Here is a 144,179-nt window from a genome sequence, read left to right on the forward strand (position 1 = left end):
TAATTTCTCTTTCTGTATCATCTTTTTTACTAGTGTGTAGGAATAAAAAGGATATCTGTTTATTCATTTTATGTCCTGTAACTTTACTATATTCATTGATTAGCTCTAGTAATTTTCTGGTGGTATCTTTAGGGTTTTCTATGTAGAGGATCATGTCATTTGCAAACAGTAAGAGTTTTACTTCTTTTTTTACCAATCTGAATTTCTTTTATTTCTTTTTCTTCTCTGATTGCTGTGGCTAAGACTTTCAAAACTATGTTGAATCATAGTGGTGAGAGTGGGCACCCTTATCTTGTTCCTGATTTTAGAGGAAATTCTTTCAATTTTTTGCCATTGAGGATAATGTTTCCTGTGGGTTTGTTGTATATGGCTTTTATTATATTGAGGTATGTTCCTTCTATGCCTGCTTTTTGGAGAGTTTTTTTTTTATCATAAATGGGTGTTCAATTTTGTCAAAGGCTTTCTCTGCATCCATTGAAATGATCATATGGTTTTTAATCTTTCAATTTGTTAATATTGATTGATTTTCAAATATTGAAGAATCCTTGCATCCTTGGGATAAAGCCCACTTGGTCATGATGTATGAAATTTTTAATATGTTGTTGGGTTCTGTTAGCTAGAATTTTGTTGAGGATTTTCACATCTGTGTTCATCAGTGGTACTGGCCTGTTCAGTTCAGTTCAGTTCAGTTCAGTCGCTCAGTCATGTCTGACTCTTTGCAACCCCATGAAGCCCAGCACGCCATGCCTCCCTGTCCATCACCAATTGGCCTGTAGTTTTCTTTTTTGTGTGGCAACTTTGTCTGGTTTTGGTATTATGGTGATGGTGGCCTCATAGAATGAGTTTGGAAGTTTCCCTTCCTCTGCAATTTTCTGGAAGAGTTTGAGTAAGATAGGTGATAGCTCTTCTCTAAATGTTTGATAGAATACACCTGTGATGTCATCTTGTCCTGGGCTTTTGTTTGTTGAAATATAACCTCGCTCTTATCACTACTTTTACTGAATCCCATAGGTTTGAGGTTGTCATGTTTTCATTTTTATTTGTTTCTCTGCATATTTTGATTTCCTTTTTGATTTTTCCTGTGAGGAGAAATCCAGTACTCTTGCCTGGAAAATCCCATGGGCCAAGGAGCCTGGTAGGCTGCAGTCCATGGGGTCACGAAGAGTCGGACACGACTGAGCGACTTGACTTTCACTTTTCACTTTCACGCATTGGAGAAGGAAATGGCAACCCACTCCAGTGTTCTTGCCTGGAGAATCCCACGGACAGAGGAGCCTGGTGGGCTGCCGTCTATGGGGTCGCACAGAGTCGGACACGACTGAAGTGACTTAGCAGTAGCAGCTGCAGCAGCAGCAGCAGTGATCTGTTGGCTATTCAGGAGCACGTTGTTTAGCCTCCATATGTCTGTGTTTTTTACATTTTTTTTTTCCTGTAGTTGACATTTAATCTTACCACGTTGTGATCATAAAAGATGCTTGAAATGATTTCAATTTTTAAAAAATTTACCAAGGCTAGATTTATGGCCCAGTACGTGATCTATCCTGGAGAACATTCCATATGCACTTGAGGAAAAGGTGAAATCTATTGTTTTTGGGTGAAATGCCCTGTAAATATCAGTTAGGTCTAACTTGTCCATTGTATCATTCAAAGCTTGTGTTTCCTTGTTTGGTTATCTATCCATAGGTGTGAGTGGGGTATTAAAGTACCCCACTATTATTGTGTTACTGTTTATTTCCCCGTTCATACTTGTTAACATCTGTCTTATGTATCGAGGTGCTCCTATAATTGTTATATCTTCTTCTTGGATTAATCCTTTGATCATTATGTAGTGTCCTTCTTTGTCTCTTATCATGGTCTTTACTTCAAAGTCTATTTAATCTGTTGTGAGTATTGCTACTCCTGCATTTTTTTTGTCTCCATTTGCATGAAGTACCTTTTCCAGCCCCTCACTTTCAGTCTGTATGTGTCCCTAGGTTTGAGGTGGGTCTCTTGTAGCCAGCATATATATGAGTTTTGGTTTTATATCCATTTGGCCAGTGTTTGTCTTTTGGTTGGAGCACTTAGCACATTTATGTTTAAGATAATTATTCATAAATATGATTCTGTTACCACTTACTTTGTTGTTTTGGGTTTGCTTTTATAAACCTTTTCTGTTTTTCCTCTCTAAAGAAGATCCTTTAGCATTTGTTGGAGAGCTGGTTTAGTGATACTGAATTCTCTCAGCATTTGCTTGTCTATAAAGCTTTTGATTAATTGAATCTGAATGAGATCCTTGCTGGGTAGAGTAATCTTGGCTGTAGGTTTTTCTCTTTCATCACTTTAAGTATGTCCTGCCATTCCCTTCTGGCCTGAAGAGTTTCCATTGAAAGATCAGCTTTTATCCTTCTGGGGATCATTTTGTGTGTTATTTGTTGCTTTTCCCTTGCAGTTTTTAATATTTGCTCTTTGTGTTTAATTTTTGTTAGTTTGATTAATATGTGTCTTGGGGTGTTTTCCCTTGGGTTTATCCTGTTTGGGACTCTGTGAATTTCTTGGACTTGGGTGGCTATTTCCTCCTCCATTTTAGGGAAGTTTTCAACTATTATCTCCTCAAATATTTTCTCATGCCCTGTCTTTTCATCTTCTGGGAAACCTATGATTCGAATGTTGGGGCATTTAGCATTGTCCCAGAGGTCTCTAAGGTTGTCCTCATTTCTTTTAATTGTTTTTTCTTTCTTTTTCTACTTCATTTATTTCCACCATTCTGTATTCCATCTCACTTATCCTCTCTTCTGCCTCAGTTATTCTACTGTTGGTTCCCTCCAGAGTGCTTTTAATCTCAGTCATCACATTGTTCATTATTGATTGACTCTTCTTTATTTCTTCTAGGTCCTTGTTAAACATTTCTTGCATCTTCTCAATCCTTGTCCCTAGTCTATATATCTGTAATTCTATTTTGTTTTCAAGATTTTGGATCATTAATATCATTATTCTGAATTCTTTTTCAGGTTGACTCCCTATGTCCTCCTCTTTTGTTTGGTTTGGTGGGTTTTAATCATGTTCCTTCACCTGCTGAGTATTTCTCTTTTGTTTAGATTGCTGCGTTTGGGGTACCCTTTCTTCAGGCTGGAATTTCATGGTTCCTCTTTATTGTGGAGTCTGCTCCCTATGGGTGGGGTTGGACCAGTGGCTTGTCAAGGTTTCCTGGTTGGAGGAACTAGTGTCTGTGTTCTGGTGGGTGAAGCTGGATCTGTTTTTTTTCTGAAGTGCAATTAATTATTCAGTAGTGGGTTTTGGGGTGTCTATCCGTTTGGCATGGCTTTGGGCAGTCTGTCTCTTAATGTTCAGTGTTGCGTTCCTGTTTTGCTGGAGAATTAGTGTGGTGTGTCTTTCACTGGAATTTCTTGGTTCTTGGGTGGAGTTTCATTTCAATGTGGGGACTTTTGGATGAGCTCTTGTCTACTAATATTCCCTGCAATCAGGAGTTCTCTGATGTTCTAAAGTTCTGGAGTTAAGCCTCCTGCCTCTGGGTGTTGGTCCTTCTCTTATAGTAGCCTCAAGACTTTTCCATCCAGAAGGGCGGTCCTATGATGGCAGAGGAATAGGATGGGGAGACCACTTTCTCCCCCACAAATTCATCGAAAGAACACTTGAACGCTGAGTAAATTCCACAAAACTACATCTGAATGCTGGCAGAGGACATCAGGCACCCAGAAAGGCAGCCCATTGTCTTAGAAAGGAGGTAGGAAAAATATAAAAGATGAAAAGAGAGACAAAAGAGGTAGGGATGGAGATTCATCCTGGGAAGGGAGTCTTAAAAAAGAGAGAAGTTTCCAAACACCAGGAAACACTCTGGCGAGTCTGTGGCGAGCCTTGGAACCTCAGAGGGCAACATAACCAGGAGGAAAAATAAATAAATAATCAAAACCCACAGATTATGTGCCTAACAGCAACTCCCAGTGGAGAAGCAGTGCAGACATTCACATCCACCACTAGCAAGCAGAGGCTGGACAGGGAGGCGTGGGCTGCATTGCTTAGGGTAAGGACAGGCCCAAATGCCACAAGGGCAATCTGAGGGAACTAACTTGAGATAGTAACCCAGACTGTGGGATAGCTATCCTGCGAAAAGCCCTAACCTAAGACACCACTGGCTTCTCTGGTAGCTCAGATGGTAAAGCGTCTGAATTCAATGCAGGAGACCCGGGTTCGATCTCTGGCTCAGGAAGATCCCCTGGAGAAGGAAATGGCAACCCACTACAGTATTCTTGCCTGGAGAGTTCCATGGACTGAGGAGCCTGGTAGGCTACAGTCCATGGGGTCAAGGAGTCGGACATGACTGAGCAACTTCACTTCACTTCACTTCAAGACACTGCTAGGCCAGCTCACAGAACAAAGGACTGATCAGAGCTAGCTGGCTGTGGACCAGCCCAACCCCCGCTGGAGACAGGCAGGCAAGGGCAGCCAGAGCTGGAAGGGGGCAATCGTGGCCCCAGAGAGGCATCCTCTACCAAACTGCAAGCAAACTTCATTGCTAACCAAGACTTCTTGGGATTCTGGACGGTCGACATCTGCCAGGAGGGTTGCAGCCAGAGATCAGCTCCCCGGAAGAGACACACAGCACACCTGAGAAGGCACACCAGTTGTACACCCAGAAAACTGAACGGCAGGGATGGGGGAGGCGATAAGTTGCAGCCCCCACCTGGAGGCGACCGAGCTCTCCAGGCACCTGGTCACCTGAGCTGCTCGGATCTGGGACGGGCACAAAACTCAGGCCCAACCAAGTCTGCACCTCTGTAGAGTACCTGAGAACCTGAACCTGAGCAGCTTAGACCTGGGAAGTGCATACAACTCAGGGCACACCTTAGAGAGTTCCCGGCAAAGCAACCTAGAGCCTAAGCAGTGTAGACTGGGAAAGCACACACGCCGTGAGCGGGGGCAAACCCAGTGTGGCCGAGACACTGTGAGCACATGCCAGCGTTATTTGTTTGCAGTGTTCCTCCCTCCCCACAGCACGACTGAACAAGTAAGACTAAAAAAGTGACCCCCCACCCCCCACCCCCCCATGTCAGGGTGGAAATTAGACACTGAAGAGAAGAGCAAACAGAAGAAGATAAAACAGAGGGAAGTGCCTTGGAAGTGACAGGTGCAATAGATTAAAACTCTGTAGTTAGCACCGACTACATAGGAAGGGGCCTATAGATCTTGAGAAGTATAAGCCAGATCAAGGAACTATCTGAAAATGAACGGACCCCACACTGTCCACAACAACACCAGAGAAAGTCCTAGATATATTTTTACTAATATCATTTTTTAAATTAAAAAAACTTTTTTATTTTAAGTCCTTTATTATGCCTTTAATTTTCATTTTTATAACCTACTATTACTTTGCAAAAAAAGACCCTATTATTTAAAGCAAACTTCATATATATACATTTTATAATTTTCGTGACTTTGCTTCTTTCTTTAATATTGTATTTTTGAGAATCCAACACCTACTCTAAATTTTTAATCTTTGCTTTTTGGCATTTGTTATAAATTTTGTACCTGTATGAACCCAATCTTCAGTACCCATTTTTCCTTGGGAGCAAGATTACTGGCTTGACTGCTCTCTCCCCCTTTGGCCTCTTGTTTTGCTCCACCAGGTCGCCTCTATCTCCTCCCTCCCCCTTCTCTTCTCTACCCAACTCTGAATCTCTTTGTGTGTTCCAGGCTGTGGAGAACATTCAGGGAACTGATTACTGGCTGGATCTGTCTCTCTCTTTTTGATTCCCTCTTTTATCCTCCTAGCCACCTCTTTCTCCTTCCTCCCTCTTCTCTTCCCTGTGTAACACCGTGAACATCTCGGAGGGATCCAGACTGTGGCGAGCACATAGGGAAGTGATTACTGGCTAGGATGCTCTCTCCTCTTTTGATTCCCCCTCTTTTCCTCCTGGTCACCTCTATCTCCCTCTTCCTCTTCTCTTCTCCATGTAACTCTGCGAACCTCTCTGGGTGTCCCTCTCTGTGGAGAAACTTTTCATCATTAACCTAGATGTTTTATCATTGGTGCTGTATCGGTGGAGAAGACTTGAGGCTACTGTAAGAATAAGACTGAAAACCAGAGGCAGGAGGCTTAAGTCCAAATCCTGAGAACACCAGAGAACTCCTGACTCCAGGGAACATTCATCAATAGGAGCTCATCAAACGCCTCCATACCTACACTGAAACCAAGCACCACCCAAGGGCCAACAAGTTCCAGAGAAAGACATACCATGCAAATTCTCCAGCAACACAGGAACATAGCCCTGAACTTCAATATACAGGCTGCCCAAAGTCACACGAAACCCACTGACATCTCAAAGTTCATTACTGGACACTCCATTGCACTCCAGAGAGAAGAAATCTAGCTCCACCCACCAGAACACCAATACAAGCTTCCCTAACCAGGAAACCTTGACAAGCCATCCTTCCAACCCCACCACAGTGAGGAACCTCCACAATAAAGAGGAACCACAAACTGTCAGAATACGGAAAGGCCACCCCATACACAGCCATATAAACAAGATGGAAAGGCAGAGGAATACCCAGCAGGTAAAGGAACAGGATAAATGTACACCAAACCAAACAAAAGAGAAAGAGATAGGAAATCTACCTGATAAAGAATTCCAAATGATGATAGTGAAAATGATCCAAAATCTTGAAAACAAAATGGAGTTATGGATAAATAGCCTGGAGACAAGGATTGAGATGATGCAAGAAAGGTTTAACAAGGACCTAGAAGAAATAAAAAAGAGTCAATCAATGATGAATAATGCAATAAATGAGATAAAAAACACTCTGGAGGGAACTGACAGTAGAATAACGGAAGTAGAAGATAGGATAAGTGAGGTAGAAGATAGAATGGTAGAAATAAATGAAACAGAGAGGAAAAAAGAAAAATGAATTAAAAGAAATGAGGACAATCTCAGAGAACTCTGGGAAAATGTTAAACACCCAACATTCGAATCATGGGACTCCCAGAAGAAGAAGATAAAAAAAAAAAAAAGACCATGAGAAAATACTTGAGGAGATAATAGTTGAAAACTTCCCTAAAATGGGGAAGGAAATAATCACCCAAGTCCAAGAAATCCAGAGAGTCCTAAACAGGATAAACCCAAGGCAAAACACCCCAAGACACATAATCAAATTAACAAAGGTTAAGCACAAAGAACAAATATTAAAAGCAGCAAGGGAAAAACAACAAATAACACACAAGGGGATTCCCATAAGAATAACAGCTGATCTTTCAATAGAAACTCTTCAGGCCAGAAGGGAATGGCAGGACATACTTAACGTGATGAAAGAGAAAAACCTACAACCCAGATTACTGTACCCAGCAAGGAACTCATTCAAATATGAAGGAGAAATCAAAAGCTTTACAGACAAGCAAAAGCTAAGAGAATTCAGCACCACCTTGCCAACATCTGCTGGATCATCAAAAAAGCAAGAGAGTTCCAGAAAAATATCTATTTCTGCTTTATTGACTATGCCAAAGCCTTTGACTGTGTGGATCACAATAAACTGTGGGAAATTCTGAAAGAGATGGGAATACTAGACCACCTGACCTGCCTCCTGAGAAATCTGTATGCAGGTCAGGAAGCAACAATTAGAACTGGACATGGAACAACAGACTGGTTCCAAATTGGGAAAGGAGTACGTCAAGGCTGTATATTGTCACCCTGCTTATTTAACTTATATGCAGAGTACATCATGTGAAATGCCAGGCTGGATGAAGCACAAGCTGGAATCAAGATTGCTGGGAGAAATATCAATAACTTCAGATATTTAGATGACACCACCCTCATGGCAGAAAGAGAAGAAGAACTAAAGAGGCTCTTGGTTAAAGTGGAAGAGGAGAGTGAAAAAGTTGGCTTAAAGCTCAACATTCAGAAAACTAAGATCATGACATCTGGTCCCATCACTTCATGACAAATAGATGGGGAAACAATGGAAACAGTGAGAGATTTTCTTTTTGGGGGGGCTCCAAAATCACTGCAGATGGTGACTGTAGCTATGAAATTAAATGACACTTACTCCTTGGAAGAAAAACTATGACTAACCTAGATAGCATATTAAAAAGCAGAGACATTACTTTGCTGACAAAAGTCCATCTAGTCAAAGCTATGGCTTTTCCAGTAGTCACGTATGGATGTGAGAGTTGGACTATAAAGAAAGCTAAGTGCTGGAGAATTGATGCTTTTGAGCTGTGGTCTTAGAGAAGACTCTTGAGAGTCCCTTGGACTGCAAGATCAAACCAGTCAATCCTAAAGGAAATCAGTCCTGAATATTCATTGGAAGGACTCGTACTGAAGCTGAAACTCCAATATTTTGGCCACCTGATGCGAAGAACCGACTCACTGGTTAAGACCCTCATGCTGGGAAAGATTGAAGGCGGGAGGAGAAGGGGATGACAGAGGATGAGATGGTTGGATGGCATCACCAACTCGATGGACGTGAGTTTGATTAAGCTCCAGGAGTTGGTGATGGATGGGGGAAGCTTGTCATGCTGCAATCCATGAGGTCACAAAGAGACAAGACTGAGTGACTGAACTGAAGCCTCCATGTGGGTTGTTTTTTACATTTTTTTCCCCCTATAAGTGAGTTCTAATGTCATAGTGTTGTGTTTGGAAAAGATGCTTGATACAATTTCAGTTTTCTTAAATTTACTAACACGTGATTTGTACCCCAAGGTGTGCTCTGTCCTGTAGAATGTTCTGCCTCCATTTAAGAAGAATGTGTATTCTGCCATTTTAGGGTAGTAACTTAGTCATTCAGTCATGTCTGAATTTTTGTGGCCCTATGGACTGTAGCTTGCCAGGCTCTTCTGTTCATGGGATTCTCCAGGCAAGAATATTGGAGAGGGTTGCCATTTTCTTCTCCAGGGGATCTTCCCGACCCAGGTGACTAAACCCAGGTCTCCTGAATTTCTGGAAGATTCTTTACCATATGAGACACTAGAGAGAGTGGGTTTTGTGTGGGATGTCCTATAAATTTCAATTAAGTCCATCTGGTCTAGTGTGTAATTTAAGACTTGTGTTTCCCTATTAATTTTCTGTCTGGATGACCTATCAATTCGTGTAAGTGAGGTGTCTAAATCCCCCACTACTATTATGTTACTGTTGATTTCCTCTTTCATGGGTGTTCAGTTCAGTTCAGTCGCTCAGTCGTGTCTGACTCTTTGCGACCCCATGAATCACAGAACGCCAGGCCTCCCTGTCTATCCCCAACTCCTGGAGTTCACTCAGACTCACGTCCATCGAGTCCGTGATGCCATCCAGCCATCTCATCCTCAGTCGTCCCCTTCTCCTCTTGCCCTGAATCCCTCCCAGCATCAGAGTCTTTTCCAATGAGTCAACTCTTCCCATGAGGTGGCCAAAGTATTGGAGCTTCAGCCTCAGCATCATTCCTTCCAAAGAAATCCCAGGGTTGATCTCCTTCAGAATGGACTGGTTGGATCTGCTTGCAGTCCAAGGGACTTCTCAAGGGTCTTCTCCAACACCACAGTTGAAAAGCATCAATTCTTCGGTGCTCAGCCTTCTTCACAGTCCAACTCTCACATCCATACATGACCACATGTACTTCTGTGTTGGTTGTGTATATGTTTATAATTGTGATATCTTCTTCTTAGGCTGATCCTGTGATGTTTATGTAGCGTCCTTCCCTGTTTCTTGTAATAATATTTATTTTAAAGTCTATCTTGTCAAATGATTATTGGTGTTCCAGCTTTCTTTTAATTTCCATTTGCCTGGAGTATCTTTTTCCATCCCCTCACTTTAAGCCTGAATGTACCCCCAAGGTTTGAAGTGGGTCTTTTTTAGACAGCATGTATATGGTTCTTGTTTTTGTATCCATTCAGCCAGCCTTTAGGTTGGAGCATTTAATCTGTTTACATTTAAGGTAATTACTGATATGTATGCTCCTATTGCCATTTTCTTAACTGTTTTGGGTTTGTTTTTGTAGGTCATTTTTTTTTCTTTTGTGTTTCCTGTCTAGAGAAGTTCCTTTAGCATTTTTTGTAAAGCTGGTTTCCTGATGCTGAGTTGTCTTATCTTTTACTTGTCAGTGAAACTTCTGTTTTCTCTGTCAAATCTAAATGAGAGCCATGAATCAAGATTATTCTTGGTTATAGGTTTTTTCCTTTCATCACTTCAAATAAATCATGCCATTCCCTTCCAGCCCTCTCAGTTTCTGCTGAAAAATTAGCTGATTACCTTATGGGAATTCCCTTTATGTTATTTGGTAGTTTTCCCTTACTGTTTCTTTCAAACATTTTATGTATTTAATTTTGGTTACTTCAATTAATATATGTCTCAGCATGTTTCTCCTTGCATTTATCCTGGATGGTACCCTCCAATCCTCCTGGACTTGGATAATTATTTCCTTTTCTGTATTAGGGAAACTTTGGACTATAATCTCCATTTCTTTTTGTTCTTTTTTCTTTATTCTCTCTGGAGCAGTTATTTCCAGTATTTATTTCAGCTCACTTATCCATTCTTCTGCCTCAGTTATTCGGCTATTGATTCCTTCTAGAGTATTTTTAATTTTAGTTATTGTTTTGTTTGTCACTGTTTGTTCTTTAGTCCTAATTTGTTGTTGTTTAGTCCCTAGGTTGTGTCTGATTCTTTGTGACCCCATGGACTACAGCACATCAGCCTTCCTTGACCTTCACTATCTCCAGGAGTTTGTTCAAACATATGCCCATTTAGTCAGTGATGCTATCTAACCATCTCATCCTCTGCCACCCCCTTCTCCTTTTGCCTTCAATCTTTCCAAGTATCAGGTTCTTTTCCAATGAGTCGGCTCTTCACATCAGGTTAGGTCCTTGTTAAACATTCCTTGTATTTTTTCCAGTCTATTTCTGATATTTTGGGTCATCTTTGCTATCACTACTCTGAATTTTTTTCAGGTAGATCGAAGAGGTCTATTGCTTCTTCGTTTATTTGTTCTTGTGGGTTTTTACCTTGTTCCTTCATCTGCAACATAGTTCTCTGTGTTTGCATTTTGTTTAATTTACTATGTTTGAAATCTCTTTTCTGTGGGCTGCAGAGTCATTCTTCTTCTTGCTTCTGGTGTCTGCCCCTAGTGGTTGAGTTTGGTCCAGGGGCTTGGGTAGGCTTCCTGGTATTCTGGTGGGCTAATCTGAATCTTGCCCCTCTGATGACAGGGCTGCATCAGGTGGTATATTCTGGGGTGTCTTTGAGATTATTATGACTTTGGGCAACCTGTCTGCTAATGAGTGGTCTGTGTTCCTGTCTTGCTAGTTGTTTGCCATGAGGTGTGCAACACTGGAGTTTGCTAGCCATTGAGTGGAGCCATGTCTTGGTATTGAGATGGAGACCTTTGGGGAAGCTCTTGCTGATTAGTATTTCCTGAGGCTGGGAGCTCTCTGACAGTCCAGTATCCTGGACTTGGCTGTCCTACCTCAGAGATTGAGACCTCACCCTTTCCAGAGAAACAGCATCCTGCAAGTTTCATGGTGCAGAAGAGGAAAAAAAAAAGGAAATGAACAAATTAAACCCCTAAGACAAAAACAGACAAAAACAGACAAATAAACACACAGAGAGAAAAACAGAGAAAACAAGAGAGAAGAGAGCAATCAAAGATATAAATGAACCCACAATGTAAACCAACAATAAAAACTAAACTAACAAAAACAAAACAAATCAAAAGCATAAAGCTAATTTTAAAAGGCAAAAAATGAATAAAATAAGCTCACAAAATTATAAAAAAGAAATAAAGTATAAGGAAATAACACAAAACTATGAGTAAAAATATAGTTAAACAGAGATTAAAAGAGAGCAAAAGAAAAAAATAAGGAAGTAATGCATTATAACAAAAAAGTGAAGTAAAAATAGAAAAAATATATTAAAAGTAAAAAAAAGAGAAGAAAAAATTAGGAAAAAATAAAATATAATAAAAAAGAACAATAGAACAAAACAAAAATTAGTAGTAATAATTATATTTTCCCAGAACCTCAGCTGTCAGTGTCCTTCCTTGCTAAGTGAGTCAGAGCCAATCCCTGCCTTCCCCTCCAGTCCTTCAGTACTGTCTTTGGACCTGCTGTGGGCACTGTGGAGTAGGCTCAGACTTTGGCTCAGAACTGAACAGCAGACCCAGTTCTCGTGTGTATTTGTCCCCAGTGTCCACAGTTGTTAAACCTAGAACAGCTTCAATTGTGAGAACATTCATTATCTATTCAGATATTCCACAGATGCAGGTTTACCAGTCTGATTGAGGGGATTTAATCCACAGCTCCTGCAGCTGCAGGAGAGGTTTCCATTCCTCTTCTTTGGTTGTGCCACTTCTGGAGTCCAGCTTTGGTTTTGGCCCCACCACACTTTGGTGTCTGTTTCCTGCCCAGGTGAGAGGGGGTGAAAGCAGCAGATGATTAGGGCATACTCACTCAAGCCAAAGAGTGGGAGAGATATGACAGCCACATTTGGGACATGTGGGTAATGCCTGCAGTGGCAGAGACCAGCAGGAAGTTTGCAATAGCACAGGGCATGCCATGCACTTTCCTGAGTAAGTTGGTCCAGGATCATAGGACCTTTGGCAGTGGCAGGCTTCATAGTCTTCTGTAAAGGTGTGGGCAGTGACCTGCACTTACTCACAGGAACTTTGTGGCAGTGATAGCAGCAGTAGCAGTCCATGTCTGCCTCTAGGGTTTGAGATAGTAGTCATGGCTGAAGTCTGCACCTGGAGCTCATGCAGGCAGTGCCCTGCTGCCTGTGAGCAGGCAAACCTCTCTCCTTGTACACCCCCTAACCATGGTCCCTTGTCTCTTTGATGGGCCAAGGCTTCTTTTTTGGACTCCTCAGGCTGTCTTCACTCAGCCAACTCCCTCCTCTCCCTGGAGTCTGACCTCCAAAGCTCAAGCTTCAGCACTCAGTTCCTACCTGCCCTGGTGGGCAAGCAAACAAATATCTCAGGCTAGAGAGTGCCAATAGGCACTGACTCTCTGTGCAGGACTTTCCATTTTGCCCCCTGAACACTGCACTCTCTTCTGAAGCTCCAAAGCTCCCTGCCTCCTGTCTCTGCCAGTGAGGGGACTTCATAGTATTAGAAACTTTTCTTCCTTCACAGCTCCCTCCCAGAGGCTCAAGTTCCTTTGTATATATATTTTTTTCTTTTTTCTTTTGCCCTACTCAGTTACGTTGAAGTATTCTTGCCTTTTTGGAAGTCTGAGGTCTTCTGCCAGCATTCAGTAGATGTTCTGTGGGAGTTATGCCACATGTAGATGTAATTTTGTAGTATCTCTGGGAAGAAGGTGAGCTCCATGTCTTATTCTTCTGTTATCTTGGAGGTTCTTTCCACTTGTTTATTTTTTATTGTGTTGCTTGGGGTTAGGTGGGGCTTCCCTGATTAGGTGTCCAAAAATCATTACTAAATTTACATCAAGGAGCATTATTGCTGTTTTCTTCCAAGAGTTTCATGATTTCATTTCTTGCATTTAAGTCTTTAATCCATTTTGAGTTAATTTTTGTAAGTGGTGTAAGTTATGGGTCCGATTTTATTTTTTGCATGTGAAAATGCAATTATTCCAGCACCATTGATTGAAAAAGCTGTCTTTTCTCCATTTGGTTCCTTTGTTAAATGTTAGTTGACCATATATTATTGAGTTTATTTCTGGGCTGTCAATTGTGTTCTATTGGTATATGTGTCTGCTTTTATGTTAGTACATACTGTTTTGAAGTGTGATGACTCTTGCTTTATTCTCTTTTTTTGTCATTTTCATTCATGATTTATTAAGTCTATTCACAAATGCTCAAACTATACAGAAGCATATGAGATACAGCATATAAGTCAAGATCCTCTTCTATATGCTGGCTTACTTTAAAGGGTCAAGAAGAAACATATTATTTACATTGAGATTATCTATTAGTGTGTACAGAAAGTTTAAATTAGCTGCAAGAAAATTTATATAGACATACACCTGCCCATGCTATGATCTGATATTTACTGGGAAAATTATTTACAAGCATCTATTCTGTTTCTTTAAACATGATTATCCAGATACAGAAGTTGGCATTCACAGTTAGTGTATTTCTCCTAAATACCTTTGTTGTGAAGTCCTGAATTTTTCTTTTCAAATGTTTTTTGTTTTGTTACTTTTGTCATTAGTCCTTTATTTTATGCATTTCTTTTTTTTTTAGACACATTATGCAAGGGAGATGCCAATGAGGTTTTCAAGCTCTTTAATGCTTTCCAAAACCTGTATACTACTTAGATTTTACATTATTTCCGTTATTTCTCAACTTTTTAGGTAGCAACACCATGAATTTGTCATTGTTTTGTGTGGTAGATTCATTTTATTGGTTATACTGAAATGATTCCAGTTTTTCCTCGTTTCATTTGATGGATTATTTTTACTGTCTTCCTCTTTAGAGCTTGTGGAAGAAGCAAATGGGTTCATTTGGCAGGTTCCAGCTGTTGGAGACGGAGAAGGCAATGGCAACCCTCTCCAGTACTTTTGCCTGGAGAATCCCATGGATGGAGGAGCCTGGTAGGCTATAGTCCATGGGGTCGCACAGAGTCGGACATGACTGACACGACTTAGCAGCAGCAGTAGCTTTTGGAGAATAGGCTGCAGCACTTTTCTTTCTTGTGATTTTTGAAGGATCAAATGCATTTGCTTTTAATAGACCATCCAATTTCAGTGATCTTTTAAAAGGCACTTCGTCATTCTGGGACACACTGTTGTCACTGGATAAAATCACTGAACAACCTTTTCCAAAAACAGAGAAACTTCTGAGAGAAACACTCTTGCTTTGTTCTTATTTCTAAAGGATTTCTTTGGCTATTTAGGGTCTTTTGAAGTTCCATATAAATTTTAGTAGTGCTTTTCCTATATCTTAAAAAATGCCTTCAGAATCTTAATAAAAATTGCCTTGAATATATGGATAGCTTTTTGTAGTATTGACATTTTAACAATATTGATTTTTCTAATTCATAAACAAGGGATTCCTTTCCATTTATTTGTATCTTCTTCACTTTATTTCAATTTCTTGTAGTTTTTAGAGATCTTTCATCTCTTTAGTTAGATTTATTCCTTGGGTTTTTTTTTTTGATGCTATTATAAATGGGATCAAGTTCTTTATTTTTTAAAAAAAATAATGTTCTAGAGTAAATAAATGTTGCTAATTTTTGTGTGTTGATTTTGTATCGTGCTTTTCATTTGGTTGAATATTTAGCATTTATATATATATATATATATATATATATATATATATATATGTATAATCATGTCATCTTCCAATAAAGACACTTTTACTTCTTTCTATCCAATTCTGATACATTTTATGTTTATCTTGCTTGATTGCTGTAGCTAAGATTTCCAGTACTATGTCAAATAGGAGTGGTAAGAGTGGGCACACTCTTGTCTTGTTCCTGATCTTAGAGAAAAAGCTTTCAACCATTTAACACCAAGTATATGGTATTAGCATGGGCTTCTCATAAATAACCTTTATTATGGTGAGACACATTCCTCCTATGCTAAATTTTTATGAATTTTTAAATCATAAATGTATGTTGAATTTTGTTAAATGCTTTGTCTATTGAGATGATTATATATTATTTTTTCATTCTATGAATGTGATGTATCATATCAATTGACACTTTTTTCTAGTAGTGTCCTTGTATCTTGAAAAAATTATTTATTTTTTAATTGAAGGATAATTACTTTACAGAATTTTCTTCTTTTCTTTCAAACCTCAACATGAATCAGCCATAGGTATACATATCTTCCCTCCCTCTTAAACCTCCCTCCCATCTTCCTCCTTATCCCACCCCCTAGGTTGATACAGAGCACCTGTTTTGGTTTCCTGAGACATATAACAAATTCCCATTGGCTATCTATTTTACATATGGTGATGTAAGTTTCCGTGTTACTCTATCCTTACATCTCACTCTCTCCTCCCCTCTCCCCATATCCATAAGTCTGTTGTATGTGTCTGTTTCTCCACTGATGCCCTGCAAACAAATTCTTTGGTACCATCTTTCTAGATTCCATATATATGCATTCAATTCAATTCCGTTCAGTTGCTCAGTCGTGTCTAACTCTTTGTGACCCCATGGACTGTAGCCCGTCAGTTTTCCCTGTCCATCACTAACTCATGGAGCTTTCTCAAACTCATGTCCATCACATTGGTGATGCCATCCAACCATCTCATCCTCTGTTGTCCCCTTCTCCTTCTGCCTTCAATCTTTCCCAGCATCAAGGTCTTTTCCAATGAGTCAGTACTTTGCTTCAGGTGGCCAAACAATTGGAGTTTCAGCTTCAGCACGTGTCCTTCCAATGAATATTCAGGACTGATTTCCTTTAGGATTGACTGGTTTAATTTCCTTGCAGACCAAGGGATTCTCAAGAGTTTTCTCCAACACCACAGTTCAAAAGCATCAATTATTCTGTGCTTGGCTTTCTTTATGGTCCAACTCTCACATCCACACATAACTACTAGAAAAACCAGAGCTTTAACTATATGGACCATTGTCAGAAAAGTAATGTCTCTGCTTTTTAATATGCTGTCTAGGTTGTTCATAGCTTTTCTTCCAAGGAGCAAGTGTCATTGAACTTTATGGCTGCAGTCACCATCTGCAGTGATTTTGGAGAGTAAATAAAGTCTCTCACTGTTTCTGTTGTTTCCCCATCTATTTGCCATGAAGTGATGGGAACGGATGCCATGATCTTAGTTTTCTGAATGTTGAGTTTTAAGCCAACTTTTCCACTCTCCTCTTTCACTTGCACCAAGAAACTCTATAGTTTCTCTTCATTTTCTGTCATGAGGGTTGTGTCATCGGTATATCTGAAGTTATTGATATTTCTCCCAGCAATCTTGGTTCCAGCTTGTGCTTCATCCAGCCTGGCATTTCGCATGATATACTCTGCATTTAAGTTAAATAAGCAGGGTGACAATATAAAGCCTCGACGTACTCCTTTCCCAGTTTGGAACCAGTCTGTTGTTCCATGACCAGTTTTAACTGTTGCTTCTTGACCTGCACGCAGATTTTTCAATAGGCAAGTAAGGTGGTCCGGTATTCCCATCTCGTCAAGAATTTTCCAGTTTGTTTTGATTCACACAGTCAAAGGCTTTGGCATAGTCAATAAAGCAGAAATAGATATTTTTCTGGAACTCTCTTGCTTTTTCGATAATCCAGCTGATGTTGGCAATTTGATATCTGGTTCCTCTGCCTTTTCTGAAACCAGGTTGAATTCTAGAACTTCACGGTTCATGTACTGTTGAAGCCTGGCTAGGAGAATTTTGAGTATTACTTTGTAACGTGAGATAAGTGCAACTGTGCAGTAGTTTGAACATTCTTTGGCATTGCCTTTCTTTGGGATTGGAATGAAAACTGACCTTTTCCAGTCCTATGCCTTATATATATATATGCATTATATATATATATACACACATATATATATATGTATATATATATATATGCATTCAGTTCAGTTCAGTCACTCAGTTTTGTCCAACTCTTTGCCTAACCCATGAATCGCAACATGCCAGGCCTCCCTGTCCATCACCAACTACTGGAGTTCACTCAAACTGATGTCCTTCAAGTCAGTGATGCCATCCAGCCATCTCATCCTCTGTCTTCCCCTTCTCCTACTGCCCCCAATCCCTCCCAGCATCAGAGTCTTTTCCAATGAGTCAACTCTTCGCATGAGGTGGCCAAAGTACTGGAGTTTCAGCTTTAGCATCATTCCTTGTGAAGAAATCCCAGGGCTGATCTCCTTCAGAATGGACTGGTTGGATCTCCTTGCAGTCCAAGGGACTCTCAAGAGTCTTCTCCAATACCACAGTTCAAAAGCATCAATTTTTCGATGCCCAGCTTTCTTCACAGTCCAGCTCTCACATCCATACATGACCACTGGAAAGACGATAGCCTTGACTAAATGGACCTTTGTTGGCAAAGTAATGTCTCTGCTTTTGAATATGCTATCTAGGTTGGTCATAACTTTCCTTCCAAGGAGTAAGAGTCTTTTAATTTCATGGCTGCAGTCACTATCTGCAGTGATTTTGGAGCCCCCCGAAATAAAGTCTGACACTGTTTCCACTGTTTCCCCATCTATTTCCCATGAAGTGATGGGACCAGTTGCCATGATCTTCGTTTTCTGAATGTTGAGCTTTAAGCCAACTTTTTCGCTCTCCTCTTTCCCTTTCATCAAGAGGCTTTTTAGTTCCTCTTCACTTTCTGCCATAAGGGTGGTGTCATCTGCATATATGAGGTTATTGATATTTCTCCCAGCAAACTTGATTTCAGTTTGTGCTTCTTCCAGCCCAGCGTTTCTCATGATGTACTCTGCATATAAGCTAAATAAGCAGGGTGACAGTATACAGCCTTGATGTACTCCTTTTCCTATTTGGAACCAGTCTGTTGTTCCATGTCCAGTTCTAACTGTTGCTTCCTGACCTGCATACAGGTTTCTCAAGAGGCAGGTCAGGTGGTCTGGTATTCCTATCTGTTTCAGAATTTTCCACAGTTTATTGTGATCCACACAGTCAAAGAATTTGGCATAGTCAATAAAGCAGAAATAGATGTTTTTCTGGAACTCCCTTGTGTTTTTGATGATCCAGCAGATGTTGGCAGTTTGATCTCTGGTTCCTCTGCCTTTTCTAAAACCAGCTTGAACATCTGGAAGTTCACAGTTCACATATTGCTGAAGCCTGGTTTGGAGAATTTTGAGCATTACTTTACTAGCATGTGAGATGAGTGCAATTGTGCTGTAGTTTGAGCATTCTTTGGCATTGCCCTACTTTGTGATTGGAATGAAAACTGACCTTTTCCAGTCCTGTGGCCACTGCTGAATTTTCCAAATTTGCTGGCATATTGAGTGCAGCACTTTCACAGCACTGTCTTTCAGGATTTGAAACAGCTCAACTGGAATTCCATCACCTCCACTAGCTTTGTTCATAGTGATGCTTTCTAAGGCGCATGTGACTTCACATTCCAGGATGTCTGGCTTTAGGTGAGTGATCACACCTTCGTGATTATCTTGGTCATGAAGATCTTTTTTGTACAGTTCTTTTGTGTATTCTTGCCACCTCTTCTTAATAGCTTCTGCTTCTGTTAGGTCCATACCATTTCTGTCCTTTATTGAGCCCATCTTTGCATGAAATGTTCCCTTGGTATCTCTAATTTTCTTGAGGAGATCTCTAGTCTTTCCCATTCTGTTGTTTTCCTCTATTTCTTTGCATTGATCACTGAGGAAGGCTTTCTTATCTCTTCTTGCTATTCTTTGGAACTCTGCATTCAGATGCTTATATCTTTCCTTTTCTCCTTTGCTTTTCGCTTCTTCACTTTTCACAGCTATTTGTAAGGCCTCCAAGCAAATTTGACCTTGGAATATGGAATGAAACAGGGCAAAGGCTAATAGAGTTTTGCCAAGGGAACGCACTGATCATAGCAAACAGCCTCTTCCAACAACATAAGAGAAGACTCTACACATGGACATCATCAGATGGTCAACACCAAAATCAGATTGATTATATTCTTTGCAGCCAAAGATGGAGAAGCTCTATACAGTCAGCAAAAACAAGACCAGGAGCTGACTGTGGCTCAGATCATGAACTCCTGATGGCCAAATTCAGACTTAAATTGAAGAAAGTAGGGAAAACCACTAGACCATTCAGCTATGACCTAAATCAAATCCCTTATAATTATACAATGGAAGTGAGAAATAGATTTAAGAATCTAGGTCTGATAGATAGAGTGCCTGATGAACTATGGATGGACGTTCGTGACATTGTAGAGGAGAGAGGGATCAAGACCATCCCCATGGAAAAGAAATATGTTGAGGTATGTTCCTTCTATTCCTGCTTTCTGGGTTTTTTTTTTTTAATCATAAATGGAAGTTGAATTTTGTCAAAGGCTTTCTCTGCATCTATTGAGATAATCATATGGTTTTTATCTTTCAATTTGTTAATGTGGTGTATTAAGTTGATAGATTTGCAGATATTGAAGAAGCCTTGCATCCCTGGGATAAAGCCCACTTGGTCAGGATGTATGATCTTTTTAATATGTTCTTGGATTCTGTTTGCAAGAATTTTGTTAAGGAATTTTGCACCTATGTAACACATCAGTGATATTGGCCTGTAGTTTTCTTTTTTTGTGGCATCTTTGTCTGGTTTTGGTATTAGGATGATGGTGGCTTTATAGAATGAGTTTGAAAGTTTATCTTCTGTAATTTTCTGGAAGAGTTTGAGTAGGATAGGTGTTCGCTCTTCTCTAAATTTTTGGTAGAATTCAGCTGTGAAGCCGTCTGGTCCTGGGCTTTCGTTTGCTGGAAGATTTCTGATTACACTTTCAATTTCTGTGTTTGTGATGGGTCTCTTAAGATTTTCTATTTCTTCCTGGTTCAGTTTTGGAAAGATATACTTTTCTAGGAATTTGTCTATTTCTTCTAAATTGTCCGTTTCATTGACATACAGTTTCTGATAGTATTCTCTTATGATCCTTTGTATTTCTGTGTTGTCTGTTTTGATTTCTCCATTTTCATTTCTAATTTTGTTGACTTGATTCTTCTCCCTTTGTTTCTTGATGAGTCTGGCTAATGGTTTGTCTATTTTTTTTTTTTTTGTCTTCTCAAAGAACCAGCTTTTAGCTTTGTTGATTTTTGCTATGATCTCTTTTGTTTCTTTTGCATTTATTTCTGCCCTATTTTTAAGATTTCTTTCCTTCTACTAACCCTGGGTTTCTCCATTTCTTCCTCTTCTAGTTGCTTTAGGTGTAGAGTTAGGTTATTTATTTGACTTTTTTCTTGTTTCTTGAGGTAAGCCTGTATTGCTATGAACCTTCCCCTTAGCCCTGCTTTTACAGTGTCCCACAGGTTTGGGGTTGCTGTGTTTTCATTTTCATTCATTTCTATGCATATTTTGCTTTTTTAAATTTTTTCTATGCTTTGTTGGTTATTCAAGAGCATGCTGTTTAGCCTCCATATGTTGGAATTTTTAATAGTTTTTTTTTTCCCTGTAATTGACATCTAATCTTACTGTATTGTGGTCAGAAAAGATGATTGGAATGATTTCAATTTTTTTGAATTTACCAAGGCTAGATTTATGGCCCAGGATGTGATCTATCCTGGAGAAGTTTCCATGTGCACTTGAGAAAAAGGTGAAATTCATTGTTCTGTGGTGAAATGTCCTATAGATATCAACTAGGTCTAAGTGGTCCATTGTGTCATTTAAAGTTTGTGTTTCCTTGTTAATTTTCTGTTTAGTTGATCTATCCATAGGTATGAGTGGGGTATTAAAGTCTCCCACTATTATTGTGTTATTGTTATTTTCCCCTTTCATACTTGTTAGCATTTGCCTTACATATTGCGGTGCTCCTATGTTGGGTGCATATATATTTATAATTGTTATATCTTCTTCTTGGGTTGATCCTTTGATCATTATGTAGTGTCCTTCTTTGTCTCTTTTCACAGCCTTTATTTTAAAGTCTATTTTATCTGATATGAGTATTGCTACTCTTGCTTTTTTTTTTTTTGGTCTCCATTTGCATGAAATATCTTTTTCCAGTCGTTCACTTTCAGTCTGTACATGTCCCTTGTTTCAAGGTGAGTCTCTTGTAGATAACATATATAAGAGTCTTGTTTTTGTATCCATTCAGCCAGTCTTTGTCTTTTGGTTGGGGCATTCAACCCATTTACATTTAAGATTATTATTGATAAGTATAATCCCATTGCCATTTACTTTGTTGTTTTGAGTTCGAGTTTATACACCCTTTCTGTGCTTCCTGTCTAAAGAAGATCCTTTAGCATTTGTTGGAGAGCTGGTTTGGTGGTGCTGAATTCTCTCAGCTTTTGCTTGTCTGTAAAGCTTTTGATTTCTCCTTCATATTTGAATGAGATCCTTGCTGGATACAGTAATCTGGGTTGTAGGTTTTCCTCTTTCATCACGTTAAGTATGTCCTGCCATTCTCTTCTGGCCTGAAGAGTTTCTATTGAAAGATCAGCTGTTATCCTTATGGGAATCCCCTTGTGTGTTATTTGTTGTTTTCCCCTTGCTGCTTTTAATATTTGTTCTTTGTGCTTAACCTTTGGTAATTTGATTAATATGTGTCTTGAAGTGTTTTGCCTTGGGTTTATCTTGTTTGGGACTCTCTGGATTTCTTGGACTTGGGTGATTATTTCCTTCCCCATTTTAGGGAAGTTTTCAACTATTATCATGTATTTTCTCATGGCCTTTCTTTTTGTTTTCTTCTTCTGGGACTCCTATGATTTGAATGTTGGAGCATTTAACATTGTCTCAGAGGTCCCTGAGGTAGTCCTCATTTCTTTTAATCTTTTTTCTTTTTTCCTCTCTGCTTCATTTATTTCTACCATTCTATCTTCTACCTCACTTATCCTATTTTCTGCCTCCGTTATTCTACTGTTGTTTCCCTCCAGAGTGTTTTTTATCTCATTTATTGCATTATTCATTATTGATTGACTTTTTTAATTTCTTCTAGGTCCTTGCTAAATCTTTCTTATATTTTCTCAATCTGTGTCTCCAGGCTATTTATCTGTAACTCCATTTTGTTTTCAAGATTTTGGATGATTTTTACTATCATTACTTGGAATTCTTTTTCAGGTAGACTCCCTATCTCCCCCTCTTTTATTTGGGTTGGTGGGCATTTATCCTGTTCCTTTACCTGCTGAGTGCTTCTCTGCCTTTTCATCTTGTTTATATTGCTGTGTTTGGGCTGGCCTTTCTGGATTCTGGCAGTTTGTCGTTCCTCTTTATTGTGGAGGTTCCTACCTGTGGGTGGGGTTGGACGAGCAGCTTGTCAAGGTTTCCTGGTTAGGGAAGCTTGTGTTGGTCTTCTGGTGGATGGAGCTGGATTTCTTCTCTTTGGCATGCAATAAAGTTCCAGCAGTGAGTTTTGAGATGTCTATGGGTTTGGTTTGTCTTTGGGCAGCCTGTATATTGAAGCTCAGGGCTATGTTCCTGCTTTGCTGGAGAATTTGCATGGTATGTCTTGCTTTGGAACTTTTTGGCTCTTGGGTGGTGCTTGGTTTCAGTGTAGGTATGGAAGTTTTTGAATGTGCTCTTATCAATGAATGTTCCCTGGAGGCAGGTGTTTTCAGGTTTTGAACTTAAGCCTCCTGCCTCTGGTTTGCAATCTTATTATTACAGTAGCCTCAAGAGTTCTCCATCCATACAGTACTGATGATAAAACATCTAGGTTAATGGTGAAAAGATCCTCCACACTGAGGGACACCCAGAGAGGTTCACAGAATTACATGGAGAAGAGAAGAGGGAGGAGGGAGATAGAGGTGACCAGGAGGAGAAGAGGGGAAATCAAAAGGGGAGAGAGCAGTCTAGCCAGTAATCACTTCCCTGTATGCTCTCTATGGTTGGGAACCCTCGGAGAGACTCATGGAGTTCCATAGAGGAGAGAAGAGGGAGGAAGGAGATAGAGGTGACCAGGAGGAGAAAAGGGAATCAAAAGGAGAGAGACAGATCTAGGCAGTAATCTATTCCCTAAGTGTTCTCCATAGCACGGAACACACACAGAGTTTCACAAGGTTGGGTAGAGAAGATAAAGGGGAGGGAGGAGATAGAGGTGACCTGGGGGAGGAAAAAAGAGTAAAAGGGGGGAGAGATCAATAAAGCTGGTAATCACACTCCTAAGTAAAAATGGGTACTGAAGATTGGATTTTTAAAGGTACAAATTTGATAACAAATACCAAAAAGCCAAGATTAAAAATCTAAATTAGAGGTTACACTCTCACAAATACAATATTAAAAAATCAAAACAAGATCACAGAAGTTATAAAAAATATATATGAAGTTTGGTTTAAAATAGGGTCTTTTTTTAACAAGGTAATAGTAGGTTATAAAAATGAAAATTAAAGGAGTAATAGAGGATTAAAAAAATTTTTTAAATGATAATAGTAAAAATATATCTAAAAGTTTATCTGGAGTTGTTGTGGGCAGTGTGGTGTCAGTTCAGTTTCAAATAGTTCCTTGTTTCAGCTTATACTTTTCAAGATCTATAGCCCCCTTCCAATGTAGTCAGTGTTAACTACAGGGTTTTAATCTGTTGCTCCTGTCACTTCCAAGGCAGTTCCTCTGTTTATTTTGGCTTCTTCTGTTTGCAGTTCTCGTCAGTGTCTAATTTCTGCACTGACACAAGGGGGCGAAGGTGGTCACTTATTTAGGCTTACTTGTTCAGTCGTGCTGTGTGGAGGGAGGAACACTGCAAACAAATATCACTGGCATGTGTGGGGAGTGATTGCAGTGTCTTGGCCACACTGGGTTTGCGCCTGCTCACAGTGTGTGTGATTTTCCAGTCTACACTGCTCAGGCTTCAGATCGCTCTGCAGTGGAACTGTCTAAAGCAGCCCCTGGATTGTGTGCACTTCTCAGGTATAAGCCATTCAGGTTCAGGTTCTCGGGTACTCCACAAAGACACAGACTCGATTGGGCCTGCATTTTGTGTCCTTCCCAGGTCCGAGCAGCTCAGGTGACCAGGTGCTTGGCGAGTGCACTCTCCCCAGGTATGGTGCGTCTTATCACCTCCCCGGTCCCAGCTGCTTGATTTCCTGGGTAGCAGCGGGCACGCCCTCTCAGGTGTGCCCTGTGTCTCTTCTGGGGAGCTGATCTCTGGCTGCCACCCTCCTGGCTGATGTCAATTGTCCAGAATCCCAGGGAGTCTTGGTTAGGAACTGGAAGCCTGTTTGAAGTTTGGTAGAGGATGCCATCTCTGGGGCCAAGTTTGCCCCTTCCCGGCTCTGGCTGCTGCCCACCTGTTTCCCTGCCTCTGGTGAGGGGAAGAGCCAGTCTGCAGCTGGCTAGCTCTCTTCTGGTATTCGCTGAGTCCTTTGTTCTGTGAGAGGGCCCAGCAGTGCCTTAGGTTAGGGCTTTTTGCAGGATAGTTCTCTCTTTCTCTCTTTTTTTTTCTCTCTCTGGCTATCCCACAGTTTGGGTTGCTATCTCATGTTAGCTCCCTCAGATTGCCCTCAGGGCATTCAGGCCTGGTCCTTACCCTAAACAGTACAGCCCGCTCCTCCCTACTCAGCCCCCCACTTGCTGGTGGTGGATGTGAGTGTCTGGGCTACTTCTCTGCTGGGAGTTGCCATTAGGCACGTAATCTGTGAGCTTTATTTATTTATTTTTCCTCCCAGTTATGTTGCCCTCTGACATTCCAAAACTTCCCACAGACCCGCCGGTGAGAGGGTTTCCTGGTGTTTGGAAACTTCTCCTCTTTTAAGACTCCCTCCTCAGGATGGGTCTCTGCCCCTAACTCTTTTGTCTCTCTTTTTATCTTTTATATTTTGTCCTACCTCCTTTCGAAGACAATGGGCTGCCTTTCTGGGAGCCTGGTGTCCTCTGCCAGCGTTCAGAGGTTGTTTTGTGGAATTTACTCAGTGTTCAAATGATCTTTCGATGAATTTGTTGGGGAGAAAGTGGTCTCCCCGTCCTATTATGCCACCATCTTAGGACCACCCCCTTGAGTATATCTTTTTGTATGGTGTTAGGAAGTGTTCTAATTTCATTCTTTTGCATGTAGCTGTTCAGTTTTCCCAGCATCACTTATTGAAGAGGCTGCTTTGTCCCATTATATATTCTTGCCTCCTTTGTCAAAAATAAGGTAACCATAGATGCATGAACTTATCTCTGGGCTCCCTATCTTGTTTCATTGGTCTATATTTCTGTTTTTGTGCCAGTACCATACTGTCTTGATGACTGTAGCTTTGTAGTATCATCTGAAGTCAGGAAGATTGATTCCTCCAGCTCCATTCTTCTTTTCAAGACAGCTTTGGCTATTTGGGGTCTTTTGTGCTTCCATATGAATTGCGAAACTTTTTGGTCTAGTTTTGTAAAAAGTGCCATTGGTAATTTGATAGAGATCACATTGAATTTGCAGGTTGCATTTTATATTATAGTGATTTTCATGATATTGATTCTTCCTCCCCAGGAACATGGAATCTCTCCACTTGTTTATGTCATCTTTGATATCTTTCATCAGTGTCTTATAATTTTCTGTGTACAGTTCTTTTGTCTCCTTAGGTAGGTTTATTCCTAGATATTTTATTCTTTTTGTTGCAATGATGAATGGGATTGATTCCTTAATTTCTCTTTCTGATTTTTCATTGTTAGTATATAGGAATGCAGGTGATTTCTGTGTATTGACCTTGTATCCTGCAACTTTGCTGAATTCACTGATTAGCTCTAGTAATTTTCTGATAGTTTCTTTTGGGTTTTCTATGTATAATATCATGTCATGTGCAAAGAGTGAGGGTTTTACTTCTTTTCTGATCTTGATTACTCTTATTTCTTTTTCTTCTCTAATTGCCATAGCTAGGACTTCCAAAACCATGCTGAATAATAGTCATGAGAGTGTTACTTGTCTTGTTACTTGTCTTGTTACTGGCCTTAGAGGGAATGCTTTTAGTTTTTCACCATTGAGAATAATGTCTGCTGTGTACTTGTCATATATGGTGTTTATTATGTTGAGGTAGGTTCCTTCTATGCCCATTTTTGAAGGACTTTAATAAAAAATGGGTGCTGAATTTTATCAAAGGCCTTTTCTGCATCTATTGAAATTATCATATGGTTTTATCTTTCAGTTTGTTAATTCGGTGTATCACATTGATTGATTTGCATATATAGAAGAATCCTAGCATCCCTGGAATAAACCCAACTTGATCATGGTGTATGAGCTTTTTAATGTGTTGCTGAATTCTGTTTGCTAAAATTTTGTTGAGGATTTTTGTATCTGTGTTCATCAGGGATATTGGTCTGTAATTTTCTTTTTTGTGTTGTCTTTGCCTGGTATCAGGATGATTGTGGTCTTTTAGAATGAGTTTGGAAGTGCTTCTTCCTCTGCAATATTTTGGATGAGTTTTAGAAAAGTAGCCATTAAGTCTTCTATAAATGTCCGATAGAATTCACCTGTGAAGCCATCTGGCCCTGGACCTTTGTTTTTTGGGAGATTTTTTAAAATCACAATTTCAATTTCAGTGTTTGTAGCTGGCTTGCTCATAATTTTTATTTCTTCCTGGTTCAGTCTGGGGAAGTTGAACTTTTCTAAGAATCTGTCCATTTCCTGCAGGTTGTCCCTTTTATTAACATATAGTTGCTCATAATATTATCTTATAATCCTTTGTATTTTTGTGTTGTCTGTTGTAAATTCTCCTTTTTCATTTCTAATTTTGTTGATTTGATTCCCCCCCCCCCACTTTTTTTCTTGATGAGTCTGGCTAGTGGTTTGTCAATTTTGTTTATTTTCTCAAAGAACCAGCTTTCAGTTTTATTAATCTTTGCCATTGCTTCCTTTGTTTCTTTTTATTTGTTTCTGCTCTGATCTTTATGATTTTTTTCTTCTGCTAACTTTGTTTTTTTTTTGTTCTTTTCCAGCTGCTTTAGATGTAGAATTAGGTTGTCTGTTTGATGCTTTTCTTGTTTCTTGAGGTAGGATTGTATTGCTATAAACTTCCCTCATAGAACTGCTTTTGCTGCATCTCATAGGTGTGAGTTGTCATGCTTTCATTGTCATTTGTTTTTAGGAATCTTTTGATTTCCCTTCAATTTCTTCAGTAACCTCTTAATTATTTAGTAATGCATTATTTAATCTCCATGAGATTGTGTTTGTTGCAGTTTTTTTTTCCTGTAGTTGATATTTAGTCTCATAGCATCGTGGTTCAGAGAAGATACTTGATATGATTTCAATTTTCTTAAATTTACTGATGCTTTATTTGTGGCCCAAGATGTGGTCTATCCTGGAGAATATTCCATGTGTACTTGAGAAGAAAGTGTATTCTTCTGCATTTGGATGTAAAGTCCTGAAGATATCAATTAGGTCCATTTGGTCTAGTATTTCATTTAAAGTTTGTGTTTCATTATTGATTCTCTGTTTTGATTCTCTGTCCATTGGTGCAAGTGGGTTGTTAAAGTCCCCAACTACTATTGTTTTACTGTTGATTTCCCCTCATATGCCATTTAGTGTCTGCTTATGTATTGAGGTACTCCTTTGTTGGGTGCATAAATAGCTACAATTGTTATGTCTTCTTTTTGGATTGATCCTTTGATCATTATGTAGTGGCCTTATTTGTCTCTTACAATATTCTTTATTTTAAAATCTATTTTGTATGAAATAAGGATTGCCACTACAGCTTTCTTTTGGTTTCCATTCGCATGGAATATCTTTTCCCATCCTTTTACTTGCAGTTTGTATGTGTCTCTAGGTCTGAAGTGGGTCTCTTGTAGGCAGCAAAGATATGGGACTTGCTTTTGTATCCATTCATTCAGTCTGTATCTTTTGATTGGTGCATTTAATCCATTTACATGGCAACCCACTCCAGTATTCTTGCCTGGAAAATCCCAAGGATGCAGAAGCCTGGTGGGCTACAGTCACAAAGAGTCAGACACGACTAAGTGACTAACACAACACACATTGATATATATATGCTCCTATTGGCATTTTCTTAATTGTTTTCGGTTTGTTTTTGTAGGTCTTTCCTTTCTGTTGTGTTTACTATGTAAAGTCCCTTTAATATTTGTTGTAAGGCTGGTTTGGTGGTGCTAAATTCTCTTAACTTTTGCTTGTCTGTAAAGCTTTTGATTTCTCCATCAATTTTGAATGAGATCTTTGTTGGGTATAGTAATCTTAATTGCAGATATTCTTCTTTTTAAAATATTTTTTTATACTAAATATATAATATTTTTTTATTTTTTAAATATATCCTGCCATTCCCTTCTGGCCTGCAGAGTTTCTGCTGAAAGATCCATTGATAATCATATGGGTTTTCCCTTGTATTTTACTTGTTGCTTTTTCCTTACTGCTTTTAGTATTCTTTCTTTGTGCTTAATCTCTGTTAGCTTGATTAATATGTGTCTCAACATGTTTCTCCTTGGGTTTATCCTGTAAGGGACTCTGTGCTTCTTCAACTTGATTGACTATTTCCTTTTCCATGTTGGGTAAGTTTTCAACTATAATTTTTTCAAAAATTTTCTCCATTCATTTCTTTTTTTTTCTTCCTCTGGGACCCTTATGACTTGAATGTTGGTACATTTAATATTATCCCAAAGGTCTCTGAAGCTATCCTCAATTCTTTTCATTCTTTTTCCTTTATTCTGCTCTTCACTGATTATTTATACCATTCTATCTTCCAGCTCACTCATCCAGTTTTCTGCCTTAGTTATTCTACTGTTAGTTCCTTCTGGAGTATCCTTAATTTCAGTAATTGTGTTATTCACCTTTGTTTGTTTGTTCTTTGTTTCTTCTATGTCCTTGGTGATTGTATTAACATTGTCAATTGTTTCCTTCATTTTCTCCATTTTATTTTCAAGTCTTTGGAGCATCTTTACTATCATTAATCTGAATTCTCTTTTAGGTATATTGCTTATTTCCTGTTTGTTTATTTGGTCTTGTGAGTTTCTACCTTTTCCTTTCATTTGTGTTGTATTTCTCTGTCTTTTCTTTTTTTCTAACTTGCTCAACTTCAGGTCTCCTTTTCTCAGGCTTTAGGGTTGGATTTCTCCTTTTTGGTTTTTGCTTTTGGATGGAAAGGTTGGTTGAGTGGTTTGTGTTAACTGCTTGTTAGGGGTGACTTGTGCCTTTGTTCTAGTGGGAGGTGGTCAAGCAGATCAAGCAGGTAATCACTGAAATAATGGGACATATACACACATGTAAACACACACAGTTATAACCAAAGTATTCTAAAGAAAGAGTATGGGAAATTGACTTGGTGAACAAGGGAAATCAACAGTGATATTAACCAATTAAAAGCAGAACTAACTAATGCTCAATCTGGAAAACTGAGTCTGAGCAGAGTGCCAGCTGGGGGATATAGCAAAGAGAGGTCAACAATTTAACTTACTTGATGGGAAAAGAAAGAATGAAGGAAACGAGGGAGAAGAAGAAGGGAGAGAAAAGAGAAAAGGAAGGGGTGGAAAGAGGCCAAAAAAAGAAATAAAAGAAAAAATAGAAAAGTAAAGCTAAAGACATATGTGGAAAAGATTTTTATATATTCAGGAATAGCTATAGCTGGTAAAGAAATATAAGAAAATAAGTCAAATATATAAAAAAACAAAATCAAAAAAATCACAAAAAGAGGTGAAAAAAAAGAAAAATCTTAAATGATTTTTTTTTTTTAAACAGGGAAAACAAAGAGGAAAACTCCACTGCACTGCAAAAGGCTAATGTGAAGGTAGAAATATGTAGGGGGAATAAAGTGTGATTTATAAGAAAAAAAGTCTTCAAAGTCGTAGTTCTTCTTGGTTGTGGAGTCTGCCCCCATGGATGGGGTTGGATTAGTGTCCTGTGATGTTTTCCTGGTTGGGAGAGCTTGTTCCTGTATTCTGGTTGATGGAACTGGATCTCATCTCTCTGAAGGGCAATGCAGTGTCCAGTAGTAGCTTTGGGGGTGTCTATGGTTTCAGTATGTCTTTGGGCAGTCCTTCTGGCTTTGACAGTGTCAGACACATCTATTTCCACAGCCACTTCAAAGTGGTCCTTTTAGAATATCTTCACTGCTGCCAATCCCCTACTTGTCCCTGGAATCTTTGCCAGTGCTTCTGCTCGCTGGGCCTGCCCTGCACTGCACGCCAAAGCTTGCTAGGCAGGGGCTTGTGTGGACCTTTTCTTGGCTCCCCTGACCATGCCCTCTGCATCAGAGGGACTTGTGTGGGCTTCCCTCAGCCCTCTGAACTCTCCCTCTGTGTCATGGGGCCTGTTTACACTTGTATTGGCCCCCAGGCCCTCCCTCTGAGTCACGGGGCTTCTGTGCATTTGTCTCAGCTCCCTGTGCCCTCCCTCTGCATCATGGGGCTTGTATGCACTTGTCTCAGATCACCAGACCCAGGGTCTATGTCACGGGGCTCGTGTGCTTGTTATATTAGCTTGCCAGCCTACCCTGTATGTTGTCGGGATGGGGAGGGGAAGGGAGGGCTGGTGTGTTCTTTTTTCATCTCCCTGGGCTTGCCCTCTGCACCCTAAGGTTTGTGTGCACTGCAGAGGTTTGTATGCCACGGCTGTCTTGGGCCCACCCTCTGTGCCACAAGGGCTGTGTGTGCTGGAAAGGTTTGTATGCTGTGCCACTCCTGGCACCCCAGGCCCTCCAATCAACTGCAGGGCTTCTGTGGGTTTCTCTCAGTTCCCCAAGCCTGCCATTTCATCGGGGCCACAGTCCATGAACTCTTTACAGGCTGAGAAGTGCAGCTTTCTCTGTTTTCTACCCTCGAAGTCCCTGCTTTGCCTGGTTTTGCAAGATTCCACAGCTCCCCTTTGGGCCCAGCTGTGAGGGAGCTTCCCAGTGCATGGGAACCCTTCCTGTTTCAGGACTCCATCCTTCCCTTGGGGCACAAGCTCCCATCCAGAAGTTCTCCATCTTCTCCCTTTTTATGGTTCCATCTTCTCTCCTACCTCATTCCAGGGAGCTTAGCCTACACCCCCTGGAGGCCTGGGGTCTTCTGCTATCATCTAGAAGTTGCTTTGTAGGAGTTGTTCCATATCTTGATGAGCTTTTGATGTATTTGTAGGGAGGCTGGTGATCTCATCTTAATCCTCCACCATCTTCTTCTCTCCTTGATAAGAATTATTTTTAAGTCTTTAAATCTTTTCAAAATTCACCAGTGAAGCCATCTAGTTCTGGACTTTTCTTCATTGGAAGATTTTTGATTACTGTTTCAATTTTTATACTAGTAATTCATATATTCAGATTTTCTGACTAAGTCTTGGTATGTTGTGTATTTTTAAGAGTTTTTCCATTTCTTTTAGGTTGTCTAGTTCCTTGCTGTAAAGCTGTTCATGTTAGATTTTTTTGAAAGGCATTTTCTTAATGGTTTACTAAAGTTTTCTTTTACTGACATAATCACTTTAAATATATCATCCTTCTGTTTTCTGAATTTCACTGTTTCTTATGAGAAGTCAGATCACATCTTATTGGGTTTCCCTTGTAGATAACAAGTAACTTTTCTTTTCCTGCTTCCAATATTTCGTCTTTGTTTCTCTCTTTCAATATTTTAAATATGATGTGCCTAATTGGAGATCTAGAATAGTCACTATTATGTGTCAAGTTTGCTAGGCTACAATTTAATCAATAATAATCTAGGTGTTGAAGATATTTTGTGACTGTGATTAAGGCCAATATCAATTAATTTTAAGTAAGGGAACATATCCTAGATGGTCTGAGTTGACATGCTTCAATGAGTTGAAGGACGTTCCTGGTGGTCCAGTGGTTAAGACTCTGTGCTTCCACGGTGAGTGCATGGATTTTATTCTTGGAAGGAGAATTAATATCCCACATGCCATAAGGAGCAGCAAGAAAAAAAAATGATTTGAAACATCTTAAGAGCTGCAAGTTCCCTGAAGAAGAAATTCCATCTGTGAGTAGCAACTTTATCTTATACCTGAGATGTCCAGTCTTCTCTTTTAATGTCTTATTCTGTAGATTTTGGACTTGCCTAGCCAGCCTCACAATCATGTAAGTTGATTACTTATAATGCATTTATTAATGTATTACTGGTTCTGTTTTTCTGATTATTCATGGGTGATATGTATTTTGCTACTGAAGTAGTTCTAGAGGAACAGAATGTTAAAGAAGTGTTTTCTGAATTGGTTCTGGGTTTTCTGGAATTGATTCTCTAAACTGATTAGGCATAACTTTTCTCTTTTTTTTTCTTTTTTTTCTTTTACTTTCTTTTACTTTACAATACTGTATTGGTTTTACCATACATCAACATGAATCTGCCACGGGTGTACACGTGTTCCCAATCCTGAACCCCCCTCCCACCTCCCTCCCCATACCATCTCTCTGGGTCATCCCAGTGCACCAGCTCCAAGCATCCTGTATCCTGCATCGAACCTAGACTGGCAATTCGTTTCTTATGGTTAGGTATAACTTTAAAACATTGTATTCAAACCAAGAAATATAACAGAACTGACTTGTTGTTCCTTGTACTAGAGAAAGTTGAGAAATAGAAGGATGAACCAGGGCTTTACATTACTCGCTCAAATTTTGCATAAATGGCCAAAAAGATTTTGTATATACTCCACAAGAAGCCCTTATTCCTTGTATCCACAGAGTCAAGATTTATGAAAACCAAACACAGAGTGTTTCATTTTGGGAGTGACTGAATTACAATATAAATTGAAATCACAACTTCTCATGATGTATTCTGTTAAAATGATGCATTCATTAGGAAGGAAATGAAACAGGAATGTATGAGTACTTCGGTCATGTTGGAGACATCAAATCCCTAAATCCTGCAGGCTCTTTTTTGCTAGTAGAAGCAGCCATTTCACCTCTGCCTAAGGCAATTGCCTTGCTTTTACCTGAAAATTTTATAATGGTTTCTTCTCAAGTAAATACTTTGAAAAGAACAGATTATTTTTCTCAGTGCCTATCCTTGACTCTCTTTGGTTTGAGACCTGTAACTAGTTTCAAGTCCCAGCAGGCTCCAAAGAATGAGATACAAATATGACCTGTGAAGACCTGTACTACATACCAAAAGAACTACATAACTTTCCCAATTCTTACAGACAGAAATCCAAGGACTAAGAATTGAAATGGGTTTTAATGTTGTGGGATTGTAATGGAAGGTATACAGAGTTATATACGGAAGAATTTGTCAATATGGCCCTTTAAGTAGAACACTGGATTGGGTATTTTACTTAAAAGATTAGAAAAGTCTCTAGTAGCTTGTTTGGTTGGTAGGATAAAACATGGTTCCAAAAGTGCCTATATTAAATAAACTTGAAATGTCAGAACTGCCTTAGAATACTGTAGAGAAAGTATCAAAAAGGCTTAGGAGGATTGGAATGTTAGAGTGGATTGATTATGTAAGACCTGCTCACCCACTCCTGGTGAGTCCAGATGGAGGTTTCTATACACTATGACTGATAAATTTGTGAAGGGATTCCCAGTATCCTTGAGAAGGTGTTGTGACTGTCCTTTGTAGGTCAGAAATCACAGCTTGAAGAGCTATGATTGAACTGGAATCCTTAAGTGCAATAAGGATAATGAGATAGAAGGGTAGTGGGGCCAAGTGGTAGTACTTAGTTGCTAAATACAAGATAGACATAGTATAAAGGACACTGGAGCCAAAAGAATAATCAAAATATAATGTCACACAAAGACCTACAGCATTGGCTAGTTGATGATGTGCCCACAGAATAGAAGTAGGTGAGTATACTACTAAATTCTTACTTTATTTGCATAAATGGAAGAGTTCTAGGTCAAGTTAACAGAAGTCTAATGTGAATCACCAAAATGAGGTTCAAATCTCCTCAGTTTCCAAGCTTAAGCCTATTTACAGATTCAGAATCCCTTGAATTAAAGGGAAGCTAGGCACCTTAAGGAGGGACCCATCTACTTTGCTGAGAATTTATGCTGCTAATCTTTCTCCACATGTTCCTCAAAAGACTCTATAGCTTTTTACCATGGTGATGGTACATCAGGGAAAAATGATTTTATGTTCTGTTTATTACTGTATACTGACACTGTATCACCTAAGTTTTCCATTATGACCTGGATGTTGTCTGCTCCACAAAGCCCTACAGTTGAGTGTGCACATTAGTACTTCATCTTCAAATGAAAGTGGTGTACATGAGATCAGAATAGAGACCTCCTTGAAAGCACAAGTAAGTCACATGAAAATGTGGTTCAAATACCTATTGTCTTCACTCATTCTACATTACCTTCTTTCTCCCAACTCACACCTGTGGACTCATGAATAGTTAGATCAGTCGACTGAAGAAAACTCAAACCTGTATTACAAATGGCTCTATATGTTATGTAGATACCATCTAGAAGTGGAGAGCTGTAAAACTACAGTTCATTTTGGGGATATCCCTGAAGAAATGAAGTGAAGGGAAATTATTTCAGTAGGAAAAACCCTTCAATCAGTATGCTTAATTGTTTACTATGGTTAAAGGTCCAAGTCTATATCTATTCATGAGCTATGACAAATGGTATAGTTGGATGGTCAAGTATCAGAAGGAACACAATAAGAAAACTGGTGACAAGGAAGTCTAGGGGGAAAGTCTGTGGCTAAAGTGTGAAAATATTTGTGTCCCATGTGAAAGTTCACCAAAGGATGACGTTAGAAGGAAGGATTTTAATAATTAAGTGCATTGGAAAACCCATTCTGTGGATATAAGTCAGTTTTTCTCTAGCTACCCTTATCATTGCCTGATGGATTCATGAACAAAGTGGCCATGCTGGAAGGAATGGAGATTGTGCATGGGCTCAGAAGCATGGACTTCCACACACCAAGGTTGAACAATAGACTAGACTAAATGGAAGAAAGTATCTGTGAATTCAAAGGCAGGGCTGTGGAGTTAATCCAATCAGAGGAGCAAAAAGAAAAATAATGAAAAATAATAATGAAGATAGCTTAAGAGACTTGTGGGAAACAATCAAGGGGACCAATATATGCAATATAGAGATCCCAAAAGGAGAAGAGAGGGATAAAGGGGTAGAAAGCTTATTCAAAGAAATAATGATTGAAAACTTCCCTATCACTGGGAAAGAAACAGACATGCAGATCAAGAAATTCCAGAGGTTTCAAATAAGATAAATCCAAAGAGACACAGGCCAAGACACATTATAATTAAATTATCAAAAGTTAAATACAAGGATAGTATCTTAAAATCAGCAAGAGAAAAACAACTTGTTATATACTAGGGAATCCCCAGAAGACTATAATTACATTTTCATCACACATAGCATTTATATATTTATGTCTTAAAAATTGTATACAAGACCCTTCAATACACTACCTATAAAGAGACTCAAGTCAAGGCTAAAGACACACACAGACTGAAAGTGAGAGTATGAAAAAATATATTTCATGCAAACAGAAATGACAAGAAAACAGGAGTAGCAATACTCATACCAGAAAAAAAAAGACTTTAAAACAAAGTTTATTAACAAAAGACAAAAAAGGCATTATATGAGATCAATACAAGAAGAGAATATTATGCTCATAAGCATACAAATTCCCAATATAGAAATACCTAAATATATAAAACAAATATTAACAAACATGAATAAATTGACAATATTACAACAATATTAAGAGACTTTAACACCCCACTGACACCAATGGACAGACCATTCAGACAGAAAATCAATAAGGCAACAGATATCCTAAATGATACAATAGCAATAGTTGGTTGCTCAAGTTTTTCTGTGGACATACACTTTTATTTTACTTCTCTAAGTGACTTGGAGTAAAATTCTGTGGTTATATGGTAAGTATATGCTTAACTGGGTTTTAAAAGAACCTGCAAAAAAGTTTCCAGAGCTACCATATTATTTTGTGTTCCCAGCAGCAATGTATGAACGTTTCATTTGCTGTGCATCCTCACCAGCATTTGAAGTTGCCAGTTTCATTTTGTTTTTAAATTTAAACCATTCTACTTGAATGTGAAGTTATGTCACACTGTGGTGTTAATTCGGAGAAGGCAATGGCACCCCACTCCAGTACTCTTGCCTGGAAAATCCCATGGGTGGAGGAGCCTGGTAGGCTGCAGTCCATGGAGTCTCTAAGAGTCGGACATGACTGAGTGACTTCACTTTTGCTTTTCACTTTCATGCATTGGAGAAGGAAATGGCAACCCACTCCAGTGTTCTTGCCTGGAGAATCCCAGGAACCGGGGAGCCTGGTGGGCTGCCGTCTATGGGGTCACACAGAGTCGGACACGACTGAAGCGACTTAGCAGCAGCAGCAGTGGTGTTAATTTGCATCTCCCTAATAACTGATTTTGAGCGTTTTCTAAAAATATTATTTATTTATTTATTAGGCTATGCTGGGTCTTGGTTGAGACATGCAGGATCTTTATTTGTGGCATGCAAACTCTTAGTTGCAGTATATGGAGTCTAGTTCCCTGACCAGGGATTGAACCTGGGCCCCTTCACTAGGAGTGCAGAATCCCAGCCACTGAACCACCAGGGAAGTTCTTAAGCATCTTTTCATACACTTTCTTTTTGGTGGAGTATTTGTTCTAATATTTTCCCATTGTTTTATTTGTTTTTTTTCTTATAATTAATGCTTAAGAGTATATATTAATACCTCCTAAACAGGAGTGTATGCTTTCTAGTTATGATTATCTCTTTATTAGATATTTGTTTATAAATATTTTCCCCCAGTAATTTCATCAAACACACTTTAGAGGGCTTTGTCACTTCTTCTGGGATCCCTATAACACAAATGTTGCTATGCTTGATGTTGTCTGAGAGGTCCTTACACTGTTACAATTTTTTAAATTTGTTTTTCTTTTTGATGTTCTGATTTGGTGATTTCTATCATTCTATCTTCCAGATTATTTATGCATTTTTCTATATCACCTAGTCTGCTGTTCTTACTTTCTAGTGTGTTTTTCATTTCAGTGATTGCGTTCTTTATTTTTGACTGGTTATTTTATGTAATTTCTAGTTCCTTGTTAAAATTCCCACTGGGCTCATCTACTCTCTTCTCTAGTTCAATTAGTATTTTTATTACTAATGCTTTGAATTCTTTATCTGGTAAATTATTTATTCCTGTTTCATCAGGTGCCTTTTCAGGTTTTTCTCTTATTATTTTATTTAAAGTAAATTCCTGTATCTTCCCATTTTGCTTAACTTTCTCTAAAAAATTAGGTGAAATTGTTACCTATTCTAGTCTTGAAAGGGCGTCTTTGTATGGGAAGAGCCCTATACATTCTGCATGTGCCTAGTGCTTTGGTGGGAGAGCTGGATCTCAAGTGAGCATGAGTCATATCTTCTCCCAAGGTATGCTTGTAGCTATCGCCTTGGTAGGAAGTGGGCCTGGCGATGGGGATGCTAAATACAGAACCTGATGTGACCTGGGACTTCTCTTCTGCTCCGGGGCTATTATCATACTACTGGGGGTGAGACAGATCCCAAGTTGCTGGAGTAGAAGGCCAAAGGACTCAACTAGGTTGAACATGAAAAGGGCTACAATGAAACACATTATATTTAATTTGTCAAAAGGCAAAGGCATAGAATTTTATGAGCAGAAAAAGAAAAGAGAATTTACATATAAGGAAAAGTCCATAAGGTAATTGACAGATTTCTGAACAGAAACTTTTCAGGCCAGGAGAGAATAAGATGACATATTCTTAATAATGAGAGAAAATAAACCAAGGATTCTACACTGGACAGAACTGTCCTTCAGAAACAAAGTTGGGATAAAGACTTTTCAGCAAGCAAACTAAGGGAATTTAGTTTACTACCAGAGATGCCTTACAATAAAGGCTAAAAGGATTTCTTTGAGTGTGAGTAAAATAAGGCTAGTTAAAAACAAACAAAAAAAGATAGTTAACAGGTAAACTTTGCAAAAGCTAAATTTTGCAATGTGGTAATGATGCTGCATACTTAACTTACATCTATAGCTTAAAAGAACTCATAGCAAAAATAGCTAAGAGTACAATAAGCTATTATTAGTTATACAACATTAAAAAACAGGTAAATTGGAATAATAACCTAAAATGTGAGGGGAAGGAGAAGTGAAAGTGTAAAAATTTTCCAAATTCTATTGAAGTTAAATAGTGATCAGCTTAACATAGAATCTTGTAAGTTTAAGGTAAGCCTCATGGTAACCAAAAGGGGAAATCCTGTAGTAATTACATAAAAAACATGACAAAAAAGACATCAGCACACACAAAAAGAAAACAGAATAAGAAATAACAATGAATCTACTAAAATCCCCCAAAACAATGAATAAAATAGTAATAGCAAAACCTTACCTATTACTAATTCCTTTAAACTTAAGTGGATAAAGTTCTCTAATCAAAAGACATAAAAAGGTAGAATATATTTTAAAAAACCCCAAAATCCAACAACATTCTACTTACAAGAGACTCACTTCAGCCTGAAAGCCACACATAGATTGAGAAATAAAAGATGGAAAAAGTTATTTCAAGCAAATGATAACCAAGGGAAAAAAGAAAACAGGGGTAGCTATACCTATACTGGACAAGAAAGATTTTCACTAAAAATGATAAAAAGAGAAAAACCCATTATATAATGATAAAAGGGTCAATACATCAGGAAGATATAACAATTTAAAATATTTATGTACCCCAAATTGTAGCACCTAAGTATATGTTAAAAACGAACAGAATTTAAAGTGAGAAATAAACAGTAATTTAATAATACATGGAGACTATACATCACTCTCAAAAATGGATAAATCACCAAGATATAAGGAAACAGTAGATCTGAATAAATCTAAATAAAATAAGAACCTAACAGACATATACAGAACATTTGATCCAACAAGAGTGGACTACATATTCTTTTCAAATGCACGTGGAACATCTTCTAGGAGAGATCATATGTTAGCTCACAAAACAAGTATTAGAAAATTTAAGACTGAAATCATACCAAATAACTTCTCCGAGTACAATGGCATGCAATTAGAAATAAATAAGAAGAAAACTACTGAAAAATTCATGAATACATGGAAATAAAACAACAGTCCCCTGAAAAACCAATGGATCAAAGAAGAAGTTAAAAGGAACATTTTTAAATTTTTCAAACAAACAAAAATGGAAACACAACATACTAAAACTTGTGGGATACAGCAAATGCAGTACTAATTGTGACATTCCTAGTAATAAAAACTTATGATACATTAAGAAGAAAAACATTTCCAAATGAACAATTTAATTCTACACCTTAAGAAACTAGAAAAGAAAAAAACTGAACTAAAATTTAGTAGAGGCAAGGAAATAATAGAGATTAGAGCAGAACTAAATAAAATGATAACAGAAAAATAATACAAAAGACTAACCAAGCTAAGAGTTGATTCTTTGAGGAGATATATAAGTGACACTCAGCTAGACAAACCAAAGGAAAAAGATAAAGAACACAAAATTTTTTTTAAAGTGAAAAAGAAGACATTAGGAATGACATAGAAATGCAAATGGTAAGAGGTCTTTTCAAGATAATCACACAAGGTACGATTAACTCTTTCAATGATAGCTTGCCCTTGACTATTATAAGGAATACCAAAAGTATGAGTTATATGGTATTGAGATAAAAAGTGAGCTAATTTTGCGGATTGGTAAGCAGGTGCATTATCAGTTTTCAATTCAATTGGTAATCCCATAACTGCAAAACAAGATAACAAATGAGTAATAACAGCGTCAGCCTTTTCAGAATGTAATGCAGTGGCCCATTGAAAATGTGTGCAAGTATCTATAGTATGATGCACACATTTTTGTTGTTCGAAGGAAGAAATGTAAATTACATCCATTTGCCATATCTGATTTGCTTGTAGTCCTCTTACGTTGACACCTGGTGGGGTAAATGGCAAAGCAAAGGGTGCACATATGGAACAAGAACGAACAATATTTTGAGCCTGTTTTCGAGTAATAGCATGAGATTTTTGTAACCCTTTGGAGTTGGTATGTTGTAAGAGATGTTTTTGCTTTGTTGCTTTTATAGGCTAAAGTAAGGCATCAATTGTAGCATTTCCGGATAATAAGGGTCCAGGAAGGGCAGAATGTGCATGGATGTGAGTAAAGAAAATTAATTTTGAACATTGCAAGAGCAATTGTTGTACTTGGTAAAACAATTTATCAATAGCTGTTTTAAGGGTCAGTGGAAGGGAGACATGGGGAAGCTGTAGGCAAGAGAGAACAGCATATCGAGAATCTGAAACAATGTTAATAGGCAGTTGGGGAAAATCTTGCAAAACTAAATAGATAGCCCACAATTCAATGGGCTGTACAGAAGAAAATGAATGGGGGAGAACCTTGGAATTTTCCGGGGTCCAATATCCAGCAGTATTTTTTTATTTGCATCTGTAAAAATAGTGGGTCCTTTAACTGGAACATCTGAAATTGGGGAATGAGATATCATAGTGTTAGTCCGGAGAAAATCAATCAATTTAGATGATGGATAATGATTAGAAAACGAACCAGGATATGAGGCAAGAGAAATTTGCCAGTTTTCATTAAATTGTAAACATCGAGATATTTGAGCAGTTGTTAACTGAGTAACAATCTGGTGTGGTTCACATCCTGATAATTGTAAAATGCGATGGCGACCTTTCTGTATAAGAAAGGCTAATTTATCCATATATTTAGTCAATTTTTTGGAAAAACTGTTAGGTAAAAAAACCCATTCTATTAATCTTTTTTCTTGAGCAATTACACCAGATGGGGAATAAGGGGTATGAAATATTATAAAAGAAATAGGTTGAGATACATGTAAGTAAGTCAAAAAGCCGTCATTTAGTCGTTGCTCAACAAATTGAAGTTTCTGTAAAGCCAATGAGGTTAAGGTCCGGGGGCTATCCAGAGTTGTATCTCCTTCTAAAGTAGAAAACAAATGTCGTAATTGATAAGTAAGAATTCCAAGTACTGGGCGTAGCCAATTAATATCTCCCAATAACTTTTAAAAATCATTTAAGATTTTGAGATGGTCTCTTTTAATTTGCAACTTTTGGGCCCTAATTCTATGTTGTTCTAATATTGTCCCTAAATATGAAATAGGAAAGTCCTTTTGAATTTTTTCCGGGCTATTTGCAAATTGTATAGTCTTAAAGCCTCCTGTACTTTTAAAAAGAATTTGTCACATTCAGCAATACTAGGAGCTGCCAATGGGAGATCATCCATATAATGATATAGAATATAATTGGGGCATTCTTGACGAAGGGATTGTAAAGAGTGAGCTATGAATTCTTGGCATAAGGTAGGACTATTTATCATTCCTTGTGGTAGGACTGTCCATTGATAACACTTAACAGGCTAAGCATGATTAAGAACAGGAACTGTAAAAGCAAATTTATCTCTATCTTGCAATTGTAGGGGAATGGTAAAAAAAAAAAAAAAACAGTCTTTAAGATCTAACACCATTAAGGACCAATTCTGAGGAATAAGAGCTGGAGAGGGGAGTCCCAGTTGCAATGCTCCCATAGGTTCAATACATTTATTAACTTCTCGTAAATCAGTTAATATTTTCCATTTTCTAGATTTTTTTAAAATAACAAAAATAGGAGAATTCCAGGGTGAGGTAGAGGGCTCTATATGACCAAGTTGGAGTTGTTCTTGTACTAATTGTTCTAACGCCTCGAGCTTCATTTGTGGTAATGGCCACTGCTCAACCCATTTTGGAGTATTAGTTAACAATTTTAATGGGAGTGCTCGAGGAATTTGAGCAGTGGCTACTAGTTTTCTGATGGAATGGTTACAGAAGCCCCCAAAGGAGAAAGAAGATCTCTTCCCCATATATTAATAGGTATATTTACAATATAAAAGGTAACAAACATTGATCTTCCATTATGGAATTGACATTGCAAAGGATGGGTACTCTTCCAGACATCTGTAATGGAGCCCAATCCTGTCAGCATTAAAGGGCTTTTTTCTTTTTTTCAATCTTGGGGCCATTGTTGAGAATAAATGACTGAAACATCCGCCCCTGTATCTACTAGTCCCTCAAAGTTGTTTCCTTGTATAATCAAGGAGAGAATAGGGCGAGAATCTTTGATAAGCATTTCCCAAAATATATGTCTCCCAGTACTTCCAAATCCTCCTGTTCGTTCATTAGGAAGAGCCAAAAAGGGGTGATAAGGTAGGAGAAGTATTTGAGCAATATGTTCTCCAGCTAACAATGAAAGTGTGGTAGAAGTAGAGACCATAATTAAAATTTCCCCAACATAGTCAGAGTCTATTACCCCAGGAATTATGGTTAAACCTCTCAAAGCCGCGCTGCTACTGCCTAATATCAAGCCAAAAGTGCCTTTAGGCAGTGGTCCAAATACATTTGTTTTTAATTTATAAATGCCTCCCCCTGGTGACAAAAGAACATTATCAGCTAGTGGCAAATCAGCAGCAGCACTCCCTGAAGTAGCAGACCGTAAGTCCGAAATCATCATCTGAGGTCCTTTTAACGGGGCATTGACTCGTAATGGTTGTTGGAAGAGAATAGGGTTGGGGCAGATGGGATGGGAGGAGGGCAAGGAGGAGAAGTCCCCAGTATTGTTCCTGGGCCCCAAGGATTTAGGCCCGCAGGATAGTTTCCCGGTATAGGGTTTCCCATTTTGTCTGTTTTAGATCTGCATTCATTAGTCCAATGAAACCCCTTCCCGCACCGTTGGCAAAGTCCAGGAGGAGTCTTATTCTTCCCAGCAAGAGATCTGTCTTTAGGAATTGCACCTTGATCAGCTTTTAATTTCTGACACTCTCTTTTCATATGACCAGGTTTTTTACAATGAAAGCAGTTATCTCCCTTTGGTGGTCTCATAACTTTGGCCAAGGCTGTAGCAAAGACATTAGCCTGATGCTCAGCTCCTCCTACTCCCGAGCAGGTTCTGATATAGTCAGCTATAGATGCACCCTGTCTCTTTAAAGGTCCCAGTATATGCTTGCATTCAGGATTTGCATTTTCAAATGCTAACGTTTGTAATAATATCTCTGAAATTTTATCTTTTTTCTAATTTGCCTTTCCCCAATGAATCCAGCATAGCCAAAATAAAGGGAGATTGAGGACCATACTGTGCTACTGCAGCTTTAAGATCTTTAAAAAATTTATATTCCAAAGGAGCATATTGAACATTTATCACATTGCCATCCTGCTGTCTCTGGATGGGAAACAATTGTGGAGGATCGATAAACCCACCAGGGGGAGCAAGCAAGTCATCATCATGAAGGCATAGACAAAGGAAAGGAGAACTGACAATGTTCCCTGCCCACATCGGGCTGATTAACCGCAGTGGGGAAAAGAGAAGCACAAGGAGGAGCAGAAGGTGTAGATTTTTTTCTCCTCTTTACAGGATTTTTACCATTTCTGGAATAGATGGGTCATTTCTTTAATCTCTTTGCCCTCCTCTGATTAAACTGAAGAAGCCTCCGAATCTGATTCTGAACTATCCGATGTTTCACCATTTACAGGAGGAGGCTCATTTTTATCCTTGCCTTCAGGCAATGCAGAAGCCCCACCAACGTCTGACACATCTTCATAAATTATTTTTCCCCTCCTTGAAGCATTAGATTTAGTTTTATTATCAGTAGAGAGCAAGGTCAAAGCCTGTGTTATAGCACTACACAAAGCCCATAACTTCAAAGGGATCACATTACTCTTCTGATGTTGCTTTTTCAATTCCTTTTGAATTATTTTCCATTCCTTCAAGTTTAACTGTAACTTAGTTTGATATTGAAACCATTGAAAATATTGCTCCACCAAGCGAAAGAGCTCACTCAACCGATGAGTTGAGGCTTTAACGCCTATGGAGTGGAGAAGTCCTTTGACTAACTCCATGTACATGAATTCCCCTAGCAGTTCTCCATGATTTTCTGAAAGTTCCCCTGCTAGGGTGAGGAATTCCCCATGATTTTCCCGAAAGTTCCCCTGCTATGGATTTAAAATCCCCCCAGAGTTACTCACCCTTTCGGTTTCACTCGAGTCCCACGTTGGGCGCCAGATGTAGAGATTTCTGGAGATTACGAGTGAAATGACGTAAAACATACAAGACATACAAGAGACAGACAGGACACCACTCTGGCCAGAGGAACAACTGGGCAAACTAATTGCCATTTATTATTATAAAGCCCCCTAGGCAGAATTCCAGACTGTATGAATAAGCCTTTTCAGTACGGTGCAGGTGCATACATGTTATCGTACAGCAAAGGGGAGTGAAATCCCTGTCTACTGCAAAGTCTGTCCAGAGCCCTTATCACAAGAAGGAAAGGTTCCCTTGTTATCAAGGGACCATTAATCTCAAGGCTATGTCTGTCTCCGTGGCAGAACATCTTGTTTGTAAGCAGCACATCACCACTTTCCCTATTGTGGCCACATTAACCCTTCAATATCCTGTTCTTAGACTGGAAGAATAAATATGAAAATGACCATACTGCCCAAAGCAATTTATACATTTAGTGCAATTCCTATCAAATTCCAATGGTATTTTTCACAGAATTAGAACCAAAAATTTTACAATTTATATGGAAATACAAGAGACCCTGAATAACCAAAGCAATCTTTAGAAAGAAAAAAGGAGCTGGGGGAGTCAGGCTCCCTGACTTCAGACTATACTACAAAGCTACAGTCATCAAATAAGTATGGTATGGAAACAAAAACAGTATAGATCAATGGAACAGGGTAGAAAGCCCAGAGATAAACTCATGCAACCATGGTCACCCATTCTATGACAAAGGAGGCAAGAATATACAATGCAGAAAAGATAGTGGTGCTGTGAAAACTGGACTGTTATATGTAAATGAATGAAATTAGAATACTCCCTAACACCATACACAAAAATAAATTCAAAATGCATTAAAAACCTAAGTGTAAGTCCAGATACTATAAAACTTTTGGAAGAAAACAGACAAAACACTCTGACATAAATTGCATGAAGTTCTTTTTCAGTCTATCTCCTCTTTCAATCTAGAATAATGAAAATAAAAACAAACAAACAAAAAACAAGTAGAACCTAACTAAACTTATAAACTTTTATACAGCAAAAGAAAACACTTTTGAAAAATGAAAAGACAACCCTCAGAAAGGGAGAAGGGCTTCTCAGGTGGTGCAGTGGTAAAGAATCTGCTTTCCAATGCAGGAGATTCAGGAAACTCAGGTTTGACCCCTGGGTTGGGAAGATCCGCCTGGAGTTGGAAATACCAACCCACTCCAATATTCTTGCCTGGAAAATTCTATGGACAGAGGAGCCTGGTGGGCTACAGTCCATGGGGTCACAAACAGACACAACTGAGCACACATGCACTCAGGCAGAAAGGGAGAAAGTGTTTGCTAAAGAAGCAACCAACACAAGGATTAATCTCCAGAATATACAACAACACATGAAGCTTAATATCAAAAAAGTGGACAACCCAATCATAAAATGGACAGAAGATCTAAATAGATATTTCCCCAAGAAAAACATACAGATGGCCAAAAAGCAAATGAAAAGGTGCTCAATATCACTAATTATTAGAGAAATGTGAATCAAAACTATTGACACAATGAGGTATCACTACACACCAGTCAGAATGGTCATTATCAAGAAGTCTATAACCCTCCTATAGTGTAGCTGGAAATGTAAACTATTACAACCACTATGGAGAACAGTATGGAGGATCCTTAAAGAACTGAAAAAACAGCTACTGTGTGATTCAGCAATCCTAATCCTGAGCATATATCCAGAGAAATTCTTAATTTGAAAAGATACATGCATCCCATTATTCATTGCAGTACGATTTACAATAGCCAAGATATGGAAGCAACCTAAAAATCTATTAACAGAGGAATGGATAAAGATATGGTGCATACATACAATGTAATATTACTCAGTCATAAACCAGAACTAAATAAAGTCATTTGTAGCAATATGGATGGACCTAGAGATTGTCTTACTGACTGAAGTAAGTCAGAGAAAGACAAATATGATATCGCTTATATATGGAAACTAAAAAAAAAAAGGTAGAAATTAACATGTACAAAACAGAGAGCAACAGATATAGAAGATAAATTTATGGTTACTAAGGGATAAGGATATGATTAATTGGAAGACTGGGATTTACATGTACACACCCAGGTGGCTCAAGTGATAAAGAAGCTTTCTTTCTATATAGGATGCAGGATACATGGGTTCAATCCCTAGGATGGGAAGATCCTCTGGGGGAGGAAATAGCAACCCACACCAGTATTCTTGCCTGGGAGATCTCATAGGCTGGCTACAGTCTGCCAAGAGGTCTCAAAGAGTTGGACATGACTGAGCACACACACACATACTAATATATATATAATACTCAAATGGGCCTTAGGAAGCATAACTACGAATAAAGCTAGTGGAGGTGATGGAATTCCAGTTGAGCTAATCCCTAAAGATGATGCTGTGAAAGTGCAAAACTCAATATGCCAGCAAATTTGGAAAACTCAGCAGTGGCCACAGGATTGGAAAAGCTCAATTTTCATTCCAATCCCAAAGAAAGGCAATGCCAAAGAATGTGCAAACTACTGCACAGTTGCACTAATCTCACACACTAGCAATTTAATGCTCCAAATTCTCCAAGCTAGGCTTCAGCAGTATATGAACCAAGAATTTCTAGATGTTCCAGCTGGATTTAGAAAAGGGAGAGAAATCAGAGATCAAATTGCCAACATCTGTTGGATCATAGAAAAAGTAAGAGAATTCCAGAAGAACATTTACTTCTGCTTCATTGATTATGCTAAGCCTTTGACTGTGTGGATCACAACAAACTGGAAAATTCTTCAAGATGGGAATATCAGACCACCTTACCTGCCTCCTGAAAACTCTGTATGCAGGTCAAGAAGCAACGGGTAGAACCAGACTTGGAACAATGGACTGGTTCCAAATTGGGAAAGAAGTACATTAAGACTGTATATTGTCACCTTGCTTATTTAATTTGTATGCAGAATATATCATGTGAAATGCCAGGCTGGATGAAGCACAAGTTGGAGTCAAGATTTAAGGGAGAAATATCAATAACCTCAGATGACAACACCCTTATGGCAGAAAGTGAAAAGGAGCTGGAGAACCTCTTGATGAAAGTGAAAAAGGATAGTGAAAAAGCTGGCTTAAAACTCAACGTTCAAAAAACAAAGATCATGGCATCCTGTCCCATCTCTTCATGGCAAATAGATGGGGAAACAATGGAAACAGTGACAGACTTAATTTTCTTGGGCTCCAAAATCACTGTAGATGGTGACTGCAGCCATGAAATTAAAAGACGTTTGATTCTTGGAAGAAAAGCTATGACAAACCAAGACAGTGTATTAAAAAGCAGAGATACTACTTTACCAACAAAGGTCAATCAGGTCAAAGCTATGGTATTTCCAGTAGTCATGTATGGATGTGAGAGTTGGACTATAAAGAAATCTGAGTGCTGAAGAATTGATGCCTTTGAACTATGGTGTTGGAGAAGACTCTTGAGAGTCCCTTGGACTGCAAGGAGATCAAACCAGTCAATCCTAAAGGAAATCAGTCCTAAATATTCATTGGAAGGACTGATGCTGAAGCTGAACCTCCAGGTACTTTGGCCACATGATATGAAGAGCTGGCTCATTGGAAATGACCCTTATGATGGGAAAGATTGAAGGCTGGAGGAGAAGGGGATGATAGAGGATGAGATGGTTGGATGACATCACCAACTCAATGGACAAGAGTTTGAGCAAGCTCTGGGAGTTGGTGATGGACAGGGAAGCCTGGTGTGCTTCAGTCTATAGGGTCGCAAAGAGTTGGACATGACTGAGTGACTGAACTATACTGAGATAATAAATAAGGACCTGTTGTATAGCATAGGGAACACTACTCAATACTCTGCAATAGCATATATGGGAAAAAAATCTAAAAAAGAGTGAATATGGATAACTGATTCACTTTGCTGTATATTTGAAACTAACACAGCATTGTAAATAACTATGCTCCAATTAAAATTAAATAAAAAAGTGTATTCAATAAAAGGAAAACTATGAATATACTTAATACTAATGAACTGTACACTTAAAAATAATTAATAATTAATTAATTTTATGTTATGTGTTTTTACCACAGTTAAGGTCAAGTGCCAGAAGCAAAAGTTGCTTAAGAGATACAAAATTTACAGGTTTAAGGCATAGTAAGTAAAAACCAAAGAAGCTGCAAATTGATAATTAAAATCAGAATTGAAAGTAAAGACAACATAAGGAAATGCAATAAATAAAATATATAAGAAAATATTATGAACAATGTTATGGAAATTAAGTAGGTGCAATGCCCAAACTCTTCAAAAGATACAAATTACTGAAACTGACTTAAAACAAAAAAGAATTTGAATAAGCCTATAACAACTAAAGAAATGATAGCAATAATACAAAAGTGCCCAACAGAGAAAAGCCTAGGGCCAGATAGAATCACTAGTGAATTCTACCAATCACTGAAAGAAAAATTAACACTAATTCTTCTTAAACATTTCAAAAACTTATTATGCAACGTAAAGCATTCAGTTTAGTTCAGTCACTCAGTCATGTCCAACTCTTTTTGACCCCATGGACTGCAGCATGCTAGGCTTCCTTGTCCATCACCAATTCCCAGAGCCTGCTCAAAATCATATCCATCGAGTTGGTGATGACATCCAAACATATCATCCTCTGTCGTCCTGTTCTCCTCCTGCCTTCCATATCTCCCAGCTCATTGTCTTTTCCAATACTTTTCCAGTATTTTGCATGAGGTGGTCAAAGTAATGGCACTTCTGCTTCAGCATCACTCCTTCCAATGAATATTCAGGACTGATTTCCTTTAGGGTTGATTGATTTGATCTCCTGGCAGTTGAAGGGACTCTCAAGAGTCTTCTCAAACACCACAGTTCAAATAATTAATTCTTCAGCACTCAACTTTCTTCATGGTCCAACTCTCACATCCATACATGACTACTGTAAAAACCATAGATTTGACTATACGGATCTTTGTTGGTAAAATAATGTCTCTGCTTTTTAATATGCTGTCTAGGTTTGAAGAATATGCTGTCTAGCAATATGAAGAGACAGTGCCAAAGTGAAAACATCACCCAATTGTGGATTTGACTGGTGATGGAAGTAAAGCCCAATGGTGTAAAGAGCAATATCACATAGGAACCTGGAATGTTAGGTCCATGAATCAAGGTAAGATGGAAGTGGTCAAACAAGAAGATGGCAAGAGGGAACATCAATGAACCAGAATGGGCAAACTTAATTCAGATGACCATTTTATCTACTACTGTCAGCAGGAATCCCCTAGAAGAAATGGAGTAGCCCTTACAGTCAACAAAAGAGTCTGAAATGCAGTACTTGGGTGCAATCTCAAAATGACAGAATGATCTCTGTTCATTTCCAAGGCAAACCATTCAATATCACAGTTATCCAAGTCTATGCCCCAACCATTAATGCCAGAGAAGCTGAAGTTGAACAATTCTATGATGACCTACAAAATGTTCTAGAATTAACATAAAAAAGATGTCCTTTTCATCACAGGGGACTGGAATGCAAAAGTATGAAGTCAAGAGATACCTGGAGTAACAGGCAAGTTTGGCTTTGGAGTACAAAATGAAACAGGGCAAAGGCTAACTGAGTTTTGCCAAGAGAATGCACTGGTCATAGCAAACACCCTCTTCCAACAGCACAAGAGAAGACTTTACACATGGACATCACCATATGGTCAATACTGAAATCAGATTGATTCTGAATTCAGTATTCTTGGCATCTGAAGATGAAGAAGCTCTCTACAGTCAGCAAAAACAAGACTGGGAGCTGACTGTGGCACAGATCATGAACTCCTTACTGCCAAATTCAGACTTAAAAAAAAAGTAGGAAAGTAGGGAAAACCACTAGACCATTCAGGTATGACTTAAATCAAATCCCTTATACAGTGGAAGTGACAAATAGATTCAAGGGATTAGATATGATAGAGTGACTGAAGAACTATGGATGGAGGTTCATGACATTGTACAAGAGGCAGTGATCAAAACCATCCCAAAGAAAAAGGAATGGAAAAAGGCAAATTGTTGTCTGAGAAGGCTTTACAAATAGCTGGGAAAAGAAGAGAAGTGAAAGGCAGAGGAGAAAAGGAAAGATGTATCAATCTGAATGCAGAGTTCCGAAGAATAGCAAAGAAAGATAAGAAAGTCTTCCTAAGTGATCAATGCAAAGAAATAGAGGAAAATAATAGAATGGGAAAGACTAGCGATCTCTTCAAGAAAATTAGAGATACCAAGGGAACATTTCATGCAAAGATGGACACATTAAAAGACAGAAACCATATGGACCTAACAGAAACACAAGATATTAAGAAAAGGTGGCAAGAATACACAGAAGAACTGTACAAAAAAGATCTTCATGACCCAGATAACCATGATGGTGTGATCAGACATCCTGGAGTGCAAAGTCAAGTGGGTCTTAGTAAGCATCACCATGAACAATGCTAGTGGAGGTGATGGAACTGCATCTGAGCTATTTCAAATCCTAAAAGATGATGCTGTGAAAGTGCTTCACGCAATATGCCAGCAAATTTGGAAAACTCGGCTGTGACCACAGGACTGGAAAAGTTCAGCTTTCATTCCAATCCCAAAGAAAGGCAATGCCAAAGAATGTTCAAGCATTACACAGATATAAATGTTAGTCAAAAAAAATAGAAAAACCAAAATTATAAAATATTTTATCTTGTAATTATAGTGAAATATACAGGATGAAGGATGCTTGGGGCTGGTGCACTAGGATGACCTAGAGAGATGATATGGGGATGGTGGTGGGAGGGGGGTTCAGGGTTGGGAACTCATGTACACCTGTGGTGGATTCATGTCAACGTATGGCAAAACCAATACAGTATTATAAAGTAAAAAAAAATAATAAAAAAAACTACTCAGAAATAAATGAAACACATATTAAAATAATGTTATGTTCAAGTGAGACTTATACCAAGAATGAAGTCCAACTTCTGTAAAAATAAATAAATAAAATAAAAACAAATAAAATTTTGTACTTTAATAATTAAAAAAATATGAAAATCAATCCTTGTAATATATTTCATTAATAGAATAAAGGGGAAAACCACAAGGTCATTTCAATATATGTGAAAAAAGCATTCTATTTGACAGAATCTAACTACTCCTTGGAAGAAAAGTTATGACCAACCTAGATAGCATATTCAAAAGCAGAGACATTACTTTGCTGACTAAGGTCTGTCTAGTCAAGGCTATGGTTTTTCCTGCGGTCATGTATGGATGTGAGAGTTGGACTGTGAAGAAGGCTGAGCACCAAAGAATTGATGCTTTTGAACTGTGGTGTTGGAGAAGACTCTCAAGAGTCCCTTGGACTGCAAGGAGATCCAACCAGTCCATTCTGAAGGAGATCAGCCCTGGGATTTCTTTGGAAGGAATGATGCTAAAGCTGAAGCTCCAGTACTTTGGCCACCTCATGCGAAGAGTTGACTCATTGGAAAAGACTCTGATGCTGGGAGGGATTGGGGGCAGGAGGAGAAGGGGACGACAGAGGATGAGATGGCTCGATGGCATCATTGACTCGATGGGTGTGAGTCTGAGTGAACTCCGGGAGTTGGTGATGGACAGGGAGGCCTGGCGTGCTGCGATTCATGGGGTCGCAAAGACTCGGACACGATTGAGCGACTGAACTGAACTGAACTGAACACCCCTCTGCTGTTCTCTGGTGGTTCAGATGGTAAAGAATCCGCCTGCAATATAGGAGACCTGAGTTTGATCCCTGGGTTGGGAAGATTTCCTGGAGGAGGGCATGGCCACTCACTCCAATACTCTTGCCTGGAGAATTCCATGGACAGAGGAGCCTGGTGGGCTACACAGGTTACACAGTCCATAGGATCACACAAAGTTAGACACGACTGATGTGACTAAGCAGCAGCAGCAACACCCTTCCATGATAAGACAAACATTCAGCAAAATGAAAACTACAGGGAAATTCCTCATGATGATAAAGGACATTTATGAAAAACTACCAGCTAATACTGGTCTTCCCTATTGGCTCAGTTTTAAAGAACCTGACTGCCAATTCAGGGGATGCAGGTTTGATTCCTATGTCAGGAAGATACCCTGAGGAGGGCATTGTAATCCACTTCAGTGTTCTTGCCTGGAGAAATCCCATGGATAGAGGAGCCTGGTAAGCCATGGTCCATATGGTCTCAAAGACTTGAAAATGTCTGAATCAACTTAGCATACATGCAAATTAGAACAGGACCAATAAAATTATCTCTATTTGCTGATGACATTTTTCTATATATAGAAAGTCCCAAATAATCCACAAAAATTATTAGAGCTAATATATGAAGTCAGAAAATTTCAGGATACAAAATCAATACAAAAATAATTTGTATTCTATATATCAGTAATAAATAATATGAGAACCGATTAAGAAAACAATTCCATTTACAACAGAATTAAAACTAAATTTTTACCAATAAATTTAAATAAGGAAGTATAAGACTTGTACACTGAAAACTGCAACACTTTGCTGAAAGAAAATTGTAAAGTCCTAAACAAGTGAAAAAAAACTTTATTTATCGATTTGAAGACTTATTAAAATGGAAATACTCTTAAAGAGATCTACAGAGTCAGTACAATTCTTATCAAAATATCAGTGGGCTTTTTTCAGAAATGGAAAAACATCACAACATTCATGTGGTTGTAAAACACTGTTAATGAATTGAATGTCACTCAATTTTATAATTTAAAATGGTTAATATATGATTTTTACCTCAATAAAATAAAAGAAACATTATAAACTTAGGAAACATCAAAATGATGACACACTTTTCATTAGAAACTAAACAAACAGAAAACTGAAGACATTATTGTTGTTGTTTTTCAGTTGCTAAGTCCTGTCCAATCCTCTGTGACCTCATGAACTGCAGCATGCCAGACTTCTCTGTCCTTCACCATCTTCTGAGGTTTGCTCAACGTATGTCCACTGAGTCAGAAATGTTATCTAACTGTCTCATCCTCTGCTGCACCCTTCACCTCTTGCCCTTAATTTTTCCCAGCATCAGGGTCTTTTCTGAGTTGGTTCTTTGCATCAGGTGACCAAAGTACTGGAGCTTCAGCTTTAGCATCAGTCCTTCCAATGAATATTCAAGACTGACTGGTTTGTTATCCTTGCTGTCCAAGGGACTTTCAAGAGTCTTCTCCAGCATCACAGTTTGAAAGCATTGATTCTTCAGCACCCAAACTTCTTTATGGTCCAACTCTCACATCCATACATGACTACTGGAAACACCATAGCTTTCACTATAGAGATCTTTGTCAGCAAAGTAATGTCTCTGCTTTTTAATATGCTTTCTAGGTTTGTCATAGCTTTTCTTCCAAGAAGCAAGTGTCTTTTAATTTCATGGCTGCAGCAGTCACCATCCAGAGTGATTTTGGAGCCCAAGAACATAGTCTGTCACTTTGTCCATTGCTTCCCCATCTATTTACCATGAAGTGATGGGACCGGGTGCCATGATCTTAGTTTTCTGAATGCTGAGTTTTAAGCCAACTTTTTCACTCTCCCCTTTCACTTTCATCAAGAGGCTCTTTAGTTTCTCTTCACGTTCTGGCATAAGGGTGGTGTCATCTGCATATCTGAGGTTATTGATTTTTCTCCCTATATTTAGTTTTTACAAAACTGCCAAATAATCTTGCAAAGTGACTGTTACATTTTGTATTACCAGCAGCTATGATGGCAGCATCTGTTTCTCTTCATCACTGTCACTATTTGGTGTTATGTTTCAATTTGCAATTCCCTAATGACCTCATGGGAAATAGATGGGGAAACAGTGTCAGACTTTATTTTTCGGGCCTCCAAAATCACTGCAGATGGTGACTGCAGCCATGAAATTAAAAGACGCTTACTCCTTGGAAGAAAAGTTATGACCTACCTAGATAGCATGTTGAAAAGCAGAGACATTACTTTGCCAACAAAGTCTGTCTAGTCAAGGCTATGGTTTTTCCAGTGGTCATGTATGGATGTGAGAGTTGGACTGTGAAGAAAGCTGAGCACTGAAGAATTTATGCTCTTGAACTGTGGCATTGGAGAAGACTCTTGAGAGTCCCTTGGACTGCAAGGAGATCCAACCAGTCCATTCTAAAGGAGATCAGTCCTGGAATTTTGTTGGAAGGAATGATGCTAAAGCTGAAACTCCAGTACTTTGGCCACCTCATGCGAAGAGTTGACTCATTGGAAAAGACTCTGATGCTGGGAGGGATTGGGGGCAGGAGGAGAAGGGGACGACCAAGGATGAGATGGCTGGATGGCATCACCGACTTGATGGACGCGAGTTTGAGTGAACTCTGGGAGATGGTGATGGACAGGGAGGCCTGGTGTGCTGCAGTTCATGGGATCGCAAGGAGTCGGACACGACTGAGTGACTGAACTGAACTGAACTGAATGATCTGTGGTGCCGAGCATCTTCTCGTGCTTTTTTGCTGCTGTGTGTGCTCAGTTGTGTCCAATAACCCCACGGACTGCAGCCTGCCAGTCTCCTCTCTCCATGGGATTTTCTTAGGAAGAATACTGGAATGGGCTACCATTTCCTTCTCCAGGTGCTTATTTGCTATCTGTGTATATTAGATGAAGTTTCTGTTCAAATATTTTGTCCATTTTTAAGTTGGAACATTTGCTTTCTTATTGTTCCATTTCAAAAGTTCTTTGAATATTTTGGATACAAATCTCTTACCAGATATGTGTTTTGCAAGTATTTTATCCTAGACTCTGGCTTGCCTTTCCATTCTCTTAACAGTGACCTTCGTAGAGGACAAGTTTAAAATATTTTATTTTATTTGTATTTGTATTTTCCTAGCATTCAGTTCAGTTCAGTGCAGTCACTCAGTCGTGTCTGACTCTTTGTGACCCCATGAACTGCAGCATGCCAGGCCTCCCTGTCCATCACCAGCTCCCGGAATTTACCCAAACTCACGTCCATTGAGTCAGTGATCCCATCCAACCATCTCATCCTCTGTCATCTCCTTCTCCTCCTGCCTTCAATCTTTCTCAGCATCAGGGTCTTTTCAAATGAGTCAGCTCTTTGCATCAGGTGGCTAAAATATTGGAGTTTCAGCTTCAACATCAGTCCTTTCAATGAATATTCAGGACTAATTTCCTTTAGGATGGACTGGTTGGATCTCCTTGCAGTCCAAGGGACTCTCAAGAATCTTCTCCAACACCACAGATCAAAAGCATCGATTCTTTGGCGCTCAGCTTTCTTTATGGTCCAACTCTCACATCCATACCCGACTACTGGAAAAACCATAGCCTTGACTAGATGGACCATTGAGGTATAATTGACAAATAAAGTAGTAAACATGAAAAGTTTACAACTTGATGGTTTAATATACATAGTGAAATTACCCCAACCTAATTAATTAACTCATCCATTACCTTACATAAGTACCCTTTTTGTATGGCAAAAATGATTAAGATCTACTCTTTGAGCAAATTTCAAATGTACAATAAAATATTATTAACTATATTCGCTGTGCTGTACATTATATCCCCAGAACATATTCATATTATCAGTGAAATTTTGTACCCTTTAACCAATATTTCCCCATTTCTCCCAAGCCCCACTCCTCATTCACTACCATTCTACTTTGTTTCAATTAGCTTGTCCTTTAGGAAAAAAAAAAAAGATTCCACATAAAAGTAAGATCATACATATTTGTCTTTCCCTGCTTGGCTTATTTCATTTAGCCTAGTGCCCTTCAGATTCATCAATGTTGTTTCAAATGTCAGGATTTCCTTCTTTTATGGTTCAAAAATATTCCATTGTTTGTGTGTATGTGTATGTGTGTATCACATATTCTTAATCTATTCATCCATTGACAGACATTGGTTATGCCCTGTTTGGGTTATTGAGAATGATGCTGAAATAAACAAAGGAATGTAGGTGTCTCTCAGAAACTAATTTTGTCTTTGGATTTACAGGTATATCTTGTTTTATTGCATGTCACTTTATTGCTTCAAAGATATTGTGTATTTGAGGAGAAATCAAATGGAGCAATAGGAGGATGGAAGTTCACCTCCTTCCACCCATAAATACATTTAAAATGCATGTACATGTGGAATTGTTTTCACTGAAAAGTAACATCCACTTCAAATTAGTCACCCACCAAAGGCATTGGGCACACATAGTCAGTATAGGGACATTCTCACATAAGAACATCTGCTCAAGACCACAATAGGTAAATGTTTCACCTAAATTCATAGAGGCAGATAAAGTTCAGTAAAATGAAAAGGCAGAGGAACTACTCTCAATTGAAAGAGCAAGAGAAAAACCCTGAAAAAAATAATGAAACAGAAATATACAATTTACCTGATAAAGAACATTGATGGTAAAAATTTTAACTGAGTTAGGACAAAGAATTAATATTAATATGAACAGAAGTCACTTTAACAAGGAACTAGAAAACATTAAAAAGGCCCAACCAAAAATAGATAATTTCATATCTGAAATTTTTAAAAATGACTCTAATAGAAATAAATAGCAGACTAAGCAACATAGAAGATAGAATGTTGAAAATCACCTAATCAGAACAGCAGAAATAAAAACAAATTTTAAAATAACTAAATAAACATTAAATATAGCAGCATTCACATTATAGGGGTTCTAGAAGGAGAAGAAAGAGAAGGGGACAAAAATGTATTTGAAGAAATTATGACTGAAAATTTCCCAAACCTGAAGAAGGGAATAGATATCTAGGTACTTGAAGCACAGAAGGTCTCATACAAGATGAACCCCCCCCCCCAAAAAAAAACCAACATCAAGATACATAATAATTAAAATGGCAAAAGTTAGAGATAGATAATTTGAAAGGCAGCAAGGGAAATACCAAAAGTTATATATAAGGGAACCCCCATAAAGCTATCAGCTAACTTCTCTGCAGAAACTTTGTAGGCAAGAATGGAATGGCATGATATATAAAAAGTGCTAAATGGGAAAACCTGAAACCTAGAATACTCTACCTAGCAAGATTATAATTTAGAATACAAGAAGAGATAAAGAACTGCTCAGACAAGCAAAAACTAAAATAATTCATCAATATTTGTTTTTGGCCAATTGCTAAGTTGTGGGTGACTCTTTGTGACCCCATGGACAGGCCAGGTTCCTCTGTCCTCCACTATCTCCCGAATTTGCTCAAATTCATGTCCATTGAGTCAGTGATGCTACCTAACCACCTCTTCTTCTTCTGCCCCCTTCTCCCTTTGCCTTCAATCTTTCCCAACATCAGGGTCTTTTCCAATGAGTCAGCTTTTTGCATTAGATGGCCAAAGTATTTGAGCTTCAGCTTCATCAACAGTCCTTCCAATGAATATTAAGGGTTAATTTCCTTTAGGATTGACTAATTTGGGGCTCTCAAAGGGACTCTCAAGGGTCTTCTGCAGCAAAGTTTACCTTAAAAGAAATGTTGAAGGATCTTCTCTAAATGGAAAAAAATAAGAATCTATAGGAAAAAGAAAATTGCACTAGGAAAGGCAGATATACAGTAAGGCTTAAAGATTACTTAAATGAGAGAGTGTGTAGATTAAAAGAAAAAAAGTAAAAGCAACTAAAACTACAAGGAACAGTTAAAGGGTAATGTAAAATATGACTTAAAAATCACAAAGTGTGGGGGAGAGGAGAAAATGTAGATCTTTCAGAATATATTTGAACTTAAATGACTACTAGTTTAAAACAAGTAGATATGATTATAGGTCAACATATATGAACCCTATGATAACCACAAATCAAAAACAAATAATAGAACCATAAAAACCAAAAAGAAAGAAATCCAAACATAATACTACTAAAGAAAATCATCAAGCTATAATAGAAGAGACAAAAAGAAGAAAATGAACAGAAAACTGCAAAAACAACTGGAAAAAAGTAATAAAATGGTAATAAGTACATGTGGTTTGTTGTTTAGCAGCTAAGTTGTGTCCGACTCTTGCAACCCCATTGACTGTAGCCCTCCAGACTCCTTTGTCCATGGGATTCTCCAGGCAAGAACACATGAGTGAGTTGTCATTTCCTTCTCCAGTGGATATTCCCAAATGAGGGATCATACCCCAGTCTCGTGCACTGGCAGGCTGATTCTTTACCGACTGAGCTATCAGGGAAGCCCTAATAGGTACATACCTATCAACAATTGCTTTAAATGTCAATGGACTAAATGCTCTGACCAAAAACCATAAAGTAGTTGATGATTAAAAAACAAGACCTTTCAATATGCTACCTACAGAAGACTCACTTCAGGCCTAAAGACATGATTGAAAAAGAAGGGATGGGAAAAGATATTTCATGCAAATGGGAATGTCAAGAAATCAGGGGTAACAATATTCATATCAGACAAAATAGACTTTAAAACAAAGGCTACAACAGGAGACAAAGAAGGGTAATATATAATACTTCAATTTTTTAAATGTTTTTTTTAAGTTGAAGATTTTGTAGCGACCCTGCACTGAGCAAGTCTACCAACATTATTTTTCCAAGAGCATTTGCTCACTTCATATCTCTGTCACATTTTTGTGATTCTTGCAACATTTCAAATGTTTTCATTTTTATTATATTGATTATGGGTGATATGTGATCAGGGACTTATAATGTTACTATTACAAGAAGATTGATACTAGCTGAAGGCTCAGATGATGTTCTTTACATCTGTGAGTGTGTTTCCTTTTGTTGTTGCTATTATGTTCATTCTTTTATTTTCAGATTTTACACATAAGCAATAACCAAGAATTGTTTTTCTCTGTCTCACATATTTCATTACATGTCCATCTATATTGTTGCAAATGGCAAATTGTTATTCTTTTTGTGGCTGAGTAATATTCCAGTAAATACACTACATTTTCTTTATCCATTCATTTGTTGGTGGAATCTTGGGTTGCTACCATATCTTGACTATTGCAAATAACGTTACTATGAGCATTGGAGTACATGTATCTTTTCTTGAATTTGTGTTTTTGTTTTCTTTGAATATATATCCAGGAATAGATATATTGCTGGATCATACAGTAGTTCTATTTTCCCGAGGAATCTGTATACTGATTTTCATAGTTTTTGCACCAATGTACATTCCTGCCAATGCTGTACAGGGTTCCCTTTCCTCACATCCTCAGAACATTTGTTATTTGTGGTCTTTTTGATGATGGCCATTCTGAGATATGTGAGTTTAGGGTAGCTATCTTATCATGGTTTTGATTTGCATTTCTCTGATGATTAATGATGTTGAACATCTTTTCATATGCCTGTTAGCCATCTATATATCTTCTTTGGAAAAATGTGTGTTTAGGACTTCTGTGCTTTATAAATTGTTTTTGTTTAATATTGAGTTATATGAGCTGTTCCTATAGTTTGGAAATTAACACCTTTGTTCATACCATTTGCAAATACTTTTCTACCATTACATAGGTTGTCTTCATTTTGTTAATGGTCTCATTTGCTGTGCAGCAGCTTTTAAGTTTAATTAGGTTCTTTTAAAAATGTTTTCTTTTGTTTCCTTTGCCTTAGGAGGCATATCAAAGGGATATTTCTATGACATGTCAAAGATTGTTCTGCCAATGTCCTCTTCTAGGAGTTTCATGGTTTATTGAAATTTAGGGCTTCAATCCATTTTTGTATATGACATGAGTGTGTGTGTGTGTGTGTGTGTGTGAGCATGCCCTCAGTCATGTCTGACTGTGCAACCTTTTAGACTGTAGCCCACCAGGCTCCTCTATCCATAGGATTTTTCAGGCAAGAATAGCTGGAGTGGGTTGCCAATCCCTTCTCCAGGGGATCTTCCCAACCTAAGGATTGAACCCATGTCTTCATTTCCTGCATTGGCAGGTGGATTCTTTACCATTGAACCATTGGGGAAGCTCTTTCTCCTAGGAAAAAGAGTCCTAATTTATTCTTTTACTTGTACCTGTTCAGTTTTTCCAGCACCTCTTATTGAAGAACTGCCTTTTCCTCATTGTACGTTCTTACCTCCTTTGTTGTAGATTAATTGATTATATATTCATGAGTTTATTTCTGACCTTACTGCTCCATCAATAGATGAGTCAGTTTTTGTACTGGTACCATGCTGTTTTGATTACTATAGCTTTGTATTCTAATCTGAGGCCAGAGTTATAATTTCAGCTTAGTTTTTTTTTTTTTAATTGAGGTTGGTTTGGCTATTCAGTATTTTTGGGTTACACAGACATTTTAGGGTTGTTTATTTCTGTAAAAAATATTATGGGTATTTTCATATGAACTGCATTAAATCTGTAGATTTCTTTGACCATTGTAACAATATTAATTCTTCCAATCCATGAACAAGTTATATAAGTCAATTAAATATCTCCACATGTCAGCAAATATTCAGCTACAAATGTGTTCCCTGTAAAGTATCTGGGGAAACCCCAGAAAAATGTAAGCATAATGAAGGGACTAAGCTTAAGAAATTATAGCTCATTTATAATATAGAATATAAACTGAAAACAAAATTAGAAAATATTGAATAATTTGGAAATATATTATGAAAGACCAATTATAGTGAAATTATCCCATAGTGAAACAATACATATTACATTTTGAAGGTACTATTTATTTATGTACATGTTTCATGTGGTTCAAAGTTTTTCTTTGTGTCAAGTGGTAGAATTAGGAGTGATTTTTACTTTTTCTTATCAATTAAACAAGGCTTCTATTATGTTTTATTTTTTGACTCAGCCAACGATTATTGAGAATCTTTTATGCACTAGGTTCATGAAAAGTTCTGGGAATGCAAGACATGGACACTGTTAAAATCTGTCTGCTTGTTAATCTCTCAGAAAGTAGAGATTTAGTGAGAATCAAATATTAAAATATGACTATGCTCATATATAAATTATTTATAATATAGCATATTTGGGCTTAAACCTCAACCAGTGCATTCATTGAATACCCAATGAGAGAGAGAATTTAAACTGAAGTCACAAAGTTTGCTCCCAGATGACCCAAGTGAATTCTGTTATCAACTTAGAATTATTAATAATTTTGTATTCTTTTAAAATTTATTTTTAATTGGAAGATAATTCTTTACAATATTGTGTTAGTTTCTGCTGTACAACAACATGAATCAGTCATAAGTATACATATACCCCCTCCCTCTAGAGCCTTCCTCCCACTCCTCATCCCACCCCTCTATGTTGTCACAGACTACCAAGCTGAGTTCCCTCTATTATACAGCAACTTCCCACTGTCTATTTTACACATGGTAGTGTATATGTCAGTACTACACTCCCAATTCATTGCACCCTCCCCTTACACTCCTGTGTCCACATATGTGTCCCTATTCCTGCCTTGCAAATAGGTTCATCAGTGGCCATTATCAAAAACTCTACAAATAAATGCTGGAGAGGATGTGGAGAAAAGGGAACTCTCTTGCACTGCTGGTGGGAATGTAAATTGATATAACCACTATGGAGATTCCTTAAAAAAGTAAGAATAAAAATACCACATGAACCAGCAGTCCCACTAATGAGCCACACTCTGAGAATACTATAATTCAAAAAAACACATGTTCTCTGATATTCATTGCAGCACTATTTATAGTATGCAGGACATGGAAGCAACCTAGATGTCCATCAACAGATGAATGGATAAAGAAGTTGTGGTACATATATACAATGGACTATTACTCAGTCATAAAAAGGAACGAATTTGAGTCCATTGAAGTGAGGTGTATGAAACTAGAGCCTGTTATACAGAGTTAAGTAAGTCAGAAAGAGGAAAACAAATACTGTATATTAACACATACATACAGAATCTAAAAATGATGCTGTGTTATCTGTATAAAAATAAATGTTTAAAAAAAAAAAAACTACAGCTACCCTGATAAAATATTGGAAGAGTACAGAAATGATTGTAATAGCAAGTCCAGAAAATTGTCCAGATTTCCAGGCCCCCTCACAATGTTGTACTTGATGAGGGTAAAATGATAACTATATTTGTGAATAGCCACTTAATAATGACCCCCAAAAAAATATTTCAAAACTTGAACATTTCTTCTTTTGACAATGTTTGTTCAGGAAAAAAAATCTAAAATGTAACGAAGTTTTGTGCACTATGCTCTAAGCAACTTGGATTTGAATAAGAAAACAAAAAACAAAGAAGCCATCCAGATGTTCAGTGATGACGAACTAGTGAAAACAAATATGCCCATATCTATATCTACATATGGATACAGATGTATACACCTATCTGTTCCTCTATCTAGCCCATTCCCTGGAATACTAAACAGCCATGGAAACTATTTTAGAAGAATATTTAATGACATGAAAAGAAGTTCAATAATATCTATCTATACATCTATATCTATCTATATATTTATTGTGAAAAAGCAGATAATGAAACAGTATATACATTACAATTCACATATATATCACAGGAAAAATACTGGGCAGGTGTAGATGCATGATTCAGGGAGGTATGGGTGATCATTAAGATTGATTACTTGTGACATTAATTTTCTTCTGTTGACTTGTCTGCTTTGTGATTTTTTCTTCATACAATGAAGCTGGATTATTTTTCTGAGAATGGGGAAAAGGGCAGGAAGTGGGCTCAGGGGAAGGAGGTCATAAACAGTATTTAAATTCAGCAAAACAACTAAGGACAGAAAAATACCATTTGCAGCCCATCAAGCTGGCCAAGACACACGCACACGCATGCAGCGTGCACGCGCACACACAGCCCCCCTCCCCCCCACACACACCAATTACAGTGACCAGGAGACTATGTAGGGGAAATGGGCATACTGTTTTTACTAGTTGAGGTGGCTGGCATGAATGTAAATTGGTACAATGCTTATGAAGGGGCCATTGGGCAACACAAAGGAACAGTCTTTAAAATGTCCACATGTGGATCCTGCAAGTCCACAATTAAGAACATCCTGTACGCTAGCAAAGATTTGGCTTGACAAGGAAGAATTCACTCATCAGAGTATACACAGTGCTGGGTTTAAACACAGGGAAAGAGCTAGGCACCACCTGAATGTCCAACAATGCGGCAATGATTACAGAAATGTTAGGGTCCATAGATACACTCTGCAGGCACAGAAGATGACCTTTCTCAAGCCTGTTGAATATCATGGAAAGAAGTTCAATGGGTTGACGTTTGTTTGGTTTTAGTTTTTGAAAAAGCAGGTTAAGAAACACCACATACATGAACCATTCTATAACACTGTGTTAAAAGGGAAGGTGGGGTGGAGGAGAGGAAGGGTGAGAGAGAGAGAGAGAGAGAGAGAGAGAGAGAGAGAGAGAGAGAGAGAGAGAGAGAGAGAGAGAGAAGGAAATGAGAGCCTTGAAAACAGCACACCAAAATGGTAAAAGTGGTTGTCTCCGGGTAGTAGGGTCATGGGGAGCAATTACTCTCTTGTTTTCCCTCATCTGATTTCCTTTTCCTTCCTGATGTTTCTACCATGATATTGCATCACCTGTGCAATAAACAAAGAGAGAAAGTGCTTTTTAAACCAAACCACAAGGAGAAGAGGCAGCTTTAACTATCAAGTGGCACAGATTAGCAAGATTATTCACAACACCCAAGGTGGGTGTGGCAGGAGGGGAGGAAAGGGAAGGGGTAAGTAGAGAGAGAGAGAGAGAGGGAAGGGGTGAAAGAGAGACCTGCACTCCCAATACAATACACTGCTGGTGGGTTGGGGGGAATGGGATGGGTGGGGGGTTTGTAAACCGGGTGGGAGCCAAGGTTTGGCTCTGCTGGCTGGCTCGCTCCTGGGATGTTTTCATCGCAAGGTGGCCTCCTCATCGGTGTCTTCCTCAAAATCCTTGACGTCAGCACTGGTGGACTGCCTGGCCCAGGCTCCCCTTTCGGCCTCTCGTTCTTTATGCGACTTGAATCTCCCAACGAAAATTTTGCGGTAGTTCAGGAACATGCCATTCATCGCATCTATGGCCCGCTCGGCGGACTCCTGCTTCTGGAAGTGCACGAACCCATAGCCCTTGGGCCCCTTTTCGTCGCAGGCCACTTTGCAGGACAGGATGTTGCCGAACGCAGAGAAGATGTTGTACAGAGCCTTGTTGTCGATGGTCTTGCCCAGGTTCTTGATGAAGACGTTGCCCACTCCGCTCTTGCGGAGCGAGGGGTCCCGCTGGGACCACATGATGCGCACCGGCCTGCCCTTGATGACATCAAAGTTCAGGGTCTCCAGGGCCCGCTTGGCGTCCACCGGTTGCTGGTAGTTGACATACGCATAGCCCAACGAGCGGCGGGTGATCTTGTCCCTGCAAAGGCGGATGGAGAGGATGGGCCCGGCCGGGCTGAACTTCTCGTACAGCATTGCCTCCGTCACCTCAGGGTGCAGGTCGCCCACGTACAGCGAGGCCATAGGAAAGTCCGGGTTCCCCTCGGAGCCCCCGCCGGTTTCCGCATCTGCATCCGCGGCGGCAGCAGCCGCCGCCGCCGCTACCGCTGCCTCCACCTCCGCAGCGGCATCCGCATCCGCCTCCCCCAAGGCGGGCGCCGCAGCCTCTGCTGCGGCGGCGGCAGCTTCGGCCTCGCTGGCCTCCATCACCGCCACGGCCGCCGCCGCCAGTGCAGCCTCCGCCTCCTCCTCCGCCAGGGCTGCCACCGCCTCCCCCAGGGTGGCCTCCGCCACTGCCTCCTCTACTGAGGCCTCGGCCTCCACCTCTGCTTCCGCCTCCGCCACGGAGGCCTCTGCCACCGCCTCTGCCACGGTCGCCGCCGCAGCCTCCGCCGCCGCCGCAGCCGCAGCCGCCACCGCCGCCGCCACTGTCGCCGCTGTCGCCACGGTCGCCGGTGCCGCCGGGCCGCTGCCGCGACCTTCCTTCCCGCGAGCCTGGGGGGTGGAGGGGGAGGAAGGTGAGAGGGTGGAGAGGGCAAGAAGGCAGGTGGGCGCCGGAACCCGGGCCGGGGGCGCGAGCTGGGGCGGAGGACCCCGGGCCAGCTGATCCAGCGAGTCCCAGTCACCTGGGATGGCTAGCGCTGCCAGGAGCGCGCTGGTGCGAGTCACCGCAGCCTGCAGCCCGCAGCCCGCTGCTGCCGCCGCCGCTCGGTCGTGGGTTAGCGTGCGGGGCGCCGGCGGGCGGCGTGTGGTGGGGGGCGGGGGGTGTTGGCGTCTGTGGTCCGGGCAGCTGGGAAGGCTTCTGTCTCTTTGGTTCCCCCTGTGGCTGCTGCGGGGCTTCGGGGCAACGGGCGGTGGGAGGGGGCGGGAGCTTGGTGTTGGCGGGAAGAATGTGGGTTCTCAGCCTCTCGATCAACTGGATGTGTAAGAAGAGAAAGATGGGGAAAGGGTTCCATGTGGACCAAGGGAATCTGACATAGATTTAGGGAGTTTTGTTTTATTCTTCCTCTCCCCATAGAATATTTAAATGATTAAATCAAGCACCTTGCAAGAGAAGGTGGGCGGCATTGAGAAAACTTGCCGGGCCTAAACAAAGCGAAGCAAAAATGGTTTTCTCGCGTTTAGGGGTTGGTTCTTACCCACCTCAACGCACACACACTCCCAAACATTACCACCATCAAGGCAACAACTCCTACTCTGAATTGGAGCTGGGGCTAATGGGACACTCTCCCCCTCCAGCCCTGCAGCCCGCTGACCCATTTTTTTTAAATCAGAGATTCTTCCCCCTTTTCCAGCTCTTTCCTTCCTCTACAACACTTGCGGAAGAAATAAAGAACACAAGAACACGTAGTCATTTATTCATAATGCCATGCCACAAATATTTATGGAGCCTAGAGATACACAGGAGTCTGAAGCCAGAGGAGATGGACCGGTTTTGAGATTGACCTTGGGAGCAGACAGTGTGGGCTGGAAACCCTGTCCCTGCTCCAGATTATGGGAGAACTAAGGGCCTGGGGGTTCCTCAGCCCCCAACTCCTCCCACCCACTCAGCCTCAATTCATGCAGCCTGGAAGCAGGGGAGAAATCAAGAGCACTCTGTTCTTAGTGCCATCCTCCATGACAAGTGAGGAAAGTCAAATCAAGAGCCGGGAACAGGACCTGGTCCAGAGCCAGGCATTTGTTCCTTCTTGTCTCTGCCCTCGACTTGCTGACATTCCCAGTGTGAACCACAAAGGGCACATCCATGTTCAAAACAAAACCAGAAATCTCTCTAGGATGGGGTGTCTCTTTCCAGTTCACCAGTTAATATTTAGGGGAGCCTTACCCACCACTTGGCACTGGGGGCTTAGAGACAGGCAGTGTGATACTTGAGTAGTGAATGTTGATGTGTTGGAGGTGTGGGGCAAGGTGAGGAAAGGTGAGCAGTGTGTATTGGAGCAGAGAGGCCACACAAGGCCAAATGCTGAGAGGATAGGCAAGCAAGCAACCATTAGAGTAGAGTGCAACAGAGGCTAGAGTCCTACTTCTTCCAGAAAGGAGGACCCACCCAATAACCTTTTCTGGTGGGAATCAAGCAAAACTGCACAGAAGACTAAACCTCCAAGGTGACCTCTGAAAGATGAGTAGCAGTCCAGCATGTTGAGGCAGAATGGAAGGCATTCCATTCCCACAGACAGAGGGATTAGTCTGTGTCCAAGGCCCTATAGCATGCTAGCACATGCATAGTCACTTCTCGTCATGCCTAATCATCTGATGTGGACAGAGCTCATGATCTCCAAGAGTATATGGTAGAAGATGGGGTTGGAAGGCGTGGGGGCCCTGAAAAGAAAGCTAAGATGCTTGAACTCTATACCCAAGCTCATGGGGCCCACTCAACACATTCACAGAGGGACTTGGTATGGTCAGATCTTTAATACAAACTAAATATCAACACAGAAAGTAGCTAAGAGTAGATGTTAAAAGTTCTCATTAAAAGGGGAAAACAAAGTGTAACTGAGGTGATGGATGTTTAGTAAACTTCTTGTGGTAATCATGTTAGTGATATGTACATGTGTCAAGTCATTTTGTTGTACACTTTACACTCATAGTGTTATATGTCAATTATATCTCAATAAAACTTGGAGGGGAACCTGTCAATATACGTATAAATGTACACACACCCGAACACACACACAGTCGGCACTGAGACAGAGCTGATAGAATTTTTAAAAAGACAGTCAGATGTGACCAGTTTCAAGAACAACTCTTCCCTCCTTTCCCCCTTCCCCTCCATAAATAGGGGTTTCACAGTTACCATGAACCAGGCGTTGAACTGTGAACTTCGGGGTCAAATATGAAAACTGATCAAACCATAGAGCCTTTCCTCAGCATGTCTCACTCCACTAAAGCTTGGGCTGCCCATACAAATAAGAGAAATGCCAGCAGAGGGCTAGATGCGCTATGTGATTGGACTGTGGTGGCCATGGAGTTTCATCTGCCCAGCACATATTCTCTCCTCCCCCTCACTCCAGTCCATCCACCTTCCATGGGTATATAAAGCTGTTTTCTGTGGTGGCAGCATAGCCTTGACCTGAACAACCCTGCACCTTCAGAACTGACTGGGTCACCATGGGATGTGAAGCAGTGAGAACTTTCTCATCGCTGCCTGGAAAGCATCCCAAGAAGACTGAGCAGACATGTACCTCTCCAGCATGCAAAGTCTAGCCCTCTACCCCTAGACAGGGCTAGTGCCAGCAAAGGGCAGGGACATAGACTTAGGAAGAGCCCGCTGTGCAGCTGGTGCCTTGACCAAGGTGGTCACTGTCACCACTCTTAGGAGCCACCTCCTGAGAATCTTAGATTGCTTGTAGGCAGGAAGCAGATGAGCTGTGCCTCGCCATTCCAGGTGGCCGCCAAGAGGACCCAAGGAGGCAGAGGCCAAGGAGGAAGCCACGATTGCTGGTGGGTAGGGGGTCAGGAGATGACAAGAACTTCTCAGCCCATTGTTTGGAGGCAGAAGGGACAAGGGGGACCAATTCAAGGACCAGAACTCAACAAGTTCTCTTTCTCTGGCTTTGACTTCCAGCGCACAGAGCCAACAGAAATCGAAACAATAGGAGAAGGAGGTGAAGTAAAGTCATGCTTGGTCACTGAATCCACAAACTTGTCAGAAGACAATTGCTAGGCCCTTGACCCTCCAGCAGCAGGAACTGGGCTACTCCAGTGACAAGGAGAGCAGCTGGGGAATACTCTCCAAATCCTGTCTCACAGAGGCTTCTATGACATCCCCTTCTCCTTCTTTTCAGTTCCTGGTCACATCTGCAATCAAAGGTGTTCTGACTACTGGCTGCTGTAACTGAGGCAAAAGTAAAGGGCCCTGTGGAGTGTCGGTAGAGGGAGGGAGAGGTCCCTTCAGTAAGTATTTATGGAGGGCTACCCTGTACCAGCAATTCTTCTAGACAGAGAGCCCCTGCATCCAAGGAACTTATTTTCTAGTGGGAAATACAAACATGGCAGAAAATATAAAAGCACTTACGACCCAGATAATCATGATGATGTGATCACTCATCTAGAGCCAGACATCTTGGAATGTGAAGTCAAGTGGGCCTTAGAAAGCATCACTACAAACAAAGCTAATGGAGGTGATGGAATTCCAGTTGAGCTATTTCAAATCCTGAAAGATGATGCTGTGAAAGTGCTGTACTCAATATGCCAGCAGATTTGGAAAACTCAGCAGTGGCCACAGGACTGGAAAAGGTCAGTTTTCTTTCCAATTCCAAAGAAAGGCAATGCCAAAGAATGCTCAAACTACTGCACAATTGCACTCATCTCACACGCTAGTAAAGTAATGCTCAAAATTCTCCAAGCCAGACTTTAGAAATACGTGAACCGTGAACTCCCTGATGTTCAAGCTAGTTTCAGAAAAGGCAGAGGAACCAGAGATCAAATTGGCAACATCCGCTGGATCATGGAAAAAGCAAGAGAGTTCCAGAAAAATATCTATTTCTGCTTTATTGACTATGCCAAAGCCTTTGACTATGTGGATCACAATAAACTGTGGAAAATTCTGAGAGAGATGGGAATACCAGACCACCTAACCTGCCTCTTGAGAAATCTGTATGCAGGTCAGGAAGCAACAGTTAGAACTGGACATGGAACAACAGACTGGCTCCAAATAGGAAGAGGAGTACATCAAGGCCGTATATTGTCACCCTGCTTACTTAACTTCTATGGAGAGTACATCATGAGAAACGCTGGGCTGGAAGAAACACAAGCTGGAATCAAGATTGCTGGGAGAAATATCAATAACTTCAGATATGCAGATGACACCACCCTTATGGCAGAAAGTGAAGAGGAGCTAAAAAGCCTCTTGATGAAAGTGAAAGAGGAGAGTGAAAAAGTTGGCTTAAAGCTCAACATTCAGAAAATGAAGATCATGGCATCTGGTCCCATCTCTTCATGGGAAATAGATGGGGAAACAGTGGAAACAGTGTCAGGCTTTATTTTGGGGGGCTCCAAAATCACTGCAGATGGTGACTGCAGCCATGAAATTAAAAGACACTTACTCCTTGGAAGAAAAGTTATGACCAACCTAGACAGTATATTCAAAAACAGAGACATTACTTTGCCGACTAAGGTCCAGCTAGTCAAGGCTATGGTTTTTCCTGTGGTCATGTATGGTTGTGAGAGTTGGACTGTGAAGAAGGCTGAGCACCGAAGAATTGATGCTTTTGAACTGTGGTGTTGGAGAAGATTCTTGAGAGTCCCTTGGACTGCAAGGAGATCTAACCAGTCCATTCTGAAGGAGATCAACCTTGGGATTTCCTTGGAAGGAATGATGCTATAGCTGAAGTTCCAGTACCTCGGACACCTCATGCGAAGAGTTGACTCATTGGAAAAGACTCTGATGCTGGGAGGGATTGGGGGCAGGAGGAGAAGGGGACGACAGAGGATGAGATGGCTGGATGGCATCACGGACTCGATGGACGTGAGTCTGAGTGAACTCTGGGAGATGGTGATGGACAGGGAGGCATGGCGTGCTGCGATTCATGGGGTCGCAAAGAGTCGGACACGACTGAGCGACTGAACTGAACTAAACTGAAAGGTTGCTACAAATGCCCTCAGGGAAATAATGAAATGATTTGGTACATATCACCTAGAACCCAAGAGAAGTGGCAGAGGTCAGGGATGGCCTTTCTGAGGACAGTGACATGTGGTCAGTTCTGCTGGGAAACAGGGGGAAAGCCTGCCCAGCAGGGAGAACTGCAATTCCTCTGGCCTTGTAGCAGAAAAGAGGGGCACTGGAGGGGCAGAAAGGATGCCAGTGTGGCTGGAGCCCAGTGAGAGAGGGGATGGGGGGACCAGAGGACACTGCAGTGGTGGGAAGGAGCCATGATGGAGTTTCGTTTTCACTCAAAGAGCCCTGGGGAGCCAGAGCGAGAACTGAATCAAGGGAGTGCCATGATCTAATTCAGTAATTTCTCTCTGACTGCTCTCTGTGGGAAATACCATAAGTGGGCAGGGCACAAAGCAAAGCAGGGAGACTGATTTGAACCCTCCTGCAGTAGCCCACTTGGGAGATGGCAGTGGCTTGGCCCAGAAAGGCAACATGAATTTAGAGAATAGTGCATGGGTTCTCATGATACTTTGGAAGGAGAACAGACGTCACTTGCTGGTGGATTGAAGGCAGTTGGTGAACAAACTTAAGACATGAATGATTACTATGAGAGTATTTTCTTGCAAGTCTTGGTAATGAAGGTGTTATGTATAGTCGCAGAGAATACAGGGAGTGGATGTGATAGGTTTGGAGAAGGAAGAAAGGCAGTTGGGCATGTGTGTCAAGAGTTCCTATTTGCACTTGTTAAGTGTCTGAGGTTTGGAGAAGTACAGTCTCCATGTAGGCTGCAAAAGCAGAAGAATCAAGACAACAGGACACAGATAGTGTTTAAAGCCACAAGACTGGGAAGAATCACCTCGAGAGGGTACTGTTAGGAGAGGAATGTGCATGGGTATTCACTGAGACACGCCAATATGTGGAAGTTGGGTTGAGGATGACAAGCCCACAGAATAGACTGAGAAGGACAGGACAGTAAATGGGCTGGCACTAAACCTGATTTCTCTCCAAGGCCGTGCATGATCCAGCCTCAATGTCCTCAGTCAGGTCCTGCTTTCAGTGTTCCAGGCTGTATATGCATGGGAGTTGGTTTAAAGCGGGACAATAAGAACTTTGGTTGCTAAGGTTTAGACTTCTCTTCCTGTTCACTGCAAGTTGGGGCAAACTAGGATACAGAGTAAGCACTCATCAGTTGGGGAATGACTGAAAACATTGTGGTATCGCCATTCTATGGATTCTTATGCAATCATTAACAAGCACGAGTTATGTCTATAGGATCTGATTTAGGGGTTCCTTCAAAATATGGAAGAAAGCAAACTGCAGAGAGGGGACAGTATATGGTCCCATTTGTGTGTTGGGGGTTGGGGCACGGGAGGGAAGATAAGAGGTAGTGATTTTACACTTATTTGTATGCTCATTTGAATCTCCACCTGGATATTTCATAGGCATTTCATCCTTCAGTTCAGTTTAGTTCAGTTAAGTTCAGTCGCTCAGTCGTGTCTGAGTCTTTGCGACCCTGTGAATCGCAGCATGCCAGGCCTCCCTGTCCATCACCAACTCCCGGAGTTCACCCCAACTCATGTCCATCGAGTCGGTGATGACATCCAGCCATCTCATCCTCTGTCGTCCCCTTCTCCTCCTGCCCCCAATCCCTCCCAGCATCAGAGTCTTTTCCAATGAGTCAACTCTTCACATGAGGAGTTGGAGTTTCAGCTTTAGCATAAGTCCTTCCAAAGAACACCCAGGACTGATATCCTTTAGAATGGACTGGTTGGATATCGTTGCAGTCCAAGGGACTCTCAAGAGTATTCTCCAACACCACAGTTCAAAAGCATCAGTTCTTCGGCACTCAGCTTTTTTCGCAGTCCAACTCTCACATCCATACATGAACACTGGAAAAACCATAACCTTGACTAGACGGACAAAGTAATGTCTCTGCTTTTGAATATGCTATCTAGGTTGGTCATAACTTTCCTTCCAAGAGTAAGCATCTTTTAATTTCATGGCTGCAATCACCATCTGCAGTGATTTTGGAGCCCCCCCAAAATAAAGTCTGACACTGTTTCCACTGTTTCCCCATCATTTTCCCATGAAGTGATGGGACCAGATGCCAGGCTCTTAGTTCTGAATGTTGAGCTTTAAGCCAACTTTTTCACTCTCCTCTTTCATGTTCATCAAGAGGCTTTTTAGTTCTTCTTCACTTTCTGCCACAAGGGTAGTTTCATCTGCATAGAATTGAAGTTGCTCAGTCATGTCTGACTCTTTGTGACCCCGTGGACTGTAGCCCACCAGGCTCCTCTGTCCATGAGATTCTCCAGGAAAGAATACTGGAGTGGGTTGCCATTTCCTTCTCCAGGGGATCTTCCTGACCCAGGGATCAAACCCGGGTCTCCTGCATTGGAGTCAGACGCTTTAACCTCTGAGCCACCAGGGAAGCCCTTCTGCATATCTGAGGCTATTGATATTTCCCCCAGCAATCTTGATTCCAGCTTGAGTTTCTTCCAGCACAATGTTTCTCATGGTGTACTCTGCATATAAGTTAAACAAGCAGGGTGACAATATGCAGCCTTGATGTACTCCTTTTCCTATTTGGAACCAGTCTCTTGTTCCATGTCCAGTTCTAACTGTTGCTCCCTGCCCTGCATATAGGTTTCTCAAGAGGGAACGTTAAATGGCAAAAATGGAACACCTGAGTTTCCTTTATCTCCTGTCCCCAACTCTCCCTAACTTGGCTTCTCCCACAGAAGCCTTCCCCTTCTTGATGAATAACACCACCATCCACTCAGGTATTGAAGTGAAATAAAAATGGAGAGCACCCTTATTTCTTCTCTCTCCCACACCCACATCTTCCTCTGGTCATTATCTCATCCTTCAGCCATTCTTAACACCTCTACCACCCAAACACCACTTGAACCTCTCCAACTTCACTGGGAGTCCACCATTGTGCCTCTCATGGGGTCCTGCCAAGCCTCCTAACTGGTCCCCCACTTCCACCAAACTTCCTTCTCCATCCAGTAGCCAGACTGATCTTTCTGAAAAAGAAATGGTGCTTTTTGCCTCCCCTATCAAAACCCCAGGGCTGCGCGGCACTGGAGCAGTGAGGAGGTACCTGATGTCCCAGGTCAGTGGCAGTGGCTTTGAGGAGATACCCCACGTTTAAGGTAAGGAGCAGTGGCTGCCCTTTGCTGGAGCAGCCGTGAAGAGATACTCCACGTCCAAGGTAAGAGAAACCCCAGTAAGATGGTAGGCGTGGAGAGAGGACATCAAAAGGCAGACAGACTGAAACCACAATCACAGAAAATTAACCAATCTAATCACATGGACCACAGCCTTGTCTAACTCAGTGAAACTAAGCCATGCCGTGTAGGGCAGCCCCAAAGGGACAGGTATGGTGGAGAGTTCTGACAAAATGTGGTCCACTGGAGAAGGGAATGGCAAAGCACTTCATTGTTCTTGCCTTGAGAACCCCATGAACAGTATGAAAAGGCAAAAAGATAGAACACTGAAAGATGAACTCCCCAGGTTGGTAGGTGCCCAATATGCTACTGGAGATCACTGGAGAAACAACTCCAGAAAGAATGCAGAGATGGAGCCAAAGCAAAAGCAACACCCAGTTGTGGATGGGACTGGTGATAGAAGCAAGATCCAATGCTGTAAAGAGCAATATTGCATAGGAACCTGGAATGTTAGGTCCATGAATCAAGGCAAACTGGAAGTGGTCAAAGAGGAGATGGCAAGAGGAAATGTCAGCATTTTAGGAATCAGTGAACTAAAATGGATTGGAATGGGTGAATTTAACTCAGATGACCATTATATCTACTACTGTGGGCAAGAATCCCTTAGAAGAAATGGAGTAGCCATCATAGTCAACAAAGGAGTCCAAAATGCAGTACTTGGATGCAATCTCAAAAATGACAGAATGATCTCTGTTCATTTCCAAGGCAAGCCATTCAATGTCACGGTAACCCAAGTCTATCCCCTGGCCAGTAAAGCTGAAGAAGCTGAAGTTGAAGGGGTTTATGAAGACCTACAAGACCTTTTAGAACTAACACCCCAAAAGGATGTCCTTTACATTGTAGGGGACTGGAATGCAAAAGTACGAAGTCAAGAAACACCTGGAGTAACATGCAAATTTGGCCTTGAAGTACAGAATGAAGCAGGGCAAAGGCTAATAGAATTTGCCAAGAGAATGTACTGGTCATAGCAAACAGTCTCTTCCAACAACACAAGAGAAGACTCTACACATGGACATCACCAGATGGCCAACACCGCAATCAAATTGATTCTATTCTTTGCAGCCAAAGATGGAGAAGCTCTATACAGCCAGCAAAAACAAGAACGGGAGCTGACTGTGGCACAGGTCATGAACTCCTTATTGCCAAATTCAGAGTTAAAGAAAGTAGGGAAAACCACTAGACCATTCAGGTGTGACCTAAATCAAATCCCTTACAATTATACAGTGGAAGGGAGAGATAGATTTAAGGGACTAGATCTGATAGACAGAGTGCCTGATGGACTATGGACAGAGGTTCGTGACATCGTGCAGGAGACAGGGATCAAGACGATCCCTAAGAAAAAGAAATGCAAAAAAAAACAAAATGGCTGTCTGAAGAGGCCTTACAAATAGTTGTGAAAAGAAGAGAAGCAAAAGCAAAGGAGAAAAGGAAAGATATAAGCCTCGGAATGCAGAGTTCCAAAGAATAGCAAGGAGAGATAAGAAAGCCTTCCTCAGTGATCAGTGCAAAGAAATAGAGGAAATAATAGATTGGGAAAAACTAGAAATATTTTCAAGAAAATTAGAGATACCAAGGGAACATTTCATGCAAAGATGGGCTCAATAAAGGACAGAAATGGTATGGACCTAACAGAAACAGAAGAAGAGGTGGCAAGAATCCACAGAGTTCAGATCAGTTCAGTCGTGCAGTTGTGTCTGACTCTTTGCAACACCATCAACCACAGCACACCAGGCCTCCCTGTCCATCACCAACTCCTGGAGTTTACCCAAACTCATGCCCATTGAGTTGGTGATGCCATCCAACTTTCTCATCCTCTGTCGTCCCCTTCTCCTCCTACCTTCAATCTTTCCCAACATCAGGGTCTTTTCCAATGAGTCAGCTCCTCGCATCAGGTGGCCAAAATATTGGAGTTTCAGCTTCAACATCAGTCCTTCCAATGAACACTGATTCCCTTTAGTATGGATGGGTTGGATCTCCTTACAGTTCAAGGGACTCTCAAGAGTCTTCTCAAAAACCACAATTCAAAAGCATCAATTCTTCAGCTCTCAACTTCCTTTATACTCCAACTCTCACATCCATACATGACTACTGGAAAAATCATACCCTGAACTAAACAGACCTTTGTTGACAAAGTAATGTCTCTGCTTTTTAATATGCTGTCTAAGTTGGTCATAACTTTCTTTCAAGGAGTAAGCGTCTTTTAATTTCATGGCTGCAATCACCATCTTCAGTGATTTTGGAGACCCCCAAAATAAAGTCAGCCACTGTTTCCACAGTTTCCCCATCTATTTGCCATGAAGAGATGGGATGGGATGCCATGATCTTAGTTTTCTAAATGTTGAGCGTTAAGCCAACTTTTTCACTCTCCTCTTTCACTTTAATCAAGAGGTTCTTTAGTTCTTCTTCGCTTTCTGCACACTGAAAAACTGTACAAAAAAGATCTTCATGACCCAGATATTCATGATTGTGTGATCACTCTCCTAGAGCCAGACATCCTCAAATGTGAATTCAAGTGGGCCTTAGGAAGCATCACTATGAACAAAGCTAGTGGAGGTGATGGAATTCCAGTTGAGCTATAACAAATGCTAAAAGATGATGTTGTGAAAGTGCTGCATTCGATTTGCCAGCAGATTTGGAAAACTCAGCAGTGGCCACAGGACTGGAAAAGGTCAGTTTTCATTCCAATCCCAAAGAAAGGCAATGCCAAAGAATCCTCAAACTACTTCACAATTGCACTCATCTCACAAGCTAGTAAGGTAATGCTCAAAACGCTCCAAGCCAGACTTCAGCAGTATGTGACCTGTGACCTTTCAGATGTTCACGCTGGTTTTAAAAAAGGCATAGGAACCAAAAATGAAATTGCCAACATCCACTGGATCATGGAAAAAGCAAGAGAGTTCCAGAAAAACATCTATTTCTGCTTTATTGACTATGCCAAAGCCTTTGACTGTGTGGATCACAATAAACTGGAAAATTCTGAAAGAGATGAGAACACCAGACCCTCTGACCTGCCTGTTGAGAAATCTGTATGCAGCTCAGGACGCAACACAGTTAGAACTGGACATGGAGCAACAGACTGTTTCCAAATAGGAAAAGGAGTACATCAAAGCTGTATATTGTCGCCGTGCTTATTTAACTTCTATGCAGAGTACATCATGAGAAACGCTGGGCTGGAAGAAGCACAAGCTGGATCAAGATTGCCGGGAGAAATATCAATAACCTCAGATAAGCAGATGACATCACCCTTATGTCAGAAAGTGAAGAAGAACTAAAGGGTCTCTTGATGAAAGTGAAAGAGGAGAGTGAAAAGGTTGGCTTAGAGCTCAACTAAGATCATGGCATACGATGCCATCACTTCATGGCAAATAGATGGGGAATCAGGGGAAACAGTGGCTGACTTTATTTTTCTGGGCTTCAACATCAGTGCAGATGGTGACTGCAGCCATGAAATTAAAAGACTCTTACTCCTTGGAAGAAAAGTTCTGACCGACCTACAGCATATTAAAAAGCAGAGACATTATTTTGTCAACAGAGTTCCATCTATCAAGGCTATGGCTTTTCCAGAAGTCATGTATGGATGTCAGAGTTCGACTATAAAGAAAGCTGAGTGCTGAAGAATTGATGATTTTAACTGTGGTGTTGGAGAAGACTCTTGAGAGTCTTGGACTGCAAGGAGATACAACCTGTCCATCCTAAAGGTGATCAGTCCTGGGTGTTCATTGGAAGCACTGATGTTGAAGCTGAAACTCCAATACTTTGGCCACCTGATGGGAAGAGCTGACTCATTGGAAAAGACCCTGGTGCTGGGAAAGATTGACTGCAGGAGGAGAAGTTGACGACTGATGATGAGATGGTTGGATGGCATCACTGACTCAATGCACATGAGTTTGAGTAGACTCTGGAAGTTGGTGATGGACAGGGAGGCCTGGTGTGCTGTGCTCCATGGGATTGCAAAGAGTCGGACACGACTGAGTGACTGAACTGAACTGAACTGAACAAAACCCCAGAAGTGTTTCCTGTGTCACTGGGACTAAAATGCAAACTCCTCAACATGACTCAAACATAATGAGCTGCATGACCTGGTCCTTGCCAACCTCCCCATTCTCACTCACCTTTCCCTATCCTGGTCGTTGTGGGCCTTCTTAGAATACTGACTACTCCACTATTCTAAGCCCCCATCCTTCACGAGGGCTTCCACCTACCCCAAGCTGTCTTTCTCCAGCCTTTTAAAATCACTAACAGGTTTTCAAACAAATACCAAAGATAAGACATTTGTCCTATTTTTTCTTTTGGCTGTTTAGATTTTAAGGGTAATCAAAATACAAAATATGGCTTTGCAGCCCCCCTTCCCCCACCAAACCCCATTCTCCTTGCCACCCCTCATAGGGCACATACCTACGTCACTTCTGGGTGTGAATGAAGGCAGGAAATAGGCAAATCCTCAGTTTCTCCTCTAATTTCTTTTTCTCTCTCTGTCTCTTTCCCCTTACTCCTTTCATGATGTTGAGAATTTCTCTGACCTTTTGCGATTTGTCTCTCAGAAACAGACAGGGTCCACAAAAGGGAACATGATTGGTGATATTTGGGCTCAGGATGGTCATGAGAAATGAAGAATCCTATACTCCTAGCAGTCCTTGTATGTTCCTGAATTCCTGGTCCTAAATTCTTCAAAGAACGTGGTCCTTGGAGTCAAATGGACTCTCTTGTAGACAGAGTTCCAGAGCAAAACACATAACCACTCTCAGCCTCAGTGTGTGCTTTGACTTTGAATTTCAGAAACCCTAATTAAGGTTCTTGGGAATGTTTTTTAATAACAAGCTGTTTTGCCCAAGTTTACTTAGGAACCAACAATGAAGGGCTGACTGATGGTTTTTACATAGAATTTCAGATACTTTTCTCTCTGGGAACCAATTCTCCTTCCAGTGTATGCTTAAAACTTTCATGCCCTTCTTTGTCATGATCTTAGGCAGTTTGCAGGCATGATCCTATAAACAGTATACCTGTAGGTACACTCCCAGTCCATGCCTTACGAGCTGTGCTTACCTTGGCCAACTTGCTTTCCCTTTTTTGTTTGTTTCTTTAGCTTTGGAGTCCTCATCTGTACAAAAGGATGGATATTTGTAAGGGAGAAAAGACGTGATAATGTTTGGAAAATGTTTTTCAGGGTGCTTGGCATGCATTTAATGCCCAACACAAGGGACTCCTTACTAATGTCAGTTCCCTGTGTCCTGAGGAGATCCTTGTTCGGCTGGTTTTTGAAGGCCCAGTGTCTCCTTTCTGGTGCCCAAAGAAGCTTGGCACTTTCTCCCTAGCCAGGAACCTGATCCCCTGGGTTACATCCCAGGTTGTGGCTGGACTTTACTCCAGGCAAGTGCCTGATTCTCTGGCCTGAACTCACCTAACTTACACTCTCATTCAGGTTTTCCTTCATTCCCTGAACTTAGGACCTTTTTATGATCCATGTATTTATTTTCCTTGAGGTCCAAGGACTTTGCAAGTCAACACATGAAAGAATGCCATTTTCTGTACTCAAGAAAACCACCCAGTAGATTTGATAATACTATCTCATAGAATGGGGTGTTGAGTCAGGAGCTGAATTTTCTTTCAACTGCTACTGAGCCCTTTGAGCACCCTTTTGGGGACCATTTCATAGATATATTACTATAAGGCAATATGTTCCTTCAGCTTCCTTCCTGTAGGGTGCTGAATGCATTTTGATGTCTTTAGGATGTGTCTCTTGAACCTTACTACCAACATTGTGCTAAGACACAGTCATGGGTTATTGGCATCTGAATGGCCGATCTTCATTACCATGAGTTGCTGAGCAAGTTAAGTTTTCACTGTGCATAATATATGCAAGATAAAATCTCCTTTCGTATGGTAAAGCCTTGATAAAGTCATGCCAATTAGCTTTGGAGTCTCCTCCCAGACACATCGTCTTTTAGAAACCATGCTTAAAAATAAAAATTGCTCTTACTGAAAGGAAGTCATGCACATGGGTAAATAAAGTAGTGATGATCAGAAAGTACAAAGGAGCTTGTGATAAAAAGGGAAGGTCTGCAACTCCATCACTTCCCACTCCCCAGTTGTGCTTCTCCTGGTAGCTCACTTTAACAGTCCCTGCTTGCACTGCTTTGGCAGTTGCTGTGTTATATGCAGATAAAGTGCTCAGTCTGCGATTTCAATAATTCATCAGCTACAGACATCACCAAGTGACCACGTTCTTCTTACAGAAGAGAATTTAACTCGTTCACAAGTGTCTTCAGTGTGCCCTCGCTTTCGGATTTTATATTTTCTTTAGATTTTTAGTTCCTTGACTGGAGACTCTAGTAGCTTCAAATAATGTACTTAACCCTCAGTTTCTTCTCAGCCACTTTAGCTTTTCTTTTTCTTATTACCACGTCTATCCTTCCCTTCCTTCAACCTCTCTTCCTCATTTCTACATCCCACTCTAGCCAGATTTATAATTATTTACATCAACTTTTGGAAACCTAAAAAAACATGCTCTGCTTTGAAAAGCGATACAAGTCTTTTACCTTTTAATGAATCTCTAATAATTTTGATCATATGTCCACAGTTCTTCACTGAGCGTAGGCTAGACCAGAGAAGGAGATTAATCCTGGTGTCAAGTCCAAATGCTCTTTTTGTCTTTATATCACTAATTTCTGAAAGTTCTGTCACATTTGAATTTGACTTGTGTTTGATCTATGCATCAAACTCTCTTCTCTCTCTCTCTCTCTCTCTCTCTCACACACACACACACACACACACACACACACACACACACACACTGAAATGGTTGCTGGGCAATTGATCATTAAACCATTTAATCTTGTGATAATTTATAAAATGGCTGTTCTTAGAACCTCTATTTTACACCTAGGAAAAGTTTCGTAACAAGGACTTAAATATCAGGCAAGGTTTCATATAGTATAAGTGGCAGAGCCTGGAATTGATGCAAAGAAAGGCAGTCTTATTCCAGGATTGGTCCCGGTGACCAATATGTTATTCTACAACATGTGTCTCTCTTTCAGTTTACCAGAATCTATAACTATTGCCAAATCAATCCGTGCTGTTAAGACAGGTGCAACAGCTCACAAATATATGAATAATGGTTTACAATCACCTTACTTTCAAAACCCTTATCAATCCCTGACATCGCAGGTTACAGAGACAAAATTATCTCTTTGATTTTATTTACACTTTCCTCAAGTTCATACAAATCTATAAAAACCGACTGACATTTCCCATTGTTTTATTTTGTAAAAAATGGTTACAATTTTCTGTGACTTTCTACATTCACAGAACAGGTTAACACATGTAGATTAAATTAATTCTGTTTTATTAAAATCTGCTCTAGGGAACAAACTGGAATTTATGCAACAATGCCCTGATTGTTTCAGATGTTTTGTTTTTAATTTTTGCAGAAAAGTCATTCTTAACTTTGCTCTCCTTTCTGTAACGTGTCTTTTTATTCTCAGCCTGCTTCTAAGTATTTCAGCTTATTTTTGTTTTCAAAATGAATTAAGTAATGGTGAGCCTTCAGTTCAGTTGAGTTGCTCAGTCGTGTCCGACTCTTTGTGACCCCATGAATCGCAGCACGCCAGGCCTCCCTGTCCATCACCATCTCCCGGAGTTCACTCAGACTCACGTCCATCGAGTCCGTGATGCCATCCAGCCATCTCATTCTCTGTCATCCCCTTCTGCCTCTGCCCCTAATCCCTCTCAGCATCAGAGTCTTTTCCAATGAGTCAACTCTTCCCATGAGGTGGCCAAAGTACTGGAGCTTTAGCATCATTCCTTCCAAGGAAATCCCAGGGCTGATCTCCTTCAGAATGGACTGGTTGGATCTCCTGGCAGTCCAAGGGACTCTCAAGAGTCTTCTCCAACACCACAGTTCAAAAGCATCAATTCTTCAGTGCTCAGCCTTCTTCACAGACCAACTCTCACATCCATACATGACCACAGGAAAAACCATAGCCTTGACTAGACGGACCTTAGTTGTCAAAGTAGTGTCTCTGCTTTTGAATACACTATCTAGGTTGGTCATAACTTTTCTTCCAAGGAGTAAGTGTCTTTTAATTTCATGGCTGCAGTCACCATCTGCAGTGATTTTGGAGCCCAAAAAGATAAAGTCTGACACTGTTTCCACTGTTTTTCCCCATCTATTTCCCATGGTGAGCCTTAGTGAGCCTTTTATTGTTTTCTGCTTGGAATTCATAGACCTTCTTGGAGCTGTGAATTAATAGTTTTGCCTCATATTTGGAGCATTTTCTACTATTAAATGCTCAGATATTTTTCTGTCCCTTCCTCACTTCCTCCTTTTTCTTCAGTGATGACAATCCCATGTAGGTTTGGTGACTTGATATTGTCCCACAGGTCAATGAGGCACTTTTGGTTCATCTCATTTTTAAAAAGCTTTATTGAGGTATAACTCACATACAACAAAATGCACATTTAAAGTGTACAACTTGATATGTTCTGACACATGACCCATGAAATCATCTCCACAGTTAAGAAACATTTCTTCATGCCCCTTGCAACCCCTTCCCCCAGTTCTCCCTGACACTTCCCTCCCAATCACTAGGAACAAACACTATTAGATTGCTTTGCATTTTCTAGAATTGCACATGATTTATTGTCACACACACACGCATGCATGCACATGCATGATGATATGATCTTTTCTTGATCTGACTTCTTTCAGTCAGAGTAATTATTTTGAGATTCATCCATGCATCAGTAGTTCATTACAATTTATTGCAAACCAGTATTCCATTCTATGATGTACAGTCATTTCTTTGTGCCTTCACCTACCACCAGACATTTGGGATGTTTCTAATTTTTAATTATTACAAATAAAGCTGCCATGAACATTCATGTACAAGTTTTGTGTGGCTTGGGTAAATACCTAGGAGTGGAAAGGCTGAACAGTATGGTAGGTGTGTATTCAATTTTACGATGAACTACAAAAATAGTTTTTCAATGTGGTTGTGCATTTTACATTTCCATCAGTGGTATGTGATGGTTCCAGTTCCTTCAAATCCTAGCTCACACTAGCTATGGAGAGTCGTTTTAAATTTTAGCTATTCTAATAGTTGCGTGGGCTTCCCTGATGGCTCAGAGAGCAAAGAATCTGCCTGCAATGAGGGAGACCTGGGTTCAACCCCTGGGTTGGGACGATCCCCTGGAGGAAGGCATGACAACCCACTAAAGTATTCTTGCCTGGAGAATCCCCATGGACAGAAGAGCCTGGCGGGCTACAGTCCATGGGGTTGCAAAGAGTCTGACACAACTGAGTGACCGAGCACATTCTAACAGTTGCGTAGTGCTATCAAATTGTGGTTGTTAGTTGTATTTCTCTAATGATCAGGGATGTTGAACATGTCTTCATGTGCTTATTTCCCATCCACGTATGAACAGTGAGTATCTGCTCTAGTCTTTTGTCCACTTTTAACTCAGTTGTTTGTGTTCTTAATATTGGGGTTTGAAAGCTCTCTCTCTATATTCTGGATAACTGCCCTTGATCAGATTTATTGATGTTGTTTCTGAGAAAATTTGGCCAAACACAAGGTCACAACAGATTTTCTTCTAGATTTTTCTTAGGCTTACTTTTAGGCCTGTCATCTATTTTGAGTCAATTTTTGCTGATATGTAGTGAGAGGTACTAAGGCCCACATTCAATGGATAGGAATATCCAATTGTGCTAGCACCACCTTTGAAAAGACTGTCCTTTCTATCTATGAATTACCTCTCTACGTCGAAAATTAGTTCTACTTATGTGGTTGGGTTTATTTGTGAGTTATCTATTCTGTTCCAATGGTCCACTTGTCTATCTTGATGCTAGTATCACAGTGTCTTGATGCCTGTTGCTTTACAGTAAGTCTTGAGGTAGTGTTGATGCTCCAAATTTGTTCATCTTTCTTAAGGTTACCTTTGCTGGTCCTGGTCCTTTGTAATCCCATGTGGAGTTTAAAATATTCTTGTCAACGTCTACCCCCAAAAATCCCTTCTGGAATTTTCAGTGAGCTTGAGTTGATTCTACAGGTTGATTTGGGAAGAACTGACATGGTAACTTTATTGCACCTTCTGACCAATGAGCGTGGAATATCTCTCTGTTTATTTAAGTCTTTGATTTCTCTCAACAGTAGTTTTGGGATATGTAGCTTGAAAGTATTATCCCTAAGTACTTCACATTTTCTGATGCGGTTTTACATTTATTTTAATTTCTTACTGCCTGGTACGAGTATATAAAGATACAATTGAGTTTCCTCTACTGATACTGTATTATATCCTACCTTTTTCTGTGCATTTCTTAAGATTTTCTGTATATAAGATAGAATGTCATTCAGAGTACCATTATTCTCTGTCTTGCATTTCATTATGAGTATACTGTCTTACTCTGTATAATCGGCTCCAGTTTCATCCATCTCATCAGAACTGATTCAAATGAATTCTTTTAACTGCTGAGTAATACTCCATTGTGTATATGTACCAAAGCTTTCTTATCCATTCATCTGCTGATGGACATCTCCATATTATAAAACCTGGATGAACATTGCCTCTTTCATTCCTCATTAGTTCTATCAATTTTTGGAATCTCCTAGATAAAACCAACAGTCCAGCATTTTAAGACTGGAGTGATGTTGAGCATCTTTCAAGATTTTGTATGGAAATACAAAAACCTCGAATAGCCAAAGCAATCTTGAGAAAGAAGAATGGAACGGGAGGAATCAACTTGCCTGACTTCAGGCTCTACTACAAAGCCACAGTCATCAAGACAGTATGGTACTGGCACAAAGACAGACATATAGATCAATGGAACAAAATAGAAAGCCCAGAGATAAATCCACACACATATGGACACCTTATCTTTGACAAAGGAGGCAAGAATATACAATGGAGTAAGACAATCTCTCTGTGGTCAACCACTGGAAAACTTCACTTTTCCAGGATTAAAGATCTAAATGTAAGATCAGAAACTGTAAAACTCCTAGAGGAGAACATAGGCAAAACACTCTCAGACATAAATCACAGCAGGATCCTCTATGATCCACCTCCCAGAATGCTGGAAATAAAAGCAAAAATAAACAAATGGGATCTAATTAAAATTAAAAGCTTCTGCACAACAAAGGAAAATATAAGCAAGGTGATTCTGAACCAACTGGGTCAACTCCAGAAAAATAAACGACCCATGACATCTTCAAAGAGAGGTTGTCTTACCTATTTGTTTCCTACCTGGGTGCCTTTTATTCCTCTTTTCATCTTTTTGCCCTAGATAAACCCTCCATAAATGTGGTGAGTGTGGACATCAGTGCCTTGATCTCAGCACATTGGGGAGGAGGAAATCATTCAGTGTGTCACCATTTAGTACGGTCTTGTGTGAATAGTGAAACCTTTAGCCTCTTAGTTGAGTCCAACTCTTTGAGGCCCATGGACTCTAGCCTGCCAAGGCTCCTCTGTCATGGAATTCTCCAGGCAAGAATACCAAAGTGGGTAGCCATTCCCTCCTTGAGGGGATCTTCCTGACCCAGGGATTGAACCAGGGTCTCCTGCATCACAGATTTATTCTTTACCATCTGAGCCACTAGGGAAGTCCCAAGTATGGTCTTCAGTTCAGTTCAGTTCAGTTGAGTGTTTCAGTCATGTCTGACTCTTTGCAATCCCATGGACTGCAGCACACCAGGCTTCCCTGTCCATCACCAACTCCCAGAGCTTGTTCAAACTCATGTCTGTCAAGTTGGTGATGCTATCCAACCATCTCATCCTCTGTCATCCCTTTCTTCTCTCGCCTTCCATCTTTCCCAGCATCAGGATTTTTTCCAAAGTGTCAGTTCACATCTGGTGGCCAAAGTACTGGAGTTTCAGCTTCAGCATCAGTCATTCCAATGAATATTCAGGAGTCATTTCATTTAGGATGAACTGGTTGGATCTCTTTGCAGTCCAAAGGACTCTCAAGAGTCTCCTCCAACACCACAGTTCAAAAACACTCAGCTTTCCTTATAGTCCAACTTCTTCGGTGCTCAGCTTTATTTATGATTCAAATCTCACATCCATACATGACTGATGGAAAAAAACATAGCTTTGACTAGATGGACCATTGTTGACAAAGTAATGTCTCTGCTTTTTACTATGATGTCTAGATTTGTCATTGGTTTTCTTTCAAGGAGCAAGTGTCTTAATTTCATGGGTGCAGTTACCATCCAGAGATTTTTGAGCTGAAGGAAATAAATTCTGTCACTGTTTCCATTGTTTCCCCATTTATTTGCCATGAAATGATGGAACCAGAAACCATGATCTTGGTTTTTTGAATGTTGAGTTTTAAGCCAGGTTTTTCACTCTCCTCTTCATCAAGAGGTTCTTTAGGTCTTCTTCACTTTCTGCCAGTAGAGTGGTGTCATCTGCATATCTGAGGTTATTGATATTTCTTCTGGTAATCTTGATTCCAGCTTGTGCTTCATCAAGACCAGCCTTTTGCATGATACACTCTGCCTAGAAGTTAAATAAGCAAAGTGACAATATACAGTCTTAACATAGTCTTTTCCTAATTTGGAAGCAGTCTGTTGTTCCATGTCCAATTCTAACTGTTGCTTCTTCTCCTGTATACAGATTTCTCAGAAAACAGGTAAGGTGATCTGGTATTTCCATCTCTTTAACAATTTTCCACAATTTGTTGTGATCTAGGAAGTAAAAGGCTTTAGCATAGTCAATGAAGCAGAAATTGATGCTTTTTTGGGAATTCCCTTGCTTTTTCTATCATCCAAGAGATGTTGGCAATTTCATCTCTGGTTTCTCTGTCTTTTCTAAATCCAGCTTGTACATGTGAAAGTTCTCAGTACAATATGGATATACCACACTTATTTACTGTGCCATTTACCTGCCATAGGACATTTTGGTTGTTCCCAACTTGGGCTATTACAAATAAAGTTACTATAAATAAATGTGTTCCGATTTTTGCATGAACATAAACTTCCATTTATTGAGGATAAATGCCCAGGAGTGCATTTGCTGGGCTGTATAGTATCAACATCTTTTTTAAAGAAGCTGCTGAAATATTTCCAAGAATAACTGCTACACTTTACATTCCCACCATCAATGTATGACTAATTCAGCTTCTCTGCATCTTTGTTAGCATTTGTTTTCATCACTATTTTTTTTTATTTTAGCCATTCAGAAAACTGCATAGTAATATTGTGGTTTTAATTTTCATTTCCCTAATAGCTAATGAAGTTGAACAGCTTGTCATTTGTTTGTCATTCCTGTATCTTCTTCAGTGAAATGTCTGTTCATGTCCTTTGTCCATTGTAAAAAATATTTATTTATTTAGCTATGCAGTGTCTTAGTTGAGGCATGTAGGATCTTTAGTTGCAGCATGTGGGATAAGTTCCCTGACTGGGATCCAGCCTAAGCCCCCTGCATTGGGAGCATGGAGTCTTAGCCACTGGACTACGAGGAAATTCCCTGACCATTTTCTAATTGGAGGGTTTTCTTTTCCTGTTGATTTTGTGACATAAAAAATATATATTCTAGATACATATTTTGTATCATACATATGCATGTCAGATATATGTTTTGCAAATCTTTTCTCTTAGCATGTAGCTTTCTATTATCTTCATAACAGAGTGCTTATAAGAGTTAGTTTTCAATTTTGATTTTCAGTGTTAAACCAGTCTTCTATTCTGAGCTACTTCACTTGCTCATGATGGATTATCCTCTTTTATGTAACAGTAGATTAAAATCAATAGTATTTTATTAAGGTATTTGGATTTATGCTAATGAATAATATTGATCTGTAGTTTTCTTTTTAATGTCTTTGTGAATTTTAGTAGCAAGGTAATGCTGGCCTCATTAAATGAGTTAAGATGTGTTCCCTCCTTCTGCTCAATGATAAGTGGCATCCTGGATGGGTGGGGCGTTTGGGGGAGAATGGATACATGTATACTTATGACTGAGTAGCTTTGCTGTCTGCCTGAAACTAAAATAACATTGTTAATCAGCTATACTCCAATATAAGATAAAAAGTTATAAAAAAATATGTGTTCCCTCCTTTATTTTCTTATAAAGTTTGTGTATGTTTTGTATTTTTGCTATGTATTGGTTGAATTCACCAGTGAAATTGTGCAAAATATTGAGGACTGCCTAAGAATTTTTAATGATGAGAGTTCATCATTTACATCAGATCTTTCAATGGGTTTCTTCTGTGTTCTCCAAATTGTAAAGAACTACCACTCATTTACAGATTTATAAGTGGATGATTGTGGCATGTGTTTTTGGATTGTTAATTTTATCTAGTAAGTAATATATGTGTTCACTCTGAAATATGTATTTTGAAAATTCCTAAGACAAATTCTCTGGAGGTCCCCTCAAGGTGTGTGGGAGTTAAGTTCAGTCATTCTCTGTTTTCTTTACTCTTTCTTGAAAAACACTATGTTTCAATTTCTGTCAAGGGCAGCTGAAGAAGGGGAAAATCATCCTAATGTGAGAAAAAACACCCTGAGGTTGGGGGTGGTGTGCTATGTTGGTGAGGTTATCTTTAAGCTATGTACTTAGTCACTCAGTTGTGTCCAACTATTTGCAACCCTGTGAACTGTAGCCAGCCCTGTCTCCTGCATTGAAGGTGGATTCTTTACTGTCTGTGCCATCAGGGAAGCCCAAGAATACTGGAGAGGGTAGACTATCCCTTCTACAGGGGAACATCCTGACCCAGGGATTGAACCTGGATCTCCTGCATTGCAGGCAGATTATTTACCAGCTGAACTACCAGGGAAGCCCAACCTAGCATATACTTGTATCCAAAACAATTGGTAATAGAAAATTTTCATAGGCTGTGATGAAATACATAGGACCATAAGATGGTTAATTTAATGTGTCAACTTGGTTAGGCCATGGTATCTAAATATTTGTTTGAACAGTATTCTAGATGTTTCTGTGAAGGTATATTTTAGAGAGATTAATGTTTAAATCAGTAGACTTTGAGTAAAGTAGATTACCTTCCATAGTGTGTGCCTCATCCAATCAGCTAAAGACTTTAATACAAAAAAGACTGACCTTCCTAAGGAAGATAGAATTCTGCCAGAAGACTGCCTTTGAACTCAAATTGCAACTCTTCCTCAGGTCTCCAACCTGCCAGCCTACCCTGCAAATTTTGGACTTGCCTGGTCTCATAATTGCATAAGTCAGTTCCTTAAAATCAATGTCAATGTAAATATAGAAAGATACTGATATTGATTATATATAGAATATCAATATATATTATTTATATACAACCAGTATCAATATATATAATATATAAATAGTATATTTTATATATAATAGCTATATATATCATGTATATATAATTAATACCAGTATACAATATACATCAATATATATTATATATAATACAATATATTATATATAATCAATAACAATATATAATCTATATCATTATGTATTATATATATCAATGTATATTTTATATATAATCAATATGAATATGTATTACATATAAATATATTATATATTGATATATATCAATATATTACATTATGGTATGTAATATCAATATATATATTACATATTTTGATTTCAAGACACTGATGTATGTGATTATCAGGCCAGCAAGTCCAAAATTTGTAGGGTAGGCTGGCACGTTGGAGCCCTAGGGAAGAGTTGCAGTTTGAGTTCAAAGGCAGTCAGTCTCCTGGCAGAATTCCATCTTCCCCAGGAAGGTCAGTCTGAGGTGCACACTACAGAAGGTACTCTACTTTACTCAAAGTCTACTGATTCAAACATTAATCTCTCTAAAAAATACCTTCACAGAATCTTGTAGCTCAATCAGTAAAGAATCTGCCTGGAATGCAGGAGACTTGGGTTCGATTCATGGCTTGGGATGGTACCCTGGAGAAGGAAATGGCAACCCATTCTAGTATTCTCACCTGGAGAATCCCATGGACAGAGGAGCCTGGCAGGCTAGAGTCCAAGGGTCGTAAAAGTTGGATACGACTTAATAACTAAACCACTATATATATATAAATATATATATAAATATATATATAAATATATATATATGTATGTGTATATATATATCAGGGCTTCTTAGCTATTAAAGAATCTGCCTGGAATACAGGAGACTCAGGTTCGATCCCTGGAGAGGGAAGATCCCCTGGAGAGGGAAGTGGCAACCCTCCAGTATTCTTGCCTGGGAAATCCCATGGACAGATGAGCCTGGTAGACTATAGTCCATGGGATCGCAAAGAGTTAGACACGACAAACCACCACCATGTATATGTCAATCAATTAAATCAATCTATATAGATAGATACATATTTAAACCTGCCTATTTATTTTTGGGGGCTCCAAAATTACTGCAGATGGTGATTGCAGCCGTGAAATTAAAAGACACTTACTCCTTTGAAGGAAAGTCTGACCAACCTAGATAGCATATTAAAAAGCAGAGACATTACTTTGTCTGTCTAGTCAAGGCTATGGTTTTTCCGGTAGTCATGTATGGATGTGAGAGTTGGACTATAAAGAAAGCTGAGCGCAGAAGAATTGATGCTTTTGAACTGTGGTGTTGGAGAAGACTCTTGAGAGTCCCTTGGACTGCAAGGAGGTCCAACCAGTCCATCCTAAAGGAGATCAGTCCTGGATGTTCATTGGAAGGACTGATGTTGAAGCTGAACTCCGGTACTTTGGCCACCTGATGGGAAGAGCTGACTCATTGGAAAAGAACCCGATGCTGGGAAAGGTTAAGGGCAGGAGGAGAAGGGGACGACAGAGGATGACATGGTTGGATGGTTGGATGGTTGGATACGACTTAATAACTAAACCACGGTGTGTATATATATGGACAGATGAGCCTGGTAGACTATAGTCGGATGGCATCACCGACTCAATGGAAATGGGTTTGGGTAAACTCCCGGAGTTGGTGATGGACAGGGAAGCCTGGCATGCTGCAGTTCATGGGGTCACAAAGAGTTGGACATGATTGAGTGACTGAACTGAACTGATACCTATATCTATCTATGTCTAATATCTATCTATATCGGTATATCTATATCTATATCTCTATATATATATAAAGGGAGAGAGAGAAATTATTGGTTTTATTTCTCTGGAGATCCCTAATACAGACCTCAATTCCTGGTTATAACAAATGAGCTGTTAAATATACTTCTTGGTATTTCATTCATACTAATTGTCCCTCAGCAGCTTTCCCAATGGAAGTAAATCCCATGATAATATGAATTTTTAATGATCAGCTCTCTATACAGGTGATAGATTATTGGAGCTAGTATCACACACACACACACACACACACACACATATATAATATCTTCTGTTTGGTTTAACATGTATATTCTCATTCTGTTGTGACTGTAACAATCAAGTGTTCTTAGACTCAACAGCCATTGATCATTCCAGAGCAGATGAGTCTGAATTAGGAATATCTATAGTTTCCCTCCAAAAAAATCATAGACATGCACAGGAACTCATATATTCCCATTCTTTAAAAAAATTCAAAACTATACCAATGGTCAACAAATACAGAGTGACAATTCCCCCTATAATTGACCTGTTGGTTATTGCAATCTCTGTTTCTTTTCAAGGTATTGCTGTCTAAAATGTCTGGCACATAGCAACCCTTCAGGAAATGGCATTGCTTCCAGCCCTGTCTTGCACCTCCCACAAAAGACATAGCTGTTGTCTGAACTAAATATCAGAGTTAGCAAAGCAAGAACTTGAAAATATAAGCACAAGAAATCAAATAAACATATGCTAATATTATACCTGTCCTTCTGGCAGGCACTAAGGTGAAGCCCCAAGATACACCTGTTTTAGATAAATCCACAACTTGATCAGTTTTCTGAATTCCTGCCTCATGTCCCAGCTCTCCTCTCAAGACAGTTACATGACAGTCAGAATGACTATGTAGAATATAACTTCGTTTTTCCCAGATAAAAGGCAGCCAGACCCAGACAGCCTGCCCCAACTCTCTTGTAAAATCAGGACTCATCTGTAGACGGAAGTATGCACCCAAACTATTTACAGATTAAGTCAGCAGCAGGTCCCCAAACTTTGGTTATATATTGCACAAATTTGAAAAGAAAGAGTAAAGCACATTACATGGTATTTTGTGGAGGAAATAGATTCCATCTACTCTGACATTATTATCTCAAACCACCAATTCTATATTGGGTACCCACAATGTTTCAGGCACTGTGTGATCTCTTTTTCCTGCATGACCTCAATTACTCCTCACAACAACCCAGTCTACTGGGTTTTACTATCCTTATTCTCCTAATGAGGAAGCTGAGGTTTGTGGTGATGAAGCAGTTTGCCTAAATTTATCCAGAGCTAGGCAATGCCCGAGCCAAGAATTATCTAAGGTATTTTCTGCATGCATGTTTGATGCACTTTTCTCTAAGATGTTCTTTCTGAAGGGCATATGGGTCCTATAGTAACCAAATGAGATCTCTCAGTCCACAGAGACATATGGGGCCTCCATTATCACCATCGGCAAGAAGTGGTGTTGGGTGGAAGTCACACATGTATGCACGGCACACCATGGTCAAAGGAAAGATAATGTAACTGGGGACTGGCAATAGACTCTGAGGCTATCTATTCAAGGAAAGAGCTAGTGTTTTGTTTTGTTTTCTTTCTTTCTTTCTTGACTTTTGATGTCGTCAAGATGCCTTAAACAAGGAGTATTCTTCTCACTTGAAATTTTTTAACAGAAATGGATTCAGTATTTTGTCATTTGAAAGGCAGTTAACTCATGGATTCTGATATTTCCATCCAGGTAACCTAACTGACCACTTGAAGATTTCTTTAGGATTGTTGTGTTTTAGCCGCTGAGTTGTCTGGCTCTTTTGCGACTCCATGGACTGTAGCCTGCGAGGGTCCTCTGCCCATTGTCTCCTGCCTTGGCAGCTGGATTCTTTACCACTGAGCCACCAAGGAAGGTCTCCTTTAGGATTAGCCATTGGTATATATCCAGAGAGGCAGCACAGTGTAGTGTTTAGGTAGGTAGGTTTAGTCGCTCAGTTGTGTCTGACTCTTTGTGACCCCATGGACTGTAGCCTGCCACGCTCCTCTGCCCATGGGATCATCCAGGCAAGAATACTGAAGTGGGTTGCCATTCCCTTCTCCAGGGGATCTTCCCAACCCAGGGTTCAAGCCCAGATCTCCTGCATTGCAGGCAGACTCCTTACTGACTGAGCCACCAGGGAAGCTGCAGTGTAGTGTTAAGAGGCACAAATGCTAGAGCTGAGGGGCCCGTGCTGAAATATCAGGGTCTGCCACTTACTAGCTGTGTAGATCGGCTACTTATTCCTCCTCCACGCTTCTGTTTCCACATCTCCAAAATAGGGCTAACAATACTACCAAGACCATAGGATTTCTGTGGGGATGAAGTTAATAAATACATATAGCAAAGTTGGCACTCTTGAACGTTGGCCTTTTGGAGCATCCAGGCGAAGGGATCAGTGGCGAGTCTTTAATGGAGGATAGCCTCAGGTGTCAGCATATACCAGTCCAGCTCAATACAGCAGATGCCTTTTGAGGTCTTCTGTGTTTTAGGCATTCTTCTAACCATTTGAGTAGAGCACAAAACAAAACAGACACAAATCACTTGAGCTTACATCCTAGTGGAGTGAGAGGGAAGCCATAAACCAACTAAATCACTAAGATGAAAAGATCGCTTTCTCACAACATTTTTGCCACCAGGACACAGGTGTTGTGAAAACCACCGCTAAACCTAAGCAAAAATGGGAAAGGAGAAGACCCACATCAACATCGTTGTCGTCGGGCACGTGGAAAGTCTACCACTACTGGCCATTCGATCTACAAATGTGGTGGGGTCGACAAGAGAACCATTGAAAAGTTTGAGGAGGCTGCCGAGATGGGAAAGGGCTCCTTCAAGCATGCCTGGGTCTTGGGCAAACTGAAAGCTGAACATGAGTGTGGTATCACCATTAATATCTCCCTGTGGGAATTCAAGACCAGTAAGGGCTATGTGACCATCATTGATGCCCCAGGACACAGAGACTTCATCTGTGTCATTACAGGCATGTCCCAGGCTGACTGTGCTGTTCTGAGGACTGCTGCTGCTGGTGGTGAATTTGAAGCGGGTGTCTCCAAGAATGGGCAGATCCACGAGCATGCCCTTCTGGCTTACACTCTGGGTGTGAAACAACTAATTGTTGGAACTAACAAAATAGATTCCACTGAGCCACCCTATAGCTGAAAGAGAAATGAGGAAATTGTTGAGGAAGTCAGCACCTACAGTAAGAAAACTGGCTACAACCCTGACACAGTAGCATTTGTGCCAATTTCTGACTGGAATGGTGACAAGATGCTAGAGCCAAGAGTTAACATGCCTTGATTCAAGGGATGGAAAGTCACCAGTAAAGATGACAATGCCAAAGGAACCACACTGCTTGAAGCTCTGGATTGCATCCTGCCACCAACTCTCCTGACAAACTTGTGTTCGATCCCCAGGACATCTACAAAATTGGCGGTACTGATACTGTCACCGTGGATCAAGTGGAGATTGGTGTTCTCAAACCTGGCATGGTGGTCACCTTTGCTCCAGTCAGCGTAACAACTGAAGTCTACTGAAATGCACCATGAAGCACTGAGTAAAGGCCTTCCTGGGGACAACGTGGGCTTCAGTGTCAAGAACGTGTCTGTCAAAGACGTTTGTCATAGCAATGTGGCTGGTGACAGCAAAAATTATCTTGAACCATCCATCCCAAATCAGTGCTGGATATGCACCTGTGCTGGACTGTCAAACAAATCACATTGCTTGCAGTTTTGCTGAGCTGAACGAGAAGACTGATCGTCATTCTGAAGATGGCCCCCAAATTCTTAATGCCACCAATCATGGACATGGGTCCTGGCAAGCCCATCTGTTGAGAGCTTCTCAGACTATCCTCCTCTGGGCCATTATGCTGTTCGTGACATGAGACAGGTGATTGCTGTGGGTGTCATCAAAGCAGTGAACAAGAAGGCAGCTAGAGCTTGCAAGGTCACCAAGTCTGCCAAACAAGCTCAGAAGCCTAGATGAATATTATCACGAACACCTGCCGACCCAGTCTTAGTGGTGGAAGAATGGTCTCAGAACTGTATGCCTCAACTGGCCATGTGAGGTTAATGTAAAAAACTGGTTAATTATAACCATGCATCACAAAACCTTCAGAAGGTGAGGTGAATGTTTTGTGGACCATGTGTTTTGTGTGTAGCAGTTTTAAGTAATTAGTTTTTAAAATCAGTGCTTTTCCATAGAAACAATTTGACCAAAAATCTGTCACAGACTTGGAGACCTATTAAAAACAATGGTTGAAAAACTTGTGTCTCCTTTTGGTCAACACTGTAACTTCCTATAGTACTACTTAGGTAAGATTTGCCCATAATCTATCTCTGGTGAAACAAAAGAATTTTATATTTCTCGGTTGGAGCTTCAGGTTTCTTAAACTTGTATAAGGAGAACTCATCTGTTTAAGTACATCTTAAAAAGTGTTGGTGGGACAGTTCATAGGTTAGGATAGATGAGCAAAGAGTTACTATGTTTTATATGAAAGCAAGTTTGTAAGAAGGTAAAATTTTATAATGTGAAAGCTCATGTTGCATATAAAATCTTTTATGGTTATGTAAATATTGAGTAAATCAGTTACATCAAGTTTTCGTTTCCCGGTTTTGAGAATGTGCATTCTGTTGATGATATTTAAGTAATTAATCTCAAATGTGAGGCTTAAACAGAATTGAGCACTGCCCTGCTAGAATTAATTGTATCTAGAGTCCAGTAAAAATAAAAGATGCTAGGAGCTAAAAAATAAAACAGATATTAGATGAAAGTGCTATAGAGAAAAGAAAATGTCTAGCTCTCTGGACATAAAAAATGGTACCTTCATAAAGCCCTTCAGGATCCATGCCAGGTTGGTCAGAGAGTGTTATGCTTCTTATAATGAGACAATGAAGAGAACCATAAATGTGAGAAGTGTGCATCTGCTGAGACCTATGCTTTGCATTTTGTAAAGAAAATAGCATTTGGATGACTTCTGAACTATTTGTTGATCCATCAGAAAAGATCACTCTATCATTTCCAAGAAGTCAGTATAAACCTCATGACACAGCTCGTCTCTTATTCAAAACTACTTGCAGTGAAAAAGCAAATGGATTTAACTAGGGCTCTTGAAATGAGATGTTCCTGAAAGAAGGATGTCAACAAGAGGACAGGACTAGGAAAATCTAGGCCATCGCTTCCATATAGAAATATAAAGTAAACAACAATATACAGACCAAAGTATCTTGGAAAGTACTCCAAAAACAAAGAGTTACAACAACAAGGTGAACCTCCTCAGAAAAGATTCCGCTAAAGATGATAGGAAAGTCCATGGCATTTTGTCTTACACTTGCGTAACCACCTTCCCAACAGAGCGAACCATGATCAGGGGGTAGCCTCCTAAATTCTCACTAAAAGATAACAAGGCATATGAAGATACAGGGATACCTGGCCCTTTCAAGGGAATAACAAAAATATCTGGTAACTCACCATGAAAACTATATGCCTAAGTCTTTCTTACTTGACAAAGAATTCAAAGCTATCATCTTAAATGCTGGATGAGCTAAAGCGGGAACACATATAGTAGGTTAAAATAAACCGGGGCACTAGAATTCCTAGTGCTGCTTGCCAAGTTATGCCCTTGTCTGTCCACTGGATCAGTTGGCAAAGACAGCATCACAGCCAGGGGTCCCCTTTCAAAAACTCTCCTGAAATGAAAGAGGGAGAGAGGAAGCCTCAGCACCTTGGCCCTTGGGCCTGGGATCTGTCATCTGTGGTGGCATTGACACCCATCTCTGTACCCCTTGTGGCCTCACACCACTTGCCCTACCTATATTTGGCCAGACCAGTTTCATATCAGGAAAGCCGTTGGCACCGCCAGGAAGATTTTTCTCAGCCCAGACTTGGAAAACATGCAACTCCTGTTGGGCGGGAGGCTTTGGACTCCCTGCTGGAAGAAATAAAAGGATACTGCTCACCATTGTCCTAGATCAGAGGTACGTGCGTGTCTGCTCAGTTGCTAAGTTGTGTCTGACTCTTTGTGACCCAATGGACTGTAGCCTGGGCATTCCAGAACCAATAAAGCACACTTCCTGCCCCAGAGATGGGAGTCTGGGTGGGACAGTCATGCAAATTAACTTACCAGAGGTGACAGTTCAGTTACGCAAAATGCTGTGATGCAGAAAAGTCCCTGGCATGTTTCTGTGCACAGCAGAGAGGGGACAGGTGACCAAGGGCTGGGGTGATCCTGGAGCAAGAAAGGGCTCCTTACGGAGGTAGGGATATCAAAGACTAGAAGGACAAGTGCAAGATGAAAATGGGAAATAGTGGTTTCAGAGGAGAGCTGTAAGTGCAAAGGCCTTGAGACAGGGCAGGACTGAAAGTGAGTGTGTGTGTGTGTGTGTGTGTGTGTGTGTGTGTGTGTGTGTGTGTGTGAATGGGGAGGGTGACTGAAGGCAAATTTGAGACATACTGTAGAGAGAGATGAGGTTGTAGGAGAAAAACAGAGTTCAGATGTTCAGGTGGAAGGTCTGGGCGATGAGAGACAAAATCCTGGCTGAAAAGGGACTCTTACCAAATCATCTCATTGGGGTATGAGGGATCCAGAACGAAGTCTCCACTCCACTGGTCTGGAATGTGTCTTGAGCTGCTGTCCTGTACAGATGTCTATCCTGCGTAAATGGGGCCCTCTAGATGCACCATCTCTAGGGAATAATGAGAATGTCAAGGTGATTCCCACCTCAGCTGTTTCACAGAAGCCAGTGACCAGGGACTTTCCTCTGTGGCCTGAGGGAGCCAGAGACCAGTGCATAGTGAGAGTGTTGATGTGAGTTTCTCCAGACTACAACAAGGAAAGCAGAAGAAAGTTTTGCATGTTTAGTAGACATGACATCAGGGGAAAGAGGCAGAATTGCAAAGACAGGACCTTGAAAACGGGCAACTGAGAAGAAGGAATGGAATGAGGGAGGGAGGGAGAAATGAGAGTGTTTGTGCCTTTGTGTCCCTTGATGTTGCTTCAGAATTGCATCTAACTGGGCCTGCCTCCCTCACATCAGAAGTTCTATAAAAGTATCTGTTCAGATAAGCCTCCCTTCCTGAAGAACAAATGCTTTTGTACTACTTGATAGGGAACTACTTTTCCCTGGATTGGTTTTTTGAGTACTGGACCCTCCAGGATGACTGGGGAGCTTCTGCGAGGTGGGTGCAAGGTCTTAAATCAACTATGTTAATACTCCTGGCTGCCATTCACTGAGGGTCTAGTATGTATCAGACATCCTGTCATGTGAGTTACAAATAAACTGGCAGTTATCTTTCCAACAGTCTTATAAGTTGAGTATCAGTTAAGTGTTACAGAAGAGCAAAACTGAGCCAGGGACTTCAAGTGATTTGCCCAAGGTGACACAGATGATTACTGCCAAAGCGGGAAAAGTGCCCAAGGTGTGGGCACATCCTTCACCACCCTGGCCCCTGAGAAGCTCTCCCAGGCTGGGTCAGGCCTCTGTCTCCTCTCCCCGCCCCTAGAGGTTCCTGCTCTCTTCATTATTACTTACTACTGCATAACAAGTTACCCCCAAACGTGGTAGCCTAAAATGATACCGTTATTTTCTCCAGCCTTTGTGCAGCAGGGACCCAAGTATGATTTAACCAGGTCCTCCTTTTTCTATCTCTCACAAGGCCATGATTAAGGTGTTAGTTCAACTATGGTCTCGTCTGAGGGTGTGACTGGGGGAGGGTCGACTTCCAAGCTCACTCATGTGGCTATCGGTAGGATCCAGGTCCTTGTGCGTTATTGGACCGGGGGCCTCAGCTCCTCTCTGGTCTGTTGTTGGCCAGAGACTATCATCAGATCCTTGCTACATGGCCCTCTCCATCAGAGCAAGAATGCAAAATGCAAACTGAACCAGAGGGCGGGGGAGAGAGAGGGAGAATGAGTGCCAACAAGACAGAAGTCACAGTCTTGGTATAATCTAACCTCAGAAATGATATGTCATCACTTTTGCCAAATTCTGTTGATTAGAAGCAAGTTACTAAGTCCAGTCCACACTCAAAGGGAAGGATTATACAGGGACAGGAGTGCCAGGATGCAAGGGTCTGCAAAGCCATTTTCGAAGGCTGTCTACCACGCTTGCTCTCTCTATCCACCTCAGTATAGTGAGCCCCTGCAGGTATCAGCGGCTTTGATGTGGGAAATGGTTGATGGGTCACCTTGGAGAGTGCTGTGTGGTCTGGTGATCCTAGCCGGCTCCCAGTAGACCCATTGGATGAGTCTCATCAGGAGTCAGTTCTGCATCATCTTGCCTTCCTCCCCATCCCCATCAGTCATACCTGGTCACTGAGCCCAGGGGGTGTGATAGCAGCTGACAAGGGACCAGCCCTCTGTGTGAATGGAACACTCCTATCCCTTAAGCAAGGCTGGGACTCAGGGTGGTGCTCTTGGCCTCTCCTGGTAGGACAAAAGAAGAGCTCAGCTCTACCGCTGAGACAGGGCCCACTTCAAGAGAAGAAATTTATAGATGGGAGAGGGCTGAGTGCTGAGTTATCTGGAAAAGCTGCTGAGATGTCCTTGTTTTTGCCCTCTGAGTTCGGATTTAGGGTTGTAGAATCCTCCAAGTTCACCAGGAGGCATCAGGGGACCCTTCCCAAGGCGATATGGAGTCACCCATAGAGGAGGCAGAACGGCGGTGAAGCTGCATAAAGACATAGGGTTATTCAAACACCCGGGAGGGGGACCTACTTCAGGGAGGACATGAGTGAGTATGAGTCAGGGATGTGTGTTCACGGTATTTAATTCAAAACTAGAGAGAGTTGTAAAGCACTTATGGCAAAGTGTTATTAAATAGGGGTGGTAGCTGTTATACTAGTCTCTCTGTTTTTCTGCAGATTTGAAATATTATAATAGAAAATACTCCAAAAGGAGGAAAACAGCTGAGGAGAAACTCTCAGAGCCCCTGCATCCCACATTTCCTTGATGTGGCTCAGAGCCAAGCACAGCAAGTGGAAGGGGCCTGGAGGACTTGGGAGTTTCCAAGGAAGCAAATGGTTCTCTTAGGCCCGAGGACTTGGGAGTTTCCAAGGAAGCAAATGGTTCTCTTAGGCCATGGGAGTATGGAAGCCTTAGGGCTGGACTTCCCTAGCAGAGACTAAGCCAGGAGCAGAACAGTCCTCGAAGAGCCCAGGCTCTTCTCAGTTCTGGGAAGCACTCACCAAACACAGCTCTTCCCCTACGGCTGTTTTCCTGCAATACATAACCAAGAGCAGCTTACAAAAGGACAAGGCATCATAGTATGTGATCAACAACCCGAGGTTATAGATGAGATTGTGTGCTGGAGGGATTCTTCCTAAGGGTGGGGTGAGGGTCTTTGGGATCAGTGGCTCTAGTGTCTCTAGAAGCTTTGAGTTCTGTGACATCTTCTATCCTTTGGTCCCAGCCACCCTGCCCGTTTACTCATGATCCTTGCGGTCCCACCACGCCCCCGCCCCCACCCCAATGGCTATCACTCAGTCACACCCAACAGCCGCCCTTTTGGAAATGTTTGAAACTAGTAGAACGATTACTGTCCATCAAACACATTCCTATCCCAACAGTGACTGAGAACCAAGCAGTTCTGCTCTGGTACAGGAGTACTGATCTTATGGCTAAGGAATGGGCTAGCTCCCTCCTCCAACATGTCCCCCCCTTCCCCCACCAACAGAGACAAGCCATATAACCACAGGAGGTGGATATCGATGTGGAAAGGGACAATAAATATCATGGAGCCAAAAAATCAAGAGTGCTGCATTCATTTTAAGCCCAGGGACAGAGAAACTGGGAAGATGGGGCAAGTGGCAGCTTGATCACCAGGCATGGGTCTGTGTCTCTGTGTCCCGAGGTCTCAGCTTCCCAATGTCTGACGTCCTCCCCTACAAAGGAAAGCAGAGTGACAGCTGAAGCCTTGGGAACCCTGGGGGAAGGCAGGCCAGGCCTGGGGGCTCTCTGGGCCAGGCAGGAAGGGGCAGCATGTTGGCTTGGCTGTGAGCAGCGAGAGAGGCAGAGGCTGGCTCTCAGCCTCTCACCTGAAGGACTTGGTGAAACAGGCCAGGGCTCTCTGGAACTGGCTCCTCTAGCAGGCTCCCTAGGTAAACTTGTGCCCAGGTTTGGATGGATTCTCCGTGGTGCTGACAAAACACATGAAGGGCTCAGTGCCTTTAGCTCAGCCAGTCCTGTCCTAGAAAAGAGAGAAAAAACATCCTGGCCAGCGCTAATATTCATTCCTTCTTTCAGCAAGCGTTTGGGGAGGGCCTACTGCGTGCACACCAGGGTCACTTCTAGGCACTGGGGATACAACAGTGAACTCTAGAGACCTAGATCCCAGTCTTCCTGGAGCTGATGATCCGGGGTGCTGGAGAAAACTCACAGTCACCAGGTTGGATGCCAGTGAAGTTCACATTTTCTGTGATGTGCAGTAGGCACGTCATGTCTGAAAGGGCTTCTTGTCAGAGGCCAACAGAGCTCTTCATCATTTTGCTGGGTGGAAAGAGGCTAAGGGTCTGTCCCCTCCTTGAAATCCCATCCCTGCCTCCCTGGCCTGGATTCCCACTACCCCACCCTGGAGAGAAGTACACTGTGTTCAAGCAGTTGAAACATTCTCCGGCACTCCTCCCGAGTACTGAGATGCCTCATTGACTAAGATCATTGTTTCCCTTCCTGCTCCCTCACTCTCCCTTTGCCCTGCTGCTGCTAAGTCGCTTCAGTCGTGTCCGACTCTGTGCGACCCCATAGATGGCAGCCCACCAGGCTCCCCCATCCCTGGGATTCTCCAGGCAAGAACACTGGAGCGGGTTGCCATCTCCTTCTCCAATGTGTGAAAGTGAAAAGTGAAACTGAAGTCGCTCAGTCGTGTCCGAGTCTTCGTGACCCCATGGACTGCAGCCTACCAGGCTCCGCTGCCCATGGGATTTTCCAGGCAAGAGTACTGGAGTGGGGTGCGTCCTCTTAAACCCACTCTAAACAGGCTTCCAGCCCCACCATTCCACTGTAACACAGATGCTTACATGCCTAATTGAGAGTGATGGCCCCCATTTTTTTCGTTACTCTATACATGAATATATAAGCCTGAAGACTTCTAGAAAGACTAACTTGCACATTGTTTATTTTCATTCAAACCCAGGTTAATTGTCGATCGTACTTCCCTTCACCAGCCCCATCCTCGTATCGAGAAAGTTTGTCAGTGAGAAGGCACTGCCAAATCCCTGAAACTGCCCTTGAATTTGCAGAGAGTAGAGCCACAGCTTTGCTGGGGATGCACAGTCAAACTCCAGATTTCTCTTCCCCGAGGCAGTGGAAGCCAAGGTGGGGCAGTTGAGGGAAGCACGGATCTAGAAACCGGTGTTCCTCAGGCTGCTTGCTCGGGTAAGGCTCAGGATGAGCCCTTGGGACCCTCGCAAGGTCCAGACCTTGAGGATGCCCAAGGGTGTGTCCAGGGCTTGAAAGAGGTTTTGTAGAACACTGTGATGGGTCTTCTGGCGGTGACACCTGAGCCCCTAGGGCTCTAGTCTAGGAAGCATCAGTTGTCCCAGACTCTTTCTATTTCTCGTCTGTGGCAGGAGGAAGAAGGAAAATGTGGAGATGCATAGTAGGGCCAAGAGATTATGGTTGATCAGTCCCTGCTAAAGGGCGCTTCAAACAACCTGCACCAATTCACACACCCAACATCAGTGTATGTTACACTTTTGATATCATTAACTTTTCTCAATTTGCAGTTTGAATAGTAGAACCCCATTGTTATTTTGTTTCCATTATTTCTTCTGGTGTTGAGCCCCTATTTCTTTTGTATTGACATGTGTATTTCTGTAAACAACTTGTTCAGGTTCTCTGCAAACTTTCCTATTGTTATTTGTTTGTGGGTATGTGTTTCTTGAGTTGTTTCATCAGAGATCTCTGTATAATGTAACTATGATTCTTTAGCGTGTTATACCTGAAGAGTGTGTTTACTCCCAGCCTCTCACCTCTCTTTTCATTTTGTTTCCTGTGTCTTCTCACATGGCTTTTCATTTGGGGTATACATACTGGCTGCTTTATTTAGTCCTCACGACAGCCATGCAAGGTTGGTAAGACTCACCCCAACTGTCAATAACTGAAAACAAGTCCTTGAGAAGGTGCAGCAATTTGCTCCCTGATGCCAACCTGAGATCCTCACCTACGTGTGTGCAAGAATCACAAGCTGTGTAATGAGTTGGGCCCATGACAGGTTGTCAGCCAACACTAAAGCCCCTTCACCTCTGCCTCCTCCCAGGCACAGAAGGAACAAAGCACATAGCAAAACTAGAGCCTTTGACCCGTAGAGGAGCATGCCTGCTTTTTAACCTCCGAGACAAGGTATCTCAGAAGAATGGGACATGATAACAGGCCCGCTGAACAGAAGGAGATATGGGGGCCAGGACCAGACCCATCCCTTACTGTGCCTTTGGCTAAGTAACTGATTCTCTCCTGGTCACTTCCCTAAAACCAAAGTGATAGTTCTGGCCCTCATTTCACAGAGTTGGGTTGGGGGGAGATCTTTGACCTTAGCTGGGTTAAAAGGGAAGGAGATGTGTTATGTCTGCAGCAGTCGTTTCGGCAGCCCATAGCTTTCCTCATTGCAAGCTCTCGGCTGTTGCGTGTAGTCGTGATTTTCACGCAGATGGCTTCTGGGACAGGTTGGGGGCGGGGAATGGGGGTACAAATGAGATCCAAAGCCTGCCCAAAGTGCCTGACCCCAAAGAAACTGCTCTGTGGGCCCCGGGCCTGGTTCAACACCTGCTGGTCTGTGGAAAGGGCATCCCACTGAATCCTCACAGCCTCTCTGTGAGACAGAAGCTGTTGTTCCAGTAAGTCCCTGGACTCATCCTTCCCCCCCCACCCAAAGTCCCTCTCAACCCTCCAGGAATGTTGTGGATACTGACGAGGTAAATCCAGCAGCACTGGGAGATATTAGAAAGCACCGAGAGTGGTACGCGTCCACCCCAGTTCAGTCAATGGCAGAAGAAATGGAGCTGCTTTTAGTCCATTGCAATGGATGGTAACTGCTGTAAGTCTTCATTATTAAATGCCCACTGGTGATCCTATGCCTGGTAGTGTTACCGCTGAGTTTGAACCCCACCTTCACACCATACACCAAAACATAACACGCTTATTATGTGCATTATCATGTATGTAGAAAAATAAAGGAGTGAAGCAGCATATGTATCCACTCCCAAGTGGCATGGAATTTAGTTGATCTCCTCTGTCATTGCAAGCGTATTTAAGGTAGCTTTCCACCATCCCTTCAGCTCTTGAATTTTAGTAAGAGTCTAAGTCTAGACCTGATGTCTTCAGCCTCTCACTTGAGATCCCTCGCTTTGGTGAATGGCAACCCCAGGCCACAGGTCACTCAAGCTGGAGACCTGGGTATCAGCCCTGGCCCCTCTTTGTCCCTCCACTCTGGTCCACCTAAGACTACCTGTCCTGTGTAAAACATATCTCAAATCATGTCACTTCCCTCCACTCCCTTGTCCACTACTTTCAGCACACACTTAAAAACCAACAAGTGAGTAGGGGCAGTTTCTCTGTCTGCCTGGCTTTTGTCTGTGGTTGAGACCAGGAGTGTCTGAGGATGGGCAGTGAAGAACAAAATCGACTGGCAGGGTTGTGGATATAAGTAAGTCCCACCTTGGCCCCCAGTGGCAGGATGTCAGTACATTTCCTCACACCGGAGTCACGGAAAAAGAGAGTCCCTCTTTATGCTTGGCGCAGGGAGGATGGGCCAGCCTTTTGTGGTTGTGGTCCTCAAGAGTGTGCTCTCAGGGAGGTGGGAGGGGGCTTCAGGATGGAGGGGAGACATGTACACCTGTGGCCAGTTCATGTTGATGTATGGCAAAAGACCATGACAATATTCTGAAGTAAGTATCCTCCAATTAAAGTAAATTAATTAATTTAAAAACAGAAAAAGAGCGTGCTCTCCATTGAATGATTGAACTCCCTGCCTTGGGAAACTGAGGACCGCACACTGGGGGGTCTCAGTGAGATGCAGCTTTCCCCATACTGTAAGAAAATGGAAGACTAATATGCTTTGATGGGGACCTCAAAGAGGTCCACCCTCTTATTATTCTGTGCTTGAAAGGCCCACCATTAGACTGCAAATTTTGCATGAGATCTGTGGTTTTCAGAGCACTCTGAGGTGTGCCTCAGAGGTCTGTGGAACTGCCTCAGGGAGCAACAGGTAAAGGGTACAGCAGATGTTGTTTCTTTTTCCATTGGATTACCACCATCATTCTATTAACATAAATAATCCCCCAGTGTGGTGTGATGTGGTGTGGTATGGTATGAGATTGGACCTTGAGTAGTGGCAACTGTCTCCAGGTGATCCAGTCACCTAGGAGTGCTGACCGTCTGGTGTTTTAGCTCTGTTGGGTGTAGGACTGCAAGTACAGAATCGCTGTCCCCGAGAGAATGAACCGTGATACAGAGCAGACTGGCAACCCAGGGCTCCTAGCTGGAGACAGTGGCACCTAGACTGCATTGCTGTAACGGAAGGGCCTTTGCCCCAGATCAGCCAGGGATAGAATTCTGACTCTGCCCCTTGCTGGTGATGTGATCTCAGAATGCAGTTCACACAACTCCCCTTGTTTTGGAAGACCGGAGAATAAACTGAATACCTAGGAAGCCCCTGTAACGCAGCAGGCTGTGTAATGCTTGGCAGAACTGAAGAAGAATGTTGCCCCCTTCCTAAGGTTGACTAGGATCCACTGGGGTATAGCACCAGAGGGAAAGAGGGTGGCTGGGTAGAAAAAGGAAGAAAAAGAAAAAACTCAAATAAACCATGCTTAATCTCGTGCTCACTCATAGGCTCCAATGGTCATCTGTTCACCATAAGAGCCAGGTGGTCCCGCTGAGCCCACACTGTCTCTTGAGGAACCGCCCACTTTCTTCACCTACCTGAGCTATCCCTAGGGTTCAGGGACTGTGTCATGATGCATTTGGGGCTCAGAGGGATGAATGCAAAGGAGGAGAGCTCAGAACTTGAGCTCAGTCATGGCTCAGAAACAAAGATGGAAAACTGATGACCCACACCTCTCCCTAATGCTGACCTGTCTGTCCACTTCCCTCCACGCAGTTGTCCTGTGTGTTCTGATGGTTCATCTGACTGTTCAAGGGGTAACAGGGCCCCTCTTGAGATGCACAAGTTCACTCATTCCTAGTCATGGCTGACAGGAGGAAGAGTTGTATTTGATGCCTTCCAGTTGATTCTGAGCCCTTCACAAACAGAGAAGGACGGACCAGAAGCCTTAAGGATGCACACAGCTAGGAGAACACGACTTAGTGAAAACCCAGGCAAACATTTCTTTAAGTGCCAAGCGCGAACGAGAGGAAGGACTTGCCCAAGGACTGGCAAGAGAGATTATGGTCCTCCCAGGTAGGGAGAACAGGGATGCTAATGGGGAGGCATATGGGGCAACAGCCTGTGAGTCTGGGGCCAGCAGAGGAAACGATCTCCTGCTGTGAGGCTGCAGAATCCAAAGGCCTGTACAAAGTGGGAGGCAGGTAGGGCCACATGGTGCATCAAAGCCAAGAGGGGCTGAGAGGGGTGACGGCAGCCTGAGGTAAAATCAACAGCAGAGGTGTTCCTTTCAGGAGATGATGTATATAGTGTTGCATATGGGTGTCAGTCGGTGTCTGGCCAGGAGTCGGCAGATGGCTCTGGGCCTAGAGGGCTTGGAGAATGTTCGGGTCAGATTTGAGAAACCCAGCCAGGGTGGGGTTGTGCCAAGGGTGAGGAAGAGAGGTGAGGACTCCTTGGTGCCACGTCTCGCTATATAAAATCTCATCTCTGTTGCTTCGGTTTCAAGTGGGGCTTCCAAGCCCTGCCCCATGTTTATCCACCAGATTTCACCATATAATTCCTTGTTTCCACAAATATTCACAGCTTAAACACACACAAACACACACACACACACACACACACACACGGACACGGACACAGACACACACTGTAAGCCTCAGTGGTGTCCAGTGACTGACGTGAGAAGTAACAGCAGCTACAAAGGAGCAAAAGCCCAGCAGGCTCCCCAGACCCTGGGAGTCGGAGCTTCTCACGTCTTTTGGACAGGATAGAGCCTCAGGATATGAGATCTCAGCTCCTTTGGGAGAAGCAGTGATAGGGAACTGAGCACCCCCATGAGTTAGGGCCCAGCCCAGGAGAACAGAGCCAGGTGGGGAAAGGGGTGGATCCTAGGCCACCAGGAATAGCTGCTGAGCTACCAGACTTAAAGCCAACCAATCACACTATGCTTCTATACCTGTGGGTTCCATCTTTGCTGCCCCCCAGGGATGTAGGAAAAGGGCTGTACAGCAGCTATCTATCAGACTCCCAAATGTTGTTTCCTCCCAGAGCCTTATACCACCTGGGATTCATTCGTGCCCAAAGGCATTGGGCCTCTAAATAACTAAAGGACAATTACTTCACATAGCAGGTGCTGTTCAAGCACTTTTCTCCCCACTCCTGGCCTTGAATAGGGGACTACGTGAGTTAAGAGAAAAGAATATTTGGCGTGTGCCAGTTATCCTCTTTGATATTGAAGAGCTCGTCCTATATGTTTATCTGCTGCCTGGTGATTTTTGGTGTTGCAACACCTAACAGGGCCTTCATATGTTGTTGAGTTGCTGCTGCTGCTGCTGCTAAGTCGCTTCAGTCATGTCCGACTCTGTGCGACCCCATAGATGGCAGCCCACCAGACTTCCCCGCCCCTGGGATTCTCCAGGCAAGAACACTGGAGTGGGTTGCCATTTCCTTCTCCAAAGCATGAAAGTGAAAAGTGAAAGTGAAGTCACTCAGTCGTGCCCGACTCTTCGCGACCCCATGGACTGCAGCCCACCAGGCTCCTCTGTCCATGGATTTTCCAGGCAAGAGGACTGGAGTGGGTGCCATTGCTTCTCTGTGTTGTTGGGTTAAAAGGGACAAATATGTCCCTGGGACAGACTTGCCTTACTGATATTATGTTGCAATACATATCAAGGTCACCTTAGGAAGGAAGAAAAAAAACCCTCATCATATGAAAATGAATAATCTGCAGATAGGGACGAAGTTGCCTGTTGAAGGGGCTGTCTTGTGGTGGAGTGTGTGTGCTTGGGAGTTGACTCTATGTATGTGGGGCTAAGAGTTTTTCTTTGGATCTAGAGATTTTTCTCACCAGTACCTCCCCCATCCCCTTCCATATAACCACTGTGCAGTTGTTCTCAGACATGAAGACTCCCTGTGGTGTCAAGAGAAGAGAGATCTTATTCCTTTCTTATTCCTGGCTTAGTCCTTCCCCATGACGGTCAGAGCTCTCTGCTGTGGAAAATTCACTCTTTATTGGCTGAAGTCTATTGCAACCATGACCGAGGAATCAGTGGCACTGCCCCAAGAAGGAGCTAGTACAGCCTTAAAGGGCTAAGCGAAATGCCATCTCCCACCCTTCACCACCCCACCACCACCACTGACAACCCCCAATGCACCTGAGGCTGGAGCCAGTGTTGAAAGCTTCATAGTCGTAAAGGTGAAGTGAAAACAGTCCAGTGTGCCAGTATTAATGTCAGGCCCAGTGACCGAGAAACTGGGGAAAGTAGGGATAGGTGGCAGCGGAGGGAGCTTGGTCACCGTTCACGGGTCTGTGTCTGTGGGTCCTGAGGTCTCAGCTTCCCAGTGTCTGACATCCTCCACTGCAAAGGAAGGCAGAGTGACAGTTGAACCCCTGGGAACCCTGGGGGAAGGCAGGCCTGGCCTGGGGGCTCTCTGGGCCAGGCAGGAAGGGGCAGCATGTTGGCTTGGCTGTGAGCAGTGAGAGAGGCAGAGGCTGGCTCTGAGCCTCTCACCTGAAGGACTTGGTGAAACAGGCCAGGGCTCTCTGGAACTGGCTCCTCCAACACCCTTGGGGACCAGCAGGCTCCCTGAGCAAGCTTGTGCCACTGGATGGGTTCTACATGGTGTCAGACAAAACCACAAACTCCTCAGTGTCTTTAAGCTGGCTCTTCGTGTTCTGTAGGAAAAGTGACAGAGAGACAGAGAGGGCGAGAGGGAACGGCCTCATCCTAATCTCCCTGCCTTCCCTGATATTCATTACCTCATTCCACAAGTAGCATGTACACTGCAACACTGTTCCAGATGCTGGGGATACAACAGTGGCCTCTACAGACCACATCCCAGCCCCAGGGGCTGACATTCCATGACACCAGAGGGAAAGCAGACTTGCCAGACCAGGAGGTGGAAGGAAGGGAATGAAGAGCCTGCTTCTAGGAAGGTGTGATGTGTGTGTGGTGACCAACGGGACTTCTTTGAAGAGACCAGCTAAGCTCTTGACTCTGCTGTGTGCTAAGAGGCTGAGGAGCTGGCTCCTCCACATCCTTCCAGCCCCTCTGGCCCCGCCCTGTCTTTCCTCCCTCCTGCAACCCAGTGCAATGTGCTCAAGAAGCAGTGGATACATTTCTGGTATGTGACATCCCTTCTGTTGTTGTGTGTCTTACTCCCACCCTTCCCTTCTCTCTGTCTCTCTTTTTCTCCTTTCCACTGAACCTCCCAGCAAGCTCAAGCCAGGTTTCTGGTTGCTGAAGAAAAAAAGCAGATGGTGAGTTGTCATTTGGTGGGGATGTGATAGACGGGGGTGTGTATGTGGACCCTCCCCACATTTAGATTCATAGGGTTGTGTACCTGAAAGCTCCAGGGAGCTATATGGGTCCAAATGGGTTATCAAAGAAAGGAAGGTAAAGTTGTTGATGGCATCCACCGCCCAAATCAAGAGCAGAATTTTTCCTCTCGGGTGGCGGGGGTCGGGGCAGGTTATATGAGATGCCATGTCTGTGAGACAGTCAGCTTCTGGTGGGTGGTGGACAGGTGATTTGGGGCCTGGTGGGTGGGGGCAGGTCTTAGAAAATGTGAGGGACAGAGGGGAAGGGGAAGGGCCTGGCCTGGCCTAAGCTGAAAGCAGAACAACTGAGGTGAGAGCTCCTTGTTACCTAGTCCTATGTTATATGAGATTCTATCGTTGACACTTGGATTTTAAGAGAAGCTGCCTAGTTGTGGCCCCTGTTTATCACCTAGAACTATGAGGCTCTGCTCCACCGACTTCAAGGGAGCCCCCTACACACAGTAACTAGAAGGAAAAGAGGATATAGGTGGCCTAAGAGTCTTTATCTGGTTTTTGAAACAATGGTGTTGCTTAGGAAGACATCTTTTATATACATGTGAGGATATAGGACTGATTGATTGTCTCCAGGAGCCTACCACAGGTCATGGTCTGAGGTGACAGAAATGGATGAGGTTCTGTTACTGCTTCAAGTCATTCAGTGGGAGAGAAGCCAAAAAAAAAAAAAAAAGAAGAAGAAGAAGAAGAAGGCAAAAAGGCAGAAAACCCAGGATGATAACAATAGAGGGAGATGGCTATGAGAAGATGGAGGAGGGGCAGCCACCAGTCTTGAGAGCTGGAATGGAGTCTTAGAGATTGCCCAGAGAAGGCATGCCTGAAATGAGTGAAGAAAGAAGTTGGCAAGGAAATAGAGAAAGGGGAGAGCTTTGCAAGCAGTCGCCCGAGACAATAAAGTGCAGATTTTGCAACTGAACAGAAGTAGACTCAGGTTGCTCTTCTAGAGTTTCAGTAGAAGGTCAGTCATGTGGCTTAAGAATAGGGGTAAAAAGTGGTGCCACACAGAGATACAGAGCTTTTGGCTTTTGGCTTTTGAGAAGCAAAAGATTTTGAGTATTGTTAACTTTCATGATGATCCGTTGATTATTTATCCTTTACGATTCAGTTTTGGAATGAATGTTCTACCTAAGATATCTTTGCCTAACCTCATGGCACAAAGGTTTTCTCCCATTATTGTCTTGTAGCTTTACAACTTACACTTAGCTCTATTATTTATTTTGAGGGTTTTTGCATGCAGTGTGAGGTATTGACGTTTATTGGCGGTTTCCATACAGAGATTCCCTTTCTCCAGCTCTATTAGTTAACAGAGTAATTATCAGTTAAGTTAATTATCTTAGCACCTTTGGTCACAAATCAACGGACCATATTTTTGTGTACATCTGTTTCTGCACTTTCTATTTTATCCACTGATCCATACATCTAGTTTTACGGTAATACCACACTGTCACGACTACTACAGGTTCACATTAAGTCAGGGAATTTGGTACCGTAAGTCCTCCATCTTTGTCCTTTTCCAAATGGCTTTGGCTATTCTATCTCCTCTGCATTTCCATATAAGTTTTAGAAATAACTTTTCATTCTAATTATGATTATGGCAAATCGATAAATGAATTACTAAAGACTTGACATCTTAAACCTTCTGGAGTCTTCTGATCCACAAACATAGTATATTTCCATTTAATTTGCATCTTCTTTCACTTTCCTCAGCAATATTTAATAGGTACCTGTATACGAGTCTTGCACATACTACATTAAGCTTCTTAATTGGCATTTCATTTATTTTAGTGCTATTGTAAGGGATATTTAATTTTCTTCCATCTCCAATCATTTGTTCCTGGTATGCTGAAATAGTGAGCCGGCTCTCACAGCCGCCCGAACTCCCTGACGTTCAAGCTGGTTTTAGAAAAGGCAGAGGAACCAGAGATCAAATTGCCAACATCCGCTGGATCATGGAAAAAGCAAGAGAGTTCCAGAAAAACATCTATTTCTGCTTTATTGACTGTGCCAAAGCCTTTGACTGTGTGGATCCCAATAAACTGTGGAAAATTCTGAAAGAGATGGGAATACCAGACCACCTGACCCGCCTCTTGAGAAATCTGTATGCAGGTCAGGAAGCAACAGTTAGAACTGGACATGGAACAACAGACTGGTTCCAAATAGGAAAAGGAGTACATCAAGGCTGTATATTGTCACCCTGCTTATTTAACTTCTATGCAGAGTACATCATGAGAAACGCTGGGCTGGGAGAAACACAAGCTGGAATCAAGATTGCCGGGAGAAATATCAATCACCTCAGATATGCAGATGACACCACCCTTATGGCAGAAAGTGAAGAGGAGCTAAAAAGCCTCTTGATGAAAGTGAAAGAGGAGAGCAAAAATGTTGGCCTAAAGCTAGACATTCAGAAAACGAAGATCGTGGCATCCGGTCCCACCACGTCATGGGAAATAGATGGGAAACAGTGGAAACAGTGTCAGACTTTATTATGGGGGCTCCAAAATCACTGCAGATGGTGACTGCAGCCACGAAATTGAAAGACGCTTACTCCTTGGAAGAAAAGTTATGACCAACCTAGATAGCATATTCTAAAGCGGAGACATGACTTTGCCGACTAAGGTCTGTCTAGTCAAGGCTATGGTTTTTCCTGTGGTCATGTATGGATGTGAGAGTTGGACTGTGAAGAAGGCTGAGCGCTGAAGAATCGATGCTTTTGAACTGTGGTGTTGGAGAAGACTCTTGAGAGTCCCTTGGACTGCAAGGAGATCCAACCAGTCCATTCTGAAGGAGATCAACCCTGGGGTTTCTTTGGAAGGAGTGATGCTAAAGCTGAAACTCCAGTACTTTGGCCACCTCATGTGAAGAGTTGACTCACTGGAAAAGACTCTGATGCTGGGAGGGATTGGGGGCAGGAGAAGGGGACGACCGAGGATGAGATGGCTGGATGGCATCACGGACTCGATGGACGTGAGTCTGAGGGAACTCCGGGAGATGGTGATGAACAGGGAGGCCTGGCGTGCTGCGATTCATGGGGTCGCAAAGAGTCGGACACGACTGAGCGACTGAACTGAACTGATGCTGAAATTGAGAGGACATTTTTTCCCATTGAGCTTCTGTCCTGTAACCAGGTTAAGTTGCATATCAGATCCGAGAGATGATTTTGTTTTCTGTAGACCACTAAGTATTTTCTAAGTATTACTAAGTATGATCCCTTCAATATATTGTTGGATTCGGTTTGTGCCTCTAGGTGTTCTTGACAAATGCCATGAGGGGAAAAGGATTTCAAACTGGGTAAGCTCTGAGTCGGAGAAAGCCACCCAAGTAGGGTCTTCTAGGGAACTACCAGACAGGACAAATAGTGACCTGGGAACGTTATCCGGGAACAAGTCTCTGCAGGAGGCCTGTCCCATCTCTGCTCCCTCTGGTGGCTGTCAGGCTGCCGGTTTTCACCATGATTGCAGGCTGTTAGCATTCCAAGCTGAGCTTCCCTTGTGGCTCAGCTGGTAAAGAATCCGCCTGCAATGCAGGAGACCTGGGTTCGATCCCTGGGTCGGGAAGATTCCCTGGAGAAGGGAAAGGCTACCCACTCCAGTATTCTGGCCTGGAGAGTTCCATGGGCTATAGAGTCCACAGGGTCGCAAAGAGTCGGACATGACTGGGCGACTTTCACTTTCAGCATTCAAAGCTACCTCAGGGTTGGATAGAGTGGCATGAGAACAGGACTACTTCAAATGCCACCTAGCTCACTCTTCCTACTGAGCTTAGGCTGTTTTTCTAGAATAAACATACCTGAGGTTGTTGCATACTTTTGGTGAATTTTTAGAGTTCTGCCAACATTGATTCTGAACCTCTTTTCCAGTTTTCTCATGGCTTTAAGAGAGGAGAGAATCGTCAGCAGTCCTTCTGACATTTTGGTTGACTTCCTGTGCACTCTTTCACTGTGCTTGCCTATCAGCATGTTTGCTGCTGTGCAGTACACTGCTTGTACTTACATGTCTCTCAAGAAATAACTTTTCGGGTCACCAACCATGTGAAAGGCTCCACAACAGAAGGTCAAAGCAAAGATGTATAAGACACCATCTTTGATTTCAAAGCTGTCACTCTCAAATAGATTCCATTTAAATGGAACATTTGAAGCATAATGATTGCCAAGCCTATGTCTGAGCACCAAATTATATCCTAGTTCAGTTGAACGGGGATTATTTTTGGCCAACATGCCTTAACTATAACCAGGCTTTCACCTAGATATTTGACAGCAAGCCTGACTAATATCTCTGGTCACTGTTAATTTCACCTCTAGTCACTACAGGAAGCTGAGAGTTTCAAGGGAATAAGAGTGCAGATGGGGAGGGGAGTGGCTGCCGATATTACCCATATGAAGAGTTAGAAACAGAGAGTCATTTGAACAACCAGTCTTGGTTTTCATAATTCCATAGCATCAAGTTAGTATTTTCCACTGAAATGGCTTGTTTTTATATTGATGCAGTCCACTGCCCTTTTGGTTATCAATCAGAGTTTTGGGTGAAAAGTAGGAAGGACCCAGGAGACCACTCTCTTCACACCATGGTATGAAAATATAGCTCCATCCTTCTCCTTTTGAATCAGTCTCTGCATATCTGACGTGGTCATCGATCAAAGATCCTCAATGGCAGTCTAAAACCCCAGTTTACATGCAACATGTGTGTCTGTAAAACCCTTTGAACCATGGGAGGTGCCTGCTAATTTATTCACAGCCAGTTTGTTCAGGGCTTGATTTCTGAAGATATCCTGGTGCCTTTGATAAATATGTCTGGAAAGAGCACGCCCCCCCCCCCAACCCGCCACAATGAAAATATAATATTTAAGAGAGACAATTTTTAATTGAAAACTTGGCCCTGCCACTTCTTAGCTTTGGGCAAAGTACTTAGTCTCTCTCAGCCTCAGAGTCCCAACTGGCCAAACTGAGAATAATAACAGGGGGGTTGCAGGGATTAAACGTGGCAAAGTTTGTAAAGCATTTAGTTTACTATCTACACTAAATAGCAATTAGCTAATGCCCCCTCCTCCCACAAATGCTAGCTTTAATTACCATCGATCAACCTCTGAAATGCCATGAACACACAAAATCTGTAAGAGTGACCCACCTTAAGAGGTTCAGAATCCATTTGTCTCGTTTGGCCAACCATGAGCTCCTCCCGCCATGTGTTTTCACAGATGAACAGTGGCCTGGAGAGAGAGAGAGAGAGAGAGAGAGAGAGAGAGAGAGAGGGGGAGAGAGAGAGAGAGAGAGAGAATCCCTTTGTTTAGGACTTTCCCTGTTATGCTTTGTGATGGTGGTGACCACAAAATTTGCATCTCTCCTAAAATTAGTGGAGAGGGGGCTTCTCCACTAAAGCCCCTAGTATAGCGCAGTTGGTAAAGTATCCGCCTGCAGTGTGGAAGACCCTGGTTTGAGTCCTGGGTCGGGAAGATCCTTGAGAGAAGGGCTAGGTTACCCACTCCAACATTCTTGCACTTCCCTTGTGGCTCAGCTGGTAAAGAATCTGCCCGCAATGCGGGAGACCTGGGTTCGATCCCTGGGCTGGGAAGATCCCCTGGAGAAGGGAAAGGCTACTCACTCCAGTATTCGGGCCTAGAGAATTCCATAGTGTGAATTCTCAAGGGGCTGAAAACTTTCCCCATAGTCCGTGGGGTCGCAAAGAGTCGGACATGACTTTCACTAAAATTAGTGAGTTTACCGAGTGACCAATTTGCCACATTTACTGGATTTCTTGATTGTCACGTTAGCAACCTTTACGGGAATAGCTGGGCTTCCCAGGTGGTGTTAGTGGTAAGGAACCTGCCTGCCAATGCAGGACGCATAAGAGACATGGGTTCAATCCCCAGGTGGAGAAGATCCGCTGTGGGAGGGTGTGGCAACCCACTACAGTATTCTTGTCTGGAGAATCCCATGGACAAAGGAGCCTGGTGAGCCACAAGTCTATAGGGTCACAAAGAGTCAGACGCGACTGAAGTGACTTAGAAACAATCATTTTTATTTTAAAGATGAATAATATGTTTCTGAATATTAACTCAACAAAGTAGATATACCGTAGACATTTGGAAAAATACCCAAAATTAGGGACTGAAAACTTTCCCCATGAAAGTATCATTCTAACCCAAGAGTTGGGTTTTACCTATGATGAAACTTTTTTAATTATTCCTGATTTATCTGGGAATATTCTGAATGTTATTTTCTATCCTTTCAAGCCACATGGATTGTGTGTGTGTGTGTGTGTGTGTCCGTATTTTCAAATGGGTTATCAGATAGAACTGCTTGTTTCTTGCATTGATAATTTTTAATCAAAGATAGGTATGTTAAACTCAAAAACTATATTTAATTTTAATTTTAAACACTGTTATTTTAAGTTGGACTAAAATTAATTAACTGAAATTGAATTTAAATTGAATTTTAAACTTGAACATGAGCTAAAAGTCAAAATTTATGATTAAGTTCATATGGACAAGTCTGCTTCTGGGAAGACAGAGTGGATGAACGTTTCCTCTTCTTCCCACCAAGTACAATGTGGGGAGGAGAAGGTGGATCAACTAAGGATCTCAGAACCAGAGAAAGGACACGGTGGTGAGTTCCCTGGGTTTTCTTTCTGCATCATATATCCCAGGTTTGGAGCTGAAGAAGCCAGCTACTGAGAGAAATGCCGAAAGGTGGATACAAAACAACAGTGACAACTACAGCAGCCGCAGCAATGAAACCCAGCTGAAACAGAAAGAAAAGTCTGCGCTCTCTAATGTAAGGATCAAGAATGACAAGATAGAAAAGGTTTTGTGCATGAATGCTCTACTCCAGCCAAGCAATATGGAAAGAAAAAAAAAAAAAGGATTGTGGCCTGCCTGCCCTTGCCGCCCCTCTCCCCCGCCCCTCCCCCACGCCAAGCCAAGAAGATCTAGCAGGAAGCTAGAATTCCACGTTTTACTGGCGGAAACAGGAGCCACCTTCCCTCTTCACCACATCCGTGGAAATCAAACGCATGGAGATTCTGGAATTATGCCTCCACTAGGCAGTAAGATAGCCGTCCTCCCCATCCCTGCTGGGATGATTTCAGTACTTTCACCACCACTCAGTAGTAAGGAGGCCGCTCAATCTGCGGGCTAAAGTTTTCCAGCACATTAAGAAATGGCTTGAACTGAATGGAGATGATTACAAACCATACCCAAATTTGTGGGATGAAGCTAAAGCGTTGCTGGAAGGGAAATTTACATCAGTAAAGGCTTACATTATGGAAAGGGAAATGCACCAAGTCAATAATCTAAGTTCTCACCTCAGGAAACTAGAAGAAGAAGCAAAATCAATGCAAAGCAAACAGAAGGAAGGGGATACAGAAGATGACCCCAGTAATCAATGAAACTGGAAACAGTAAAACAACAGAGAAAATCAATGAAACAAAAATCTCGTTCTTTGAAAAGATCAATAAAACTTACCAACCTCCAGCGAGTCTGACAAAATAAACCCACAGTGATTCACTGCATTTACTGAATGACTTCAGTGACTATGTTCGTGAAATACTCTACTTTAGAAACCATGTGTAAAATAGATAAACCAGTGCAAGTTTGATGCATGAAGCAGGGCACCCAAAGCCACTGTTCTGTGACAACCTAGACGGATGAGGTGGCGGGGGGCGGGGGGGAGATTGTGTTGGGGGACAGAGGTGGGAAGGGTGTTCAGGATGGAGGGGACACACTTATGGCTGATTCATATTGATGTATGACAAAACCCGTCACAATACTGTAAAGTAAATTTCCAACGTAACAGCTGGATTGATGTCCTTCATACAGAAACTATTCTGGGGTAACATTTTTTTGCAATTAGCTCAAATTCTTTTCTAAGTGATAGAAATGATTCCCTGATATCTACTCTACAAGTTCAAAAAATTTTAGGCTATAATCATATCTTTGCAGATTGCAAAGTCCTTGGAGAAAAAAAAATGTACCTAAAATATTAATCGGCCAAGATTTCATGCAGCATGACTCATGAGGAGAAGGTATTTGAAAAGTAAGCTGTTTGAAATTTTTCCTTCTCCACGGGGTCTTCCCAACCCAGGGATCGAACTCGTGTCTCCAGGGTCTCCTGCATTGCAGGTGGATTGTTTACCTGCTGAGCCATTGGGGAAGCCCTATTTCCGTATTCATTTATTTATTTATTTATTTATTTACTATATCTCCATTTAAAATGTCTGTGTGAGAGAGAGAGAGTGAGTGCATATGTGTGAGCGTGTGCCCAAGATCCAAGCTACTTTATAACTGGCCAAATTTATAACCCAGGTTCTCTTAATAATTGTTAAAAACTGTTTCTAGTTAATGCTGAACAGTTACTTCTGATTTCAGGCAACAGATTTTGTCATTCTCTTTGGACTGTTAGAGGAAATTCTTTTTGAATTCGTCTTATATTTGCTTACATTTCTCTTCATACTGTTCACTTTGTTTTCTTCACATTTCTTTGAACACAGCAAATAGATAGCTTTTCCTCTTTACTTGTTGTTGCAAACACAGCAGCCGCAGCAACAACAACAATGGAAGGGGTTGGGAGGCTGAGGTGCTCAACTTTACAGCAAAATGCCCGCTAATTAAAAATTGAAAGGAATTTCTAGACAACAGAAATAGAGAATCGCCATGTTTCCAACCACCAAAGCAATAATCAAACCAGACCCAGAGCCCTGAATAAAAGCTAAGGCCGAGAGGTGAGGACGTTTTTGGAGAACAGACTACCCACATGGGATCAGAATATCATGCCACAGACTGCTTATAAAATCAAAAAGGTACCTTTACCATGAAACGATCTCTACAACAACACCTTAAATAAGTGATCAGACTCAGTAATGCCAACTGTAGCAATGACAGCTAGACAAACTGAACTTGGGGGCCTACAGATGTGAGGCTCACGACCTAGTTAATATCCTTGCCAAGAATATTAAATCTGAAGACATAAACCTAAACAAGAGGAAAATATCAGGCAAACCCATACTGTGGACACTTGACAAGCAAACGAGCCCAGGCTCCATGACGCGAAACTGTCATTGCCGTGGAAGATTTAAGTTGAGGGACTGCTTGGGACTGCAGGATACTAAAGAGACATGACAACTGAATGCAGTGTGTGATACTTGATTGAACTGTGGATCCTCAAAAGGATATTATTGGGACAATTGGGGAAATTTGACTATGGTCTCTATATGGACTTAGATAACACTATCACCTCATTGTTAAATTCTTCGACATGATAACAGTACTGTGGTCAGACGGGAGAGTATCCTAGTTCTTAGGAGACAGATTCTGAAGTAATTGGATGAAGTGTTTGGAACCGTTACGTGGTGAAGCAAAAAGAAGAAGAAAAAGAGAGCGAGAAAGCGATGGGATAGTAGGAATCTAGGTAAAAGAATGCTTACTCTTTATGCATTTTCAAAATAAAAAGCTGAGGAAAATGGATCGCTCGTGTTTTAGAGTTATGCATTGAAATATTTTCCAATAAAATAAGAAAATTTCTGATGTTTTCTTGAAAATAGTCTGGGAGAGGGGTAGGGGAGAAGATATGTGCGAATCGAGTTTGGCTATAAGTTGTTGCTGGTGGCAGTTGGGTGATGGGATAATCGGAGGTTCCTTCACTCTTCTCTCGTGTACAATGGTTCTCAGAGTGTGGTTCCCTTCCAACAGCATCTGCATCACCAGGGAACTTGTCAGAAAAGGACACTCTGGGTCTCACTCCAGAACTTTTAATCTGAGACTATAGATGTGGAGCTCAGCAATCTGTGCTTTAACAAGCTCTCTGTGTGATTCTGCCGCAAGCTCACATTTCAGGACCACAGCCCTACTGTCATGAACTTGGAGACTGAAAATCTGTATACAAGCTCTATTTGCAAGGGTTTGAAATAATCCACAGTATAATTTTTTTTATTAACTTATTTTTTATTGAGGGATATTTGCTTTACAGAATTTTGCTGTTTTCTGTCAAACCTCAACATGAATCAGCCATAGGTATACATATATCCCTTCCCTTTTGAAACTCCCTCCCATCTCCCTCCCCACCCCACCCCTCTAGGCTGATACAGAGCCCCTGTTTGACTGTCCTGAGCCATACCGCAAATTCTCGCTGGCTATCTATTTTATATATGGTAATGTAAGTTTCGTGTTACTCTTTCCATACATCTACCCTTTCCTCCCCTCTCCCCATCACAGTAAAATTTTTTAAAGTAAATAAAACAGGCCTCCGAGCTTAGTGGTCAACCTAGTTTAGTGGTCAAGTTTTAATGAAAAGTTTCAAGACAGATAATACTAATCTTACGTGAACACTGCCAGAGGATAGCAAAGAGGGCAACTAAGTTGCTCCACTTAGTAGTCTATGAGACTAGAAAACCTTGACCCTGGAACCAGCAATTATGCTCTGAGGAGAGAAACATCAAGTCAGTCTTGCTCATGAACAGAAGACAGGCAAATTCCAGGCAAAACTTTAGCAAAGGGAGCCCACCAGTGTACGCAAAAGATGATACACTGTGATGTATAGCTACGTCTATCCTAGGAGAGCGAATCTGGTGGAAGGGGGCACGAGAGAGGCTTGGGTGTTGCTAATATATTCTGCTGCTTGCTCCAGGTGCTAACTGAATGCATATGTTTAATGTTTGAAAACTCACTAAGATGCACACACATGACTTTGATTCTTTTTTGATTATAAGATACACTTCACTAAAAAATTTGAAAGCAATCTTATAAATAACCCTCATTATATTAACAGGTCCGAATGAATAGAGTCCTGATCATTTCAATAGAGGCCCCCCAATTAAAATCCAATTGTCTATTCATGATTTTTAAGACAAACTTATTAAACTAGAAATATAAGGGATGCTCCTTAATCTGATAAAGGGAAAGAAGGAAAGAAAAAGAAAGAGGAGGGAGAGAGAGAGAGAGGAAGAAAAAAGAAACAAAAGTGAGAAGGAAAAAATTAAAGAGGAAGGGAGGAAAGACAGTAAAAGGAGAAAGAGAATGAAAGAAAGAAAGCAAACAATGAAACAAACACAGAAAGCCCGTTTTAATATGGACATGTTGGCAACATTCTGTTTAATATTAGGAACAACCCAAAGATGCCCAGTTTTGCCATCTCCATTTGACCTTGTAGTGGATGTCCTAGCCAGCCAGTAAGGAACTTGTAAACTGATTATCTTACTTCTGTTACTCACAGATTCACAGAAAACTGCAGACCACCTCTAGACACATGATAAACTGTCACAGAGTTTAGCATGGTGGCTGACTTTGAGATCAATATATATATTTTTTTAAGTCAAATGGATTTCTATAAATTAGATAGAGATAGAAAATGTCATTTTGAACAGATATCAAGCACCAGAGCAACGAGATTCCAGAGAATCTTGAAAGCGCAAGTCGCTCAGATCATGTCTGACTCTTTGCGACCCCATGGACTGTAGCCCACCAGGCTTCTCTGTCCTTGGGATTCTCCAGGCAAGAATACAGGAGTGGTTTGCCATTTCCTTCTCCAGGAGATCTTCCCGACCCAGGGACTGAACCCGGGTCTCCTGCATTGCAGGCAGATTCTTTACTGTCTGAGCCACCAGGGAGTATCTTGGGATAAATACAAAAAGGATGTACAAAATCTGAAGGTAAAAAAAAGATAAAACACTAAGCTGAAGGATTCCAATGTTAAAGAAGACCTACAAAAATAGAGAGCCATTCCATGTTGGTGACTAGGAAGGCTGAATATCATAAAGACAGTCAATTGTCCCTTGACTGATCCACAGATTCAATGAAAATGTAATCCAAATCTACCGCAGATGAGTTTTCAGGGAACATGACATGCTGATCCTGACATTTACATTTTTGAGTTTAGGAAGGACAAAAGGCAAAGAATAGCAAAGATATGCCTGGAAATGATGAATAAGGTGTGAGGACTTGTCCCACCAGAGATCAAGATGTCCTACTAACAGACAAAAAGGAAGAGAGCATAGTACTGGCCCAGGAATAGATCGACTTATCTGTGGAACAGAACAGGGAACTCAGAGACACGAATGAAGACCAGAATGACTCCACACACTGCCAATTGTTCCCTGGGGCTGCGATATCGGATTTCGAATTGAGAATCCCCGACATAGGAATACGGAGGGATCTTAAAAGCACAGGCCAAACTTTGTACAAGTAATTTACAGAATACCAAGGATGCCTGTTTAAAATGCTTGCATATACAGTATTTCACGGGGCTTCCCAGGTGGCGCTAGTGGCAAAGAATCCTCCAGTCAACGCAGGAGACTTAAGAGACATAGGTTGGATCCCTGGATCGGGAAGATCCCATGGAGAAGGAAATGGCAACCCACTCCAGTATTCTCGCCTGGAGAACGTCATGGACAGAGGAGCCTGGCGAGCTATAGTCCATAGGCTCGCAAAAGAGGCGGACACGCCTGAAGCAACTTAGCACACAGTATTTCACATTCAGAAAGCAAAGAGTCTGGGAAACAAGGTTTGGGGAGCACAAAGCTCCACTTCATTTCTGGAGTCGAATGGCAGGCCGGGTAAAGCCACCCAGCAGGCGGAAAAGTGTGAGGGAGGTGAAGAGAGCGGGCGGGGCTTTAGTCGTGACCTTCAGACGAACCTGAAGCTCATTGGTCACTGACCACAGCGGTGGGAGGTGAAAAGCAGAGCTGGAAGCTCATTTGTCTTTCGAAGGAAGGGCGGGAAAGGGACTGAGAGCTGGGTCTTCCGTCCGGCTTCCCGTCCCAGTAGATTGATCCTGACCTGCTGGAGGCTGAGGTAACCATAGACTGGCATCAGGAATAGAACCCTCATTCTCCGCACCTCTTCCTTCCTCCCTCCCTCCCGCTCTGGATCCCCAATCCCTCTTCTCTCCTCCACCTCCGCAGGGTACCTGTATCCCCCCCCCCCCCCCCCCCCCCCCCACTCCACACCCCACACCCCCACCCTTCCTTGGCTGAAGTCCCGTGAGATGATCGCTTGCTCCAGACGCCTGACCCCTGGCCTCTGGCCGCTGGGGCAGGGCTTATGTCCCCCCACCCCCACCGCCGCCCACCTCATGATTCTGAGGTGGGGGTGACAGGGAACGGTTGGGTAACCCGAGCGGAGGGAGGTGGCGAACTCTGGGTTTGGGAGGAGGGGATGCTGTGCTCAAGCATAATTGTTGACGTTGCTGGAGAGGAGCAGGGAAGATTGTTGGGAGGCTGTGGAGGGAATGGATGGGTTTGCATGAAAGCAGAGAGGGTGCGCTGCTGCAAGAGAACAATTAGTGCAGGGAGGAGTTGGCTGTTGACTAGATCAGGGTCTGGCGTTCAACAGGGGACTCAGCAAACATCTACTTGGTACGTCGATGAGGGGAGGAATGAAAGTAATCATTGACAGAAGGGCTTGAGATGCAGCAGAAGTATAAGATTTCATGATATGATATGATTTCAGGGTGTCACTTTAGAGAGGGAGCAAGAAAGTAATTAAGATTTTGATAGAGTACAAGAAAAAATTGGAATGGAAGATGAAAGGAAAATTGAATGTAGGGCATACATGAGACCAATAAAATAGAATTGAGTGCAGGACATAAGAATCATGAGTAGGGAGTGGATGAATGCAGGAGGTGAGGAAGACAATTGTGGAAAGGGATGCCAGGAATAGTAGTTGGGCATAGCAGAGTGCAGGATGATAAACATGAGACAGGGAAGTAGTATTTGTTGAAGGAGGCACGAGAGTGCATGTGTATGCCTGACGGGGTCAGGGGTCCGTGCGAAATGAAGGTGAGCAGGGGCAGTAATAATTGGATTGGAAGTATACAGGACCCACGCCCAGAGTTTCTTGGAACTGGCCTATATGTGAGTGGGGCTTCCTGGGAAGGAGGCTACATGAGCAAGAAGGGAGGGTGCAATCTCATTTCAGCAGTGAGCTGGATGGAGAAGAGTCCAGCCACCTCAGATGGGGTTTTCCAGGGGCAGAGGAAGTACGTAGAGGGTAGGGGATCATGTGGCCACCCTGACCCCCACTCCTTGCCCTAGAACCATGGATCCCAATGAAATGCCTGCTATGCCCTGCTACCTCCCCGACTCCACCACTGGACTTGAGACCAGAGCCCCATGTGGGATTGAACTTGGCCCCAGAAGATCTATAGGTCGCTGTGCCCGCTGCCACAACCACGGCATCGCTGACCAAATCAAGGACGAGGAGCACCGCTGCCTCTTCCAGGCCTGCGAGTGTGACAAGTGTGTTCCCTTCTCGTGAGTATGGCATCTGACAAGGGGAGGGGAGTAGGCCTCCTCTAAAGGTGACTGACCTTAGACCCACAATCCTCCCACTTTAGGGAACACTACAGCATCTTGCCTGCTGAACGCGACTTGAAGATGGAGCAGGGGCCATACGTAAGGAGGCGCCCGACTCGAGGACGGATACGGAGCAGCGGGACTACCTCTCCCAGAGCTCACAGCCGTGCCAAGAAGTTGGGCACTCGAGCAAGAGTCCCCAGTGAGTGTCTCTGGCCAGGGAGGCAGTTGGAGTTTCGGGTGTAGGGAGCATGCGTAGTTCTGTCACCAGGCGTATCACCCAGTTTCTGTGTGGCTTTACTCCTTGGGAAAGTTACTCTTCAGGCCTTAGCTTCCCCAACTATAAAAATGCCATCAGTATTATCTACCAAGTGTTGGTGGGAAGGAGAGATCTGGGAAATCAAAAGGGCCTAGAGTGGGACAGGTTGGGGGTGAGGTAGAGTGGGATGGGATCAGAGGGTAAGGCTCACCTAAGCCGTCCCCAGCGTCTCACAGTTGGGAAGGAGAACATCACGCCTCAGCTCGAGGCTCACCCCTGTGCAGTCCCCGAGGAGGAGTCCGGGGCCAGTGTGGGAAGCTCTGACCTCAGCCACTGCTCAGAGCCCTTCCTGTGTCCTGAAGACCTGGGTACCATCTCTAACCCTACTACAACTTGCCATATGACCCTGAGGGAACACTACTTCTCTATGGGTCTCATAGTCCTCAGTCCCAAAACGAAGATGAGGACTAGGTGGTCTTGTTAGTCTTCTCAGCTCTGGCATTCTGGGCTCCTATCCTTGTCCCAAAATATGCCCACATCTCCTCTCCATGGCCGGCTTGGTTCCTGACTCCAACCTGTGCTTTCTGTTCCCGCAGACAATCTTCCAAGGCGCTCTGCTGCTCGGTCAAGTCTTGGACTCTTTGTCTCTGTCCTGGACTCCAGCACCCTTGAAGAAGCAACTAACAATTTCTCTTTTGAGGAAGTCACACAGATCCCCTGCCCTGCCCAGCAGGTGAGTAGAGTGAGAAAGACCACGGGGCTACTTGTATATTGTGTTACTGAGTGTCCAAACCTTCTGCTTAAGGCTCTGGAGCTAGAAGGAGGAGATGGAGGCAGTACAGGGCAACTGGGGGTGGGGGGCGAGGTAGAGGAAGGGGAGGAGGAGCAGGCATCTCAGACTTAGGGGCAACGACAGGGCTCTCCCAGCTTTGCCTTTCCCAATTTGCGAGACTTTGGACAAGAGACTTTACATATCCGAGCCTCTATTTCCTACCAGTGTGCTGAGAGGGACAGTGTTCTACACCTATAGAGAACTGCCGAGTCATTGGGAAAGACCCTGATGCTGGGAAAGATTGAGGGCAGGAGAAGGGGTGACAGAGGATGAGATGGTTGGATGGCATCACCGACTCAGTGGACATAAGCTTGAGCAAACTCGGCGAGATAGTGAAGGACAGGGAAGCCTGCCATGCTGCAGTCCGTGGGGTCACAAAGAGTCAGACATGATTTAGCAACTGAACAACAGCAACAACATAGCATTGAAAAGAGGACCAGCACAAGGCCTGCCACATCGCAGGCCTTTGACAACTGGAGGCTGTTATTCCACATGAAACAAATAGATGGAATAGAAGCTTCTGCTGAGAAGGGGAGCCGTGATGGTGAGGGACACCATCTTGCCCAGGCCAGAGTCTAATAACCATCAGAGAAAGTGTCCTGGAGAGGAGTCAAGCTGGCCCTTCAAGCCCCTTGGGGATTGGGGAATATAAGGGCAAGAACCAGTCCCCGGACAGGAACAGTAATCACGTCTCTCCAGGTGCCTTGCAGATTAAAATGCAGACACCTCTGATTTCCCGTAAACTTTACTGTTGCTCCAGGAGTTTTAAAAAAGCTGAGAGGAATTAGTGTCCCTGGAAAGATACAGGAGAAAGAAAAATGGAAAAGAAGACAGGCCAGGCAGGGGAAGCGACTTGTCTAAGCCACAACACCTAATGGCCATTCAGATTCCCACATGCAGATATTGTAAAATCTTGGCCCCCTCCCCACTGGTAGTACGTGCCTGCCAAAGGGATAAATCCCCTGGTCTCTCCTTTCCTTGTCCCTAGACACTCAACTCTGATCCTCCAGCCCCACGCCACCCTTAACCCCCTTCTACTGCAGCCACAGATTCTGGGAAGATTGTGGGCTCCAGAACCCTGGCAGGGGCCAAGCTTAGTCAGGAGAAGAGCAGAAGGCCTCAGGGTAGCTGGGGACTGAAGGGGCATGGAGGGAGTGTGGGTTCCCAGCTCCCATTCTCTGACATCCTTTGTTTTCAGGCTCCCGAAGCTTCCAACCAGGCCTCGGTTTCTGCCTCCTCAGAGTGGCAGCGAAAACTGGAAGCAGCCGAGGCTCTGCTGGCTCTGAGAGAATCTTCCTAGGCCCCTTCTGGCTCCATCTCTCTGCTCCAGCCCTGCGTTGCTCCAGGTAGCCTGGTCTTTGAAAGGAGAACAAGGGGTTGGGGACAGTTGGGAAATGGGAGGCTGTTGTGGTAAGCAGGGGCTAACTGGGAAGTCAGAGTTAGAGGGAGGTAGGGGGGTTGAACTTCTTTGGACCCAGGCTGCCAAGCTCCTCTGTCGAAGTGGCAGTAGGTGGTTGTTCAGAGAATCACTGAGCCTTTATTGAGCACTGTCCTCCAAAGCAAATGTTCACTGCCCTGATGTCAAGAAATAAGGAAACTGAGTCCCTGAGAATGGCAGGGACTTACCAAGGGCATGCAGCATATCAAGTGGAAGAATCAGGTCTCCTGACTCCCAGTCCAGAGTTTTCTACCCAGACTTCTGCAGTCTGCTGTGACCTGGGGAGGACACGTATAGGTGATAAGTGTCTAGTCGAGAAGGAGATCTAGTTCCTGCCTTCAGGGAGCTTCCAGTCTTGATGTGGAGCCTGGATGCCTCCACAAGTCATGTTTTGGGGCTGAATCTCAAATGATGAGCCTGGAGAAGAAGGGCAGAGGAGAGCTAGACACCTGGGAAGGCTGAGGGGGAAGGCTGGGCACTACCAGATCAAAATGGACTGTGATATGGAGTGTGAGTGAAGCAGGCAACCCTGGAGGAACTGCTAGAACATGATGGAAGAGATGAGCGGGGAGAGGCTACCAGTCACGGAGGTCTGCATGCCAGGCTTAAGAGGTTCGGCCAGCAACTGTGGGTGGTGAGGGACCAAGGACTGTCTGAACCAGAGAGGAGCATGTGTGGAGACCCTAGGCTTGACAAAAAGAGATGTGGTTGCTGTGATGGAGGGATTGGAGGAAGCAAGAATTGAGATGGGCAAATCAAGGAAGAGTTCTGTGCAATATAGTCCAAGGTGACACAGCTTTGACTGGGTGGAACAAAAAGAGGGGAGAGCTGGGAGGACAAATGGATGTGACCTGGCCCTGACCCTTTTTTTTGTGTGTTGACAGCTCCTGATGGAGATAAAGGACTTCAGCCTTCTAGCCCCTCTCTTTGACCCAGGCCGGCCAGCTCCATTTCTCTGCCTCTTGGTCACCTGGGGTGCATCTCCCTCTTGAACTAGAAGCCCAGAAGTGGGGAACTCACTAGAATGCTGTCTATTTATGCATTTGCAAAATGCTTAATGTCCAAAATTCTTACTGCATTTTTATTTTAAAAAGCGTTTAGGCTCTTTTATAAGCTTTTAGATGGTTTTTATTATATGGGACAATTCCTTGACTGAGGGTGGATATTCCTGTACCTCCATCCTTTACTCTCTTGGATCCCTGGGTCTTATAATGTCTCTTATGAAAACAGGGTTTTGCCATCTAAGCTGATCAGTCTCTAAGTAGGGTTCTGTGTGAGTTCATCTGTTCATCTGCCAGAGGTTATTTTGATTCATGATTGCAAACTTACCAGCATGCTCATGTACTTATCCATGCATGTGAAAATCTGAGGATGTTTTCATTTTGTGTCTAGGTTTGTGTATGTGAGCAAATAATAAACCTTCATTGTAAGGCACTGAAATATAGGTGTTGCCTGTTACCACAGTATAACCTAGAGTACCCTGAGTTTACCATGTTCAAGTCACTTTTCAAAGGGACAATCACTTTTCTCAATAACTGGGATTTCTTAACATGGCTCGATAAGGAAATGGTAGAGAGAAGAATGGGCAGGAGATTTACTCATTCAGCAAGTAAGTGCCTACACCCTGCCTGGGATTGACTGCTTCCAGTTGTCCAGAAGGCCACAAATTCAGATGTCCACAGGATCAAGCAGGTTATATAAATGAGTAGAGCAAGCCAGATGGGGTCTGGCCAATAGAGAGTGCATGCTCTACCTAAGGGGGCAGCTGTCACTTGGCCCTAGCCAACTGTTGCCATGCAGGAATGCAGACTCATTGTGCCACATCTCTTGATTTTTAAAGATAAGATGAAACTCTAGATTTCTATGCAAAATATCTCAATTTTGAAATGCTGGCTCTGGTTTCCTCTAAACTCTTTAAATGGGCCAAACAAAAACTTCCAAGCAGGCCAACTTTGGCCAATAGAATGCTGGTTTGATTCTAGTCCAATACGTATTTTACAGTGGGGAGAAACTAAAGCCAATCTGGACAAGAAGACTCAAAGAGGGGAAATTAATTAGATCTGGGACCTATTTTGAAGGACCCAAGAGATACAAAGAAGAATCATTATCATTTGGTTAGTCTGTGTTCACTGAACACTAAGCTCATATAACCTCACAGTAGTTCTGTAAGCTCAGCATTATTATTACCCTTTTACACATCAGGAAATGTACTCAAAGAGGAAAAGTAACTTGCACAAGTGCTTGAAGGGAAATTTTAAGGCAAAGGTGGTTGGTGAGGGGGAGACTCCTTTCTCTTTGATTTGCCTTAAATTAGCTAATAAGTTTAGTTTTCTTTTTCTTTTTCTTTTTTTTCTTTTTTCTTTTTTTTTTGCAAAATGTCCAGTGAGAGGTTCGAAACTTGAAGCGGCAGACACCCAGCTAGGAGGGTCTTTCAAAAACCATCCCTTTATTTTGTACTCAAAGTAACATTCTGTGGTAATCAATCAAATCTTACTTTCACCTGTTTCTCAGTCCTCTGCTGATGTTCAAGATCCTGCCCACCCACCCTCACCATGCCCCCACACGTGTTGAGCTATACCTTTCTTTTTAAAGTCTCTGAATGGCATAGTATAGGCATCTTAGGATATTGTTGTACATGTTAGACATCAAACATCTTTTGTGAACTATCCTTTGGTCACTACTCCAGTTCACGCGTTTAAAATATCACTTTACATAACAGTGTGAGTTAGCTCTTGACTCTGATATGTTGTATGACAGCATTGATTAGGTCTGAGGATATCCATCGCACCAGAGCATCTGCAGAGTGGATTAGTCTCAACCAGTGCTACGCAGGTAAATGATTAACAACAGGGGCTGGGGGAAGAAGGAGGGTCGCATGAACCGCCCTGTGTTGTAGCATTTGCCAATTTCAAGCTACCAACGAGATGTCCTTTGATGCAGAGTTGGGAAGAGATGGATTTCCATCATTCAATTACAATAAATATACATAATCTCAAGAGCACAGATAATAGTAAAACGTAGGAAAGTAATTAGAAATCGATGACTTTTGATTATGTAGTATGTTCGTTTTCAATATAACGCATATGTAATACATTTGTTACTTTATACATTTTGGGAAGGCGATGGCACCCCACTCCAGTACTCTTGCCTGGGAAATCCCATGGATGGAGGCGCCTGGTGGGCTGCAGTCCATGGGGTCACGAAGAGTCGGACACAACTGAGCGACTTGACTTTCCCTTTTCACTTTCATGCCTTGGAGAAGGAAATGGCAACCCGCTCCAGCGTTCTTGCCTGGAGAATCCCAGGGACGGGGGAGCCTGGTGGGCTGCCGTCTATGGGGTCGCACAGAGTCGGACACGACTGAAGCGACTCAGCAGCTTAGCAGTACATTTAGTTTTAAAAACAGCTGTGTTTAACAGCTGGCTCACGAAATTCCTGACAATGTGATACTCGCCTTTTATGTTCCAGTAAGAGTCCTCTCCAGCACTCTACTGCTTTCAGCTCTTGCCCAGAAAGGCATCTCTTTCAACTTAGGTCACACTAACACTGCAGGGCTGCTGCCACTGGTTTCTGACCAAGAACAGCCTAAAGTGTGGGGAAAGTACTCGTTATTGATTTTTAAAAATCGAATGATCTGGAACAAATATTGAGCAAAATGAGTTGTCAGCATTGTTTATGAGCAAACATGCCTTGTCTGGTAAAGGCCAGAATAAGCAAGACTCATGCAGGGATGTTGTTAACAGATTTCTTAAAGGTTAAAGGGATGGGGCAACTGATGTTCCCTGGCCATGGGATCTGTGTCTCTCATCAAGAGACAGACATTCACTACCCTCCCTCGTCTTTCTCAGACGAATGCTGCATAATCTACACAAACTTCTCCACCTTGCCTTTTTTCACTTAAAAATATGCCCTTTGTCGTTGAATACAGGCACCATGTTACACAGCAGATCTCCAGAACATACTCATCTTGTACAACCCTAACTTTATATTCGCTGAACAACTACTCTCCATAGCCCCCTTCTCCCATCCCCTGGAAACCACCATCCTATTGTCTGCTTCTGTACACTTGACTGTTTTCGAGGCTTCGTGTAAGATGTATTGTGGGCTTCCCAGGTGGCACAGTTTTAAAGAATCCGCCTGCCAATGCAGGAGACACAAGAGACACATGTTCCATCGCTGGGTTGGGGAGATCCCCTGGAGAAGGGAATGCCAACCCACTCCAGTATTCTTGCCTGGAAAATCCTATGGACAGAGAAGCCTCTCAGGCTACAGTCTAGGAGGCTGCTGAATCAGACAAGACTGTGACTAAGCATGTATGCAATCTTACTATTAGAAGTATATCTACAGTGAATAGACTTGTGACATCATCTCATGCAGTTTTTATCAGTTTGTCTTTGAGTTTGATCCTGAGATATACTATTGAAGTAATAATCTTGCTCATTACTGCCAAATTCTCCTGCAGAAATGCCGTACCTTTTGCCTTTTCTTCATCAGTATGAGTGCCAATTTCCCCAAGTTTCATCAGTACTCTTGCCAGAGTTTTGAATTTTGCCAATCAGATAGCAGATAAATGATATATCAATGTATGTTTTAACTTACAGTTCCCTTAATGTGGACAAGTTTGTATGTCTTTTTCATATGGTTAAAACCCGCTCGTTTTTTTCTTCCTTCTGTACTATTAATTGTCATTTGGGGCCCAATTTCTATAGGGTTTTTGACTTTTTATTCTTTTCAAAAAAGGTTTGCAACCCTATGGACTGTAGCCTGCCAGGTTTTCCTGTCTGTGGGATTCTCTAGGCAAGAATACTGGAGTGGGTTGCCATGCCCTCCTCCAGGGGATCTTCCTGACCAAGAGATTAAACCTACATCTCTTATGTCTCCTGCATTAGCTGGTGGGTTCTTTACCACTAGCACCTCCCGGAAGCCCTCTTTGTATCTTAGGGATATGCTACAATCTTGCCCTTTTTGTCTCTGATAGAAGTCGAAAACATTTTTCCCAGTTGTTATGCACTTTTTCTTTTTTTTTTTTTTTTTTTTGCTGAGTTTATGGTATCTTTAGGGAAATTTTGCCATGAAGATGTAGTTAATGCTTAATAGCCAAATTTATCCATATTTTGCCTTATTTCTTCTGTATTTTCATCCATAGGTGGATTTTCCTCATTCTTAATGTATAGAGGATTTTTTTTGGTAGTACTGAAATAACTTTGAATTTTATGTTCTAAACTCTGTTCCATTTGGAGTGTATCCTCATATACAGTGGAAGAAAGATGCAGTTATGCAAACATCACCTGTTAAAAAGTGCATCTTGGGAGTGACTTCGTGAAGATGGCAGGGTGGGAAACTGCAGGCTCTCCTCCCCCCCACAGAGATATTGAGTTACCAACAATGTATGTATGGAATAGAATAACTCTGTGAGAATGCTAGACACTAGTTCAGAAGCTATAGCACTCAGGACATTGTAAACCATAGAAAGCGGTAGGAATTTTCACTGTGTTTGGTGACCTGCTTGATTTCCTTTCCTTATGCTGCATGGAGTGGAGTAACCAGAAGGAAATGCCCCATATGGGGGCCTCAGTATGGGGAGGAAACAAAAAAAGTGGACTGTGTGCCCGATGTCTGGCTTGTTCAGGGGCTTCCTGAGAGACTGATTCCTGTCTTGCCTGACTCAGAGCACAGAGGGGACTGGTGCTATTAATAGAATTTGGAAGTTGCTGAAAACAGAGGCCAGTAGCACATTAGAGCTACAACTCCATAGGCAAACTCCAGGGGGAGCAGGAGATGCGAAAAGGTTTGGAAGACCCTAGAACCTCTAGCTGGGCTGATTGGCAATGGCCTTCCCATGTACAAAGTCAGTATGTAAAGGCGGGGAGAGGTGAAATGCCCGAATTCCAGCAAAACGTTACAAGACATACAAAGGAAAAGACAAACATGGCCCAATCAAAGGAATAAAATAAAACTCCAGAAACCAACCCTAATGAAACTCAGATCTATAAGCTGTCAAAGAAAGAATTTTAACTGACTGGCATAGAGATACTCAAAGAGCTAAAAGAAAACACACATAAACAACTAAACAATAATCATGTAAAGGATGCCTGAACAAAATGAAAATAGCAATAAAAACAGAAACTACAAAAAGGAACCAACTAGAAATTCTTGGGGGTGAAAAATACAATAATTGAACTGAAAATTTTGTAAGAGCAATTCAACAGCAGACTTGAGTAGAGAGAAGAAAGAATCAATGAAATTGAAGACAATTCATCGGAAATCATTGAGTCAGAGGAAGAAATAGAAAAAAAAAAAGAATGAAGACAAGTGAAAAAAGTGAGGAAAGCCTATGGGGAGCTATCAAAAAGATTGTTATAAACACGATGGGATTCCAAGAAGAAGAGAGAGACAGGGATATAAACACAAGGACTGGAGACCAATCCCAGGGCAAGGATTTCTGTTGACTGCAGGGAGATGGCCCAGGTGGATGGGGTGGGGAATACATTTGGAGGATCTCTGGGCAGCCATGGAGGCAGGGTGCTACTGTTGAATTATGTGCAGGGGGTGGAGCCATCACTGTGTGGTCCCCACACACTGGAACCAGCAGCTGACCAATAGAGAAAGACCACAGAGAGAGTGGCCCTTTGAGTGCCTGATGCACCAAGCAATAGAGAAGGACCCTAGCCAGGGGGGTCCTTTGAATGCCTGCTGTGCCAAGCAATAGAGAAGGACAAGCCAGGGAGGCACTTTGAGTGTCAGTTGCCAGAAGCTAGAAAAGGATTATAATAGCACCATATCTTCTGTGCCCATGGCCACTGGCTTCACTACACACCTGATGCCACTGGGATCTTCACTATCCAAGCAGCCATACTGCCTCCATGCTCAGTTCTCATGGGGCAGAGACGCCAGAAGCAAGGAAAAAAGCCTAATAGCACCATATCACCTGAGCCCATGATGGCTGGCTTCTCTGAACACCTAGTGCTGCCAAGGTCCCTGCAGTCCAAGTAGCCATGCCTCCTCCACACCTGGTCCTCACTGGGGCAGACCCAAGTCCTCCAGGGCAGCCTCAGGAGCAAACTCCTGTGGATGACCCACATGTAGAGGTGGGGATAAAACCACAGTTGAGCTCCAGGGGTGGAATAGTTAAGTAAGAGGAATGAAAATCTTTTTGCCAGCTGTACAATCTGCAGTTTAAATCCATATGATCAACTAGGTAAACTTTGTGTGTATGCAATGTATAAAAGGAAGCTGCATGTTTCCACAAAAGAAAATGCCCTAATTCTGACAGCTGTGGACACTGGAGTCAAGAATACACAGGAGTAGGGCCAGATTAGAGTCTGAGCTATCCCCACAGCAGGTCCAGAGACCAGCAGCCCCCAGTATTGGAGGGCTTCCTAGGGAGGTGGAGGTGGGCTGTGGCTCACAGCAGGGAAAGGACACTGACAGCTAAGACCTGAGAAAAACATTTGTAATTATTTTTATATTTTTAAAAATATAAATCTATTTATTTTATTTGGAGGTTAATTACTTTACAATATTGTATTGGTTTTGCCATACGTCAACATGAATCTGCCACAGGTATACATGTGTTCCCCATCCTGAACCCCCCTCCCTCCTCCCTCCCCGTGCCATCCCTCTGGGTCATCTCAGTGCACCAGCCCCAAGCATCTAGTATCATGCATTGAACCTGGACTGGCAATTCGTTTCATATACAATATTATACATGTTTCATTCTATAATTTGTTTTGGATTTTCTTCCTCTGTTGCTGTGGTTGTGTTATTATTAACTCTACCTAAGATTTTAGAACTTTTTAAGTCACACTTTTTATTTCCTTTATGTACTTCTAAAGTTGGCTTTCTGTGGTTCTGTGGTCTTTTTTTGTTGTTTTGTTTTGTTTTGAGTTTTGTTCTTTTCTTCTTGTAGTCATTCTTTGATATGTAAATTTTTATATGCTTCTATTTAACTTTGCTTCTCTGTTTCTTTTCTTCTTTTTTTCACCATGTTTGTCAATTTGTTTTGTTTTGTTTGCTTTATTCCTCAGTTGGCATTCTACTTCGGTCTTGTTTTGTGTTTTAGTTAGTTTTGTTTGTAATTTGTTGTATCATTTTGGTTTCCTTTGCTTGCCAGATGACTCCTTGTACTTTGTTTTCTTTAGATTGTTTTGGTTTTATGTGTGTGTGTATTTCTTCGTTTTTGTTTCTGTTTGAATGATTTTGCATTTGCCATTGGTAAAAGGTTCATTTTTGTTTCTTGTTTTTTGTTTAGTTTTGTTTTGTTTGATTGTTTTAATACCCTTTATTGCCATAACAAATGGCTTGTGGAAACTTAGTTCCTCAACCAGAGATGGGGCTTGAGCTTCTGAGGTTGTAGTGCTGAGTCTAGGACACTAAATTGCCAGAGGATTCCTGACCGAGGGAGTGTTAATTAAAAAGAATTCCCAAGAAAGACTCCAACTGTATTGAAGACCTGGCACCACCCAATAGCTGGCAGCACCTAGCACAGGATACCTCAACCAAACAACAAGCAAGACAAGAACACAAATCCAGTTATCAGCAGATAGGACTCCCACAGACACCCCAAAACACACCAACTCACACAGCCCTGACCAAAAGAGGAAAAAGCTCACCTCCTCCCACCAGAACTCAGGCACAATGCCTTCCAAACAAAAGAGCCTGAACAAGCCACTGTACCAACCTCAACCAACCAGGGCAGAGACCAAAAGAAAGAGAGACTAAGACCCTAGAACCTGGCAAAGTGCTCAGTTGCTGCATAGTGTCTGATTCAGCAGCCTCCTAGACTGTAGCCTGAGAGGCTTCTCTGTCCATAGGATTTTCCAGGCAAGAATACTGGAGTGGGTTGGCATTCCCTTCTCCAGGGGATCTCCCCAACCCAGCGATGGAACATGTGTCTCTTGTGTCTCCTGCATTGGCAGGCGGATTCTTTAAAACTGTGCCACCTGGGAAGCCCACAATACATCTTACACGAAGCCTCGAAAACAGTCAAGTGTACAGAAGCAGACAATAGGATGGTGGTTTCCAGGGGATGGGAGAAGGGGGCTATGGAGAGTAGTTGTTCAGCGAATATAAAGTTAGGGTTGTACAAGATGAGTATGTTCTGGAGATCTGCTGTGTAACATGGTGCCTGTATTCAACGACAAAGGGCATATTTTTAAGTGAAAAAAGGCAAGGTGGAGAAGTTTGTGTAGATTATGCAGCATTCGTCTGAGAAAGACGAGGGAGGGTAGTGAATGTCTGTCTCTTGATGAGAGACACAGATCCCATGGCCAGGGAACATCAGTTGCCCCATCCCTTTAACCTTTAAGAAATCTGTTAACAACATCCCTGCATGAGTCTTGCTTATTCTGGCCTTTACCAGACAAGGCATGTTTGCTCATAAACAATGCTGACAACTCATTTTGCTCAATATTTGTTCCAGATCATTCGATTTTTAAAAATCAATAACGAGTACTTTCCCCACACTTTAGGCTGTTCTTGGTCAGAAACCAGTGGCAGCAGCCCTGCAGTGTTAGTGTGACCTAAGTTGAAAGAGATGCCTTTCTGGGCAAGAGCTGAAAGCAGTAGAGTGCTGGAGAGGACTCTTACTGGAACATAAAAGGCGAGTATCACATTGTCAGGAATTTCGTGAGCCAGCTGTTAAACACAGCTGTTTTTAAAACTAAATGTACTGCTAAGCTGCTGAGTCGCTTCAGTCGTGTCCGACTCTGTGCGACCCCATAGACGGCAGCCCACCAGGCTCCCCCGTCCCTGGGATTCTCCAGGCAAGAACGCTGGAGCGGGTTGCCATTTCCTTCTCCAAGGCATGAAAGTGAAAAGGGAAAGTCAAGTCGCTCAGTTGTGTCCGACTCTTCGTGACCCCATGGACTGCAGCCCACCAGGCGCCTCCATCCATGGGATTTCCCAGGCAAGAGTACTGGAGTGGGGTGCCATCGCCTTCCCCAAAATGTATAAAGTAACAAATGTATTACATATGCGTTATATTGAAAACGAACATACTACATAATCAAAAGTCATCGATTTCTAATTACTTTCCTACGTTTTACTATTATCTGTGCTCTTGAGATTATGTATATTTATTGTAATTGAATGATGGAAATCCATCTCTTCCCAACTCTGCATCAAAGGACATCTCGTTGGTAGCTTGAAATTGGCAAATGCTACAACACAGGGCGGTTCATGCGACCCTCCTTCTTCCCCCAGCCCCTGTTGTTAATCATTTACCTGCGTAGCACTGGTTGAGACTAATCCACTCTGCAGATGCTCTGGTGCGATGGATATCCTCAGACCTAATCAATGCTGTCATACAACATATCAGAGTCAAGAGCTAACTCACACTGTTATGTAAAGTGATATTTTAAACGCGTGAACTGGAGTAGTGACCAAAGGATAGTTCACAAAAGATGTTTGATGTCTAACATGTACAACAATATCCTAAGATGCCTATACTATGCCATTCAGAGACTTTAAAAAGAAAGGTATAGCTCAACACGTGTGGGGGCATGGTGAGGGTGGGTGGGCAGGATCTTGAACATCAGCAGAGGACTGAGAAACAGGTGAAAGTAAGATTTGATTGATTACCACAGAATGTTACTTTGAGTACAAAATAAAGGGATGGTTTTTGAAAGACCCTCCTAGCTGGGTGTCTGCCGCTTCAAGTTTCGAACCTCTCACTGGACATTTTGCAAAAAAAAAAAAAAAGAAGAAAAAGAAAAAAGAAAAAAAAGAAAAAGAAAAAGAAAACTAAACTTATTAGCTAATTTAAGGCAAATCAAAGAGAAAGGAGTCTCCCCCTCACCAACCACCTTTGCCTTAAAATTTCCCTTCAAGCACTTGTGCAAGTTACTTTTCCTCTTTGAGTACATTTCCTGATGTGTAAAAGGGTAATAATAATGCTGAGCTTACAGAACTACTGTGAGGTTATATGAGCTTAGTGTTCAGTGAACACAGACTAACCAAATGATAATGATTCTTCTTTGTATCTCTTGGGTCCTTCAAAATAGGTCCCAGATCTAATTAATTTCCCCTCTTTGAGTCTTCTTGTCCAGATTGGCTTTAGTTTCTCCCCACTGTAAAATACGTATTGGACTAGAATCAAACCAGCATTCTATTGGCCAAAGTTGGCCTGCTTGGAAGTTTTTGTTTGGCCCATTTAAAGAGTTTAGAGGAAACCAGAGCCAGCATTTCAAAATTGAGATATTTTGCATAGAAATCTAGAGTTTCATCTTATCTTTAAAAATCAAGAGATGTGGCACAATGAGTCTGCATTCCTGCATGGCAACAGTTGGCTAGGGCCAAGTGACAGCTGCCCCCTTAGGTAGAGCATGCACTCTCTATTGGCCAGACCCCATCTGGCTTGCTCTACTCATTTATATAACCTGCTTGATCCTGTGGACATCTGAATTTGTGGCCTTCTGGACAACTGGAAGCAGTCAATCCCAGGCAGGGTGTAGGCACTTACTTGCTGAATGAGTAAATCTCCTGCCCATTCTTCTCTCTACCATTTCCTTATCGAGCCATGTTAAGAAATCCCAGTTATTGAGAAAAGTGATTGTCCCTTTGAAAAGTGACTTGAACATGGTAAACTCAGGGTACTCTAGGTTATACTGTGGTAATAGGCAACACCTATATTTCAGTGCCTTACAATGAAGGTTTATTATTTGCTCACATACACAAACCTAGACACAAAATGAAAACATCCTCAGATTTTCACATGCATGGATAAGTACATGAGCATGCTGGTAAGTTTGCAATCATGAATCAAAATAACCTCTGGCAGATGAACAGATGAACTCACACAGAACCCTACTTAGAGACTGATCAGCTTAGATGGCAAAACCCTGTTTTCATAAGAGACATTATAAGACCCAGGGATCCAAGAGAGTAAAGGATGGAGGTACAGGAATATCCACCCTCAGTCAAGGAATTGTCCCATATAATAAAAACCATCTAAAAGCTTATAAAAGAGCCTAAACGCTTTTTAAAATAAAAATGCAGTAAGAATTTTGGACATTAAGCATTTTGCAAATGCATAAATAGACAGCATTCTAGTGAGTTCCCCACTTCTGGGCTTCTAGTTCAAGAGGGAGATGCACCCCAGGTGACCAAGAGGCAGAGAAATGGAGCTGGCCGGCCTGGGTCAAAGAGAGGGGCTAGAAGGCTGAAGTCCTTTATCTCCATCAGGAGCTGTCAACACACAAAAAAAAAGGGTCAGGGCCAGGTCACATCCATTTGTCCTCCCAGCTCTCCCCTCTTTTTGTTCCACCCAGTCAAAGCTGTGTCACCTTGGACTATATTGCACAGAACTCTTCCTTGATTTGCCCATCTCAATTCTTGCTTCCTCCAATCCCTCCATCACAGCAACCACATCTCTTTTTGTCAAGCCTAGGGTCTCCACACATGCTCCTCTCTGGTTCAGACAGTCCTTGGTCCCTCACCACCCACAGTTGCTGGCCGAACCTCTTAAGCCTGGCATGCAGACCTCCGTGACTGGTAGCCTCTCCCGCTCATCTCTTCCATCATGTTCTAGCAGTTCCTCCAGGGTTGCCTGCTTCACTCACACTCCATATCACAGTCCATTTTGATCTGGTAGTGCCCAGCCTTCCCCTCAGCCTTCCCAGGTGTCTAGCTCTCCTCTGCCCTTCTTCTCCAGGCTCATCATTTGAGATTCAGCCCCAAAACATGACTTGTGGAGGCATCCAGGCTCCACATCAAGACTGGAAGCTCCCTGAAGGCAGGAACTAGATCTCCTTCTCGACTAGACACTTATCACCTATACGTGTCCTCCCCAGGTCACAGCAGACTGCAGAAGTCTGGGTAGAAAACTCTGGACTGGGAGTCAGGAGACCTGATTCTTCCACTTGATATGCTGCATGCCTTGGTAAGTCCCTGCCATTCTCAGGGACTCAGTTTCCTTATTTCTTGACATCAGGGCAGTGAACATTTGCTTTGGAGGACAGTGCTCAATAAAGGCTCAGTGATTCTCTGAACAACCACCTACTGCCACTTCGACAGAGGAGCTTGGCAGCCTGGGTCCAAAGAAGTTCAACCCCCTACCTCCCTCTAACTCTGACTTCCCAGTTAGCCCCTGCTTACCACAACAGCCTCCCATTTCCCAACTGTCCCCAACCCCTTGTTCTCCTTTCAAAGACCAGGCTACCTGGAGCAACGCAGGGCTGGAGCAGAGAGATGGAGCCAGAAGGGGCCTAGGAAGATTCTCTCAGAGCCAGCAGAGCCTCGGCTGCTTCCAGTTTTCGCTGCCACTCTGAGGAGGCAGAAACCGAGGCCTGGTTGGAAGCTTCGGGAGCCTGAAAACAAAGGATGTCAGAGAATGGGAGCTGGGAACCCACACTCCCTCCATGCCCCTTCAGTCCCCAGCTACCCTGAGGCCTTCTGCTCTTCTCCTGACTAAGCTTGGCCCCTGCCAGGGTTCTGGAGCCCACAATCTTCCCAGAATCTGTGGCTGCAGTAGAAGGGGGTTAAGGGTGGCGTGGGGCTGGAGGATCAGAGTTGAGTGTCTAGGGACAAGGAAAGGAGAGACCAGGGGATTTATCCCTTTGGCAGGCACGTACTACCAGTGGGGAGGGGGCCAAGATTTTACAATATCTGCATGTGGGAATCTGAATGGCCATTAGGTGTTGTGGCTTAGACAAGTCGCTTCCCCTGCCTGGCCTGTCTTCTTTTCCATTTTTTCTTTCTCCTGTATCTTTCCAGGGACACTAATTCCTCTCAGCTTTTTTAAAACTCCTGGAGCAACAGTAAAGTTTACGGGAAATCAGAGGTGTCTGCATTTTAATCTGCAAGGCACCTGGAGAGACGTGATTACTGTTCCTGTCCGGGGACTGGTTCTTGCCCTTATATTCCCCAATCCCCAAGGGGCTTGAAGGGCCAGCTTGACTCCTCTCCAGGACACTTTCTCTGATGGTTATTAGACTCTGGCCTGGGCAAGATGGTGTCGCTCACCATCACGGCTCCCCTTCTCAGCAGAAGCTTCTATTCCATCTATTTGTTTCATGTGGAATAACAGCCTCCAGTTGTCAAAGGCCTGCGATGTGGCAGGCCTTGTGCTGGTCCTCTTTTCAATGCTATGTTGTTGCTGTTGTTCAGTTGCTAAATCATGTCTGACTCTTTGTGACCCCACGGACTGCAGCATGGCAGGCTTCCCTGTCCTTCACTATCTCGCCGAGTTTGCTCAAGCTTATGTCCACTGAGTCGGTGATGCCATCCAACCATCTCATCCTCTGTCACCCCCTTCTCCTGCCCTCAATCTTTCCCAGCATCAGGGTCTTTCCCAATGACTCGGCAGTTCTCTATAGGTGTAGAACACTGTCCCCTCTCAGCACACTGGTAGGAAATAGAGGCTCGGATATGTAAAGTCTCTTGTCCAAAGTCTCGCAAATTGGGAAAGGCAAAGCTGGGAGAGCCCTGTCGTTGCCCCTAAGTCTGAGATGCCTGCTCCTCCTCCCCTTCCTCTACCTCGCCCCCCACCCCCAGTTGCCCTGTACTGCCTCCATCTCCTCCTTCTAGCTCCAGAGCCTTAAGCAGAAGGTTTGGACACTCAGTAACACAATATACAAGTAGCCCCGTGGTCTTTCTCACTCTACTCACCTGCTGGGCAGGGCAGGGGATCTGTGTGACTTCCTCAAAAGAGAAATTGTTAGTTGCTTCTTCAAGGGTGCTGGAGTCCAGGACAGAGACAAAGAGTCCAAGACTTGACCGAGCAGCAGAGCGCCTTGGAAGATTGTCTGCGGGAACAGAAAGCACAGGTTGGAGTCAGGAACCAAGCCGGCCATGGAGAGGAGATGTGGGCATATTTTGGGACAAGGATAGGAGCCCAGAATGCCAGAGCTGAGAAGACTAACAAGACCACCTAGTCCTCATCTTCGTTTTGGGACTGAGGACTATGAGACCCATAGAGAAGTAGTGTTCCCTCAGGGTCATATGGCAAGTTGTAGTAGGGTTAGAGATGGTACCCAGGTCTTCAGGACACAGGAAGGGCTCTGAGCAGTGGCTGAGGTCAGAGCTTCCCACACTGGCCCCGGACTCCTCCTCGGGGACTGCACAGGGGTGAGCCTCGAGCTGAGGCGTGATGTTCTCCTTCCCAACTGTGAGACGCTGGGGACGGCTTAGGTGAGCCTTACCCTCTGATCCCATCCCACTCTACCTCACCCCCAACCTGTCCCACTCTAGGCCCTTTTTGATTTCCCAGATCTCTCCTTCCCACCAACACTTGGTAGATAATACTGATGGCATTTTTATAGTTGGGGAAGCTAAGGCCTGAAGAGTAACTTTCCCAAGGAGTAAAGCCACACAGAAACTGGGTGATACGCCTGGTGACAGAACTACGCATGCTCCCTACACCCGAAACTCCAACTGCCTCCCTGGCCAGAGACACTCACTGGGGACTCTTGCTCGAGTGCCCAACTTCTTGGCACGGCTGTGAGCTCTGGGAGAGGTAGTCCCGCTGCTCCGTATCCGTCCTCGAGTCGGGCGCCTCCTTACGTATGGCCCCTGCTCCATCTTCAAGTCGCGTTCAGCAGGCAAGATGCTGTAGTGTTCCCTAAAGTGGGAGGATTGTGGGTCTAAGGTCAGTCACCTTTAGAGGAGGCCTACTCCCCTCCCCTTGTCAGATGCCATACTCACGAGAAGGGAACACACTTGTCACACTCGCAGGCCTGGAAGAGGCAGCGGTGCTCCTCGTCCTTGATTTGGTCAGCGATGCCGTGGTTGTGGCAGCGGGCACAGCGACCTATAGATCTTCTGGGGCCAAGTTCAATCCCACATGGGGCTCTGGTCTCAAGTCCAGTGGTGGAGTCGGGGAGGTAGCAGGGCATAGCAGGCATTTCATTGGGATCCATGGTTCTAGGGCAAGGAGTGGGGGTCAGGGTGGCCACATGATCCCCTACCCTCTACGTACTTCCTCTGCCCCTGGAAAACCCCATCTGAGGTGGCTGGACTCTTCTCCATCCAGCTCACTGCTGAAATGAGATTGCACCCTCCCTTCTTGCTCATGTAGCCTCCTTCCCAGGAAGCCCCACTCACATATAGGCCAGTTCCAAGAAACTCTGGGCGTGGGTCCTGTATACTTCCAATCCAATTATTACTGCCCCTGCTCACCTTCATTTCGCACGGACCCCTGACCCCGTCAGGCATACACATGCACTCTCGTGCCTCCTTCAACAAATACTACTTCCCTGTCTCATGTTTATCATCCTGCACTCTGCTATGCCCAACTACTATTCCTGGCATCCCTTTCCACAATTGTCTTCCTCACCTCCTGCATTCATCCACTCCCTACTCATGATTCTTATGTCCTGCACTCAATTCTATTTTATTGGTCTCATGTATGCCCTACATTCAATTTTCCTTTCATCTTCCATTCCAATTTTTTCTTGTACTCTATCAAAATCTTAATTACTTTCTTGCTCCCTCTCTAAAGTGACACCCTGAAATCATATCATATCATGAAATCTTATACTTCTGCTGCATCTCAAGCCCTTCTGTCAATGATTACTTTCATTCCTCCCCTCATCGACGTACCAAGTAGATGTTTGCTGAGTCCCCTGTTGAACGCCAGACCCTGATCTAGTCAACAGCCAACTCCTCCCTGCACTAATTGTTCTCTTGCAGCAGCGCACCCTCTCTGCTTTCATGCAAACCCATCCATTCCCTCCACAGCCTCCCAACAATCTTCCCTGCTCCTCTCCAGCAACGTCAACAATTATGCTTGAGCACAGCATCCCCTCCTCCCAAACCCAGAGTTCGCCACCTCCCTCCGCTCGGGTTACCCAACCGTTCCCTGTCACCCCCACCTCAGAATCATGAGGTGGGCGGCGGTGGGGGTGGGGGACATAAGCCCTACCCCAGCGGCCAGAGGCCAGGGGTCAGGCGTCTGGAGCAAGCGATCATCTCACGGGACTTCAGCCAAGGAAGGGTGGGGGTGTGGGGTGTGGAGTGGGGGGAGGGGTGGGGCGGGGTGGGATACAGGTACCCTGCGGAGGTGGAGGAGAGAAGAGGGATTGGGGATCCAGAGCGGGAGGGAGGGAGGAAGGAAGAGGTGCGGAGAATGAGGGTTCTATTCCTGATGCCAGTCTATGGTTACCTCAGCCTCCAGCAGGTCAGGATCAATCTACTGGGACGGGAAGCCGGACGGAAGACCCAGCTCTCAGTCCCTTTCCCGCCCTTCCTTCGAAAGACAAATGAGCTTCCAGCTCTGCTTTTCACCTCCCACCGCTGTGGTCAGTGACCAATGAGCTTCAGGTTCGTCTGAAGGTCACGACTAAAGCCCCGCCCGCTCTCTTCACCTCCCTCACACTTTTCCGCCTGCTGGGTGGCTTTACCCGGCCTGCCATTCGACTCCAGAAATGAAGTGGAGCTTTGTGCTCCCCAAACCTTGTTTCCCAGACTCTTTGCTTTCTGAATGTGAAATACTGTGTGCTAAGTTGCTTCAGGCGTGTCCGCCTCTTTTGCGAGCCTATGGACTATAGCTCGCCAGGCTCCTCTGTCCATGACGTTCTCCAGGCGAGAATACTGGAGTGGGTTGCCATTTCCTTCTCCATGGGATCTTCCCGATCCAGGGATCCAACCTATGTCTCTTAAGTCTCCTGCGTTGACTGGAGGATTCTTTGCCACTAGCGCCACCTGGGAAGCCCCGTGAAATACTGTATATGCAAGCATTTTAAACAGGCATCCTTGGTATTCTGTAAATTACTTGTACAAAGTTTGGCCTGTGTTTTAAGATCCCTCCGTATTCCTATGTCGGGGATTCTCAATTCGAAATCCGATATCGCAGCCCCAGGGAACAATTGGCAGTGTGTGGAGTCATTCTGGTCTTCATTCGTGTCTCTGAGTTCCCTGTTCTGTTCCACAGATAAGTCGATCTATTCCTGGGCCAGTACTATGCTCTCTTCCTTTTTGTCTGTTAGTAGGACATCTTGATCTCTGGTGGGACAAGTCCTCACACCTTATTCATCATTTCCAGGCATATCTTTGCTATTCTTTGCCTTTTGTCCTTCCTAAACTCAAAAATGTAAATGTCAGGATCAGCATGTCATGTTCCCTGAAAACTCATCTGCGGTAGATTTGGATTACATTTTCATTGAATCTGTGGA

General features: G+C 42.3%; 3 protein-coding genes and 2 pseudogenes across 3 annotated transcripts; 2 read left to right on the forward strand and 3 right to left on the reverse strand.

Annotated features, from left to right (window-relative positions):
• Window positions 1-13,992: 13,992 nt before the first annotated feature.
• LOC114111614 (centromere protein R-like) lies at window positions 13,993-59,549 on the reverse strand (annotated as a pseudogene).
• A 3,100-nt stretch (window positions 59,550-62,649) lies between these two features.
• On the reverse strand, window positions 62,650-64,941 carry LOC114111193 (polyadenylate-binding protein 1-like 2). The gene has a single exon (XM_027962871.2). The coding sequence runs from the start codon at window positions 64,921-64,923 to the stop codon at window positions 64,138-64,140; it is 786 nt and encodes a 261-aa protein (XP_027818672.2). The 5' UTR covers window positions 64,924-64,941; the 3' UTR covers window positions 62,650-64,137.
• A 28,355-nt stretch (window positions 64,942-93,296) lies between these two features.
• On the forward strand, window positions 93,297-94,597 carry LOC114112523 (elongation factor 1-alpha 1-like; annotated as a pseudogene).
• Window positions 94,598-123,283: 28,686 nt separating this feature from the next.
• LOC101108193 (doublesex- and mab-3-related transcription factor C2-like) lies at window positions 123,284-125,931 on the forward strand. Its single transcript, XM_027962834.1, has 4 exons — window positions 123,284-123,498; window positions 123,582-123,742; window positions 124,396-124,532; window positions 125,830-125,931. The coding sequence occupies exons 1-4, from the start codon at window positions 123,284-123,286 to the stop codon at window positions 125,929-125,931; spliced, it is 615 nt and encodes a 204-aa protein (XP_027818635.1).
• A 13,343-nt stretch (window positions 125,932-139,274) lies between these two features.
• On the reverse strand, window positions 139,275-141,926 carry LOC114111174 (doublesex- and mab-3-related transcription factor C2-like). Its single transcript, XM_042242423.1, has 4 exons — window positions 141,712-141,926; window positions 141,468-141,628; window positions 140,677-140,813; window positions 139,275-139,376 (listed from the first exon to the last, which is right to left on the reverse strand). Exons 1-4 carry the CDS (start codon window positions 141,924-141,926, stop codon window positions 139,275-139,277), a joined length of 615 nt encoding a protein of 204 aa, XP_042098357.1.
• Window positions 141,927-144,179: the final 2,253 nt, after the last annotated feature.

This window comes from Ovis aries, chromosome X (assembly GCF_016772045.2).
Source record: "Ovis aries strain OAR_USU_Benz2616 breed Rambouillet chromosome X, ARS-UI_Ramb_v3.0, whole genome shotgun sequence".
NCBI classification, from domain to species: Eukaryota; Metazoa; Chordata; class Mammalia; order Artiodactyla; family Bovidae; genus Ovis; species Ovis aries.

Coding starts and splice junctions, on each gene's coding strand:
- LOC114111174 (XM_042242423.1), bottom strand. CDS start 141,926: ATGGATCCCAATGAAATGCCTGCTATGCCCTGCTACCTCCCCGACTCC. Junction 141,629..141,711: donor GACAAGTGTGTTCCCTTCTC/GTGAGTATGGCA, acceptor CTCCCACTTTAG/GGAACACTACAGCATCTTGC. Junction 139,377..140,676: donor TCCCCTGCCCTGCCCAGCAG/GTGAGTAGAGTG, acceptor CTTTGTTTTCAG/GCTCCCGAAGCTTCCAACCA.
- LOC101108193 (XM_027962834.1), top strand. CDS start 123,284: ATGGATCCCAATGAAATGCCTGCTATGCCCTGCTACCTCCCCGACTCC. Junction 123,499..123,581: donor GACAAGTGTGTTCCCTTCTC/GTGAGTATGGCA, acceptor CTCCCACTTTAG/GGAACACTACAGCATCTTGC. Junction 124,533..125,829: donor TCCCCTGCCCTGCCCAGCAG/GTGAGTAGAGTG, acceptor CTTTGTTTTCAG/GCTCCCGAAGCTTCCAACCA.
- LOC114111193 (XM_027962871.2), bottom strand. CDS start 64,923: ATGGAGGCCAGCGAGGCCGAAGCTGCCGCCGCCGCAGCAGAGGCTGCG.